The sequence below is a fragment of the Pectinophora gossypiella genome, chromosome 2, assembly GCF_024362695.1.
Source record: "Pectinophora gossypiella chromosome 2, ilPecGoss1.1, whole genome shotgun sequence".
NCBI classification, from domain to species: Eukaryota; Metazoa; Arthropoda; class Insecta; order Lepidoptera; family Gelechiidae; genus Pectinophora; species Pectinophora gossypiella.
The window spans coordinates 16,043,534-16,165,429 of record NC_065405.1 but is presented as its reverse complement, the minus strand read 5'-3'; the positions used below and the strand labels follow the sequence as shown (position 1 = coordinate 16,165,429).

The following is a 121,896-nucleotide window of genomic DNA, read 5'->3' as shown; positions in this document are numbered from 1 at the left end:
GCGGGGCGGGACGGTATGCGGTACGCATTTCCCCTCGAAAAACAGGCAGCCATTTAAAAAGTGAAGAAACAATTACTACGATCCTAAGACACCACATTCGCTTTTTGAACTCTCATACAACTGCTCTAGTAAATTCGCTAGTTTAAGTACTGTTGGCCTGGCCTTTCTTTAAAACTTCTGTAATTAATACACCTAGGCTTTCCTATTCCGACTCTACCAATGAGCTTCATGAAATTGATAGCAGATAAACTACAATTTTCACTTTTATACGGAATTCACTATTACAGAACAGATAAGGTTGATTTTGTGATACTACTTAAAATAAGTTTGATGACGTCATTAGAAAAATCCAGCGCATAATGTAGGATGGCGCCCGAATTTTTCAAATGAACTAAACGAAATTCGATCTGTGTCGTCATTAAGCCAATGTCGGCGCTATCTATCTAGAATATTGAGTACTAATATTTCTTGACGTGCCTGACAAGAGCTGCGGGTACAAGTCCCGTCCGAGTCAGATTTTTATTTATTTAATTTTCTCTTCGTGAGTTTCCCTATACAACGGCGACTGCGTAGTCGTTACATGAGTCATGTCAGGGGCCTTCGGCGGCTCAATAATAACCCTGACACCAGGGTTGTTGAACCTGGTATTCACCTTACAATCCACACGATAAGAAGAGACGGCGACTGCTATAAAAACAAAAATCCTAAATTATGACCTATTTAAAAAATCGGGTTATAATTGATCAGTTTTATAAACCGAGCCTAAAAACTCTCTTCTAACGACTCCTGGCTCTGCACACCTAAATAGAGATTATGGGCGTGAATCTATGTATATACCGGTTATATCACAGACAATAAACAGCGGTGAATCCCTCTAGAAGCGTTAATATTACCCGACGTTCGTTGATACTGCCAGTCAGCAAGCCCCACAACCTATTGTTATAAACTGCACCGGTTGGAATTTCAGATACTGCCTGTTTCGAATTTCTTTTTCTATTGTTCTAAATTTAAATATGAATTTTATAGATAGGGTCATATTTTTTAATCTTTATTTTAATGGCATCGTATATGCCAGTTACATTAGTTAATACATGGTGGTGTAAGCTAAGGGGTAACGCTGGTGAAGTCTAAATTTTAGCCTAGATAATATAATTTTCATTTTTCGTACTCAAAATCTGACGAATATCATACAGCCCCATACAATATTCGAATATTGAAAATAGAATACCTTCAAATAAGGGTAGAAACTGTTTCTCCCATCAGGTGTCGCTACTGTTTAGTGTTCTTAAATTTGGACAGTTCCCCATACAAATTGTCTAAACAAACATATTGTTTTGCTATCCTTTGCGCAGCGTTTAACTGCAAAATCATAGTGTTATATTTGTCCCCTAAAATCGGAAAGAAGAAAACTTAGAAAAACTGCTTTTTTCTAACTGATAGCATTCTTTATGACGAATTTTGGTAGTATGGAGAACTGTAAAAAATAGGAAATCAACAGTGCAGCCACCTATTATAAAATTCCAACTAAGTACATTAAAAAAAAAAAAACTGTGGTACAAACAAAATCTTGTTTACTTGTGTACATTCGATGCATGCCAAATATTTGACACCAATATGAAAATAACGCGTCAATATGTTTGCCAATTCTGCAACGCAAAGAATCTAATTTCAGCTGGAAAGTTGGAAATTTGAAATTTCAGCGAATTCCCGGTTCCAGGCGATATTTGTAAGGCGGAATTCCACCGATGCAAAGGTTCTCTTTGATCTCTTTGCAATTCACTTACTCGAGACCTCTTTACATTTCTTTATTTTATTTTTGTTATATATTTTTCTTAAGGTTCCTTAACAAGGTTTCGGCTTTTGAAAGTTATACGTTATGGTTTGCATAACATGAGAAAACGGAGACTCACGCCTGTATCCCCGAAGGGGTAAGCAGAGATGTTCTGTGAATAAATTATACATCCTTTTCTCGCCAACTATGTTTAAGTCCCATGTACAGTCATGAGCGATATCATGTACCCGCTTTAGAACCCTGTCGCACTATCATATTTGACTTTTAATGAGACTTACGGTTTAATGTGTCAAAAAAGTTAATGTGACATGGTTTCAAAGTGTATACATATTATCCCTGATATATCCCCGATTTAAACGCGGTAAGAACCCGTTATTATGTGTTTTAATTAAGAAGCTTAAAACTCGTATTTCGGTACATCCCACATTAAGGGTGCGGGCGGGCTACAGGTAGTGGTAGGTTTAATCTAGGGTGAGATTAACGGGTCCTCTCGGAGGTCACAGCGTGAATAGTGGCTGCGGTCGAGACCCTCAGCGATATTACTACTGTTCATCATCTACATCGTTTGCTCTTCATAAATTCAAGGGTTGTGTGCGCTAAGCTTTACCTTTTCAGTCGCAGCGGGTGACAGACGGACGGTGATAAAATAAGTACTTTTTTTTTGACGTGACTTATTGTAGCTATGCCGTTAATGGAGGTTCACTACTTGGCTGGACAAATGGGGAGCGCTGAGGGCTGTCACCCGGTGCAAAATTTAAGACAACAGGCCTGAGAATCTCGGCTCGGGGCGTCATCTAAGAGGGTTATATTTGAAAGAATTAATCGACTCAAGTAAGCCGCGAGCGATAAGCGCGGAATGCAGGAAATCGTCGTCCACGCCGGCGGGGTCGGTACTGGGGTCATAAATAAGTAAAAAAATAATATATAAGTCGTAACTTCTTATTCGAATCCCGGTGAAGACATTACAAAAATCATTTTGTGATCCCCAGTTTGGTTAGGAGTTAGGACATTACAGGCTCACCCGAATGTTCGTAAGTAAGATAATCCGTGCTTCGGAAGGCACGTTAAGCCATTCCCGGTTACAGTGGTTAGGTTACTACGCGACATCAAGCCACTCGCCGTAGCGGGAATCGCCGTTTGGAGAGTCGCTGTCAACGTAATAATTATATTTTACTACCCTGTGGCTCTGCACAGTCGTGAAGGAATTATGGGCTTGAAGTATGTCTGTGTAATTACTTATTACTTCAGCAACAGGCTTTGAAAATGCACGTTGAAATAATTTAAACCAAAACTTGCAGAAGTTCCGACAAAATGACCAACTTTATGAGTTGCAGATAATGTAAAGTAGAAATAGTAGCCGAGTTAAAGTTAACTTTAAAGCTAATGACTGAATGTAGCAACTGCTTTGGTGAGATAGGTGGCTCAGTAGTTACATAATATAAGCTGACGATTTCATCCCAATTGGGGTAGCCAGAGTACACACACTTCACAGAGCTTTCTTTAATGACCTCCGTAATCCAGTGGTTGAGCGTTGTGCTCACGATCCGGAGGTCCCGGGTTTTAATCCCGGTGGGCGCAAATCACAAAAATCACTTTGTGATCCCTAGTTTGGTGAGGACATTGCAGGCTGGTTACCTGATCGTTCAAAAGTAAGATGATTCCTGCTTCGGAAGGCACGATAAGCCGTTAGTCCCAGTTACTAATTACAGATGTAAGTTGGTAGTCGTTACATGAGGCCGCCTGTTGTGCTTTTCTGTATATGCTGTTATTATATCTGTATTTTGTGTCCATTGTGCTCAATACAGTATTTTATCTATCTATCTATGAGTCATGTTATGGGCAGTTGGCGGCTTAATAATATAACGTCGGTAATCCACCTTACAACCCACATGATAGAAGAAGCTGAAGAGCTTTCTTTTTGCTTTCTGATTTGAGCTTAGTAGTTAACTGTGAGAAACCACGTTTTATAAGTTCCGAAAATACTATTCTTTGAATTCAAAGTTCAGTTTCACATAATAGAGGCGTATAGTTTACATACCCACTCCTCGCCAGTTAAGTTAAGTTTATTTTTTTTACATTGATTTTGTTTACATTAAAAAAACGAAAACATTACAACATAAAAAATATACAGTATTATTTGCATATTGTAATTTAAACTAAATAGATCTAATCTTAAAAGCTTCTGCAAACATACATACATACATAAACTCACGCCTATTTCCCACCGAGGTAAGCAGAGACTATAGAATTCCATTTGCTTCGATCCTGACACACTTCTCTTGCTTCCTCCACATTCATCAATCGCTTCATACACGCGCGCCGGTTCAAAGTAGATCGTATTAAACCTTTTCTAAGGACATCTCAAAAGCAAAAGCCATATTATCAGCTTCTGCAAAAGTCATATTATTTTACGGCAAATTAGATAAGGTTCAGTACGATCTACTCTGAACCGGCGTGCGTGTATGAAGCAAGAGAAGTATGTCAGGATTGAAGCAAATGGAATTCTATAGCCTCTGCTTACCCCGGTGGGAAAAAGGCGTGAGTTTATGTATGTATGTATGTTTATTGCAAAGAAATGATATTTACTTAAAATTGTGTCGTGATATGGTTACTTCAGACGACACCCACTTGCTCGAACAAATGGGGACCGTTGAAGCCACACCATGTGAATGCGAACACAACTTACGATTGCCTTTATGAAATGAAAGTAAAATCATAATGTACTTTTGCCTTGCTTTCTGAAAACTCTTGGTTAAGAAAAATATAATCTTCGAAGTAGAAAGTTAATCGTCCGCGAAACCAAAGCCTTTTAATGTTCCTTTGCTTATGACGTTTATGACGACAGCAGAGCGCGGTGATGTAAATAAAAAAGTAAATACATACATACTTACATAAACTCACGCCCGTAATCCTTAATGGGGTGGGCAGAGCCACACTTAAACACACCACCACATACTTAAACACAGTGGTTGTACTCGTACTATACAGCTCTGCCTACCCGTTTGGGATACAGGCGTGATGCTATGTCATGTTGGTAAACCTACAATCTTAATTATAATTAATGTATCTACTTAATTCGTTTGTTACACAGTGAACCAATAAAATTCACTTGCTGGATATGTCTGAACAGGAAAGCTACGATTTATGCCTGGGTGTGTTTCATCCGGGCTTAGGACCAAGTTTATTGTACGACTGTGCACCCAAACTTATATCTTCTTAGAAAACTACTCTGAGCAAAACACGACGCAATCCTTCACCCCCTTACTAAATCTCAAGCGGCTAAAATATCCCTGTCCCTTTCGCTCGCTCTAATATTCTAATCCTAGCTTTATATCCGTCCCGTTTTAACCTTAATACATCACGCGCATAAGAGCGTGAGCCTTTGAAATGAGTGTTTATTGCTGGTCCTTCGAGTTGGAATGCCCTCAGGAGGTTTTGGAAAATGTGCTTTATTGCGTCGACGTTTGGGCAGTGTGTATACAGGTGCGCGGATAAAGGTTGATCTAGTCATTATTCTTGGGCAGGTGGGTTGTGAACTATAGGGATTTGGACAATTTGTTAGAGGGAAGTTTTGTGGACTTGTGGTCAGTCGGTGCGCGCGAACGTAAAGCGGTGAGATATGTCCGGTTGTTGACCTAATGGTGCGTTTGTATGGGAGCTTGTTTAATCTCAGATGGCACATATGTCATGAAGATTTGGCTGATTTTGTCCAAGAAGATTTGTTTGTCGCATTACCACTTCTTTTGTTTTCAGAATGGTACAGAAAATTTTACTTAGTCTATAAACTATTGGTAAGTTATTTAAGTCTCACAACACATCCAATCCTAAAGGAATACTTAGATTAAGTTTTTGTATTATATTACTTTTGTTTTTCAAGTTCAAGGTTACACTGTATTTGACCATGAAAGTCCTTAAATCACGATTTTTTGAGTAACGAATTGATTTATTAAAGAAATAATTATTAAATTGTATTCCTAAGTAAAAATAAATATTTTATGATGTATTAGTTATTCTTTTTACCGTCGAATTTAGGCAGAAATTGTGCCAATCGGAAAGCTACAGTGAATTGCTCTCTCGAGAGCAATAAAGGGTTTTCGTTTCTGTGTATTGCTGATGATACGTTTTAGTTTTTTTTAGTTTTGCGGCAATTATTACAGGTTAATTCGCATTGCCAACCCACATTCCCGAAAAAGGCGTTTCGGAGGTATGTGACCTAACCTGTATTGGACTGGTTCCCCTTCACGGATTGGAAGCTCTGGCAGGCAGTCGCTTCTGTAAAAAACCGGACCTGTCAAATGTTCAGGTTAGGTAAGCGGACCCTGTGAAAACGGGATAATGCTAGACGACGCTAGAGACATAATGTGGTAGTTAATTCTGATCTACGCAACTAAATAGAACTATGTAATCATTATATTCATATTTAACATAAAGTAAATTAAAAAATAAAAAGGACAAGTAAGGTTTGATTAGCGTAACTTTGAACTTTATAATTTATACATTGTTTTAAGTTTACGCGGTTATTATCATAATTAAAACACATAATAACGGGTTCTTACCGCGTTTAAATGGGGATATGAGACTCCCAATATTTCGACACTGTTGCAAGTGCCATGATCACGGGATGACTGATGAGATTGGAGTGGAGTAGGTAGATCCATAATTTTCTACGGACAGACATATCTGTCTACCCTCTTTCTTTGCCCCATTTAAACCCCCCCCATTTAAACGCGGTAAGAACCCGTTATTATGTGTTTTTATTCATAATTTATATTTTATTTATAGCAATAATTGCTTCAAGGTCAACTTCATTAATTTAAATTTTCTCTGCCTATCCAGTGTCGGAGCAAGGCCCGCACGAGAAGCGTCTGCTCAACGCCCTCCTCAACTCATACAACACACTGGAGAGGCCCGTGGCCAACGAGAGTGAACCACTCGAGGTCAAATTCGGATTGACCTTGCAACAGATCATCGACGTGGTAAGTGTGGACTCACCTTTATGGGTTTATTTTTCTATGGTGGCTCGGGGTTATGTATTTGAGACTGTTATGGAGTTTGTGTGTGGGAATAATTAAAGGAAAAGCAGTATTTCAAAAAAAAAATAGTAGCTTAAGGAGAGAAAACACTAAAAATCTGTATATTGAAAATAATGATTTAAAACCTTTATAAACTGATTTGATAGAGTCGAATTTCTTTATTACAAATGTTTCTAATTACTTGTTTAAGAACTGTATGTGACAAACTTTTGTGGATTGTGGGGTCCGGTCGACGACCGACTTCACTAACTGTTGGTGTTAGGGTATTAATGAGCCGACAAATCACTAAAGCTGTCTCAAATTATGTACTTAGTGCTTGGAACAATTCTGTAGAATTTTGAATCCAATATATTTGGTGCCGATTCTCGCGAGGGAAAACTTTTATTTTAGTGTGACACTAAAAATAATGCTTTCTTTCACTTTCGACGAGTGCAAGACAGAGATAAAGCTAGTTGACACTAAAGTAAAATTAAGTTGGTGTCAGGAATTTAAATTCTTTAAGTTCTGTGAAAAACACGATAAGTCTGTTGAATGATTGGAATGCGGACTTTATAGCCGGGTAATACGTCTTATTTTCTAATTAACTTTTCTTTTCTTTGACTAGAAAAAAAGCTTAAATGTGTAATTTAAATAAATTAATATTATTAACTTCTCACTAAAATTTAAAAATATTGTACCTACAAATACATAGCCCAGTGTCACATGCAAATATAAGTGTAATTGTTTAATATTTAAGTGTCATTTTCTAGAACGGTGAAGGCAAGACAGAAAAATTGTCTGTGTGTTATTTGAAACTTGAAATGGTGAAGAAAGTGTTATGCTAATAGGGTAGATGTTTGAATATTTATACGGGTATCTTTCGCTCTACGGTTGCTGGCAAATGTATAATGTAAACACAAAATTGAAATTCTGGGATTTATAATGTTTATATATTTATTTATGACGTTTCGGGAATTAAAATTTAGAATAAGAATTAAGAAAATAAATTTTATAATAAGTTAATAAACTAAGAAAAACAGTCAGAAGAACAAATATGTTTTGCTTAGTGATAAACTTTACTTTTTGAATTAGGTACTTTTTATCGTGTTTTAATCCCCCATTTCCAGTAGTCTTACCGAGTTGTCTTACCAGTTGAACTACTGGGAATAGGGGGTTTTAATTTGCCTTCGCACATTAAGATTCGAGTGAACTCTGTTTATCAAAATAAATGAACGGGTTGAGCATCAAACTCGGATCCTCGTGATTTGATCATAGAAGAAACAAGACAATAAAGTTTAAACAATGCTTTCAGAGTGAACGTTATAAATCCTTGTGCAAAATGAATTATTAATATGTTTAATTTATAAAGACCATATCTCACTACGACACCATGGTGGCACCAACAAAAAATGTATGCAGTTGACACCAGATGGCGTGTTGGTTACGCAACCAACAGGACACCAGGGGCTTTAGCCAAGATGCAAACGACTATGAAAATCGACAGTGACAGTATTGAAAATGTATGAAGAAGTTGTGACATGTCAATCCCATACATTTTTATTTCACTGGCACTTTCAATGAGGATAAAAACTAGAAGCTCAAATGTAGGTGGCAGCACTGTTGAGTGTTCCTAAATTTTGACAGTTCTCCATACTGTCCAGCTAAATTTCGTGATAAATTGCTATAAAATGTTCAGCGCCGTGGAATGCATCCCGTCTGAAGGATGACTTACGAAAAAGAAAAGCCATCAGTTGGATAAAGGCAGTTTTCTTCTTTCCGATCTTTAGCGAATAAATATAAAACTATGATTTTGCAGTTAAATGTTACGCGAAGGGTTATAGTGTAAAAATATAACCGAAAAAATATGTTTGTTTGCTCAAGTAGTATGGGGAACTGTCAAGAACACTCAACAGTAGCGCACCTGATGGGTTATAGGCAGTTTTTATCCTCATTGTCATAATTGTTTGCAACTTAGCTGTCCTTAGTGAGGTCGCGCCATTATAATGTCCTAGTGAGATAGGGTCCTAAAATAAATAAAAACAGTCATAGAGCGAAAGAAGTAGGAAAACATTTGAGAATAATAAAAGGCTCGATATTTACCAGAACACCCTTTAAGCGACATGTAAGCAGATAAATAGGCGCAGTTTTTGCTAGAAACGTAATTCAGAGTGTTAGTGGTACTGTACCGAATACTCAGGGAGATGATTCAGCTCATGACTCGGAGTTAATATCAAGTGGAAAGTGTTTTTTTTTTAATTATATAAATTCCATGATATTAACTCAGAATCATGAGCTGAATTATGCCCCACAGTATAAAATGTTAGTGATTTTTTTTAATTATTTTTAGTTCCATACTTTTGCGACGGAAATTTCCGCTTGTTACTAACTCAGAATAATGAGCTGAATCATCCCCCTCAGTATTCGGTACGGTGTCACTACGCCCTTTATACAACTGAGGGCTACTAAATAATAGGACTAGTAATTAAGAGCAGCAAAAAGCGGGTGGCCAGTAAAAACTATGGGTAGCCAGAGTAGACATTAAATATGCCACAAATAAATTAACTACGCCAGAAAGTTCGTTTAATCAACTGAAATTTTCATTAGAACTTACAAGTCATTATTCATTGAATATTTTAAGTTTGTTATCGTTTTGAATTGTACAATTTTGAAATTATAAATATGTTTGTTGAAGAGGTGGTGTAAGGGTGGTGGGGTGGTTTCAGAGAATTCATAATTCATAAAAATGAAATTCAATTTTATTTGCTCATTAGTCATGGTACAATGAAGATAGGATATTTTAAGGATAGTGTGAAAGCGTTTGTAGGATGTTTTGCAGAAAGGCCAGGGGCCTGTTTAATAAAACTTACAATTGTAAATTACAACGACAATTTGATGTTCATTACGTAGCTAATATGACACTGCAAAATATTCGTGATCACACACTCCGCAATGTACATCAAATTGTCATTGTAATATACTATTGTAAGTTTTATTAAACAGGCCCCTGGTCAAGAGTACTCTAAACAGGCGATCATACATGATGTCTTTGATGAGAGTGCAGGAAGCGAAAGTGAAGCACACACCTTAAAATTCAATATTCATTTGTTCAATTACAATCTGATTAAAGTCATATCTATACGCTCCGTCAAATATATTATAGCCTCCCTAAATATAAAAATAGCAATTCATCTAAGAAAGCAATATTGCAATTTGACATTTGCGCATATAAAAGCAAGTGCGCAATGCAAACAAATGTCAAATAGTAATATTGCTTTCTTAGATGAATTGCTTCGATGTGCCCATTTTAAAACCCCCCCCCCCCCCCCCGGAAAAAATTACCCTAATCCAAACATCATAGCCGAACACTGCATATTAAACACTAATGCAGTTAGTACACAGTTGATTTTTAAACAAGACTACTGGCGCGAATTGCCTCGCAACTGACGTGGCATTGCTGTCAGTTAATACAGTTAGTAAACCAATCACGAAGCGGATGTCGAGAATGCACAGAGTATGCACAGTTATGCGATACGTGCATTTGTGATGCACTGTGCATAGGTGGAACAGAACAGTGGATACATTATATCCAAGCGTCTTTCGAGACGTTCGTTGTATAAAAAATGACGATTGAGTATATGATATACAAGTAAACCTAAATACATTGTTGATAGCTGATAAGGAGGACATTGAGAGTTATTGAGGACAGAAGAGGCAAGATGATTGGATACTTAATAAGACACGACGAATTTATTAAAAACATCATAGAAGGGGAAGACCAAAAACAGCTTACATGGAACAGACTAAAGAGAAGGTGAACGTCGTGACTTATAAGGAAGTGAAGGAATTGGTCTTTGAGAGACAAGAATGGAGAGTGCTACACTGACAAGAGCGTGGCTCTTAAATTAGTGATGATGAGGAACTTCTGTGTACATCCATCTATTAACACTTTCAAGGACAGAACGTTTAATGACGTTACGATTCCAAGGTGTCATGTTACCTATTATGAACCATCAATGATCCATGATCTCTGTCCGTGAAAGGGTTAATGTACCCTTTTCAAAGGCAAATAAATAAAGAGTATTCCTATTTCAAAGTGTAACTATGTTACCTACTGAATAAGCATATTTTTGAATTTGTGGCGCTGGGCTTACACGAAAGTGGATTAATTCGTTTCCCTTTGCCGATCGGTTCGTGTTTTGTTCTTTGAGTGACGGGTTTGTTTTGGTATGGGTTTCGACTTTTTCTTGAGTATCTACTTATTGCATACTAGCCTCCCCCATAAAGTGGCAGAAAAAAATGTAGTGTAAAGCTAGCCCAAAGTATACCGTCTATATTTTTTCTGAGACTACTAATAATGTCCCATTTATGAGGTAAAACGTGTGGATAGCGTACGCCCATTATTTTTTAAAGTGGTCCTACTGATTTTATGTTTGCTATGTCTGGGTGTGTTGTGTACATTACACGTTCAGGAGTTATTTTCATATTGTCATCGACAATTTTGGATTGTTTTCGTGGACGGAATGGTGTTTGAAGATGTTTCAGACTTAATAAGAGACAAATATAGTTATTTTATTGCAATTTATGGGCTAACAATATATTTTTGTTGGGTAAATTATTTAACTGTTGTAGATATAAATAAATGTAAGCTACATTCAAGGAACAATAGAAAAGTAAAGAAAAATATTGCAGTTATGTTTAATGTTGTGAAGAATTCCTTGACATTATTTTATGAAAATGGCTACAGGTATTCTTAATTTTATCCACATTTATCTTTATCTTTTCTATTATCTTTATCTTTGTATTATCTTTATTTTTCCCTATCTCACTAGAACACCATATTTATTCAGGATTCAAATTGGTAGCGTAACTCTTAATATATACAATTGAATTTTGTTTGTGATGCAACCGTGGTGACGTCACCATGGCCATAGAATAAGGAATAATACTACGTATAGAACGGGAACCCTCCGCTCCCACTAGTGTCTGAGCTAGGTTTACCTCACCCCCCTCGAACATAGTTTAGTCTTGAATCGTATGGCGTCAGACGTCACACACGCGCGTGTACGATAATGCTAATGTGTGGTGTCTGTGTAAAACGAGGTTGTTTGTATGAACTGCCCGGGGTGTGCTATGGCGTTCTAGTGGGAAAGAGCCTATAGAATATTTTCTTTCACCAAAATATTAATTCCGTCCACGAAAATTCCAAAGCAAACAGTCGGAGCAAAACGAGATATCGAACACAAAATACGTCTTAACTAATATAACTACAACACACCCCATTTATTTTATAGACCGTCCACTCAAACCCTTATTATTAATTGCCATGGTAAAATATTCAGGCGTATAACAGAGTTTTCCCATTTGAGGTTCTCAATACAAAGGAATAATTGAGACCCAGAATTGATGACGAAGTTTCAACCACAACATACATACATACATAAATAGCCTATATACGTCCCACTGCTGGGCACAGGCCTCCTCTCAATCAACCGGAGAGGGTATGGAGCATACTCCACCACGCTGCTCCATTGCGGGTTGGTGGAGGTGTTTTACGGCTAATAGCCGGGACCAACGGCTTAACGTGCCCTCCGAAGCACGGAATCAACTTACTTTTTCGGACAATCAAGTGATTCAAGCATGAAAAGTCCTTACCAAACAAAGGACAGTCTCACAAAGTGATTTCGACAATGTCCCCATCGGGAACCACAAAACATATTTTATATTGTTGACTGAGTGTTTGTCAGGCCGGTGCTAAAACGTTACAAGGTAAATCTCTCTATTTTGAATTTCGAATTTTGATTTTTCACTTAAGTACATTCAGACGATTTTATAATTCATTTGTAATTTTGCTAAAATGTTCGCTACAAATAAGAACTTTACACACAATTCGATTCAATAAAAAAATGAAATGGTAGCGCGCAAATATACTTGCATTATCGTGGAGGTCCGCGTTTGATTCCTGATGAGAGCATTGTTGAAATTACTTTGTGAAACTGTCCTTTGTTTGGCTAGGGCATTGCAGAATGAATCTCTTGATTTCGTGCTTCGGAAGGCACGTTAAGCCGTTGGTCCATAGCTACTAGCCTAAAACGCCTCCATCAACCCGCACTGGAGCAGCGTGGTGGAGTATGCTCCATACCTCCTCCGGTTGATTGAGGGGACGCCTGTGCCCAGAAGTGAGACGAATATAGTCTATTCATGTATATGCTATGTATGTATCGTAAAAGAAAGCATGGACACCCTCATACATTCATATACACATACATACTTACATAAACTCACGCCTATTTCCCACCGGGGTACATTGACCGAATTGGAGATGTCCTTAGAAAAGGTTCAACACGATCTACTCGGAACCGGCGTGCGTGTATGAAATGATTGATTAATGTGGAGGAAGCAAGAGAAGTGTGTCAGGAAGCAAATGGATTCCGTAGTCTCTGCTTACCCCGGTGGGTATAGACACACTATTAGAAAATTCACCCACATACTTACAAACATAACTAGTCAATTCGGTTACTTTTTACTAAACGTCAAAACACGAAATTACTATGGAATTTGTATGAAAAAGCACACTGTGATGTCATAGAAAGATGTGATAAAATTTAGGACTTATTGGTGCTAATTCCTGTAAACACCATCTAATTTTCTTTTAAGTTATATCTATAATTTTCTTATCCGCCGAAAAGGAAGGGGACGGGTAATCGATAAGCATAAAATGTATGGAACACACGTCAATTTTAAGCAGAAATCTAAAACAACCGTCTAAAAATTTTACATCGGCCAATAACCCGGCAAATTTAAGTAGACAGCACGTCAAAAGGATTGCATACTAGCTAGATGCCTATTTTATTCGCCGGGGTTATTCATTCGTTTTAAAATTAACTTGTTAACAATCATCCGTCCCTTTTCTTTTCGGTGGATAAGAAAATGACAGGTATAACTTAAAATAAAATTAGGAGGTGCTTGCAGGAATCGGGGCCATTATTATGTTTTTCTCGATTAAAATTAATAAATGAGTTAAATATCTTTTTATTTAGTAATCAGTATTTCATCATTTATCTAAAACCTAGTACACGACCCAATTAGACGGGACACACATTTGTACAATATCTGCCAGTTGCACCTTTCAATTCGGTACACAATAAAAGACACGCCCGAAAAAGGCAGCATGTCGTTGTGAGCATTATGTGTGAAAGTACGATTCATAACAAAGTTTCCATTTCAAATATAAATAAATCGAAGTCATTAAGACTAAGAATTGTTTGCCGATGTTGGAGTTATAAACAAATACACACACATTCTAAATTATACAAGCATTTTGAACTTTGTAGCTTCGAAACTTCGTTCAACCCGATTACTCTAGCCAAAAAGGCAGCCAATCAGCTCGCGACACCAAACACTTCAGGACCCCGATACCGACCCCGCAGGCGTGGTCGACGATTTCCCTCAATCAGCGCTTATCGCTATCGACCCACTAGGGTCAATTAATTCGTTCAAATATTTTTCCTCTCAGACGACGCCTTGAGCCGATGTTCGCGCCCAACTGGGCACCCTCAGGCCTGTTGTCTTAAACGTTGTACCGGGTGAGAGTCTTCAGCGCTCCCCTTTTGTCCGGCCAAGTAGTTAATGCCATCTGCGGCAAATCAACAATAAGTCACGTCTAAAAAAAAGAAACTTCGTTCAGACCGTGTTAGAGAAAATTCTACCTATATAAGCAATGTTAATTTACACATTAGTTTTATATACATACATACATAACTTCACGCCTATTTCCCATTGAGGTAGGCAGAGACCATGGAATTCCCCTTACTACGTTCCTATAAAATGTACATTTTCTGTGCTAATTTGCTTCTGGATATATGTGGAAGCTTGTTTTTGGTCTTATGTTAACTAACTTTATATTCGTAACATACATAACATAAATAGCCTATATACGTCCCACTGCTGGGCACAGGCCTCCTCTCAATCAACCGGAGAGGGTATGGAGCATACTCCGCCACGGTGCTCCACTGCGGGTTGGTGGAGGTGTTTTTACGGCTAATAGCTGGGACCAACGGCTTAACGTGCCCTCCGAAGCACGGAATCAACTTACTTTTTCGGACAATCAGGTGATTCAAGCCTGAAAAGTCCTTACCAAACAAAGGACAAAGTGATTTCGACAATGTCCCCATCGGGAATCGAACCCGGACCTCCAGATAGTGAGCCTAACGCTCTTACCACTAGACCACGGAGGCTGTTAACTTTATATTCATCTTTAAATAAATCTGCTAGCTTCCCAGAGAAAATAACATAAAGAAAGTAATTAACATATGAGGGAAACCACTGCCCTATTTTTCCCAAAAAGAAGCATGGAGAATGCTACACCGACAAGAGCGTGACTCTTAAATTAGTGATGTGATGAATTAACACAATAATTTAAAAGCGATAGACGGACTGCATTTAAACAGCAAGCTAGTTGCAAAATTGCAGCTTATATACAGTTTTTTTATGCATCATTTAAAATGTATTTATTTATATTTAAAACATGTGCGAGATTGACGTAAATGAATTGACATGATTAACCATAAAATGACAATAAAATCTCAGAAAAAAGACAAACTTTTCTAAATAATAATAAATCGAACCGAATCGAATAATAGAATCGTAAAGGCGATACGGTTCTAGGAGCTAAGTGTATAAATTGAAACGTTAGGTCGTAGTAAGCGATCACTGGTACCAGTCGTACCCATGGCACGTTCTGAAACAGAAATACCTCCGCGTACGGGCGATTTGTGTGTTGCGTTCAGAAACTCGGTACATGCGCTCAAATTGTTGGGAAGAATTTTAACATGGCGTTGAATTTTTCTAAAGTTAGTGTTACAAAATTGAAAAATGTTGTTCCAACGCGCTGCTGTGAATTTATTTTTAAAGAGTTGAGTGAATAGACAAATGTGGATAGATTTACGAATTATCCCGCGATTCTGCGACTGTACGGTCACGAGTACTAATATGTACCTATACACTTTGAAACCATGTCACATTAACTTTTTTGCAAATGAAACCGTAAGTCTTATTAAATGTCAAATATGATAGTGCGACAAGGTTCTAAAGTGGGTACATGATATTGCTCATGACTGTACTATCAGCGTAAGGCAAATTGGCGTTTATGCTGTTAAAAATAACGATATCGTTCCATATAGTGAAAACTTCATTAGTGCTTTTTAAAAAAAAACACATTCTGAAGTCATTTCCTTCATAAAAATCTTGATTTCGTTAAATTAATTTCATTCAGCGTAAAAATTTGAACATTTTTTATATGGATTGACACTAGCGTGTCTATTAACAAAAGTCATAGGCGAATGTAATTAATATTTCATTAATTACGAGGTTTTCACTGAATGTTGAGGAAGCAAGAGAAATGTGTCAGGATCGAAGCAAATGGAGTTTCATAGTCTCTGCTTACCCCGATAGGAAATAGGCGTGAGTTTATGTATGTATGCAACGATATAGTCTCTTTGTAAATTACTTATCCAGAGAAGGTTATTGACTCCTTATATAGTTCCAATAGAACAAACAGGGCGTCTACAAAGGCCATATCAAAGCAATTCACCTAAAAAGAAATATTGCAATTTGACATTTGCGTATATAAAAAATAAGTGCGCAATGCCAACAAATGTCAAATAGCAATATTGCTTTTTAGATGAATTACGATGTGGCCTTTTTAACCCCCCCAGAAGTGTCATCTGATGTTCGTAGAAGAAAAAATAAACGATTTTGAAATTTTTGTACCATCGTACTTGTATCTTCTGCTTCGTATGTAACATGGTAATTGCGCTAGCATTTTCGGCACCGCAAAGTTTGAAGTTTAGTGTTTTTGCGAGGCTTCGAGCAAGCACGGCAGCGTGTTAGTAATCTTACTCTACAAACATTTATAGTACCCTCGAAATTTCACCCTAAATACAAAATTGTTGCACGTTTACTATTAAAATTAATTGAATTTATATCATACCAGAGTTCCTAAATATATAACTTTCAGAACGATCGTCGTCGGTCAATAAATATGTTAATAAAATGAAAAAAATAAATAAAAAAATTAAAAAGAAATAGCACATTAATCTTTTTGAACAAATTGAATTCGTTTTTCTTTAGCGTTTAGAATTCACCGTATTGATATATCTCCTTGTAAATTTTAAAACCTCTGTCGCTTATTTAAACCAATTGATTGCAAAACATTCAAAAAAATACCAGCAAGGATTTGGAGAATGCGTTCGAAAACCGAAAAACTTATTGTAGAAGGGGAATTGAAAAGTATCCTCGATAATTCGAAAGTCAAATATTTGTACATTGACTATTGAACCATTTGAATTAAGAACAAAAGTACAAAACCAAACAAGATAATTAATTTAAAAATATTCTTTTGCGAAACCTCACCGCAATGATTTGCCAAATGCGTTTGAAAACAGAAAAACTCGTGGCAATGTATAAGGGAAATTGAAACATCTTTCCCAGAGTTGTTTATCCCGCCTTTATTCCAAGATCCGATTACCTAACCTGAGGGTATTGGACTGGTCTGGTTTTTTACAGAAGCGACTGCCAATATGATCTTCCAATTCGAAATGAAAGCCATTCCAATTATAGGTTAGGTATGTAACGATTACTTATTAAACAATTTGCAGCCGAGAACAGCACCGAAGCAGCACTGCCTTAACTAACTATTCGGTCAAGCAGGTGATTCAGCCTGCAACGTCTTAACATAGTTTTGGGCAGTGTAATCTCATGAAATTATTTTGAGAATGTCCCCACCGGAAATCAAATCCGGATATCCACATCGTGAGCCGAATACTCCAACTACTAGACCACAGATGTTGTTAAGAGGGAAATTGAAACGTCTCTCTGGAATCCAGTTAGAGCTCTCAGACTGCAGAGTCGAGAGTGAAACGGGACAAAGTTGACGTGAAAAATGAGACAAAGATCTTCTGGTATGTGCAAGTTGTACGAGGGTTCCGTTGATAAAGTGATGCAAAGGATAGCTGAACTAGTTCATTTTTTAAAATTTATTCATTTATCTTAACACGTTGAACGCCATGACGGACACCATATGCCCGGCGATGGACTTACCCCTGGGGCCACGCCAAAAATGTGAGAATTGTCCAAAAACCGTAGAGACTTTTATGTGAATATTATCTGGAAATAACTAAAAAATAATAGCTGACGATGAGTGGGTGTATATACCTGCTACACCTCTGCCTTCGGGAATATAGATTCTATGTTACTATTATATATGTATGTTACAATTAATCAAAGATAAAATAACCCTTTTTGCAGTCGGATTTGTCTCTGTCGGATCTGTCTTTTTCAACGATTCAGCAAAATTTAAAAGCGATTTATCTTTCCAGAACATTCCCGCGAAACCCTAAACCCAGAGCAGTGGGAACAAAGCGCAGACTGCCTGTAGGCAACAACTTTAAGCTCTCGCCTGACATGTCTGCAAGGATGTTTTTTAAAACTTCTATCCGGGTGCTGTGTGGAGTAGTCTCGCAACTCGAGAATCTCACATTTCCCGCAAATCTCGAAAACTCGCAATTCTGCAGTGGTGCAGCGAATAGTCTGCTGTGAATCGGTTCTTTTGCTCAGTTCAGATCAAAGCGCATACGTTTGGATTGGTCCTTTCAAATGTAGTCTTTGAAACCGACGCCGAGAATAAAGCAATGAAGCATCAGAAATCTTTTGATATAATTCGTGTTAAACCTCGATTTGATCGTGTAAGTTTGAGATCTAAAAACTTCTTAAAGATAAGGTCTCAAAAATCCAATAGACTTGACCAAAGTGAAATATTTACAGACTTACTTCAACCTCAATTCTTTACTTATTGCTCTTGCCACGAGAAACCAAAGAAAAACCGGTTTCCATTAAAATTTTCCTGCAAAATAAAACAAAAACGTCGAAAGCGTTTAATCTTTCGCGGACTGACGCGTTCAATAACTCAGCTTCAAAACTCGGTTTTCTACGCGGATCGTAGCGCGTAGCATAGTCGTAGCGCTGGCGTAGCACTCCGTAGCAAGGAATATTTACCATTCATTGTGGTTAGACCGTTTTGCTTACGATATCGACGTCCGGGTACGATTCCTAATGGGATTTTTTTTATTCACTTTACACATTCTTATGATTGGTTAGGACATTGCAGGCTTAATCTAATGCTCCGAAAAGAAATATGATTCCGTACTTTGGAAAGCAAGTTATCTTAAGTTCCAGATACTATTTACTTAGACATTACGTACGCAGTAAATGACTTAACCTGTAATTGGTATGGTTTGGAAGGTAGGATTGGCAGTCGCTTTGTAAAAATGGGACTTGTGAATGTAATCAAATTAAGTAAGCGGTTCCAGTGAAAGCGGGATACACCCTAAGATGAAGGAGAGAAAACGTGACGGGGCATTCGCTTGCAAAATTAATCAAATGTTGACTATCAAATAATATTGAACTTCTCCTAATCTGTTAGTGCGAAAGCGCTTATTGAAGGATTCCCCCGATTACGGTCGAAGTTTGAGATTTTGTTGAAATTGGATAATCTATTGAATTTCATAACGAAGTTTGATGGCCATCAAAGATTTTCATATTAATCTGTATTTAATATTGTTGGCTTGTTTCCTTATTATTTTTATGAATATTATTTGTATTTGGCAGAAATTGGCTCGATCGGTATACATTCGACGGCGATACGACTCACCTATCACGTTGGTCAAAGAATTTCGCATGGTGGTATAATAATTAACACGCTCGTCTCGGCTTTACAAGAGCTGCAGGTTCAAGCCCCGCCCGAGTCGTTTTTTTTTTTTATCAAAATTTTCTCTTTGTGAGTTTCCTTAAGCTACATTTCATTTTACTCCCGAGCAGAGGCCTTTTAATTATCCACAGAAATCTCAGAAAATATAAGACTAAGTAAGAATCACGTTGCTACAAGCCATAATACTAAAAGCCTGCAGCCGGGTGCGAAGGGGTAATAACTCAAAATACCCCTTCCTTGGGGGAGGTGGGGGAAAACGTACCCGGGATTTTAGTATTTTACGAACTATTTGTCCCGCCCGGGTACCACTAACGATTGGCATCCGGAGGCGATCACGATCCCGGTGGGCACATATCACAAAAATAACTTTGTGATCCCTAGTTTGTTCGGACATTGCAGGCCGATCACCTGATTTTCCGAAAGTAAGGTGATCCGTGCTTCGGAAGGCACGTTAAGCCGTTGGTCCCAGCTACTTAATGATGTAAGTGAGTAATCGTTACATGAGCCATGTCAGGGGCTTTGGCGGCTCAATAATAACGTTGACACCAGGGTTGACGAGTCTGGTAATCCACCTCACAACCCACACGATAGAAGAATAAGATACCTGATTCGCCGAAAAGGAAAGGGACGAGTAATCGACAGGCATAAAATTTTGGGAACACACGCCAATTTTAGGCAGTAACATTAAAAACCGTCCCAAAATTGTATATTGGCCAATAACCTGACAGATTTAAGTTGACAGCACACGTCAAATGGGTCGCATATGAAGGTGACGCCTATTTAATTTGTCCCAGTAATTCATTCATTTTTAAATTAACAGTTTGTTAATCTTCTATTCCTTTGCTTTTCGGCGGATAAGAAAATGACTGGTATAATTTGAAATAAAATTAGGAGTTGTCTGCTGGAATCGGGGCTAGTATTGATCTAAATGAGTTGTCGATAGTATCGACAATCGATAGATGATTTTTTTGATGTCTTATTTGGTTTTTTTTTTTATTTTATTTTTCAAGGTCAATAATCGATACTGTATCCAAAGTTCGGCAACAGTATTGGGTATACATGTGGTTATTCTATTAGTAGCCTGGAAAGTCAATTACTTTATACATGTTTAGCTATCTTGTTGCTTGACTTTAATCGCGGATCGTGAAGAGGAGACATAAAATATTTGATAACCAAACTGACACTAACTGGGTTCAAACTGTGTTGGCTGCAACACCTGTAGTATTCCAACTGTGTACAAACATTTGCCGCGAAAATGTTTGTTCTACGTAGTTTTCCCAAATTAGGTGCTTTGCAATTCACACTTCGACTTGCCAAATAGAGGTAATAACTGTACTAACAAAGTGGTACTACTAGTTTTAAAAACAAAGTGGGACTGTGAAAATACTTTTAGAATAAAATTATATACAAGGCTGGTTATTTTTGTCAAAGAGTAAGTCTGGCAATTCAGAGAGGCAATGTTGCTAGCTTGATTGGCACCTTGCTTCGATATGACGCATTAGAGGAGGTGTTTTATTTATAAGTTACAAGCGACCCACCCCGGCTTCGCTCGGGTGCAATGCTAAAAAATGAAATTATTTACGACATCACTTTAAAAACCTCAAAAATAACAGTATTTCTCCACTATTTAATGGATGTTATTATAGATATAAATAAACCTTCCTCTTGAATTACTCTATTTAAAAAAAAACCGCATCAAAATCCGTTGCGTAGTTTTAAAGATTTAAGTGTACATAGGAATATAGACACAGAAAAAGCGACTTTGTTTTACACTATGTATACGTAGTGATGTGTTCGTTCTGTTTTTAATCAGTTGCATTATTACTATTTGTACTTTATATATTTAGAACATTTTATAATGGAAAACGGACACTGTCAGCGAGGTTGACGATTTTCCTCATTCAGTGCTTATCGCTAGGGTCGATTAATTCTTTCAAATATTATCGTCTTAGACGACGCCCTGGGCCGAGGTTCGCGCCCATCTGGGTATCCTAACGCGGGTGAGAGTCAGGTACAAAATAAATTACTTGATAATAGATAATCCGTATCGAAGGAGAGGCCAAGTAGTTCATTAACTACATATGCGACAAATACACAAAAAATATATGAACGGTTTATTCAACTTTCACCTATCGTGTGGGCTGTGAGGTGGATGACCAACCTCCAGCAACCCTCAGGGTTATTATTGAGCTGCCAAAGGCCCTGACATGTGTTATACAACGACTGCGTACTTACATCAGTAAGAAATAACCGGGACCAACGCCTTCCAAAGCACACATCGTCTTACTTTCTGACAATCGGGTGATCAGACTGGAATGTTCTAACCAAAATAGGGATCACAAAGTGATTTTTGCGCTTTTTCTCTACCGGTATTCGAACCCGAGACCTGTATGGTGAGCCCAACGCTCTACCACTGGACTACCGAGGCCGTTAAAGAAAGATCGGTGAAGTGTGGGTAATTAAGTACAATAACGTCAAAACTCGCTCGACGTAAAGGGAAAATAAGGCCACTCGCCGTAAAGAGAGTCGCCGTAGCGCGGGTCGCCGTTCGGAAAGTCGCTGTCAACGCTACAATTCACCAAAGCAGTTGCTATTGCTGGATTCAAACCCGTAGACCTGTAGATCGTGAACCCAACACTCAACCACTAGACCACGGTCGTTAGAAGTAACAAAGTGTAAAGAGCAATTAATATGATGAATCGCTGCTGTTAAAATAACTAGAAGCGAATCTCTGTTCTAACTTTCGAGCGAGCTAAGGGAAGAATCATTGCTTTCATATCATTTGTTTTGCAGTCGCCTCTTTGCGTTGCAGCTAAATTGAAATTTCAGAGTTCAGTAGTTTCTACAACAAGGCAGATATTAATTCAGGTCTAGGTTTTCGCGTTAAGTTAGCTTCACGTTGGAGCCGGAAAGTTTCTTCAGTCATAAGCTCACGAATATATCCCTATGGGGTACTAAGGTACATCCATCGCAAATTGAACTAAGTACCCACACTTCACCGAGCTTTTTGTTAGACCAACGTGTTAGGTTGTGAGCGGTATCGCCGTCTATAATGGTCGAGCCAACTGTGTTAGTGAAAACTGCACTTCTTCAAAAATTAAATGTACTTAATATAGGCCATTTGACAACTTAGTCAAATGAGATGTGATTTTCTTCAACAAAATCTCGATTTCTTTACATTAATTTTAATCCGGGTAAAAATTTAGACCACAAAATTTTAGAACAAAAATTTTTTACTGTAATTGGAACTAGCTTGTTTATTTCCGGGTTTTGTTCACAAAATTACATCCTTATGTGGTTTAGAAAAAAGCTTACGTGCTTTTCACTATGAGACGTCGATATGTGAAAGTTGTTATTCCTTTAAAACTGTCATAAAATCAACCTATAAGTATCCTGTTACTGAAATAGCTATAAAACGGACTATCAACGAAAACTCTGTTATACGCCAGAATATCTATTTGATTGCTGTGTTTAACGACAGATGGCGCTACATTGGATTATTACCTATTACCGCCGGAAGCGAGCGTAGTCAGGGAAATGGGGCCCTTTTAGTTTTTACCTTTACTCATTCAAAATTTCTATAAAGCAAAGGTCTTAATGTTGCTCAGCCACTTTTGTTAGTTTTTATTAGTACGTCTTTTACATATTTATTGCCATAATTTGTAAACAGAACGGTTTTGTTTCAAGTTATCTCTCAAGAATGATTAACAACAATAATTATGACCAGGTGCCATAGTTAAGCAAAAGATTACGAATAACGACAGTGTAATCGAATAAAATAAATAGAATTGACATGTCACTTTATATCAATTCATCACATCACTAATTTAAGGGTGGTATTAATAAACTAATCTCAGCTGATACTGCCCTCCAGACCATGCTCAAGTCCCTGTTTTTATATAAGAACACTACTTACTTACTTACTTTGACATGATCTTGAGGGCAGTCTCGAAGCTGAGATTAGTTTATTAATACCACCCTAAGAGCCACGCTCTTGTCGGTATAGCATTTTCCATGCTACTTTTTGGGGAAAAATAGGGTAGTATATATCAATCCAATACACTTTATTCGTCTTTACTGTTGTTTTTGTAAGCGTTTGTTTGTTTTTTAATTTTTCATTATATCCTTAATCTAAATACATGGTTTGAATGATGCCGTTAAACCACAAAGGTTTGTCTCGGCACCCATTCGTCGCATTAAAACAGACAAAATATTAATAATAATAATATAAAAATCTGTCTTTATTTAGTAATCAGAATTTCTTAATTTATCTTGAACCTAGTACGCGACCCGATTATATGATTATAATTAGGTAGGGGTTCAATATTTACTACCTAGGGTCCTTTGACCACCTAGCTTCATCTCTGGCCACCCCACTGTGAAATCATTGGAGTGAGATTAAAACGACTTTTGTGGTTTCAACTCTATTAATGACTACATTGTACGTATAATTTTAAAGGCAAATGGTGATAGGATGGTCTATTTTCGGTTATAGATGAAAGTACCTAATTAGATTTAAGCTAATAACCCTGTTGGCAAAATTAATAGTAAGTAACTACTATGTAGTGATTACGGTATTAAGCTGGTTAGTGTTTGTTACCATGATAATAATATTTCAATCTGTGAAAGCGTTCAGTGGCTTTTAGATAAGAATTCAGAGTACACTTCTATCGAGTGACAATCTCGTATGCGCCATTTTGAAAAATCATATTTCGATTTAGTTTTCTTTGAAAAAATGTTTCCCTCATTCAGCGCTTATCGCTATCGACACCCTAGGGTCGATTAATTCTTTCAAATATTCTTCCTCTCAGACGACGCCCTGAGCCGTGGTTCGCGCCCAACTGGGCACCCTCATGCCTGTTGTCTTAAATTTTGTACCGGGTGAGACCCCTCAGCGCTCCCCATTTGTCACGCCAAGTAGTTAATGGCATCTGCGGCATATATATGACAAAAAATAATAATTATAAAAACCTCGACTTTTCTCAATTTATTTACATCCGGGTAAAAATTGAGACCACAAAATTTGACCTGGATAGAAACTAGCTCATATATCACCACAAAATTTGTGATCTAAATTTGTACCCGGATTGAAATAAATTGAGAGAAAACAAGCTTTTATTTAAAAAAATAACATCGAAATTTGTATTTTCAAAATTGCGCTTACTTGGTTTACACTACAAAGCAACAATATGTAACTGTAAGCTTCCCAAATAAAAATAAAGAAATAAGTAAACTGTTAATTTTACAACAGGAATTTAAGTAGATGTTTTAGATGATCATGGTATAAGAAAAATATATAATTTATAAGGTGTTTCGGGTAAATAGAGCCAGTTAGACTAGCCTTCACATAATTATGTGATGTTCATTATATTTTTTCGTTCCTTTCTTGCGACGCCGTGCGTTCTATTAACAAAATAAGGATGAGAAAAATCAAATCCTGACCACGAACGTCTGGCTTAACTTGGTAAGTGGTAGGAGACGGGCCCGCGACTCGGTCCCGCCCGCGCCCGCGCCGCCTCGCCCACTGCGGTAACTTAACATCTTTCCTCACATTCTCCGGCTAATACTATCTTTGTCTTACACGCTAAGCACCTTAAAGTTGAATTGCACTCTCGAGTTAAGAGGTACTCTGGGTGGAGGACACGGCGGCGGGCGATCGAGCGCTCGCGAGTGTCGCATGGCCGTCGGTTCAATGTTGTCACTGCGCATATCGGTATTAGATCTGTGTGCGGCGCGCGCGGCGCTTCCGATCGCATGGCGGAGGCGCCCGCGCGCCGCAGCCCTCGTATTGTGTCATCCAGGTGTCGATCACGGTGTTTAGATCATATACTGACTGCGCCCTTTCTTTCTGTTTTTGTTGACATCGTCTAACCCAATAGGACGAGAAGAATCAACTACTTATAACCAATATATGGCTGTCATTGGTAAGTGTGATTAAAAGACCAACCTAAATTAACACTTAATAAAATTTCTAACGTTCCGTTCTTGTCTTACTTTCTTTCTGTTGTATTTCCGAGTTTTACTTCTTCATTTTTTTTGTCTCTGGTTGAGTTCTCTTCTACTCTATGTTAATTTTGAAAATTGCATAGCATTGTGGAATATGCGGCAGTTTTGAGATTTCCTCTGTTATGTATGGGACTGTTTAGTGTTTTCTGGATATTTTGATGGTTGGCTGTCTCCGGCCCGCTGTAGCTAGTGGTAGACCCTGGTCCGTGCCATGCAACCTTATATCTATTGTCATAAGTTAGTTGTGTAGATATACAATCCTTTTACTGATAAACTTTCGTATATAACCCTCGAGAGCTGAGCTAGACGATTTTACAAACTATTGCCTCGTTATAAACAAGTTAGCGTTCTACGAGGTATATTTGGTTACTATGAATAAACTCAGCAGTTTTGTAATAAGTGAGCGATGCACCTTAAAAGCTTTTGTACTTGGTAAGTACGTGCTCTTGATCGACAGGATTGTTAAGGGTAAGTAATATATGCATTTAACAAGAAATTGTCTTCGATTGTAACCAGGAGCTCTTCGTCAAACTGCCGCGTAAGCCGCAATGCATTTAACAATATGTACTTATGGTTGACAATAATCACATTAAAACTTTAAACAACACTAAACGCCAATATGGCTACACGGTAAAACATAAAAGAGGGATATTTTTAGGTAACAAAATGGCAATTGGATGTTACATATCGTTCCCTTATAAAATCATGTAAGCGCCTTTATCAAAAATCACATTCTGATGTCAATGACTTCAATGAAACCTCGACTTCATTGAATTATTTTCATTCCGGGCAAAACTCGAGAAACTTTCCAGACTACGTTCTTCAAAATCAAAATAGATGGCGCTGTACAATTTGTTCTTCATTTAACTTTCTAATTTCATGGATAACAGACATATCTTTCATCTTTGTTTTTGTCTTTGTTTTTCACCCATTATTATTCTGATCAAAATACAAAGAAGCAATAAAGGTAGCAACATAATTCTATACCTACATACTTATGTGATCCAAATTTCAATCAACAATTATTTTTATACTGGGTGTTAGTGAAAAAAAATCATGAATTTTGCGACGGAAATTTCTACTTGATATCAACTCAGAATCATGGCCTGAACCACCCCTCAAAGTTTTCGTTACGATGTCACTAACACCCTGTATATGCGTCTGCCATTACATTGTATTTTAGAATAATTATGTAAACCCGAGGTATGAGAAAATAGGTAATTATTACGTTTAAACCGAACAACGCCATCTATATTATTTTTGGTGAACGAAGCCTGGAAAGTACGTCATTGATACCAACTTGGATTGAAACTAGTGTGTCTGTCCTGGCCAAATCTTAGAATTGATCATTTCATGACGTGTTCGACCATTTCAAGCAATGGTCATATTTCATGTAATATCCAACTTAAATTGACCATTTCGTTGAAACGTCAATGTTTAATGATATTTCAATCAACGTTTGTGTTGTGTTGTAATAAAAATGCGAATAAACGATTAATTTCTTAGGTTCAAAATTATTTACCTAATCGATATGGAAAATCGTACAATTACATCGATTCATTGATTACAATATCAATCAAGTTTTAAATATAATCGACACCAGCGCCACTAACGGTGGAAAATTTTATTAATTTTACGATATGATTGCCAACGTTTGGCCATATCATGAAGTAATCATGTATTTAGTTGTTCATATCGTTAAACGTGTTGTGTTCATGAAATATGATCATTTCATGAAATGATCGAGCACATCATGAAATGATCGATTCTAAGATCTGGCCATGACATGTATATTGCGAGGTTTTGTTAACAAAAATCTCATTCGAATGTGGGTTTTCAAAAAGGTGCTTGCGTGGCGCAACTATAAGGCGCCGATATTGGTCGGTTAACGTTGTAAGTCGACTATATAAACGCACATATTGTTATTTGGACATGTGATTCACTGTACATTGGTTATGCACCACCCCGGGATCCGCTGTTTTTTTGTTTAGCTACAAATGAATAGTTTTTCATACTCTGCATGGCCATGGAATGATCGATGAAGCCGAGAATGTAACCATGGTATGCTAGTTAGATGCCTGACGGAAATTTCCTTAAGACGAAATTAACGATTCTTTTTAAAAACTTCTCCTAAACTCAACTTTCTAAAACTTCTGTAGTTTTTAGACGATTTTTATCGACGATTTACTTAATAGGCAATTGTTTTAATGATTTAAACATGTGCGAAAGAAGGTATGTTGAAACGAATTTAAAATTTACATAACCCTTTTATGTTGTATTTTGTTTCACTGCAGGACGCGATTTTAAATTAAGAATTTTTTCAGACCATATTTTTAAGTTTTGAACTTATTTTTAATCCTTATTAAAAAAAAAGATAAAATAAACGGGCTTAATGCACATACTTTTGATGTTGGCTGTAAATATGGCGTAATGTGTGATGTGATGGTCTCTTTTTAACGTGTCGTTTTTTTTGTACATTTTTACCTTTCCAGCACTAAAGGTATGTTTATTAAGCAATAAAAAAATAAAGTTTATTTTAGCATTTACCAATATGGCAGCTTAGATGTCCCCAAAATTTGTAGACCCCGAAATTCCCTGGTCTTGTTCGAAATCCAGAATTTACCAAAATTATACTTTGGACCTCTGCAACGAGTCTGGTATTAAGCTTTTTTTAATGACCTATTATTTTCTGATCAGTATACTACTCTATGTCAGTGGTGCTCAAATAGTACTAAGTGTACCCCTAGGGGGTACGTGAGGTTACTTGAAAGGGTAAGCGGCAGTCGCTCTGATGTTTTTACTCTTCCATTTCCTTAGACTTTTATCCTGTCTATAAAGGATACGGAAGTGTGAATCGATTTCTAAAGGGGTGCGCGGAAAAGCTGCTTGAGAACCACTGTTACCTATATGTGCATGTATCTACTACTCATCTTTGCACGTGTATGTTAGCTGCTTTTGTCTCTAGAACGTCTATTTGTATTTATTCCTTTATTTTTTACTGTATCTGTTACTCTGTATCTATCTCTGTATTTTCCGTAAATTGTGGTGTATAGTTTATTTTTAAGTTTTATTGCAGATTACACAACTTTAAGATAGTATAAAATGTACAATGATGTATTTTTATCACAACTCAATTTCTCGATACACTCTCACTTCACTATCACAATATTTTTTATTTGATTACTTCATTGTGCATTCACAAGTGCCATAGAATATCAACACAAAAACACATTTCAATAACATATTTAAAATTAATTCAAAATGTCGTGACTCTCTCATGAAAATTCAATAGTGACTCTTAAGTCATTGTTTGATAGAATAACATTGCAACTCGAAAAGCTTTTAACTCCGTATCTATGAAACAATAGAATTACTGAGAACCTTTCATAATATCCCAGTAAACTGGTTAAGTTTCAAAGCCTCATTAATATGGTTTCATGAGAGGACATGACGCGTGGGAGGGAGAGAGGGCTATATCATTTGATTGTCTTCTCTCTCTCTCGCAAACAAAAGCTACCACACTGGCTATCAAGTTGCGACGACAGCTCATATACATGGACCCTACAGTTTCATATTATCCAACGTATAATAGAGCTGAGAGAACCGTTTACGGTAACTAATTAGATCTTTATAGTGAGCCTAGTCAGTGAGTTGATTCGGTTATCGTGTTACGTATGAGTTTAGAATCTTTGTTACAATAAACGAAATTGCATAGCAAAAGAACAGTATGTAATTATTTATGAACATCACTTATTTTATAAAAAAAAATTCTTCGTGTTGATAAGGAATACTAAAATAATTCTTTGCAATCAGACCTTTTAAAATCTAAACCCAATTGTTTAACTATTGTGTCAAGAAATTAGGTAAAATAAACAAGGGGGTTAAAAAGGCCACATTGAAGCATCTAAAATGCAATATTGCTATTTGACATTTGTTCACATTACGTACTTAGTTTTATATGCGCAAATGTCAAATTGCAATATTGCCTTTTAGATGAATTTCTTTGATGTGGCCTTTTTAGACCCCCAAGTCTCAACAGTTCAACGTCATAAACGAACTAATGAGGTAAAAATAGACTCAGTAGAGACAGAACAAATGACTACTGAAGCTAGAGGATTTTTACCTAAAGAAATATTGTATCTAGTCACGCGTATGATATCAACTCACTACTTAGCCTCACAGATCTCAACTCTAACGTATAAATACATACTAGCAGATATTGCTACCAAGTTGTAGAGTAACTTTTGTAATATTAGTGGAAGGGTCCTAAGTTGTAGAGCTGTGTGTGGGCTTTGTTTCCCCTATCTAAATAGACTCGCTATCGTAGGCTAAAAGCATATTCTATATTGACAGTTTGGTAGTACCAACCTGATTAGATGAGAAACAATTTTGAACCTTACTCACGAAATGTATTGTGCAAATGGGTAAAATATTGCATCTCTTTATGGTCGATATCCACAGAGTAACTCAGGATAAGATAGATGACATCGACGAAATGATTTATGTTTGTGTGTTGGGAGTAAATAGAACAGTATTTTTTCTTCATAATATTTATCTGAGGACAAAGCAGGAGGTATGGTTTAATACTTAAATTGGTAAATATTTGAAGTCACGTGGATATTTGTATAAATTCAAATACTAATGTCATTTATTTGAGGCGTGGTATCCCAGTCGGTAGAACGCTTATCTCTCACTTTGAGGTCGCGGGTTCGAATCCAGCACAGGCCTAAACCAAAGATTGTCGAATTTGTTTTCGAATTCATGTTTGGATCATAAATGATTATCACGTGCTCAGCGGTGAAGGAATACATCGCGAGGAAACCCACATTCCCGAAAAATGCATTTTCGGAGGTATGTGACCTAAGCTGTATGGGTCTGGTTTTTCCTTCGCGGGTTGGAAGGTCAGACAGGCAGGCGCTTCTGTAAAGCGGCTGCAAAAATATATTTTTCAAGTATTTATAATGTTTTATTTTAAATTACATAATCTAATGAAAATTCGAGAAAAAGGGGTCATGCTCAGTTACAAAAATAAATTGTATAAAACAGATTAGAAATCTTGTTTCATGAAATGACGACTTTGAATAAAACAATGTGGTATTGTGACAAAGGAAATAAGGGCTCGAATTGGCCCAAATTGACTGAAATTGTCCCAATTTTCGCTCCCATTGCAAGCACAGTGCCTGAGCCAAAAGGTCGATGTTTCGGTTTTAATTAATTCTCATAAAATTAATTTTGGGCTTGTCTAAGCTAACTTTTGATGGACTTTTGAAAATATTTCAATTGGAAGGATTTGGGTTGAAACAAATTTTTAACTTTTGTTATTTGAAGTAAGTATTAAGTGTTTATCGTAGTAAGCCTAAGCCGGATTTGAATCCGTGACACTACTATGTACGTTATAGAAATGCTCAGCACAAAGTAAATGTCGACTTGTTGTATATTTTGTCAACATTTTGTCAAGTTTCAATATTGTTTCTCTGAGCCTCGTTTTGATAGCTTATAAAACCACAAGTATATTTTTACAAGCCCATATTCTCTTACAAGCGCACACAACTTTCGTACTTGCGTATTTGAGGGTAGGGCCGTTTTTTCTTCGGTTCAAAGTCACTGTTTCATCCCCCATAGCTGTCATTTCGTGGGCCATAATTTTGGCAGAATTAAAGATTTATCTGCCATTACCACTTATGTCTACTATAAATTCATGGCGAAATCTCTACTTTGTCTTTGGATGACTTTGGTAGAGAACGTAGAGGATATTTTTGATGTTTTCGGAGATTTTCTTAAAAAGTATTTGACTTTTAACAGAAGTAGCCAAATTTCCAAGTTACGATCTAAAAGTTTGCAAAAAAGGTCGTTAGAAATAAAATGTCGTTTTCATATGGGACAATTTCCAGAAGTAAGTAAATGCATTGTCATTTATATAATTTATAAAACAAATGTGACGATTACGTTTTATTACGGATTCTCAAATAAATAAAACATTAAGCCGTCCTACTATATACCATCGGAAACAACCTCTTTATTACTATCACAAAATAATGACAAATGAAACTGTTCTACCCTCATTTACTGTCACTCACAAACACCGCTATTAAAAATAAACAAACACTGTTACTGTCCCTTTCCCTCTACTAACACTTTCTTTATGTGTGACAGGAATGGAATGACTACAATCTGAGGTGGAATGACAGCGAGTACGGAGGTGTTAAGGACCTCCGCATCACGCCAAACAAGTTATGGAAACCTGATGTGCTCATGTATAATAGGTGAGAAATAGTCCAAGGAGGAAATGGGGGTAAACTGAAACTTGGGGTAAACGGAGAATTATTAGGGCAAATTGGGGTAAGACGGCTAACTTTTTGCGTTACATTGCAATCTGCGTAAGTTGATTTTTATGGCTTTATAATTGCGAGTTTTTGTGTAATAATGGGATTGAAGCGTAAGTCTAATGGATTGAATACTTTCGCGTATTTCCATTGCGTAATTGTTTGCTGATAATATGGGTAATGGGCACTTAAAAGGCTATTTATTACTTATCACATGCGATTCGATGCGACGCGACGCGATATATCGCTAGAGTAAGAATAAGTGTACTTAAGTGTATACTTGGTAAGGCATGGATGGTATATGTTTAAGTTGTTCAAAAAAGATTCTCTCTCACATTTTTATAGGTTCCAGAACACCTAAAAATAATACCTAATTATTAGGATTCTGTATGAATACACCCTCAGTTTCAAAGACCCTTTTTGTGGTGACAACGTTGCAGCAAATTAGTTCAGGTTTGTTGCGTTTTATTTTGCCCGAAAAAGCAATGAATCATTGAATATGTTACGCGAAGTTATTTGGCCGTAAAAGTTCCGATTGTTCGGGTTTTTCCACAAAAGATCGTTGGCACATAAAGGGAATAATTCCAACGGAAAAATATCCATAATTTTGATATATTGTAGAGAGCCGTCATAGAGGTAGCATTTTTGTTCTTGAACGTACAATGGGTTATTGTGAAACAGGTGAAGTACGATTTAATATATAAATTATGAAATTGTTTTTGTTTAGCCGTGGTAGCCCAGTTGGTAGAACGCTTGCCTCTCACTTTGAGGTTGCAGGTCCGAATCCAGCACAGGCGTCAACCAATGATAGCCGAACTTAATTTCGAATTCATGTTTGGATCATAAATTATTATCACATGCTCAGCGGTGAAGGAAAACATCGTGAGAAAACCCACATTCCCTAGCAATGCATTTTCGGGGGTACGTGATCTAATCTGTAATGGGTTGGTCTTCCCTTTGCGGGTTGGAAGGTTAGACAGGCAGTCGCTTCTGTAAAAGACCGGACCTATCAAATTTTCAGGTTAGGTGAGCGGACTCTGTGAGAAACGGAATAATGCTAGGGGGATGTTTTTTTATTCTTTGTTATGCGTAATTCCTAATCTATATCAGAGTCTGGACACTCCGTACAAAAATCTCGTTCTTTCTATATGCCTAACGTGTAAGTGCTAGCGAGACAGACAGTTCGCGCGTTCACTAACTCCTTCAGCTAACGGCTATTTAGACTAAAAGGCTTATTACACCTACCTGTCCGACAGGCTAGATGCGTCAAGGTCACGGTGGTTACCATGGTTACTCACCACCAACGTTTCCCGATATCGTGTAGTCTAATAGCAAATCGGCGGGTCGTAACCATAGTAATCACCGGTGACTTAAAGTAGTAAGCCCTTAAAGTAAGACCCAGCGGGGGGTGAGGTAAATCTAACTCGGCACCGATACGAATTGGTGCTGGGCGGAGATCGTCCGTTCTATACTGACTGTATGTCTATGATGGTATGTTTTTGTTTCTATCCAGTGCGATTTCCATCCACTCCTTTTAAAAACCATCTAAGTCATATAATCATAAACATCATCATCGTACTACCCTTATCCCACTCTAAGTGGGGTCACAACATATTTTCCTTCCATTCATTCATTTACTCATATAATCATAAACATACCGTGTATAATCGTAGATGCTGGACGGCGCTCGATACGAATTTATCGTTCTGTACGCGCTAAAATGGAAAGTTATTGTTTCATACGTAGTAGGTATAACTTATTCTTTATTGTATAGTTTCTACTGAAAATATCTTTGGGAGACAAACATTTTGTACAGAATGACTGATAGTGCGACAATTTTAGCTACAAAACGGTTTCAATTCAACAAATCACTAACTATTTGTCAGTCGAATTTATCGAGTGGATGAAATGGATAACGTTGCCTGTACTACTTTAGACAATTTAGATAATTCGAGAGATATTGTCGATTCATTCAACCGATTTATGTTTAGCGAAACCAAAACGGCTGATTTGGATGAAAAGCTGAGCTTATTCGTTAGTGGTTTTGGGACTATGACGACGTAATATTTAAAAACGTAATGTTTTTTTAATTAGAAGGATAGGCGTACTTAGTTGTAGAACACCTCCGTCACTGCTGTATAGTCATGAGTCACTTTACACTATACCATGTATCCACTTTAGAACCCATAGTCATAAAAGTTAATATGACATGGTACTACAGTGTATACATATTAATGTTTGTGACTGTACAAATCTCATTTTTACCGCTTTCCTTACTCCTTAGCGGCATACGAGCATTTAAAACTAAAGTTAGACCCAGAGGGGGTGCGGTCGGTGCCCTATAAGAAGTAGTGCGGGGCGGAGAATGACCGTTCTGTACGTATCATTATTCTTTGTTCTACGCTAGTGGGTAATTTGTTGAATTTGTAAAACGTATTTTTGGGGCTATTTGGTTTTTCAGTCTCTCTCTAAATCAAGCGCTTAGAGGTTATAGAAATGTTATTAATATTCCTGAATCCAATGCCTGTATATAATTTAGCGAACTTTAATAAAGGGATGTGATTGAAATGATCGGATCAGGGCTGGCTATGATTCAAAATGGCCGTGTCTCAAAGGTAGAGCCCACAGATGCATTCCAATCTCAAAGGGTCAAAGCAGATCAGACAGGATCAAGGGATATACTCCAATTGGATGATGTGCCCACACTCGACGGAATTGGGTCGTTGAGTGTGGATATAGGGTGTCAATCTGAAGGAAAAGGGATGTATTTTGCGCAAGGAAATTGCGCAAAATGCGTCCCTACGAATTGGTGCGGGGTGCAGATCGTCCGTTCTTTACGTAGTATTATTCTTTGTTTTAACTCTATACCTATGATGTTATGTTTTTGGTCCTATCCAGGGATCCCGATTCTTTATGATTTATCGCACCTACCCACTAGGGTCGATTAATTTTTCCAAATATTTTTCTTCTCAGACGACGCCCTGAGCCGAAGTTCGCGCCCAACTGGGCACCCTCAGTCTTAAACGTTTTACCGGGTGAGAGTCTTCAGCGCTCCCCATTTGTCCGGCCAAGTAGTTAATGCCATCTGCGGCAAATCTATAACAAGTCACGTCAAAAAAAAAGCCGATGGAACCGGTTATGGTGCAAAAGACGGAAATCAGAATCATTTATTCAACGTTATTATTATGGATAAACTAGTCGAAGGTCAATTTAACATTTTCGCCACGCCATTACGCAAGGTGTTATGGCTGAGAAGAAATGACAATAAACTGCAACAGCAACACATCTTTTAAATCAATGTTGGTATATGTTACAAGTTATTTAATAACTAGAGGAACACATTTGTAGCAGTAGTTTTGTGTATCATTAATTTTATAATAACCTTTTTTACATAAAGTAAGCTTCACTACGATTCTGATACGCCATTTTCTTTTCACCTATCACGTTGGTCTAACAGAGAGCTTAGCGAGGTGTGGGTAATAAGTTCAGCGGCGTAGCGTGGGTGTCGGCCGCAGAGAAGTATAATCGACGGCCTTGTTGCTAAATAGCAATTTCTTCTAGGCAACCTTAGGGTGTGTATAATAAAGGATATTATATGAAGTAGAGCCGACGGGAGATGACGGGATTTTCTAAAACGCAAGGCGTTTAGCAGATGTAGCGTTGTCAAACAAATTTTCGTTGAAAATTCAAGGTAAAGAGGTTGGTTGGCTGTTTGCCTGATACTTTATTCAATGCAGCCAAGCAAACCTAATGTGTGAGTTCAGGGACCTTTTATGAGAGTAAATTAGACCTTAATAGCAATGTTTGCTAAGTATTTTGTGGTTTGATTCGCGATTTTACGAGTAGCTCACAATCAAAATAGTTTATTTGATTTAAATAGTACATCAAAGATATTATGACCGTTATTCGGACTTCCTAGTAAGCCTCATATTAAGACCTGTGTCGGGTGAGCTGAGCTGACGAACTCAATTCCTTAAAAGTCCATTTATTGAGGACGATACATGACTGTTACGACCAATATATTGTATTTTATTATTATTTTTCTGTTCATTTTACGTTTCTGTTAATAATTGTGATTTTGTGTAAGTTTTTTTTCTTACTGTGTTTGTATTGTTACTGTGACGTCCTCTAATAATAAATACTTTCTTTCTTTCTTTCTTGCTTTCTTTAAAAGCACATATCTCCGCAAATACCTGACATCAAGAGTGGCAATCAAACAAATTGTCAAGCTTTCCACGTAGGTCCATGATGTAACAACTACCTATGTTTATCGTCTGGCTACCTGCCAAGGAAGAGTGCTCGATAAATATTATATACTGTAGTTCACAAGATATCGCGCGTAATAAACTTATAAGGTGGGACAGTGAAGCGGAAAATGAGATTAGAAGAGCGCAATGGTATTGCTTTCTGGTGGGGTTTCATGTGATTCTATTTTGTACAAACTTCCTTATAGTTATGTGTTATTCCGTGTATTGGTTTTTTAACTGTTACTGTGGTGTCCCTTTATAATAAACGTGTCTTTCTTTCTTTCTTTCCGTATATGAATTAATGTTGGAGAATTCATAAAACGTTTAGCGAAGGAACAGGTTTATAATCTCACATGAGTTTGAGTTTAATATTTTTGTCCTTGCTATAGTTTCGTGGTTGGCCACAACCTCATCTGGTAAACTAACCTATTCTTTCTAGCCTTGAATAGTATATACACTCCACCAGCCAGTTATGTTTAAGTCCCACGTAACAGGGGGCGAGCCTATTGCCATTAACCGGGCACAAATGAAACCACGTGCATATAGTCGTATTCAGTGGTTTATAGTCGATGTAAGTCGCGTCCTTCGAATAGGGCTAACACTTGTACTGTATGTACTTTTTAACCCCCGACGCAAAAACGACGGGGTGTTACAAGTTTGACGTGTCTGTGTGTGTGTAAATGTGTATGTGTCTGTCCATGGCATCGTAGCTCCCAAACGAATGTTCCGATTTTAATGCGGTTTTTCTGCTATGTTTGGTGGAAACCGATTCAGGTCTTCAAGATCATCAGGTCGTTTGTTAAGTGTAATAGGAATGTTACACGCTTAGTTTGATATTTTTTGCTTTTTAAGGGTTTAGCATTTTTAAAAATTGTTATAATAATTGAGTACTTTTTTGGTCGGGGGTATTTTAAATTTTAAATTTATTTTTTTCCTAACTCGTGTGCAGCGCCGCCGTAAGGCTGCATTGGCAGGGTCGCCATGCACTGTGGGACGCAGGAGTTGTGGAGTTAAATAAAAGACGTGTCACTTCGACGATCGTTTATTGTCTGTCTATCGATATGGTATATAACATGGATATGTATATTATATTATGTAATATAAGTGTGGAGGTTCAGGTTAAAGAAATCTTTATTCTCAAAAGAAATTTACATTTCACTTCATGAGAACTTATTAACTAACTTAATGTAAACAAAATATAAACGGTGAGCGTGCATGAGTTGTAATAGGCTACTTGACACTCAGTGAAACGATAACAACACCTTGAGTAATTTAAACAAACTTATTTCGTAAATAACGCAAAAGAAAAATGGTATTTTTGGCCACTTTGATACGAAGTAAGAAAACAAAAAGAAGAGGGCATTCACAAAAAACACAACAGTTCGCACGTAATATGGAGGTGCTTAGCAGTACGAATAGTGCGTAGCGTAGTAATTACCTACATATTTGCTATTTGTGTGAGGTTACTACAACGGATTCAGGCCTTTAAAACTCAAAGATTATTTTTTTCCACTTGTTCACTGATCGCATTAAAAAGAACTTGGCAGGTGGAACAAGATGATGTGATATATTGACTATTGCATAAAGAACCTTAAAGTGGTGGGAATAAGTGACAAAAGATACGATAGTCTCTATCTGTCTATCACTTCAGAATTATGTATTGCAAATAACATTTCTTTCACAAGTACTTCCATAGTCCCTTCAAAGACTGAGACTTGTAATGATTACAATATAGATTCTGAGTCCAATACAATAGGGTCCATTGTCTGGGAAGAAAAGATTTACGTCTTGGTATAGAGTAACTTGGTAATATGAAATGAAATGGGCTTGAATGGTATTGAATCTATATTGAATAGACTCATCATTTTATTTTAGCCTTTCAAATAATACAGGGTGTTAGTGACGTCGTAACGAAAACTTTGAGAGATGATTCAGGCCATGATTCTGTATTGATATCAAGTGGAATTTTCCGTCGCAAAAGTACGGAAAATTATTTAAAAATCACTAAAACTTTCATGACTTCCATTTGATATCGACTCAGAATCATGTTGAATCATCCCCGTTAGTGTTTATTACGGTGTCACTAACACCCATACGCACTTGTTTGACTACCTGTACGTACTGGTACGGGGTGTAAGTGACATCGTAACGAATACTGAGGCAGGTGATTCAACTCATTATTCTGAGTTAATATCAAGTGGTATTTTCGTTCGCAAAAGTATAGAATTGAAAATTAATTTAAAAAACACAAAAATACATGAATTTTGCTACGGCAAATTCCACTTGACATTAACTCAGAATCATGGCTTGAATTATCCCCCTCAGTATTCGTTACGATGTCACTAGTACCCTGTATATACCGACTGGTAAATTATTATGTGTGTCCATTTCAATTTTAACGTCTACAGACACTTACTGCAGTATATCAGACAAATTGCGTTTTTAATTTTTACTTAGCTGTGTAGGGTGGCCATAAAGAAGATTTAAGCATGAAGTTAATGCACACTTAGCTCTGGATCACAGCCAGAATGAAAGTTATCTTTGAGATATTTCACATTGTACGTAGTTTGTTCTCGTGACGCTATAAGAAAAGTTTCCATACTTTTCTTTACATAACATAAGCTTGCATAATTGGGGTATTCAGAGGTACATCCATCACAACTTTTTTGAACTAAGTATCCACTCCTCACCGAGCTTTCTGTTAGACCAACGTGATAGGTGATCCCGTATCGCCGTTTATAATGGTCGAGCCAAGTGTGTTAAACACTGCACTTATGATGAATTAATAACTCATTGGTGCAAGTCCAGTACCGGGCTGTTCAAATTTTTATTTATACATAGTAATTCCAGTTAAAAGTAAATTAGGCACTCATTAGTCAAAAATCTATAGAGTGTAATTTTAAATAAAGTATACTATACAATGAGCTATACATGGTGTTAGTGACACCTTAACGAAAAATTTAAAGATGATACAGACCGTGATTCTGAGTTGATATCATGTGGATTTTTTTATACAATTTTCATGAATTCCTCATAAAACTGCTCTTACTCTTAAGTTATTATTAAAATATATTTCTTTATATTTAAGTTGAAAAGGGAAACCTGCGGAAGGACGTAATATACAATCCCGACGACCCGATTATTCTAGCCATAGAGGCAGTCAATCAGCTCGCGACACCAAACACTTCAGGACTCCGATACCGACCCTGCCGGCGTGGTCGACGATTTCCCTCATTCAGCGCTTATCGCTATCGACCCACTAGGGTCAATTAATTCTTTCAAATATTTTTCCTCTCAGACGACACCCTGAGCCGAGGTTCGCGCCCAACTGGACACCCTCAGGTCTGTTGTCTTAAACGTTGTACCGGGTGAGAGCCTTCAGCGCTCCCCATTTGTCCGGCCAAGTAGTTAATGCCATCCGCGGCAAATCTACAATAAGTAAAAAAAAAACTTGCCTCCACCAATTAACTGAGCCTGAACATATACGCATATAGGCTGATTATGTGATGTAACCTTCAAGTTAAACGAGTTAAACTCAACAACGTCATCGTATGATTGAATCAATTTCTCCTTTTGATTGAATCGGTTTCTCCTCCTGACTGAATCACTCCTTATGAAGTTCAATCGCTGATTCCTTATGAAACTCAATATTACCTCATCAAATAGAACCGACTGATGCTAAATTCGAAACTATATCAACTAATGGCGGAAAATGAAAAACAAATATGAGTTTCTTTCGTGAAGTATCAGATTTATTTAGGAAGGTGTTAGGAGGAAAGGAGGTACTAAGAGGAAGAGGGTCTTTGTTGATTGATGACGTTAATTGAGTTCATATTGACAGTGTGGTGTGTATGTGATAGGTATACCTATACTTTGGGTTATTTTTAATAATTGTTAAATTGATTCAACAATTTTGCACCTATCTTCTTCATACAGGGTGTTAGGGACATTGTAACGACAACTTTGAGGGATGATTCAGTTGATATTAAGTGGAATTTTTCGACGCAAAAGTATGGAACTGCATTTAATAATAAAAAAAAACACAAAAAATCATAAATTTTCCGACAGGAAATTCCACTTGATATCCACTCAGAATCATGGTCTGAATCATCCCCCAAAGTGTTCGTTTATCAATAACACCCATATATACCCATATGGCTACATGTAAGTACTTACTTATACTATTTAAGTTTTATGTTAGATACGCAGTTATGTATAAGTGTCTTTGCACTAAGTATAGGTAGTTGATTTGTTTTAGAAGATCTTCTTTTCTTGTATAGATTGTGAAGTCAATGATCGATCTCATGAACCCATACCCGCTGATATGGCGCATGTAGCTACATACTTATTAAATTATTCGGTAGATGCGATATGATATACTCTTTTTCAATGTGAATGTGAATTTTAGGTATTCTATAACCTACAGGCGACAAATGACCGATGCTTCTGTGTAAGTGACGGTGTGTGTGTGTGTTTGGGGTTGTTAATTGAATTTACATTCGCAATGGATCGGCAGATAGGATTGCTGTAGTTCCGGCCGCTGGAATTGGGATGAACCGAGCATTTCCATTGGAATCCAATGGAATCCATTTAATTAGAAACCCCGGTATCTTATATCGTATTCGAGGAAATTAGGTTTTCAGAAATCGCTATTGATTTTTATATAGGAATTACGTATCTCACTACAACGGCCTCTGTGGTCCAGTGGTTGAGCGTTGGACTCACGATCCGGAGGCTCCGGGTTCGAACCCCGGTGGGGACATACCACAAAAATCACTTTGTGATCCCTAGTTTCGTAAGGACAGGATAAAGTCATTGAGAGTTACAGACATCGCATGATGAACTGAGTACCCACGTTTCACCGAGCTTTGTTAGACCGGCGGGAGGTGGTGAACCGTATCGCCGTCTGCAACGGTCGATGGCTAAGAAAAGGACTTAAGACCTTATTCCCCAACAAACGGATACACGTGTCGAGAATTCGGCGGGATGAATTACTTGGAATCGTGGCTTCGTACCCACACAGTCGTTGTCTTAAATATTAAATCATCTCGCTAAGTAAATAGGCCTTTTTTGACGTGAATTACTGTAGATTTGCCGCAACTTGCATTCACTACTTAACCGGGCAGAGAAAGGTGAGCCGGTAAGCGATCAGCCTCAACTTTATAATGGGTTTAAAAAGAATATTGTTTTGATGAAGTTATTGTCGCTAGGCTTAAGTGGAAATGGACAGGACACTTGGTAAGACGGGAAGACAACAGATGGACTAAGACTGTTACTGAAAGGTGGCAAAGGGATGGCATGCGATATCGAGGCAGACCACCAGCCCGGTGGTCGGATGACATTGTGAGGTACGCCGGAAGGCAATGGATGAGACTTGCACAGGGCCGGCAAGGATGGCGTGAAAGAGAGGAGGCCTATACCCGGCAGTGGGTGGACACAGGCTGAGTAGATAGAGATAGTAGATTGTCGACTAAGAGCCATATGGCAATAGGTCACCACGGTGGTGGTAACACGGTTTCGTCATCATAAAATAAAATATAAAGGGTACGGGTAGGGTTTTATAAGGGAAAAAGTAAGATGATTCCGAACTTCGGAAGCCACGCTAAGCCGTTGGTCCCGGGCTACTAGCCCAAACACCTCCACCAACCCGCAGTGGAGAGCGCGGTGGAGTATGCTCCATACCTCCTCCGGTTGATTGAGGGGAGGCCTGTGCCCAGCAGTGAGACGTATATAGGCTGTTTATGTTATGTAAAGGGTACCTCATCTGATTTCGCGACCAATTTGTTGCTGGCAACTCTGAATATGCTATACTACGCTGGTGGTGCAGTCATGGTGTTTTAGTGATACAGAGCCCTTTAGACCAACTTACATAACTCTGCCCCAACACCGCCCTAAACTACTGCTCTATTAAAATGACTGCTGGCGTTCAACCGACCAGACTGATGGTGGGAAGCTTGCCACCGAGCTGTCTGCTAATTTATGTGCTAATTCCTGCAGACGCCATCTAATTTTATTTTAAGTTATACCTGTCATTTTCTTATCCGCTAAAAAGAAAGGGACAAAATTTATGGAACACACGTCAATTTTAAGCAGAAATCCAAAACAACCGTCTAAAAATTTGACATCGGCCAGTTTTACGGATTGCATACCAGAGAGATGCCTATTTTATTTACTCGGGTTATTCATTCGTTTTGAAATTAACTTGTTGACAATCATCCGTCCCTTTCCTTTTCGGCGGATAAGAAAATGACGGGTTTAACTTAAAATAAAATTAGGAGATGTCTGCAGGAATCGGGGCCAATATAAATTATATTGTAAGCCCACGACCTAAAGCCCATATTATTTGAATGATATTTTTTTACACGGGTGATAGCAGAATCGTGTAAGTGGATCATGATGACTTTAGAGTTCGAGACATTGATCAAGATCAATATTTCGAAGGATTTAAATTGTGTACAAAATCTGGAATAAAATTGTTTAGATGTAAAACATTTTGCAAATATCTTAAAGGAATTTTTAATGTAAAACCAATTTGAATTTGTCTTCAAAATAGTCCTGACATGAATAGTTTATTATTCAACATCTCAACCATTCAAATCCAATTATAGAAGAGGGTACTACAGAATCTGAAGCTTCAAACTTACAAATTGAATTTTCAGCAAATAATATTTCTGTTACAACACCCCTTATTTCCAACCATTATTAATATTGGGCGGCCTTTGAAAATCGCTACCAATTTTCTAGCTGGATTTATGCAACATTTAGGTACAAATTCTCGACCACAGAATATAGTTAACAAAATACGATAACTACTACTAGCCTCCTAAAGTATTTTCTAAGTTTTTTTTTTTAAATTTTATATGCATAATTTCATAGTAGCACATAATATTCAATTTAAATATTTTTGGAGCTCTAATATATTTTAATAAACAAAAAGTATGTTTATTTTGTAATGTTTTATTTTGTACTGGTTACTGGTGGCTAAACTGGGAGGAACCAGTGCTTTTTGTTGTATCGTCTGCGTATCTATTTATCACTTGTTATTTATCGTTTATTTAAAAAATATAATTTATGTTTATTTAGTAAAATAATACTTACCGGTAGGTATAATTCTTACTACATAAAAAGTATACGTACATAACAATAAAAAAACGGATTGCGGAAAAAGCTTTTAATATATTTTTTTTAATTTACAAAACATAAAAAAGAAAACAAGAATCTTCCAACTAAATACTTTTTTACAGATTTACTACCAAACAAAAAGTAAAAATAATAAAACAAAAAAGTTGTAAATCCCATTTGTAAGATGGGTCGGCGATTATCCAACATGTGCAAATATTTGCCCGAATATTGGAGCGGATTCTGGCGCGGATCCAAAAAGAGAGTGGAACAACATTTGATTATGGAGCTTTTAAATCACTTACCGGCGTGGCAGCACGTTGTTTACTGTCTCCTAGGGTTTGGCGGGTTTAAGGTGGGTTATGTTACACTAAAGTGTAATATTAGACCAGTTAAAGTGTACTTTGCCATTTAGGTTTGGCTGTTGTAAGTCACAATACTTTATTGCACAGAAGTTGCGTACAACAGAGGTGTACGAATGATAAAAAGTATCGGCCTTGTTGTCAAAAATCGGACCTGTCAAATATTGAGGTTAATATTGAGGCCGCCTATTGTGCTTATGTTTTATTCGTATGTTTATGTCCTTTATATATGTTGTTGTGCAATAAAGTATTATTGATTGATTGATTGATTGATTGATTGATTGAGGTTAGGTAAACGGACCTTGTGAGAAACGGGTTAACGATTTTAAAATGCCGTAGGTACACCCTTTTACTGAACCAATTATCACTACATAGTATAAAACAAATTTGCTTTTTCTGTCCCTATATCCCTATGTACGCTTAAATCTTTAAAACTACGCAATAGATTTTGATGCGTTTTTTTTAATAGATAGAGTGATTCAAGAGGAAGGTTTATATGTATAATAACACCCGTTAAATAGTGGAGAAATACTGTTGTTATTGTTGAGGTTTTTAATGTGATGTCGTAAATAATTTCATTATTCCTCAGCATTGCACCCTAGCGAAGCCGGGGCGGGTCGCTATAGTAAACTATAACAGAAAATGCTTTAGATTACCTATTTTATATATTTAAAAAATGCATACTTACGGGTAAGGGTAATATAGGTTGGAAGATAATAGTCTCATGGTAGAAGTCACCCCAACCAACCGTTGTTTTTCCGTCGAACTTTTTCAATTTACGGAAAAAATGAGAAGTTTTCCTCAATTTAAAATAATTAACGGTAATGATAATATCTTTTAATTTAAAGAAGCTTTTGCCGTAAAGTCGTCTGCACAGGCTTGTCATTAGGGTCTCAATTTGTTCTACTGATTACAAATTATTATGTGGGATGAAAATGTTTTTGCAATAATATTGTAATTTTTACTTTTTGTAACTAAATTGTCTTCATTTACCTGATGTCTGGAAGCTATACATTCATACATTTGTGTTACTTATTGATATAGTTGAAGGGAAGAGAGGAAGGGGTAGACCTAGGATAACATTTATGAAACAAATAAAAGAGAAGATGCAGGTCGTGTCGTATCGGGAGGTGAAGGTTTTGGCGGGAACAAGAGAGGAATGGCGGTTACTTCACCGACAAGAGCGCAGCTCTTAAATAGAGAGAGAGATTGATATAGTGCTATGTGTCAAATATAAATCATAAAATAATTAACATTAATCCTGATCATAGTAAAGGGGCCTTAGCCAAGTTGCAAACGATTATGTCAATCGACTTCTTCTATCGTGTGGGCTGTGAGGTGGATTACCAACCTCAGCAACGCTGGCGTCAGGGTTATTATTGAGCCGCCAAAGGCCCCTGACATGGCTCATGTAACGATTACTCACTTACATCAGTAAGTAGTAACCGGGACCAACGGCTTAACATGCCTTCCGAAGCACGGATCATTTTACTTTCGGACAATCCGTAATAGCCTAACTAAACTAGGGATCACAAAGTGATTTTTGTGATTTATACCCACCGAGATAGGAACCCGGGACCTCCGGATCGTGAGCCCAACGCTCAACCACTGGACCACAGAGGCCGTTTAATAATAGTCAATCGACTGTAACAGTGTTAAAATTGTATGGTTTTGATTGACATGAAACTTCACGTTAATCCCACTATTGTCATGATCGTTTGCAACTTAGCCAAGGCCCCTGATATTATACTCTTTTATATACGTATAAGATTTTTATTAAATCTGAAACGATAAAAAACACTTTAAAAAAAGAACTCTTTCACTCAGTTCAACGTGACATGACGCAATTGATCGTAAACCCTATCCACGTTCAAAACATTTCGAAAAAAAAAAAAAGAAATTCAAAATTACTCATAGACTAAGGATGTACTTATAAGATAATATCAATACAAAGACGTTAGGTACCAAAAAAGAAATATAAGTATTCACATTCGTTTTTCAAAACATTTCGAAAAAAAAGAAATTCGAAATTACTCATAGACTAAGGATGTATAAGATAAACAATAGGAATTGGATTGACGTTACGAAAAAAGAAATATAAGTATATGTGTGTGTGTAGAGTAGGCTCTACTCGTAAAATAATTGTCATGTTGTCTGTCACTTTCTCCCTTGAGTAGATTTCATAATAGTGATGTCTCTTTTCCACGCCGAGTTCGTCTTTTCTACGTAACCGCGAAAAACTCCACGTCTATTTAATTACTTGTTGCATTTGTATATTATTGAGTGATAGATTGATACGCTTCGGTATAAAAGTTCCCGTTAGTTGGCGGCGCGCCAGGACACGACTGGTTACACGGTACAACGCCAAATATAAATGCTATACATGTCCCGGGAACTATTTTATCGGATACTACTAGTGTTGCCAGCTTTGATGGGACAAAAATCAGGATAAAAGGATCTTCTTCTATCGTGTGGGTTGTGAGGTGAATTACATTTTACAACCTCATCAACCCTGGTGTCAGGATTATTATTGTGCCGCCAAAGGCCCAAAAAAAAACCCGAAAGCATAACGGGATAAAAACCCGGGACGCTTTTAAATATGTAGTATTAAACAGAACGACTAGTTTAGTACAATTTTTGATTATATTTCAATAACATTCTTCAATAGTCTCAATGCGCGGTAAGAATTAGATCTGTACGGTCACGAGCATTAATATGTATACACTTTGGTACCAAGTCACATTAACTTTTTTGACAAATTGAACTGTAAGTCTCACTAAATGTCAAATATCTTAGTGCGACAGAGTTCTAAAGTGGGTACATTATATTGCTCATGACTGTACACCAGTTAGTGATGTCACGTTGACAATATAAATAAAAGAAAATATTTACAAAAAGGACTTAACTAGGTACATGGTAAATGGTGGCCGTTCGCTTAAACCGATTTTTTCCAGACAACCTAATAAGGCGTGGAAATAAGTAAAAGAATAAAAGATTGGGGGTGCAAATTACGTTCCACTTACCAGTAATACATGCACAAGAATAAATGAATATATAACATACATTAATATAAATTTACGTATAAACATAAATAATACACACATTACCTAATAATAAGCAACTCGAGAGCACAACACATTTCATTACAAAAACAGAAGCATCTAAACTTTTAAAAAGGTAAAGAAAATGTCCAAGATTTTACATTTAAGATAAAAAAATATTAATATATATATATATATAATATATTAGGTTTAGATCGCAATAAAAAATATATTTATTACTAAATTGGTACTTTGTTTTAAGCCCTATCACTTCTGCAAATTGGGAAGTCCCGAGTATATCGGGACAAGTAGCAACACTATCCTACTTACATCCTTTTTACCCCACTTTCCTTCTGGGGACGTTTATTTCTGAACGCTTAGTACTTTACTAAGTTTACTATCACTTCGGCATTTCTTTCTTTATTCTATATGCCGTTCTATTGTTATATGAGTTTCGGGTATATTTCCAAGTGCTTTATTAGAGTTGAAAACTGCGTTGATGTGTTTAGTGTGTTACTTTTCTTTTATTGCAAACGATTTTACTGTTATACGACTATTTTGCGAGTGTCATTTTACGTTATAAGAAGACTTGGGAGAATTTGTAATGCATATAATATAGTTTTATATAGACAGGCACAAGTCTTGTCAGTAATACATGTCGTAGTGATACAATAAAGAATAATACTACAAATATAACAGCAATACTCCGCCCCGAACTAATTTGTATCGCTATCTAAATTTACCTCACCCCCTTTGGGCTTTTCTAGAGTCTGAGTCTTTCTAGAGTTGAAAAAAAGAGAACCATATTGAAGACTATAGAGAACCGGAGAGGAAATATGATTGGCCACCTGATACGACACGATTCATTTATAACAAACATTATAGGAGGAAAAATTGAAGGGAAGAGAGAAAGGGGTAGACCTAGAAGAAGAATTTATGAAACAAATAAAAGAGAACGTGCAGGTCGTGTCGTATCAGGAGGTGAAGGTTTTGGCGGGAAGAACAGAGAAATGGCGATTACTCCACCGACAAGAGCGCAGCTCTTCAATAAAGAGAGAGAGAGAGAGAGAGAGAGAGAGAGAGAGAGAGAGTCTGAACGGCAGTAACCCGTAGAGGAGTATAAGGAGCGCGCGCGTATTATTTGTCTCGCTCGTATTTACGCGGTAACAATGAGGTTTTGTATGGAGTGTCTAGGTTATGGTAGTGAGCAGAGTGGTGTTCATGTGTTAGACTTCCGAGGATTACCTAAAAGGCAATGCGACCCTGCCAACAACGTCGGTGCGCGGTATCGTGTGAGAATCGTTTCACTCGTGATGATAGTATGAATAATTTAATATTGAAATATATTGCATATGTTACTGCAGTCAGCTTTCGAAATCCGATGAAGAAGTCACAACACAGCATAAATATTTTATAATTTCATCAGGAAAATATATGGCTATTAAAATACAAATAAATAATATTTACTTACTACTAGTTTATTTTGCCAACTGCACACACAAAAATAAAAAATCAACCAAAAAACCTTTTGACGAAGCCTGTGGTAGATTTAATGCTGTTTTATTTAGTTTGATTAAATATTGACCATAATATTTTTAATAATAAAGGTGATAGTACTATTTTAATCCATAATGAATTAGAAATTTAATATATGACTTGGTGTCTTTACTATAATGTTAATGACCAAAAAACAAACAAAGAAAGAACATGTTTCACATTAAAAAAAAATACGAACAAAGAAACACAAATCTTATGTGCAATTGTGCAGTCAGAAAAAAGGGTTTTTTGAGTTTGTACTCACGCCGGCAATCCTGATAATAATAATAAAAAGGTTTCAAGAATATTTAGATTAGGTACCCTGTATTTTTTGTTACTAAACTCCGTCTGGATTTATTTAAGCGTGGCTTCTAAAGAAATCCAGTTAATCTAGGAATTTGCCTTTTATTTTTAAAGTATTAGGTATTTACCAAGAATTCATTTACTCAGGGAAAAATAAAATAGAGCAACAAAGCACGAACATGTCGAACATGTTAGTATTTTGATTTTTTAATTTGATTTAACTTTAAAAAATACATGTGGTAAATAGCGAATCATGCGTAAATTCTTTTAAACGTAACATAACGTAAACACCCACTGTTGGGCACAGGCCTCCCCACAATCAACCGCAGGGGGTATGGAGCATACTCCACGCTGCTCCACTGCGGATTGATGGCGGGGTGATGGTGAAATTCTTTTAAAGTATAAGCCAAAATGTGTTCGCTTACGGTAACGAACGGAACGAATGAAAATAAATATATAGCATTAAGTAATGCTAACAAAGTATTAACTGTCGCAATTATTTTGCTTAATCTCAAATAGCAATGTTGCTTTTGCGTAATTCCATACCTTTATGCTATCTGGGGTAACAGCCTCCGTGGTCTAGTGGTTAGAGCGTTAGGCTCACGATCTGGAGGTCCGGGTTCGATTCCCGATGGGGACATTGTCGAAATCACTTTGTGAGACTGTCCTTTGTTTGGTAAGGACTTTTCAGGCTTGAATCACCTGATTGTCCGAAAAAGTAAGATGATTCCGTGCTTCGGAGGGCACGTTAAGCCGTTGGTCCCGGCTATTAGCCGTAAAAACACCTCCACCAACCCGCATTGGATCAGCGTGGTGGAGTATGCTCCGTACCCCCTCCGGTTGATTGAGGGGAGGCCTGTGCCAAGCAGTGGGACGTATATAGGCAGTTTATGTTGTTATGTATGCTATCTGGGGGCCTAAAAGACCATATTGAGGAAGTCCGTCTTAAAAAGCAACATTGCTATTTGATATTTGATGACATTGCGTACTTTTATGTCAAATATTGTTTATTAAATTAAATACTTTAACATGGCCTTTTTATACCATATTCTGCATCAATTGATGCACAATGCGTAAGTTCTCATTTCAAATAGGTGTACGATTGTAATTTGTTTATTTTTTGAAACGTCATTAATCAAGATTTTTACTGACACAAAGAGAAAATTAAATCGAAAAAGTTTTGACTCGGGAGAGACTTTAACCCATAGCTCTTGTCAAGCCGGGACGAGCGTGTTATCCATTACACCACCGGATCCTCATGTCCATGAGAAATTCCTCGATGCCTGTCCTGTCCGAGCCAAAAAAATTTCGGTTTAATTAAGGAAACTCACAAAGAGAACTCACAAAGAGTTTCCTTAATCACGGATGAGTGCTATAAAAACATTTTTTTTATTTTCTCCAGCGACTTAGCTTCGTTCACTATTAATATCTTGTATTTTGTATGATGAAAAATGTTTTCAGCTCAACTCCATCGCAGACGAAGCAGACAAAGCAGTTGCGGTTTTAACAACTCTATATTTTTTTTCAGTTAAGGCTTCATCACACCGGTAACTTTCTTTTAAGGCAGCGGCGTAAAGAATTACAATTCTTCAAAAAAAAAACTTCTTTTTTAAAAATGTTTTTCTAATTACAATGAAAGATTTTCTTTTTATAGAATAAAAAAAAAATAGTTCTCAAGACCTCGTTAGATGGCGCTTATCAACTGTTACTGGGCCATTGCCATAATAGAAAAAAAACCTTTTATTTAATTTAGGAAATAAATAAACGAGACAAAGACTTCTCTTTTTATTTTCATTCTCTCAGGACATTCTGATAAGATTCTGTTTTATTTCTTCATTGGGCCCGATTCCTGCAGACACCTCCTAATTAACCCGAGCGAATAAAATAGGCGAGATCGCTGGTATTGTAATCCGTTTGACGTGCTGTTTACTTAACTCTGTTGGGTCATTGGGTAATGTAAAATTTTGTAAAATTTTTAGACGTTTGTTTAAGATTTCTGCTTAAAATTGACGTGTATTCCATAAATTTATGCCTGTCGATTACCCGTCCCTTTCTTTTGCAACGGATAAGAAAATGACAAGTATAACTTAAAATAAAATTGGATGGCGCCTGCAGGAATTAGCACCATTATTTGTTTATTTTAAAACATAATCAATGTAACATGTACGTTTCGTATTATGATTTCAAAAAGAAAAATACAAATTATATAACGTCCCATTCCACGCAGTACCATACTAAGTTCAGCGCCATCTATCCAGCAGGTAAGACAAAAATAAAAAAAAATATATAAAGAAAATCCCTCATTAGAAATACATTTTTTTGCACAAGCGAACGGTTCACAATATAAGTACACGACTATATCTCCAATGGGCTAGCCCGAGATAAACTAAGTACCTACGCCTGTATCCCCAAAACGTTAGGCAGAGGTATATATATAGTCGTTGGTAATTGTCGTAAAGTACGAATTACCTGCGACAGCGAAGCGTCATTATTTAAATCATAGTTATAAATAATTTCAGACAGCCAGTGTAGTGATGCCTTTATGGTCCGGAGCAGACTGGGGGGAGGAAAAAAAGGGGGGAAAGGGTTATTACTATGAACCTGCTTTGTAACGGTTTATGTGCGAAAAGAAAAAATATACCGGCGAAGCGTAGAGAAAAGATATTTAGTACAGCTCTGTTTTTGCTTTCCGAATGCTATAATGTACTTGTAGACAAGTGGCACACATTTCCCTTTCTAAAATTGCTAACGTGCAGCGCATGTGAACTCGCTAACCAGTGCATAAATGATTATATTATCACACCCCGGAAACTCCATACAAAATCTCATTCTTACCGTGTATCACCTAACGAATTGGTGCGGGGCGAACAGTTACCGTTTTATATGCAGTATTATATTCTATAATATAATACAGGGTGTTAGTGACATCGTAACGAAAACTTTGAGAGATGATTCAGGCCATAATTCTGAGTTGATATCAAGTGGAGTATTCGTCGCAAAAGTATGGAACGCAAAATAATTTTAAAAAAGACTAATATTTTTGTGAATTTTCCGACAGAAAAATCCACTTGATATCAACTCAGAATCATGGTCTGAACCATCCCCATCAGTATTCTTTACGTTGTCACTAACACCATGTATATTCTATAATACTGCTTAGATGTCTAGTAACTACGTCGGATTTGACGTTAACGATTGTAGAAATAGAAACGTTTGACATTTGACTAGCTCCTCTGTAAAGCCAAGCGTAAACGACACAACAGTATTTAATTTTGTAGTTAAATAATATGCATTTTTTGAAGAGCATGTTTTGGTACTTATGTTAAAGTTACTTGGGATCGCTTTGCGTAAGGCGTAATTTTCTCGATATGTAGTTTAAATAATAAATTCGCCAAGAAATTATAAAATTCATGAATTTATTATTAATTTGAATTATAATTGGATTCTAAAATGCACAATTCCTAAAATAACTTGTAAGTTGGCGTAGCGTAATATATAATCTATATTTCTCATTCTATATTTAAAATATAGTCTAAGATTTCTTTTTAAATCTAATAATAATTTCTTTTTTAATTTAAATTTAAATATACCACTTTTCAGAAATAAGTGACAACACAGTAGGAGGTGTTGCTGTGTGACGATTGGTACTTGCATATAATATATCCTTTTTATATTTTATTTTAAAAAGTAACAATCGTCCTAGAGGCCTTTGAAGAGCTCCTACTCAGTGTTGCCACTTCTAAAATATGAAATAAACGTACATGGCACCCTTGTCGCTGATTTGAAACACCACAATCATTTTCTTGCTTGTCAGATATGTTTGAGATATATTTTTGTAAGAACAATCTAAAAGGTGTAAATATAATATTTTCAGAAAATTGATACGCACTGAAAGTCTCCATTAAAAAAGTACTAAAATATTTTGAAAAAGACGATTTCAATAAACATCAATTTTCGAAAATAACTATATTGTTTCGCACCAATCTGACTAAGCAAGATAATGATTTCTGTTTCTGTCAGTGATAAATTATTATAATAATAAAATAACTTTATCACTGGCGTCACAGCACTAAAAGTCCCAGATGAAACCGAAGCACTGTAATCTAAATAACTAATTACAATTTGAACACACTTCTTCTCTTCTCTGCTTTATCTTAATAGTTTCTTAATTATTAAATTATAATTATATTTTAAGAATAAAAACTAAATAAATTAAATTTAGAATTTTAGTAAATATAAAAATATTTTAATGGTCTGAATAAAACCTTAAAATTATTAAATATTTTATGTATTATACGAACAAATCCGGGGACAGCGTTTTGATACCTCAAATAAGTAAATATTTACCCAAAAAATATAACGTTCGATTCAAGCATAAAGTTCATTTTTCGTTGATTATCAGGAAAAAATATTGTAAACCAATTACTTAAAACTTCCTTCAGAAAGGAAGAGCTGAACAACGCGACCGATAAAATGGCTAATAAAAAAGTTTTTACCAGTATTTGATTGGATGTAATAAATTGTGTCTACGATTTAATGGCGGTAACTGGCCCTTTAATGTTAGATAATTTGAAAGCGTTTACAAAATTATTTCACAAAGAAAAATAATTCTGTTCAGTAACTTTATTGTAAGTAAAATCGTAAAAAAATAAAAATAATTTTATATAAATTGGCCAGTTTGCAATAAAAAAGCAATTCAAGAAAGATAAAATCTTTATAATTGGCAAATGCAAAATTTGTTCTGGCGAACGCGACTACTTTTTATACTAATTGGAAGAACAAGAGAAAAATTACGATTTTCTTATTGACACCTAGTGCTGACGAGGGTTTTGACGGGACATACCAGACCAATGTGGTGGTCAGAAACAACGGCAGTTGCCTGTACGTGCCTCCGGGCATTTTCAAGAGCACATGCAAGATAGACATTACGTGGTTCCCCTTCGATGACCAACACTGTGACATGAAGTTCGGTAGCTGGACGTACGATGGCAACCAGGTATAGCGATAGAACGTGTTTTTTTTCATGTAGCTGCTCTTACATTGAACTTGACGTCATTCATTGCTGCTAAGAAATTTAAAATACACTTTTTTCATTTAAAGCTGTCCAAAAGCTGTTTTTACTCGTTAGCGCTTTCCAAAAGTTTAGTTTTTGCTCACTCCAACTTTAACGGCATTTAGCTTGAAACGTCGATGTCATAAATCTAAAGCTCATTTTGTCACCACTGAAAAGCAGTCACTTCACGCTCAAATATTTAAGTTGGCGTCAATACGACAGCGCTTGAGATAAGATTAAAAGAAGAGTAGTAGAAATGGCTTTATAACAGCTTTGCAAAGCTCATTTTATCTGTAAAATCTTAAAATTATTTGTACATTTCACAAAATTTCATTTGCAGCAATATGTGACGCTAATTTCGAGCAATTCCTTAATGCTTTTTCGTAAATGTGACAGCAACTACTCTTAAAATAATTTAAGTTGATAGAATTATGAAAATCGCAGTCTTTTAGGTTAAGTGAAATTTTTGAGGTTAGGTTAGGTTCAGGTTAAAGATAAGGGAACCATGTGAGAAACCAGAAGGATTTAAAATCCCAAAAGTTTTGTATGTACTATTTTGCATGGGGCAAAATATCTTATGTACACAGAGCACTAAAATAAACTTACACTTTCCACTGCCATACGGATACACTTTTTATGAAGAATAAGTTTTATATGAAATTATTTTATTTTACCTACTTAATCGATAGATTGTGTATCGTGTTGCATGATTAGTTGAAGGATATGAATGATAATTACTATAAAAGAGTATGATGCCTGACTGATTGAGGTTGCATTGAATAAAGAATGTGATTTGGAATGAAATAATGTAAAAAGTTTCAATATTGTGTATTTTTGGTTTTATAATATTATTTTGAATGTATTTTATGTAGCGAGTTTGTAGCACGACTCCTTTTGTAAACTAATTGATGTTATGATGTACTTTGAAACGTGGATAAAGTAGAAATATTATGTTCGAAGATTAATTATTTAATACGTAAGTCTTACAATAAATTCTTGGTAGTCTAGAATAAAAATATTCTCTAGAAACACCATGTTTATCAGGATTATTTATTGAATTATTCTAGGAATAGAAAATAGATCCGATTAAATAGAAAATGTGAAGGTACCTCACAGCTATTTTCTTGTAAAGCTAGAGAAAATGTTTTTATTCTAAACTGTTTTTCCACTGCTTTTTCCTTTGTAAGAAAATATACAAAAAAAAACATATTTGGTATAAGATCCGTATGGCGGTGACTATTTCTCTTCCTCAGCATGTTGCATCTCTCTAGCGTGTTTTTGACGCACACAAATGACGCCATAATGCCCAAATTTACTTGAACCGTTTGAACAAAACGTTCGCAATTTGGACATTGTTTAACGTTATTTGTTGCCATCAGAAACACACCCTCTTAGTTTTACCTTTGGTTTTGCACTCCGTTTTAAGGTTCTCACATTTCCCTTGTATTATTTACTTCCAAGCGAATACCTTGCATGGTTTCATTGGCTAATTACAATGAACTGTGAGTGAATTAACCTAGCATGGTTTCCCTGAGAATTATGAGTACTTATTTAAATCCTATTAATTTTATTTTCTAGGAGAGGTGATGTTTTTTACATTGGTAAAAAATACTATGATTTTTAAAGCGTAACTTATTGTAGATTTGCCGCAAATGTCATTAACTACTTTACCGGAATTCTATTGGATATTTCACAAGTACAATTTTAGGAGTAAAGTGCATATTTGTTAAAATTAGGGGGGTTACAAAGGTCACATTGAAACAATCAATCTAAAAAGCAATATTGCAATTTGACATTTACGCATATAAAAGTAAGTACGCAATGCCAACAAATGTCAAATAGCAATATTGATTTCTTAGAAGAATTGCTTCGATGTAGCGGTTTTAACCCCCCAGGTTTTAAATTGGTATTAGTTTGATGGAGATGGATTATTGCTCATGATCTCCTTGATAATAAATAATTTAAAAAATGCTTCTTTTAAAATGAGTAAATAACATTAAATTTAAAATTCAAAAAAAGGAAAATTTTGAAGAGTTTGAATTTCCAGAGTCTTTGGCTTTATGAATTTAAGTAAACAAACAGTAATTTTGTACATCACCTCTCTTAGCTTAGCTCGTAGCTAGTGTCCCGTATGAGACTAACAGATTGCCCTGACAGTTGGACCTGGTGCTCAAAGATGAAGCGGGAGGAGATTTATCAGACTTCATCACCAATGGAGAGTGGTATTTGATAGGTAAGATATTTTGAGGAAACTTTCCTTAGTGATTTATCTTCTTCATTACATAAAATATCATGTCAAAACTTGTAGAAATTTGTTTCTGAAGTTAATTAAGGTTAATGATGATATTTATATATTTTTTTGTCAAATAACTTAAATTTCATCATAGCGTTCTACTTTTTTTTTAAGAGCCAATTCAATTGAATTTATCATTTTTAACTGAATCAGGGTAGAAAAGGAACATATTTTGTACTTTCACTCACCCAAAGCAGCTACAAGAAGGCCAATGCTGTACCGTCGGTGAAAAGTAATACAACTCGAGTTGTATCACTTTTGAGTTATTAGCACACACTTCATGTTCGAAAAATTCTCTTTCTTTCTGTCTAATTCTCGTAACTGTAGCTATTATAAATACGGAGATAATTTTTGTGTAAAGTGATATAAGTACTGTTTGTGAAGGATTCATGCTGTTATAACACGTGTAACATAATTCATCTTAACTTGCATCAAAGTGAAATGAAGATTTTCATTAAATATTTTGGTGTAAGTAAATGCAACTCAAGATATATTAAAATACACGCCATGCTTGAATTCTCACGGTCCGTGTTTAATGATATAATTTTAGTTGTAACATCAAACACCAAATTAATTTTTTCGTGAAAAGTAATATAAATTAATATATATCAAAATATTTCAGAAAATACGATCTTGGATATTAATAACATGTCGTGTATAATGATACATACAAGTTCGATTCTATGCGCCACCAGTGTGTATCTTAGGGTAACCTCCGCATAAACCTGTCTATGGGAAGCCATTTTGTCTAGAGCCACAGCAAACCATATCTGATCCGCATTGCGAATGGGTATAGGTTACGTTAGTACTTCAGACCAAACCGTGTTTTTTCTCTTTCTGTTATAACCGCCTTGTAGTACTTAATAATAGTACCTCAATAAGTTGTGAGTCCTGATCATGGCGTCGATATCACCATGGCAGGGTTAGTCAAGAGGTATTTGAGATTTGTCATAACTGTCATTAGTCTCCTTCCCTTAGCTCGAAGCATAGCTGTTTTACATAGTTTTCTTGATTACATGCAGGTTAAGCGGTGGCAGATTGAACGCTGCTTTCATTGCTAAGGAGGTTGTAGACGTGAAATAATAGCTCCAAATATTATCAAGCGCCAATTAATATGCAAGCCATTCAATACACGCTGGTTAGATCTTTGATGCAAGCGCCGGTAGTGGTATTTTTGAACCTACACAGCTGTAGATGATCGTACATACTTTTGGGCTTAAGGTCCCACTGGGATCCAGCTTGGCATCGGCAGCATCGGGATCTGCCACATCTTCTCAAGAGAAGATTACCAGTTTCTCAAACGCGTTGAATGGTGTAAATAATTGGTCGAGCTATCTCGTCTTTATAAAGGGAACAACTACTCTGAACTCTGTGCACCACCGTTAAATTGTTTTTTCTGTATTTTGATTATATAAGAGAGAATTACGCACAGGACCGTGAAAAATGGAAAGAGGAAGGGGAGGCCTTTGCCCAGCAGTGGGATCTTGTAGGATAAATTAGATTAGAATAAATAATTGGCAACACCACGGGCACAACCCCTTAATTAAACCAGGTCACAAAGTTTGTAGAAATCCCAGGAGGTATTTGAGCTTCTGAAAGGAGCTGGTTGGCTTACATAGTCAACAAAAGCACGCATAATGGACCACTTGCGTTTATGCGGAAAACTGAGCCCATTAAAGTAAAGTAACATTAGATATGGGACATTTGTCCATACATGTTGTGCCGACCCCAACTAGAGTGGGATAAAGGCAGGAGGATGATGATGATATAGTGGGAAGTTGCCCACTTCACAATAGTGGTCCATACGCGAGGATACGCGGAACGTGTGCTTACGTCTAAAGTTTTGTGGAAACGAACTCATTTAGCTTAACCATAACAGACCATGGTAAAGGTGATAAGACCTACCCTGAGGATAGCCCTGTGTAACCTATAGGTTTGAAGGTGAATCAATGATCTTCATTTTCTCTACCTATTCTTATCGTCAACATTGATTCGACACCGTTTATGGTTCTGTCAATGTTGCGGTTGCCATTAGACCGGGAATTTTGATAATTCGAAGTATTGAATTATCAAAACCTCTGTGGAAATGCGCCCTTCGATCGCCGGGCAAGCTTTGCTCATTTTCTTCGTGATACATGTATACTTTAGGGGATTTTGATTGTGGAATGAGTTGTAAAATAGTTTCAGCAGGAATGAAGTAACACTAACCAGTTTGTGTGATTTTGGTTTAAAAGTACGTAGGTACATCACTTTTATCTCCAGGCCGTGCTGCCAGGCTAGCCCGAAACATTCCTTATGACCAGTCTTAATATGATTCCTCTTACCTTTATTTGTTAGGGGTGGAAATATTATCATAATTGAATTTGTAAGATGAACCAACAATGGTTTTGATTAGGGGCGTAGTGTGGTGGACAAAATGTGTTTGTAGCGGGCAGCAGTGGTGGTTTTGACCGGTTATTTATGAGTTTTGAGAGTAAAATCATAACAAAATATTTTATTATCGCCACCTTACACTATATATACGTGTACCATCTTTATATGTATTTATTACTAGAAATTCGTAAAAACATGTATCATTTTACACAATAAAACCGAAAAAATAAATCAAGTTATACCACTTGACACAAATTCGTTATAGTTTATCGTTTGTGTCAAATGATATAAGTTACGTTTCTTTACTTTTTAAAGAAAATAAATAGAATTTTGCCTTTCTACAACTTCATAAAATAAACTTTCTTCCAAGACATTTTGTTTTATGTACAATAAGACTGTAAAATTATTAATTGAAAATATGATATATCAACGATGACTTTTGTATAGTTATGTGTGTAAAAAGGTATATGTAGACTTGTATCAATTTACACAGTATAAAAGTTGGTGTCAACTGATACATGTAATTTATTTTGATCCTCTACCATTTCTGTTTAGGTTCTAAATATAACTAAATATTAGAAAAGAAACCTTCTATCATCACCTATCGACACATCTAACTTCTGTTCCATTATTCCTTATAAGTCACGAGCTAGAATATTTTTAACTTTAAACTCGATTTTCTCAAAACTTCAATTTTGGACTTGTATTACTTTTCACCGACGGTACAGATGGTCTTTCGCATTCTTAAAACTAAGCCATGGTTGTACTGCAGGTACAAAACCACTAGCAAAAGTTTATGGGCTAGTCGTTTGGGGTGATGAAATCTTGTATCTTGTTTTCTAACAGCTATCCTCATCCACTTTGTCCTTATCAGGAATGCCAGGAAAGAAGAACACAATAACATACGCATGCTGCCCAGAGCCATACGTAGACGTCACATTTACCATCATGATCAGAAGACGGACGCTATACTACTTCTTCAACCTAATAGTGCCATGCGTGTTAATATCTTCCATGGCACTCCTTGGGTTCACATTGCCACCAGATTCGGGGGAGAAGCTTACACTCGGTCAGTAGCTTTTAAGAATGTTTGTTTTTGTAGAATAAAAGTTGTGAAGTCATAAAACTGACATAGAAAATAGAAAGAGGAAACTATTGGTTTAATGGTTCAGTAATATACAGAAATACTTATGTATGAATTGAGATAACAAGTCTTCACGTGTGAGTAGATTCTAATTTTGGTCTTTTCAGCACATTTTTTAGATTTTTTACGAACAAATAGAAATACTGTAGATACAAACATTGAAAATTTGAACAGTATTTCAATTTGTATTTTTGATTAGTAACGATGAGCAAATGCAAATACCTCAACAAGGGAAAATTTTAAAGCTTTCTAGTGATATTTTTCTAAGATTTCCCTCACATAGACTTGGCTGATGCCAACAGGTGTGACGATCTTGTTGTCGTTGACCGTGTTTCTGAACCTGGTCGCGGAAAAGATGCCCACCACGTCGGATGCAGTGCCTTTAGTAGGTAGGCACTGTAGGAGTCACGGGAATTAAGAAAACGTGCGCTGTTAGCTACCTTTCTTATGCGAGTACCGCAGGGTTTCATACTTGGATCTTTATCCTTTAATTTATATATATATATATATATATATATATTTATTAGTCTATTTTATATTTCACATGTAACGTATGGGTTATATTGACTTTTTTGTTACATTTAAATTTCTGACAGAATGTTTCGTATTTGAATAAACGATTTTTTAAATAGTTTTTTAAGCCTCTTAAGAGTGGTAGGAAGCAGCGTGTGTTAAATTTAGATTGTCTAGTCTGTGGTATGACTGTGTGTTTACGTGTTAGTCATCAATCCTTGATAGGCCGGTAAGTATGTGTGAGTAGATGCTACTGAATGTTCACAGCACCATCATTACCATCAACTGTAGGAATAAGAAATTTGAAATACTACGTTTTTAATAAAAATATATGGAGAGTTGTAAATTTATAAAATCTGTTTATCGAAAGGTGTATTTCAGTACTAGTTATTCCAAAAGAGTAGGTGTTAGGGGTGTTAACAATGTGTTTGATTGCAGGAGTCACTATTCTTCTCTCGCTGACGGTGTTTCTGAACCTGGTAGCCGAGACCCTGCCGCAGGTCTCCGACGCTATCCCCCTGTTAGGTACACTGCCCACACCTACCCCAAGCCTTTCATTCCATCCTGCTGTTCCCACTGTTATTTTTCATTTACTTTGTTCTCATTACCTGCCTTCGTTTATTTTACTTCTTTCACCCTTCTCAAACTTTGATTTCGGCTATCATTCTTACTTTTAGTTTAAACTTTAAAATAAATAAATTATTTTAAAACATTACAAGGAGTAAATTATGTACCTGTGCTAATATTTTAATTTAAATCATTGTTGGCTTAAATGTCGTTGTTGAGTGAACTTAGCTTTGAATTAATGTCAACAACAAATCGTAAGATTCTTATAGACGTTGGTGTTTCAATGCTTCCGCTTCAAATGTAAAATGTATTATCACTGTTTCGTTTGTTTAAGTAAATATCCAGTCAGCTGTGAATTTTAAATACTTTTTGGTGTCGCTATTTTTGTTCTTGTTTTAAAATTTTTTGGAAATTATTTTAAAACAAGAACATTTTATCTTGGAATCGATTTCGTACTTCTTTGCTTGAGCTTTGTCACTTGATTCTATTACCGCTATTATTTCTACATCTGCAACTTTTCACTGAGAATTTTCTTTTTAACTGAAATTATTTCACAAATGTTCAACACTAATTGTAAGTGGCATGGCATGTTGTAATATACAAGTATTGAAGGCAATGTGTAATGGACTGGAAGGTAAGTCAAAACACAATGATCAATGTTACACAGAATCATTTTTTCTTGATCTCACTGAATTTCGCGTAATCGATTCCACGGTGTTGTATCTATTTTTGGGTGTATTTTTTGTATTATTCATAAGCGATTTCTGAGCCGCAGCTACATTAGTCGTGGTTTTAGGTACTTGGAGGGTGTTGAGTTTAAAAACGATTTGAAACTGAACGATAAAACTAGTTGATAAATGAAGAACGATAAAATGTCTAATCTTAAATAGTATTTGCATGACTACTTCGTTTTGTTTTGTTTATGATTTCACTTGTGCCCCCTGACAGCACACTTACAAGAAAGCCGTCTGAGCTGGGTCCAGATTAGTATTAAAAACTGGTTTGCTGTAAATAGACCATTTTGTTTTGAACCTTGATTGATCTTTGCAGGTGTAACAATTCTACTGTCGCAAACCGTTTTTTCCCTATTGGTGGGACACGTCATAACTAAAACCTCGGAGGCGATCCCCCTAATAGGTGAGGAATGTCGCGTTTATATGTATTATTTATAAAACCAACATAAATACGAAATTAAAAAAAAAATGCTGTTGATCTAAAGGATAGATCTATATGATAAAAAATAAGGATGCGTTATGAGGAATATTCTTGTAAAAATATGACACTTGAAGTTGAAAGAATTTTAGATTAACTATTTTTAATCATTTATTTCATTTTTTTTAGATCATTTATTTATTATCATAAGGTATTTCCTAAATAAATTACTATTTTTAATTACTTATAGAATTTTATGTTGTACTCTTTTGTCATAAGTCGACATCTTGGTCTTTTACGTTATTTGTATAGTAGCATTTAATTCCATAATCATACACTTCATTTATATATGAAGATCATTTTACAACTCAATTTTCAGAAAATGTTATCCTAAAAAATGTAAAAATTACAAATAAGCACTTACATTATTTTTAGATGGATGAATTGAATCCAAAAAAACAGAATATTCCTCCGACCGTTCTTCTGTCACATTAACAAAGATCTAAATAGTTTGCAGTTTTGCTTGATTTTAAACAAAAACAGATTACAATCTTCTCTTTCTTGCCTTTTAGAAGGGCAGAGTCTATGAAAATCTTTGCTTTACAGCTCTTGTCAGCTCTTTGACACATGAGATAGAATATTGCACTTTACTGGCGTATGATAAGGATAGCTATCTAAAGGTACTTTCCCATTGGTATTTCTTCTTGTAATGTGTTTAAAATACTTAACAGTCCAGTCTCCGCTCATCAAACCTTTCTATTTATTTTGTTTCGTTCATTCTTCGATTGGTCTCATTACATGACTACGGACGTCAGAAGTAGCATGTTTTAGGTTGATTTTGGACTAGTCTTTAAAATTTAAACTAGTTTTAAAATAAGGGTTAAAAGCACAACTCTCCTGAATTGTAAATAAGCTTGAAGTATGTAGGTTTGGTTGCTTTGTTGTAGTTAAAGTTTAAATGCAGGATGCAAAGTTAAACAGCGGTTGAACAACAAAGAGGATGCGGGTGAGGGGCCACCCTCCAAGTATCTCGAGGATCTCACTTTATATGGTCTGTCTGTACCCTTTAATTACCAACTAAATACAGGTTTTTGCAAAACTGTTTGACGAATCGGGTTACGAGGATACTTCCTTTCGCTAGTTCATGTACGATTGTCTGTAAACCATTTTTAATTTGTTAAAAATCTTCTCAAATCAAGTCTTCCCAAAAAAGATTGTAATATAAAAAAAACTTCTCGATATTTTTGCACTGACCTGTACCGTGAAAGTTAAATCATTAAATAAAATAAACCTTTCCAGAAGATTTAATGTTTGTAATTTTATAAAAAAATAAATATATATTTTACGCTCACGAAAAGTTACAGTTTTAAATTATTCCAAGCTCTAAAAACAAATGATGCTTTTATTTAAATGAAGGTCTTCATGAAATAAAATTAATTCGGGAATGTCTGCCGCGTTTCATAATATAAAGTATGTTTTCGACAAATTACCGAGAAGGTAAATTAAATAAAAGACGCCTATTTATTTAGTGCTAATGTTTATTTTAAATTATGAAACGCAGATCATTAAAAATCACTAAATATATCATTAAGCTTGATGTCATTTTAAGTCAAAATTGCATGTAAAGTAAAGTTAAATGCATGAATGTCGCTTTTAATGTATTTTTAAATATTTATAACAATGACATTTTAGTCTCATGTAAGTAATATTTGTATACAGGGTACCATATAAATATTTAGCTACTTTTTAAATCTTAAAAAAAGGACTTTATTTCTTGAAAATAATGTCTTAAAAATTAATTGGTACTCTGTGTAATATTAAAGAACATTAAAAATAAATATCCAGCTTGCTTAATTTTCTCCTTTCTTCATAATATTTATTTACGGCCTTTCACCCTTAGATAATAAGATATTAAAGTACATAATTGTAAAATATTTAATGCACAAAATAACACGTTAAATAACAATTATTAAATTTATTTTTTATGACTGAATTCTTAACGAAAATTATATTTAAGAATTCGTTATTTGGTGAGATTATAATTTTTGTCACAAACAATAATATGATTAACTTAAAAGGCAAGTTTTAATTTTTGATAAATAATGATCAGAAAAAAAGTGTCATAATTCAGACACTAACCTTAATTAATATTACATTAAAAATAGATAAATATATTAAATTCTATTATTACATTAAATAAAAAAAATGATAGTCTAATATGTGTTTTGTGTTGTGGGTGGCAGGAACTTACTTCAATTGCATCATGTTCATGGTGGCATCGTCGGTGGTACTAACAGTGGTGGTACTCAACTATCACCATCGGACGGCGGATATTCACGAGATGCCGCAATGGGTACGTAATAAATCAAAATCATTTAGTAAGCCAGCGTTATTAAGGTCAGTCATTGACCTCACAATCTACACGCTACCCTGCTGTCAGTGTTATTTTTGAGCCGCCATATGCCCCTGATGTGGCTCATATAATGATTACGTATTTACAACAGTAATTAGTAACCGGGACCAACGGCTATGTGCCTTTTTAGACACGAACCATCTTATTTTCGGACAATCGGGTGATCGGCCTGTAATGTCCTAACGGAACTAGCGATCACAAAGAGATTTTTGTTATATGTCCCCATCGGAATTCCAACCCGGGACCTCCGGATAGTAAGTCTAACGACTCTATTACTGAGCTACAAAGGTCGTTCGATGTTTAATATTTACTCCTGGTCTTATCATCATTATCAGCCCATTAACGTCCCCACTGCTGGGGCACGGGCCTTCCCTATGGATGGATAGAGAGATCGGGCCTTAGACCATCACGCGGGCCCAGTGCGGACTCCTGGTCTAGCATATATTAGCATATATTATAGCATCTAGTAATATTATACTGTACTCTTCTGGGGTTTAAGTATAAATCTAACAAATAATAGAACATTTCATTTGAACGAAACGTTTCAATATCTTGTACTGTACAAGATATTGAAATGTTTCGTTCACTTCAGGGATAAGCCGTGGTTTTAGGGATTAAAGTCTGGCTAAGTAGTCTTGGACCTATACTTTCATCAGACGATTCAGACGGCGGCTTAAGCGATCGCTCTTTAGAGTTTAAACTGTCTTCATTGTTGTTCGTAATCTCTTTATTAAGTACATTACGCTAGTTTGTGCCGAATGTTGTCTGTGGTCAAAATGAATGGCAAATGGGATCATAATAAATTAAGTGCGTCCGAGAAACATTAGTTACTTATCTCATGTACCACATTTTTGTTTCATTTTTTAATCTGGCGAGGTTATCAGAAGAATTCGTTCGAAACGAACAAAATAAAAATCGATATTCCCTGTTCTGTAATAGTAGAAGTGTAATGGTAGACGAATTTTGATCAACAAAAATTCTCAAGACTGACAAAATATCGCTTCTACTACAGATAAAGTCAGTGTTCCTGCAATGGTTGCCGTGGATCCTGAGGATGTCGCGACCAGGGAAGAAGATCACGAGGAAGACTATAATGATGTCCAACAGGATGAGAGAGTTGGAGCTGAAGGAACGTTCCTCCAAGTCTCTACTGGCGAATGTTCTGGATATAGACGATGATTTCAGACATGCGCCGCCGCCGCCCAACAGTACAGCATCTACAGGGAACTTAGGGCCAGGGTGAGAAACATTTATTTTCTTTGGTTTGGTATCTCATGATAAGTTCCGAAAGTTTTTAGTTCTTGATCCAATGGCGCGAGATATAAGCATATAAACAACATTACTGTAGTTTCTTCTCGAAGCATTAACTGCTGAAGAAATGGAAAGCATTAAAAGATCTAATCAGGTAAAAAAATTAAGAAGCAGCAGCTCAGGAACCCAAATCTTGGGTCAAGCCGTTGTTTCAGAGGATTAATCAAACACCAGTAAATGGTATTTCTACGAATGCTTATCTTCAGGAATTATATGAATATGCTTGTATTTTGCGCCACACATGACTTGGGTACTAGGAATTTCTACTTGAAGGGTAACTCAAACATATAATCAGTGTTAGCGTCCTTTAAAAATTAAATGGTATTCTGATATGCCTTTAGTTTATCAAACGTATCGTAAAACAGTACCATGTCAATAACGTGTAAGACCTTTTCCAAGCCTGGCTCATTGTAGAAAAGGAAGTAGTATTCATTGTAATTGTGACTCCGTCAAGATTCCTTTATCACGATTGAGGTATATATAATCTTCATAATGTAGAGTAAAAGATACTGACAATATTTTTCCTGGTATTCCTTGCTGCTCGATATCATTAAAGGTTTCCATAAGTGCCTCCAGTAAAACATCTACTTTAGCAGCTACTAGTGCTACTTAACAGTAGGTACTTACCTGCACAACTGCATTGAGATATTCCTTAATACTTCCAGTAATATGACAATATCAGCTATGTTATTCTCTAAAAGCAACTTCAGTGCTCGGAATTCAAAGAAATCTAGTGGTCGATCCCTTTTAAGTGCATTATTGTACATTTGCCTCGGATGACACCGATGAGGATTTCTCATCCAGCGCACAATTTAAGACAAGTCTGAGGGTGCCCAGATGGGTGTCGCCCTCAGCGCTGCAGCCAGTGTTGCTTTAGAGATTAAAACAGCAGTCATATCCTCCTTTGACCCAGTGACCCTGCTTACATGGCGCAAGCATGCGTTGAATGCGCGTTAACCCCTCTAGATATGCACCACAAAATCAGCATACATCGCCCAGGTGCTCGATATTCCGCACGGACTTCCGGCGGTCGTTCGTGCGGCCGTCCACTATGGAGGACGTGGGCGGAGGCCTAGGAGGCCACCACCGGGAGCTCCACATGATCCTGCGGGAGCTCCAGTTCATCACTGCCAGGATGAAGAAGGCCGATGAGGAAGCCGAGCTAATCAGCGACTGGAAGTTCGCGGCGATGGTTGTTGACAGGTACGTTCAAATTTCGTTAATTTTGTGTAACGTTGTAATAGTTATGGTCGACTTGTAGTGAGGGCCATTATTCAGTCTCCAAAAGCTCATGTAACGAGTTAATTTGAGTAATTTGTTAATAAAATAGATGTTAGACATTTGTTACAAAATACTCCTAGACGACGTCAAACCCTACAACTATTAATCACATTAGTCGTGTTAGTTTTTGCGCTAGAAGAAAATCCTTGCATCTGACAATTTATTTTGGTGACGATATTAAAACGTGACAGGTAATAGTTATGTTTTGCCCTCAGGTTTTGCCTGTTCGTGTTCACTCTCTTCACAATCATCGCGACCGTGGCGGTGCTTTTATCAGCTCCTCACATCATCGTGCAGTGAGCCTCTCCTCACTCGCACACACGAGAGAACTAATCTTAGGAATCGACCGATTTATTATATATAGATGTAAAATACTTACCTAAAATACGTGGTTGAAACGCACACGTCTCATAACTAAGTCGAAAGACGGTAAATATAAATACACTAACATACTCGTAGCTCATTAAGTCCAACATATTATAAAAAATGTGATGTTGACTAAGATGTTATACAGATAAAGTGTTGATGAGTATAATTTGTTAAAAAATATAATTATATTTCTAATTAGTACGGTTAAAGAGGTTATTAATAAAGTTTTTGAGTTAAAGGAAGTTGGACAGACACGGAGCTGGGCTCGGAAGTATAAGTTCGTGACTTAGGAATTCAGTAAGCATTTGTGTAATTACAAAAAGATTGTTTTCCGTGTTAGAGATAATTGTTTAAGTATTTTAATTTAACGGTTGGCTATTTGCATACGGGTTGTGCTTTAGTCTTTTACGACGGTTTTTATTACTCATAGTGGCAATCGGCCCACGAAGGTAAAGACTACAGTTCGTTGACCCCGCCAAGGTCAACGTTTTCCTTCAGCCCTTATCGCTATCGACCCACTTCGGGTCGCTTTTCTCCTGAGGCGAGATTCAGACCCATCAGAGCTTTAGGCATGTCTTTTTTACTTTGAATTGTTAATCCGTTCTGTTGCTTCTCCATACCAAGAATTTGAACTACAAACTATTAAAATAGTCTTACTCATAGAAGACTAAAGTACAATCCCGTTTAGCAAAATTGTTTTACGAAACCTTCGCGGTATTGAATGATACTTAAACAATAAAATCCGAGATAGAGGGTATCCTTTGTAGAAGAAAATGAGGGATCATATACGATGACATTACCTTAGGGTATTAAGTAACGTGTATATAAAATAAAGGATCAAATATTGGTAGAGACGAGCCATAGACACGGCTTAACATACAGCTTGGTCGCGAAAGTAAGTCACATTGAGAATAGATAGCATTTATACAGATTGTTGTACTGCTTGAAATTTCTTAAGAAGATGTGTGAGGTTATAATAAAATTACCCTAGAAGTCGTGCCATGCAAGACGTCACAGAATAGAGATAATAAGGTCGATTTTTCTTAGCTGATCGTCTCACAACGGCAAAACGCGTCGGCGTATTCCCTCCTTTAGCACTTGTGGCTATCGGCCTACTGAGAGCTGCTTCTCTTTGACATTAACAAGAAGTTGAAATTTAGAACCTATATTTGTAATTTTTAATACTTTGATGTGTCGTTCTTTCGCGACTTCGCCGTAATTTTCTAGATAAAATTATTCAAATTTTATATTACTTCCAAATTATATTTGAACGATTTGTTTAAAAAGTTTGTTTAAGTTTGTATTCAGGAATTGTTTACACTATTACGGAATTGAAGTAAAACAGCAATTAATAAATGTATCAAAATAAAGATAGACGGATAGGGTTTAGATGGATAACGTTGAAATTTGACTTGGAAACTGACGAAAGCGAAAGATATTTTATTATTGTTTGTTATGAAACGATAACATCTAAAATATTCCCTAATATATTAATATTCTTATATATCAAATCTCCGCACGAAATTATTGTACTTTCGTATCTTATAATATTTAATCATTTATGGAAAAAACATTAAGTGCTTATATATTTTCTTCTAAACTAAATATAAAACTTTGAATTGAAAAGAATGAATTTCAAAAGCAGGTTGATATATGAGTTTTTTTACATTTAACTATAGGGCATTTTATAGAATGTTCCAGATGGTTTTTATATTTTCCGCTTTCGTCCTAAGAATCTGCAACAATATAACCTTAAGCACGACACGAAGTAATACTCAAATACTAAATACCTTTAGCGCTAGATAGCCTTTTTTGTTTCTAGACACATAGCCGGTGAAATATACGATATTACTAAATATATCACTACCCATCACTATAAATTACGTAATTTTATTGTATATATTATACAAAATATCGCGATGTGTATTTGTATATAAAGTTAGAAAAAGCGGAAAAAAGACTAACGTTAACTCTTCACTTTAGAACCATTATAACAGCTGCTTTTTGGGTCGGAGAACGCGACTTGAATTTTATATTGACCCAAAAAGGTCACTGGGTTGAAAAACGAAGTATCTTCCAATTGTAAATTGACCTTGAAATAGTAGAGAGAAACATGTTTCCGAGTTTCAAGGTCAGTTATGTTTACATTGGGTGTAAAAAACAACTTCCGCACCAAAGCTAGGATGTGAACCAACCATTGATATTTTGACCCTTCTTTATATAAAAGAGCAATTGTTTCAAATAGTAATTGCTGACATAAGTCACACTGTTGGAAATCCCCAGTGACATTTTCTATAGCTCGTGTAGTCCTAGTCCCTAGCACGTACTGTAGCAACTATATCGTAACATAGGCGTATTATTTAACGAAATACATTTAAATCACGTCTTAATCTATGTCCGTTCCTCAATTTCGCTCTTATAGATGTCGTGATAGCCTAGTAAATGTCGTGTCCCTAATCAAATTAGGTTATATAAAGGATTATCTTAAGGAAGCTCACTTATTATAGTGAATTTGGGTTGAATTATACGACCACAGGAGCAAGTATTAGTTGCAATTGGTTGCCCAAATTTCTTTTTCAACTCTGTTAAGTCAATTAAGAACTGTAATTTTGCTTTGATATACTTATCCTCCTTATAGATAACTTTAACATCGCAAAAACGTAAGTAATATGAACAGAATCGAATACTATTTACCTACTTTTTAAAATTATAAACTATTTGTTAATAGAAAATGTTACTTGTGGTCATATATTTAACCCTAAAATATAATTAATACGTCTCGGTGTGTTCTTTCTAATCAATTTTTGGATGTGTACGTTTTTTTTTAATTTATCATCGAAGTATTCGCGTGCGGTTCGTGTGTTGTAAATTTTTGAGTGTATCGTTTTCTAAGAACCTACAGAATGAGATTTTTTCATGTTAAGAATATTTTAGGAATAAAAAGTTAAGAGAGAGCGCGTGAGGATTTTTAGAAAATGGTATACACTGCTATTAAGAATTTTACTCACAATAATTATATTGACGCTAGGTTATAAATATATTAAAGTATATATGCATGTATATAGTTCTGTTATAACGACATTTTCTTCCTGTAACAGTTATGTTAGTATTACCGTATGGTGCTCAAATAATATCATGAGAAAGTTATACTTTATTTCATGAAATTTCAGTTACATTTAAAATGAATTTTCTTTATACTTATACTGTTATGTTTGATAATACCGATGTATTCTATACAATTGATATTGCACAATGGCCCCGATTCCTGCAGACATCTCTTAATTTTATTTTAAGTTATACCCGTCATTTTCTTATCCATCGAATTTTCAAATGAATGAGTGAATGACCTGGGCGAATAAAATAGGCATCTCGCTGATATGCACCCTGTATGATGTATGTTTTCAACTAAATCCTTTCGGGTTATTGGCCAACATACATTTTTGGGAGGGTTGTTTAAATTTCTGCATAAAATTAACGTCGATTACCGGTCCCCTTCCTTTTCGGCAGATAAGAATAATATGACAGGTATAACTTAAAATAAATTTAGATGTGTGTGTACTCAGTGTACTGGAATCAGCACCAACATGTTCTTTAAATTACATTGGTTACTTTGTGTAATACCCATTCGAAAGTGATGTTAAGCGCAAATGAAAAATGTAAAATTAATTGAATATATTTAATTAGATTTGTTAGTGCCAAAACATAGGGTTTATAAATATTGACTTAAGTTGGGTTATAGGGGTATAAATAAATGATAAAGTTGAGAATTTTATTGTAAAAATAAAAACGAATTAGGGTCTTTGTTAACATAATTTAACGTTAATGTTGATGGACGTTGGGCCTCGCCGCGTGACTTCAGCCAATTTTAAAAACTTATTTTGTTAAAAAAATAATTGTGAGGTTGTGAGACGATTTTAAGTCCGTCGCGGTGGTTCAACGTCGGTATAAATATACAATATAAAACCGTGTAGAAACAATCTACATTTTAAAATAAACACGTAATATAACGCCTGCATGGGACCGGGTCTCACTAAAACGTACAAATGAACTGACTAACACTTCTTCATCTACATCTGCAACACTTTTATATTTATTTACGTATTTTAAATGCAGCTATTCTTCTGTATTCTTGATACAAATATGACGCTAACTTTTGTAACGACACTGTTTTATCTAAGGAGGGAATATGATGGTCTGTTAAACATGGACGCATTATGTGATCAAAATTACAAAAAAATATACTTAAAAATGTATTTTTATCATTTTCTTTTTAAAGAGATAATAAAATATTTGAGAAAAAAATGCCCAATTCCAAGGTCAATTATATTTTCAAGGTTTTCTGCCAATGAATTTAATAGAATTTCAAAAACGCAAATCTAAGCATTTTCTCTTGTTACACCAGCTAAACTACTGCCAATACAATTATTCGCTATGTTCTACATAAAATGTGTAAGAATTGTGTATTTGCATTTGAATAATTTCATATGCCAGAGTCCTTAAAATATAATTATTTTCTATTATTCATATAGTAATATTTTATAATCCATTTTAATGCAATTTATGCTTATAAAACCATCATGTTTAAACTCCTTTTTTCCGAATTTCACTGTACGACATTAAGGAACCACTTTTACACACTAACTCTATATGTCTAGGATACTAAACAAAATGCTGTGTTTGTATGATATACTTTATTTTTTCTTAATTATTTATTTTCATAAAAATGACAAGAAATAATATAAACTTAAAAAATATTTAAGTATATTTTTGTTTATTTATCTACATATATTTCCTATATATATGATTAATATAATTATGTATACAACTATTTGTTACTATAATATTAAATAAGTCAATAAGATTATGGCTATTTGACCTTAAATTTTTACCAATTAGTATCTATCGCCTTATAGGAAAAACCACGTTAGCGCCTATTTGAATAATCAGATTCTGGTGTGATTTTTGTTATCAAAATCTCGCAATAGACAAGCAAGTTTTAATCCAGGTAAAAATTTGTAGTCTTAATTTTTACTTGAATTGAAATTAATTGAAAAAACAGCGGTTTTGTTGATGAAAATCACATCAGTACGTGATTATTCAAAAAGGTGCTTACGTGGTTTTCACTATAAGGCGACACTATGTAAATTTAGGGACTGTATATATTTTATGTCATGCAAACACACCGACAATCAGCATACTGCACAACAGAAACTGAATGCTTTAAATGTGAAACAGGTATTTTGGACTTCATGTATATTTCTGAACACTTTCGCTGTAGTATAAGAATTTTAACTTCTTCAAAACTACAATATATTTTAATTTACACTTACGATTTGTTAGCTAAACACTATTTTTGTTTGCTAAAACATTCAACTTGGTCTTCTGAAGGTCGCTATGTTGTTTCAATGTCATTCAAATTTGACCTTGAAATTAAAATTCACTTTGACCTTGGTATTTTCAAGGTTAATTCTAGCACTTTCTTGTCTGTCGCAGGTCATTAATCGCTTTATAGGGAATGTTCTAGAAACTATGACATTACACTGGTGTGTATTCGCTTACTTGCCAATTCACTTCACACCATCTTTCATGTGAATTTCTTCAATTTTTCTTAACATTTAATGTATTTGTTTTAATGTCTCATTCTGATAGTGGTGAGAGTATCGTCTGTAGGGAAGTGAGAGTATAAAATGTACACTGCCTTTAATTTAAGATGACTTTTAGTGAAAATGTAGAAATATCGATTGACACTTAAATCATAAATGCAGCTCATTTCATGTCCTTAGTTAAATTAGAAAGAAGTATTATTTTCATTTTTTAAATCATCAACCACGACAAATGATTTCTTTTATTAGGACATGGAAATCACAAACAATAAAACTGTTATCCGTTGTTGCTAGTACCATCCACATGACACAACATGTTTTATACGTAATTGTTGAGCCATTGTCTTATAATTTTATTGTTAGTAGTTTTTACGTCCTATTTTTTGTTGAAAATAAAGAAGTTATTGATACATTGGGTTCGTTTCTAGGGGGCCGTATTTAATTGTATTTTAGTATGAAAGTAAAAGTAGTGCCATCGTTCATTTGCACTTGGTGCAAGAGAGAGATAGCGCTAGTTTTAAAGCTTTCAAACTAAACTTTAAATTAATTTCAGTTTGCCAGAACCAACAACATTATCATCCCTAGGTTCCTTCTTGTATTAGATTGCCATAAGATATTGTGGAATTTTATATAAAACTTTCGTATATATTATAAGCTATTGATTCTCATTGATCATTTACACCAAAATCGACCAACACAACACGCTTAGTTTATTTTAAGGGAATCATTATTATAATATTTAGCTTGCTTATAATTCTTTAGCTTTCATATAAAGATTCCATTGTTGTGTTTCTGAAGCTTAACCATACGAATTAAGGACTCAAGGTGAAAAAATATTTTTGGAATTGAATAAAAAAAAGTAATTATTCGACGAATTCAAACTGTTCAAATTAAAATGTCAAAAATGTTTATAGCTTTTTATTGCTTGATTTACTATTAGATATATTGAATCTCTTGAAATCACGCTTGTGCATAATTAAATGAACTTATTTTTTTTTCGTAAGTTGTCTATGACTCTTTGTTTAATAAAAAAAAAGTTACAAAATAAGTCACCTTGAAAAAATTTTAAGTTCAATGAGGTGTGGGTACTTACTTCATCTCGCGATGGATGTACTTTTGACTACCCCATTGGTATATAATTCGTAAGTTTATGTTATGTCATGTTGAAAATAATCACCTTGCGCCCTTAGTTTCTAGACAAAATATGTTTAATTAAAATTAATGAGGAAATAAAACGACTGCAGTAAGTTGATAAAATTACTACCAAGTGTAATGTAAGTTTATAATCAAGCCCCTATGGAGGCTTATATAATAGAGAACATAATAAATACAAAGGTAAATTTGTAAAATTAAACAGAACGGGTAAAACGTTTATTCGTTAAAATTGACTAACGTAAGTAGCATTCGATTTGTATAAAACTAAAATAAATTAAAGCAATCTGATTTATACTAACTTTTTGTTTTATTTCATGTCTAGTTCTTAAGTACATACCTTAAAGCTACCGGGGCAGAGGGAGGCAGCGGAGCGGAGAAACGGAGAAATATTAATCAATACAGGGAGTTGCTAACTAGTTTGTGCAAACCTATTGGTTAATCCTATTGAGTAAATTTTCTTTCGTTTCCGAGTGTCCAAGTATTAAATCCAAGGTGAATCTACAATAACATACCTACGTATGGCCAGTCCAGGTTTAGGCTGCCTGTCCAGGAGCGGAGAAACGGAGAAATATTAACCAATACACGGAGTTACCAACTAGTTTGTGCAATCCTATTGGATAGATTTCGTTACGTTTCTGAGTGTCCGAGTATTAAATCCCAGGCAAATCTATAATAGGATACGTATGGCACGTTAAGTTTTAGGCCGCCGGTCTCTGATGCGGAGCGCGGCAGTGGAGCGGAGAAACGGAGAAACATTAACCAATACAGGGAGTTGCGAAATAGTTTGTGTATTAAGTATTAAATCCAAAGCAAATCTACAATAGGATACGTACGTCAAGTTTTCGAAAGTTGGAGTGAAAAAACGGAGAAATACCAAACAATATAGGGAGTTGTGAACTAGTTTGTGCAAACCTATTGGTTAATATTCTCGCTCCGGTCCGGCGGACACGCAGCCTTATGTAAGGGTCCATCTACACTCAGTGACGCGCCGCATGCCCCCATGCGCGCTCTGCTCGAGCGAAGATACAGTAACAGTTTGCAACTCGTGAGCAGTCATATTTGTAATATGTCCGTCAGGATTCGAACCTGGGACCCCCAGATCAAGAAACCAACGCTCTTACCACTAGACCACGGAGGCCTTTAGTATGTACTTAAATATTTTTTCAACTTCGGCTTACTACCGAAAAGTTTTTACACCTAATAAAAACTTTGAAATGAGAGTTTTTTGCTGGCTTGTTAGGTACTTACTACCTTATTAAATGTTCTGATATAATTACCTACTTACATAAAAGAATTAGTAAATTACCCTTCAAGTAATCAAAATAGCTTACTATTTAAAAATATATTATTTTATTTAAAGTACTTACCTAGTCGCCCGGACTAACGGCGTCGCGTCTTTCTTTCTTATTTTCTAACAATTGGGTGATTAGCTTGTAATATCCTAACCAAACTAGGTATCACAAAGTGATTTTTGTGATAAGTACCTACCAGGATTCGAACTCACCAGCTGCGGATCGTGAACTCAATGCGCAACCACTGCTCTACGGTGCCGTTAGCTGGTTTGATGAAATACGGTAAGTATTAAAACTTACGGACGATTTAGATTTTAACTGCCTACTTACCTATATTACTTACTTATATTATATTTATATGCTTCAAAAAGACCCCCACTGCTCTTTCCATTCAAACATAGAATAAAGAATAATACTACGTATAGAGTGGTAAATCTCCCCCCTGCACCAACAGGGCGCCGACCTCACCCCTTCTGGGGCTTACTTTACTACGCCGCGCAGCTAAGGAAGGACTATCTGTCTCGCTCGTACATACGCCAAAGAAGAAGGAATAATACTACGTATAGAACGGTAACTCTTTGCTCCCCACCAGCGGCTGAGCTAAGTTTACCTCACGGGGGGAGGGGATGAGTCAGTCATACTTTAGTCTTCATACGTATGGGCGTCAATCGTCACACATACTTATGCGCGTGTACGATAACGTCAATGTGTAGTGTCTTTGTAAAACTGTTTTGTATGACGTGTCCGGGTTGTGTCTGAAGTCATTCAACCATCATTGAACTAAACACAAAAAGGAAAAATGTGATGGCTCTATTTCGGATTAGTGTAATACAAAAACAATGATAAATTCACACTATCACATCGATCAGGACATATTACAGGGTGTTAGTGAGATCGTAAGGAATACTAAGGGGGATGATTCAGACCATGATTCTCAGTTAATATCAAGTGGATTTGCAAAAATTTTGTTACTTTTTCTAATTATTTACGATGTCACTTACACCCTGTACAAGTACGTACACGTAGTCATACAAGTACGTATACGTTATGTTAGTGACACCGTAACGAATACTGAGGGGGGTGATTCGGGCCATGATTCTGAGTTGATATCAAGTGGAATTTCCAATCGGAAATTTCAGGAAGATTTTAGTGTCTTTTTTAAATTATTTTCATTTCCATACATGATATCAACTCAGAATCATGGTCTGAATCATCTTTTTCCGTATTCGTTACAATGTCACTAACACTGTATGTACAGCTGAGCAGAATCTTGCATCCCATCTCTATAATATTGACAAGCTATGGCGTCTTTACGTTATCACGTCGCGCGACAGGTGCGCAGTTATTGCTGTGACAGGTGGGGTCTGGGGGTAAAGTGGCAGGGGCAAAGGGGGGTAGGGCCCACCTATCGATCCCAAGGGACCCTAGCACTGACACGCCGTTTTTCTAAAACTCCCGGCTCAATATTTTCGAAACTGTTTAAGATGGGCATCGATATGCGAGATAGATTTTTCTCCGTCGATTTGCGAAAAGACTGGTTTTAAAGGTGAAAACGTCTTATTAAGGCGAACTGGAATTTATTTATTGAGGGTGACCCGGCTGTTTGGTTTGAGGAATGAGGGGTGATTTGATTTGAAAGAGTTATTGGGCAGTCATTTCTTATATTAGGTTGAGTGAAAGTGTTTGTGAAAAGTGTAAGTAATGTACATGTCATGGGCCCGTGAGTGTACAACAGACTGTCTGACCATATCATACAAGCAAAGAAATTGTACTATATTTAAACTTAAACTTAAAAAATGGCTTATTGAGCAGGCATTCTATAGTTTTGACGACCTGTAATTGATAATAGATTTTAATGTAATTGAATTCCGTAATAATATTTAATTTAATTGAATTTTGTAATATCTGTGACGTGTTATTATTATTATCAACTATGACTAACTATGACTATATAAAAGTCACTTACACTACACTACTTATACTTTATTGACTATGACTATGACTATAGAATACAATGTAAGTATAAAATTCAATTATAATTAATTGTTGAATCCATGATAACCCTGTTCGGAGAATGTGATTTACATCGTATTGTTAAGTACTAACTACTGAATTGAGTTTGAATTCATGTTTGAATATTGATAGATAATTTCCACGATTTTTGTCCGGTTACCGGAAATAGGCCCGCCCACTATATGGGACTTAAAACAAAGTCGACGAGGAGTGGGTGTAGGTATAATGCTTTATACCTCTGACCATATACCTACATTATTATACTACATTATATAGTAACTACCAACATAAGCGGTAAAATATGTTGTATAATCAAGAATGGCTATGGAGGAGCAGATCCTGTTGTCAATGGTGTTTTTACACTTACTAGCAGACTCCAAGCCTGATAACTTTTAATTAAGGTTATTGTAAACAAAAAAAACTTTATTTTATTTTATGAATTTTGTAATTTTGATATCACTAGAAGAGTAAAGCGGACCTAATTATCTTTTAGATAGTTCAACAAATTCACGTCCGTAACCCTGATGGACTGGGCAGTAATTAGAAGACAATTTGCAGCCACTTTTGATACCAATTACTAAGATGGATATAATGTATTATGAAATGAAACCTTAAGCGCCGTCCTTCCTAAAGTTTTCCTTACGAGATTCTTTCAAAACCTGTTTACAAGTTATATAAACGTTGAACAACGTAGTAGCTTAACAAAAAACGGTAAACCTAAAAAAATCTCAACAAAAAAGGACGAAAAAATAATTTCATACCATGAAAAAAGTATGAAAGGCCACATGAAGAATGAATGAATGACTAGTAAGAGTCGGGAAGGACTTAATATACGATCCCGACGATCCGATTACTCTAGCCATAGAGGCAGCCACTCAGCTCGCGACACCAAACACTTCAGGACCCCGATACCGACCCCGCTGGCGTAGTCGACGATTTCCCTCATTCAGCGCTTATCGCTATCGATCCACTAGGGTCGATTAATTCTTTCAAATATTTTTCCTCTCAGACGACGCCCTGAGCCGAGGTTCGCGCCCAACTGGGCACCCTCAGGCCTGTTGTCTTAAACGTTGTACCGGGTGAGAGCCTTCAGCGCTCCCCATTTGTCCAGCCAAGTAGTTAATGCAATCTGCAGCAAATCTACAACAAGTCACGTCAAAAAAAAATTAAGGGTCACATTTGGGATGTCCTTAGAAAAGGTTCAGCACGATCTACTCTGAAATGGCGTGCGTGTATGAATGAAACGTTTGATGAATGTGGAGGAAGCAAGAGAAGTGTGTCAGGATCGAAGCAATTGTAATTCCAGTATGAAACAATGATCTTCATCAATTCAATCAATCAATGATCAATGATCTTTTGCTTACCTATAGGAAAAGGTAAGAGAATAGAAAGGTTGTTGTACCTACTAAAGATGGATATGTTTCTGAAAATTTATAAAAGGGGTGATTACCTGAAGAGCACAGCTAGATGTTATAGACCGGTCTCCGGTGTCTTTGCGTAGTCCGGTGGTAAGGACGCGTGAGTCGTGATTAATAAGGGTTACGTAATGGAATGTCCTTAGAAAAGGTTCCAGCTCAATACAGGTTAGGTGACATCGGAAATGCATTTCTCGGGAATGTGGGTTTCCTCACGATGTTTTCATTCGCCGCAAGTAACAAGGAGTTCTTAACAGAAATTATAGCAAGCAAGGAAACACAAAATAGCAAAGTTGAAATTAAGTGTGATGAAGAAAGTGAAAAGAGAGAAGAAGAAGAAAAAAAAAAGAAAAAGAAGTGAAGAATGATGAGATGATGATGATGATGTGGTGATGTGATGTGTGTGTGTGTGTGTGTGTGTGTGTGTGTGTGTGTGTGTGTGTGTGTGTGTGTGTGTGTGTGTGTGAAGTGTGAAGAGAGTGAGTGTGTAAGTGAAGTGTGTAAGTGTGTGAGTGAGTGACTCTTTTATGAAGTGAAGTCGCTGAGTGCGCCGATTGTCATATTTGTTTGTAACTTGGCTAAACCCAAACCCCTGGTTGCTAAGAGGGTATAAGGGGATGCTAAAGGTGTTACTATAGTAGTTTATTAGTGATCGGGATAGTTAGTGCTATTTGCGAGATTTGTCCAAACATGTAAATGCCTTCCAAATCTTAAATCACAAAACACAATCTTCGAATTTTTATTCAATACTATTTTTTATTTCGTTGTAAACGATTATAAGGTAGATATATTTATTGCCAGAATAGAACAGGTTTTAGTAATGTATATTTTTTAATCCTGGCAACCTCAAAACCGCGAACCGCGGCAATAATTCAGGGAGGTCATGCGGAAATAGTCATTTTTCACATCGGAGTTGCCAACGTAGAAGAAATGTTTTCGCTAGAATTATTTTTATTAACATTATAAGTGACTTTATTATGTCATAGAATAAGGAATAATACTACGTATAGAATGGTGATTCTCCGCTCCCCACCAGCGGCTAAGCTAGGTTTACCTCACCCTCCCCCCTCTCCTCGGTCGCACATCGTATTCAATCGTATGAAGTCAGACGTCACACACACACATAATATGCGCGTGTACGATAACGTCAATGTGTTATAGTGTTTTGTATGAAGTGTCCGGGGTGTGACTATGTGCTTAAGTATTAGTGATTACTATAGAAGCGTTTGTATAGAGAATTGTTGAGGTGATGTTGATGAGACCCCCAACTCAAGCATTACCCTTGCTTCCTGGGGTTGCCTCATAACTTTATGCTGTTGAAAACAAGAAATAAACACTTTTTTTCGCTCGTGTACAAAGCAACACTATTACTTAGTTCTGAATTCAAATTCTGATATGGTAGTCTAATAACTGATGAACATGATGACATGATGATGATGATGATATTAGTATCCTTTTGAATTAGGAACTGCGATGGCTGCCGTGCCCAAGTAGCAATCAAGAATTGTGATTAAGTCATATATGTCTAAACTTTAGCTAAAGTGAGATTTATCCAAATCAAATAGGACTTATTAGGACTTCATAAATTCATTTCCTTCTTTAATACTATATAGTTTTCAACAAATCCTACTTTAGATAATTTAGAATACACAAAACCAAGTTAAGTATTCACAAAACTATTTAGTCTTATCTCAGCCTACTGTTAAGTCTACAAGTATTCTTTTACTTTACTTAGATTATTTAAAGGCTCACTTAACACTAAATTGATTTAGTGAAGTATCAGTTTAGTCTTGTAAAGTAAAAATTGATTGCCTAGATATACTTAAGGCAATTTTTATTATTTGTTGCTCCTATACAAGACTGTTTTATTCGTTTTTGACTACAATAAGTAAAACATAAGAAAAGTCTATTCAATGGACGATAAAATCGAAATAGAAGCAAGCAGAAAGATGGATGAAGTCCAAATAATAAAAGGATCTGGTAATAATATTACCACGGATAATATAATAGAATAATATAATATAATAGAATAATATTCTGCCTTCGAAAACCACCAGGTTTTCGAAGGCAGAATATTAAATACAGAAAATTAACCTGTGATAATGCACATCCCACTGTTTTTGTTAGCGATGCGATATCTTCTTCATTGCCATCATTTTTTTTATATCGATTGGTATAACACAATCATTTAATTTTGGCAAAAAAATCGTAAGTTCCTGTTTTTCAAATCCGATCCAGCGTGTGGCGGCCCAGGTACCTACGTCTCGCACAAATCTTCTCAAAAATGACTAAGCTAGTCTAACCTAGTCTAAGGGCACCGCAACACTACACCATGAAAAATCGAGTTTTATATTAAAACCTGCTAAGTTCAAATATAGAATTAGGTACCTATTAGTCTAATAATAAATAAATCCAATCAAAAACATAAACGTGAAATGAGAGCCAAGTTCAATACTATGATAAATGCTTTGGTTGTTGACTTCAACGACAAAAGAAGTGAGATCTAAATGGGTGCCAAGTTCAATGGTCAGTCCTGAAATTTATTTATAAGTAACAGTATAACATATCATATCTTCTTATAACATAAGATAATATATTGTAGCCTAAGGTCTGTCTTATTGTAGGTAAGTACATATCTTCGTAACGCGTGGGTCCTTTTAAAAGGACAAATTCAAAACTAAAAGTCGACTTTATAGGTATAAAACATTTGAATACCTATTAAACTGGTTTAAGATTCACGTTAAGTTAAAAAATAATAATATGCCAGTAAAATGGATGAGAGTTGTGTTGAATCGTGGGCGAAAAGCTGACAACCTATCACCGCTAAACACATGTTCGAACTTGCTTACCTACCCTTAAAGTACTTGTCGAATGTGGCATCAAGTGGTTTTATGATCACTTAGTGCTCTGCCTACCCCGATAGGGCATATAGGCGTGATTGTATGTTATATTAAGTTAATCTACATACCTACCACAAAAAGACCGGCTGTCATGAGTTTTGATTACTTACTGATTCTTACATCTATAGTTAGGTACAGGCTCTAATTAGGTATTTATGTTAAGCGTTCATGATAGAATCTAATTATTAAAAAGTTGCCAGTTTTTTTTTTTTCCTTTATATTCATCTAATTACCTATCTGCATACCAAATTTTAACTCTCTAGGTCTGAAACTGGGTTAGAGTTTTGATAAAAATGAGTCAGTCAGTCAGTCAATGATAAAAATGAGGATTTTGGACATTAATATCTAAATAACCGTTTGAGATAAGCTTATGAAATTTAGAACACTTATACAGGGTGTTAGTGACATCGTAACGAAAACTTTGAGGGATGAGTCAGACCATGATTCTGAGTCGATATCAAGTGGATTTTTCCGTCGCAAAAATCATGTATTTTTTTTAGTTTTTTAAAATTATTTTCAATTCTATACTTTTGCGACGGAAAATTCCACTTGATATTAACTCAGAATAATCAGGTGAATCATCCCTCTCAGTATTCGTTACGATGTCACTTACACCCTGTACAAGTACATACGGTAGTCATACAAGTAGGTATGGGTGTTAGTGACACCGTAACGAATATTGAGGGGGATGATTCAGACCATGATTCTGAGTTGATATCAAGTGGAATTTCCTGTCAAAAAATTCATAATATTTTTTGTGTTTTTTTTAATTATTTTCCTATCCATACTTTTGCGACGGAAAATTCCACTTGATATCAACTCAGAATCATGGTCTGAATCATCCCTCAAAGTTTTCGTTACGATGTCACTAACACCCTATGTATCTCACAAGTCTCAATATATGAGCCAAAGGGCATTGAACATTTCACTATGGAGGCTGGCATAGCCTGGTGGCGCCACCTAGCGGATTTTTTAAAACTGCGGCGCACGATGAAACCTGTGCATATCGATAGGGGGCACTTTTCTGCACAAAAAAGCTTTAATGAACCTATGCTCTAAAGCGTCACGTTTTCAAGATATTTAGCTTGAAAGTTCCGAAAAGTGTTGTATGAACAAATCGATTTTACTTTTATATGCAATTGGAATATAGTGACTAAGTGATTATGCATGGAATATTAGTGTTTAATATACCACATATTTACATTATTGAAAAATAAATAAATAGAAAATAGATAAAATAAATATCTGTAACTTACTTTTATGTGTAACTTAAAAGAAATCCAGAAACGAGTCGTGAGATGTACAGCTCATGACTTATTCTCGTGGTAATCGCTCAAAGTTATTTGCTATGACTGTCTAACAATTTCACACTTTTTGAGTTTTTATGTTTATTGAATGAAAGGCAGCTTAAATGTCTAATCACAGTGAAAGCAGGCGGGGTGTGAAAATTCGCTTTTAGGACTACTTTACAGCAACATACCTAGTTTATACAAATTCGTACCTATTAGGATAATGAATATCAGTCTTCTAGAATAATCAATCTTCTTCTTCATATAATAACATGATCTAAAAAGGCAGCAGGGGGTTGAATGGGGATTTCTTGGTGCCGAGCCCATCGCATATAACAAACTATGCACATGACATGAGCACAGCACCCGAGTATCCGTTTTCCAACTATACAGCTGCAATAGTGACCGACAAGTTTATTTCTGTTTTCCAAACTATTATTTAGCAAGATATATACAAAATAAATTCTGTTGCTCTGGTGCCTCGAGTGTCTTTTAGCTCTTGTCAGCCAAGGATCACAAACTACTATGTTGTATTGATTTAAATTATAGTCCGTTTAATTTTAGGTGTTCGCCATAGTAGCTTCTTGCCTGCGTCACTTGATACGGTCCCAGAGACATTATCAACAGATCCTCATATGATAAGATGGGAAACTGTTGAAAGCCTTCACATGAGTTTATAGGTTGGAAAGAAGCTCTGCGTTGATTTAAATTGTTTTGTATTACTAACTCGCACAGATAGTTTGGAGCGTCGTGCTCAAGGTATATATCGTTGATTATTTCAATTACGAGTGGGTGATCTGTCACCCGTTTTCCGAAGGCATTTATTAGGGCGCAAGCAATCCTCACTTCCTCTTTTAAATGTGGCATATTCGGTATTGCGTAGTTAGCTGGAAACGATAATAATACTGTTCCATCAATAATGAAGTAAGTACGTCACATTTAGACTGCGTTTCCACCAGTGACATGCTAGATGCTACGTTGCATACCCTAAAATCGGGTGCATTGTGCCGATCAGAATCAGACCCAATTATCTGATTGGTGGATATTAAACCTAGCAACGTAGCACATGTCACATGAAAAAACAGCCTTACCGTTGTGCTTGCATTAATATGAACTGATCACTCTCTACTGTTACAAAAAAATGCAAATATCATTTATTATACATAATTAAGTGGTAATAGTTGGCTATAAAATCTATTGAAAGCGTAAGTCTGGTACACAAGTGATACGCTTGGCGTAAGAGCTATCTCTGGCTAATTATAATAGAGATAAGTTCACGACTTTCTGTTAAAAATGTTTTGCTTTGATTACACTTCGTCTAAGACGCTACATAATGAAAGAGCTTCGATAAAGTAGGATATATTATTTCCATACACGAATTTTTTTCATATGACATTTCGATTATGAAAATCACGATTGAGAAACGAGCCGAATTATACATTGTCATTTTATGTATTATACTGACCAGGGACTATAATATAGATACCAGATACACTGCATACTGAGATTTTTAATTTTTCAATGTTCAAATAAGATTACTTAGCTCTCGATCGTCAAATAAGTGGCGAGCATAATTCAGGATGTTGGGGTGCCTAGAAATATAATCTTCAGTTGTCAAGTACGACTGTATAGGACGCCGAGGTCTTCGGCGCGGGCCACGAACAGTGCTTACACCACAAAAAAAACATTGCCTGGCACCAACGTGGCTGGACATCTTGCCAAGATAACAACAACAAATTCAACAATAACACTAACAAAGTCAACAAAAATACTGACAAACTCAACAGGAATATTAACAAACTCAACAGGAATATTAACAAACTCAACAGGAATATTAACAAACTCAACAGTGGTAACAAATACAACAGAATGAACAGAGAAAAGCGCGTGCGCACGTTGAAGATCAAAGTGGCAAACTGACTGAAAGTTCACCCGGCTGCCAATCGTCCTATTGTATTTATTTTATGATGTTGTCTCACTCACACTTATTGTATGGCTATTCGCTATCCTTGTTGATTCCGTCGAAACAATAGAAATTCGTGCAACTTTAAACAAAGGACCTCCATTTTCGCAGTTCCTGGAATTAAACGTGAAAGCAAAATGGCAGTTAATAAGTACACCATTTTGTTTCTGTTACACAGATTTCTTAAACTTCGAGAATTCTGCTTTTTAACGAGTAATGATGCCGCACTAAGCGCACTGCGTTTATAAAAGTGTAGAACTTTATTTTGTATTTCATTAGATCCCGTCGTTGTGTCAAGTAAAATCAAGTTAAGGAGTAAATGAAGCCTATATCGTACATAACACAAACTGATAAACTCAGTTTGCAATTAATAACGTTAGATAAAGTATGCACAGTTAAGTACCTATGTACTTTTTTGGCGGCGAGGGTATGCTGCCGCCAAAGGATGTTTTCGGGGTACCGAACTGAGCATAGTACCCCGCTAGCCACAAGTTGGTAGTGTGACTAGGGATCGACGATCCAACAGTGTTGTGTTGGAAGTTGTGTATATGCGTCTTGCCGTGTAAACTTCGATACCGCGTTTCACGACCGCTTGAAGACTGCATTATTGAATGTGGCGCCATCTGTTGCATGTGATCGGAACTAGGTGGCCAACTAGTTGGGTCCGCTACACTTTCTATATAATGTAGCAAAGGCAAAAACCATTAATGTTGTTGCAAGTATTTATTAGTATTTAGTATTTATTAATTTCATTTTTTCAATAAGATAAATATGTTATATTAAATAATGTTTCATGTATAATCAATCACTTTGTCACTATATTACGATTGTATATAGATAAAGAGTAAAATCGATTTATCCATACGACACTTTTCGTAACTTTCAAGCTAGATATCTTCAAAACGTGACACTTTAGAGCATAGGTCCATTAAAGCTTTTTTGTTCAGACAAGTGTCCCCTATCGATTTGCACAGGTTTCATCGTGCGCCGCAGTTTTAAAAAATCCGCTAGGTGGCGCCACTGAGATATGCCAGAAAGGTTCATAGCCCTTTGATACGTTTATGTGAAATAGTTTTTGATTTATGAGGGGGTGAAAAGTGGCTCCAAATGGTTCGTGTAATAATACACACGGTGCGGCTCGCCAGTTCTATTTTTTGAACTTGGCTTGACACGCTACCGCGTGTCTAGATACTTTTCTTTCTTCTTTCATTCTTTCTTTTAATAATTTAAAAAATGTACCTATTTTTAACTAAGCTTTATTCACAATCATAAACAAAACATATCTATTTTAAGTTTTGTGTATGGTTAAATGCATTTAAAGTGGGCATTAGATTTGATTCCTTTATTTTTTAGCTTGATAAAGACATCGGGAATTTGGCCGCCTTTTTTAACAATAATGTTTTAGGTGGGATTAGAAACTACCGCGCACACAAACGACGTTAATCAAATTGCAAGGGTTCTTCGTATATACAATATTCAACGGATACTCGTTAATTTTTACAATAATCACATTGTTTCCGTTGGCAATTAGAAGCGCGGTGATCGTACCTACTTTGCGTCAGCGAACCATGTAGGTACCTATGAGAATGTATGCACGGAGACTCATTAGCAAATTGAGTTTATGTTTGTTAGTTCCAATTGTGATAAATATTAAATAATTAAGTAAATCACATTCCTATCCAAGTAAGAACTCAGCATAACAATATTTTTTTATCTTCCACGAGTCGAAAAACTTACCTCTCAAACAAACATACTTTCCATAGGTTTTAAGCTTGTTCGATTTTAATTGTTACTTGTTACATAGATGATTCTGGCACAGAATAAACAAACATGATTTTACGACATTACTTTACTAAATCAAAATAGAGGATCACTTTAGATATAAGAGTTTTAAGTAGGAATTCACTAAATACTTTTTGCCTTAAGTTGGTATACTCCTAGACAATTGAAGTAAAATTTATCTTAACTAGTACTTGATGAAGTGCAACTTGACTTTACTTTTCTAAACTGATTCTTACGAAATCAATTGTTTCTAAAGTCTTACTTCATTTAGAAAAATATTACTTAACGCCATTTTGCATTTACAGGAAGAAAACATGTAATATTTTTTTGACAATATTATCGTCAAAAACTGAAGTAAATTAATATATATTTCTGTTGTAGTAACAATTACTGCGTTCAGCTGTCACATATTAATTGAAAATGAATTTCTCTATACTACATGTTACCATTTTTTTTATTTGCTGAATAATCAATCCAAATTTTATTATTATTTTTCTGATATATTAAAGGCCCTTCTGTTTTTTAACACTTTCTATCGATTTTACACGAGAAACAATCATGCGTTTATAATTTCCTGTATGTGAAACGGTAGAATAATCTTTTGTTAAAACAACTTAACAAATATTTTAGACGCCATTTTCTTACAGTCTTCATTTCTTGTGTTAATATAAATGTTCGCCATTATATTCTAAAATAAAGACGCGTGAAGTAAAAATCGTTTTAGTATGACCTGAAGTTTTACTTCGTTAAGTTACAATTGACTCAGTGCAATTCAATCCTATAGTCTTAACTAAGTATTGTAGATATCTTCAAGTATACATTCTTGGTATTAAGTGATACTACAAGAATTCTAAGTTTAGAATATGCAAGAACATTGTCTAAAGTAGGGTTTAAGTCTGACTTAGCGTTGTCTTAAGTCTGTCTTGTATAAGAGTTAAAGTATGTGCCCACTTTTACTAAACTGTATCTTCAAGATATCTTGAGGGATATCTTTGAGACCTATAAGACTTATCCAAGACAAGGGTTTGATTTAGTCTACTTGCCTTCAAGATATCTACAATTCTCTTTTAAGACAATCGGTTGCTACTTGGGTGGGGCATTTTAAGAAAATAGAAGCGCTGTAAGTAGAGCTGTACTTTATCTGCAGAAACAGTGACGGCCCTAGCAAAATATTTAGGTGGTGAGAGACCTTTTAGCGGCGAGGCTGTGCTGCCGCCAAAGGATGTTTTCGGGGTACCGAACTGAGCATAGTACCTCGCTAGCCACAAGTTGCTAGTGTGACTAGGGATCGACGATCCAACGGTGTTATGTTGGAAGTTGTACATATGCGTCTTGCTGTGTAAACTTCGATATCGCGTTTCACGACTGCTTGGAGACTGCATTATTGAATGTGGCGCCATCTCTTGCATGTGGTCGGAACTAAGTGGCCAACCAGTTGAGTCTGCCACAACCTCAAAGTGACCCTTAAAATACAAAATTTTTCGATTAGTTTACGGCCACCGAAAACCTATTTAAATCTTAAAAATGCTGCTTATGGCCACCCGGTATGAGTTTTATGTGGCCGCAATCTAACCCGGTAAAGTTACTTTGCGGCCAGGGTGAACCAGTCTTGATTGATTTTGACCTTCCTCCCCCCCGCCCTATTTCGGCGCCCGGTGCAGTGGCACACCTCGCACCTAGGCCCGCCACTGCGCAGAAACTCACTCATATGGCAACCCCGTCCCTAGCAAGCCGGACCAACGGATGGGCCATACATACTGTATTAGAAGGGAATATATTGCCAGTAATACGTCCTGCAGGTCTATTTGAGACGGTGGAATTGATAGGTGTCGTCTTTTTAACCGAAACGGATTGCGGGAGGAAATGTGGGTGACATAGTAATGTATGCAGGTCGCCACGGTTTATGTTCACACGTGTTTGTGACTTGGAACATAGAGTACCTAATATACTACGTAAAACAGACCCTCGCCATAGAATAAGGAATAATACTACATATAGAACGGCAACTCTCCGCTTCCCATAGACCAATAAACGATACAAATGCTATCTACATAGATGGACGTCAAACGGCTTTTGGTCGAAGGCCTCGATATAATTCGCGCCGCGCGCGGCGCGGTTACCGTGCAGAGCCTACGGGTATGCTCAAAACTAACAGCTATTTCAAGGTTAGCCTACCTGATTTCATCTTACCCTACGTCGCCATTTCGTAAAAAAAAAAATTACCCACTTCCAATGTTTTTAATTTACTTTGCAAGGAAATTTTGTCCTTTTAGTAAAAGATTTAAGTACAGTTTTAATGATTTTTGTATATGTGACAAATAGTAGTAATTAAATACATTACTCAGTAATTCACAAAATAAAACTTACGTCATCAATGGGCTAGCAATGGCGGCTTATCATGGGATTGAGCATACCTGGTCTTTGGGAACTTACGAGCTAGCGGCTAACGTACCCGAAGCGATAGGTATCTTTTTTATTTATTTATTCAAATTAATCAGCATTTCATAAAAAATACAGTGTTTCAATAACACACAGCCATCTACAGGCAGCTGAACACGTTAAAGTTTTTCTTTACTCAAACTCCAGCATCGAGTAAATAAAAATCTATATCAGATAAAAGCTACTTCTCATAACCAAGGCGACGCGACAGAAACAAAGAAAAAGTATATAAATACTGCAGCTTTATCGCACAGTAGACGGTGGATTACTAAAAGTTGGAGAACTACTTCGTTCTAGTTCAGAGAATCTAAACTCAACCCGCTCGAAGACTCCTGTCTAACCTTTATATAAATTACCATTGGAAAAGTGGTCACTCATCGGGAATATTCGCTTGTAACGTAACAAATCTTCTTTATTTTTTGACGCAGATGGCATTAACTACTTGGCCGGACAAATGAGGTGCGCTGAGGGCTCCCACTCGGAAACAAATCTACTGGTAATGATATCTCTAAAAACGAATTTCAGGCATACCTCGGACATTTTATATAATCTAGTCTAAACTAGCCTACTAGATCCCACTGCTGGGCAAAGACCTCCCCTTCCTTTTTCCTTTTTTCGCGGTCCTGTGCTTACTCCGGCCAGTCCATCTGACAAGCAGGTTGTCACGCCATCTCTTTCGAGGTCTACCACGACGACTGTACCCGTTATGACGCACGCAATGCGTGACGATCCGTGCCCACCGCTCAGGGTGCATGCGACAAACATGTCCGGCACAATCCCTTTGAGTCTGGCGGCTGTTCGTCCCACATCAGCGATTCCCGCGGGACATTTTATACAAAAGTTTTATTCTAATCGGGTGCCGTTTAATGCGTAAGTGCGAGCGAGATAGACGGTTCGAGTGCGCACTACGTTAGGCCGTATACAGAAAGAAAGCTGGAAACTTATAAGCACTTACCAGCTCTTGACAGCGCTGGTGACCCGCGCAGAAAAATATGTATATGAACGCGCGCCGATAAACACTGAACGGTGCCGACAAGTTCCGACAAGCTTCAACACGCGATGGTCAGCGCTGGGCGCTGCCATTTAAAAGTGATAAAAAACCTCAACCTCAACCTGCTTCCTTTGTGTAGAACGGACCAGCGCTGTCAAGCGCCGGTAAGCGCTTATAAGTTTCCAGCTTTCTTACTGTATACGGCCTTACTCCTTAGCGGCTTCCTAGAGGCGGTGAGCGCGCTTACTTGTAATCCATTGTCTACGGTTTCCCAAGATACAGGCTCCGCCCAGTTTGGGAACCTTTGTTCATTTACAAAACTTATTACGTACCTTACCTCACTCATGTACCTTCTTTCTTTTTTGCATTATTTCTGATAATAAACACATTTTTTATTTGATTTGAAATAAAGAAACGTTTATTATAAAGGGACACCACAGTAACAGATAAAAAAACATAACACGGAATAACACATAATACACACACATTTGACATTTGAAAACACAATAGGCTACTTTCCAACTAATAAAAACGGTTAAATTTTACTAAACGTCGAAATACGAAATTAATATGGAATTTGTATGAAAAAGCACTCTGTGACGTAATAGAAAAACGTGATAATTTATCGGACTTAGGTATTATGTTTTTCTGGGTTGTAATTCTTAAAAAATTAAAATAGAAAGGAAAATGCTTTTCTTCAGTTTAAGATCTGTTTTCATTTAGTAATCAGAATTCCATAATTTATCTTTGAACCAGTAGGTAGGATACTACTAGCTAGCTTTACAAAGACAGTTTTTAGACTTTAGAGTCTCGCTGCTGGAGCCTGCCCCTTGAGATCAAACGAAGACTAAATGGTCATCCAATTTGCCTAACCACATCCGTTGACGACCGCTCGTTGGCTTTGTACAGATAACGTCTCTTTTAAGTTTTTAGTAGGATATCTATTTTAAAAATTCTCTTATTATTATTTTCAACGCGTAAAAAATGCATTGCTTCTATGCTAGATATCTACGCTTGTAATCCCTAATGGGCTGGACAGAGCCACAAGTAGTCACTGTTGATATAAACTCCTATTATTCTTATTATTTCCTTTCGCAAAGGCCGGTCATAGGATGGGTGACCACAAAAAAAAAGTTTTCATCTCGAGCTCCTCCGTGCTTCGGAAGGCACGTTAAGCCGTTGGTCCCGGCTGCATTAGCAGTCGTTAATAACCACCAATCCGCACTGGGCCCGTGTGGTGGTTTAGGGCCCAATCTCCCTATCCATCCATAGGGAAGGCCCGTGCCCCAGCAGTGGGGACGTTAATGGGCTGGTGATGATGAAGATTATTATTATTATTAAATTCTTTATTCAAGTTACTATGGCGGATATAATGAACCTTAAGGCTGTGTCCCCAGTAAGCAAACTGTCAGCAGCCGACTCAGTGAGCCGCAAATTTGCAGCGAACTGAAATTTGAGTTAGCTGCAGACTCAAATCAATTTTCGTGCGTCGCAAGCAAACTGTTAAGAGTTAGCCGCTTATTTAGCCTTATTTAGCGTATCAAAGGACATCTTGGATTTTCAGTGATGTGTGTGTGCGTTGAGATTAGTTAGGTGCGATGCAAAAAAACACGTCCTAACACGATGATAGCTTATTTCTAACTATCCGAATAATCATTTTGCGGCAAACGTGAGTCACTACGCCCGACGAACAACCAATCGCCGACTGGAACCAGTTTTGGTGGGAGAGAGAACGCTGCAACTGCGTACAGTGAGCGCAAAACGAGCAAACTGTGAACACTCCATTTGAAATATATGGAAGGGCGTACTAAACCGATACGCCGCTAACTCAGTCGGCGGCTCACAGTTTGCCTACTGGGGACGCAGCCTAAGGGTAAAGATCAGCCTATCGCCCATAACAATTAGGTCGTGTTCAGTTCATTTATAAAAAATATTATAGAAGGAAAATTGAAGGGAAGAGAGGAAGGGGTAGACCTAGGAGAACATTTATAAAACAAATAAAAAAGAAGGTGCAGGTCGTGTCGTATCGGGAGGTGAAGGTTTTGGCGGGAAGAAGAGAGGAATGGCGATTATTCCACCGACAACAGCGCAGTGTGCTTTTTCATACAAATTCCATAGTAATTTAGTGTTTTGACGTTTTGTAAAAAGTAACTGATTTGACTAGTTGGATACTACCCTATTGGGCCGTGTACTAGGTTAAAGATAAGTTATGATTACTAAATAAAGACAGATCTAACGCTATCGGACAACATTTTACTTTTTTTTATTTAACTTATTTATGAATTTAATCAAGAAAAACGTAATAAAATGTTTAACATAATAAATTTTATGACATCACAGTGTGCTTTTTCATACAAATTCTATAGTAATTTCGTGTCGTTTCGTTCGTTTCGTTTCGTGACGTTTAGTAAAAAGTAACTGATTTGACTAGTTGGAAACTATTCTATTGACCGTTATGTTAGAGAGGACCATTGATGTACAATTACCCTAAATTGAACATGAACGCTCAAAAACAGGGACGAATAGTTAGAGCACAAAATATAATGGTGTGCTCTGACTCTACGTAGGCGACCGAGTCGGCTTGTATAACCCGACCGAGATACGAAAAACCACGAGTTAATAGACTTTATATGATGACGACGCACCTTTATTTGTATAGGTAGTACTTTTAACTATTTTTATGGTAGGATGCACTAACCCATTACTACTATATTATATTTGTTAAAAAAAATTGTGATACGAACTCGGGGCCTCCGGATCGTGAGCCCAACGCTCAACCACTGGAACACGGAGGCCGTTAGCTAAGAAGTCCAGCTGAAAAGTTGAATAAAATAATATGAAAATCTTACGAGTATGTTTAACTGACATTGTTACGGAATATTACATAATCACATTTTAGGAGCATTACCAAAATTACGATCATAAAGTTCGTTCAAGTCATAAAAAGTATAATGTCAACCAACTTTTCAGCATTTCCATTTTAAATGTTATATGTTTTTATGTTGTTGGAATATACGTGAAGGCGAGTATAAACAAATTCGAGTTATATGCTTCGCACGCCGTACTTGTTATGTATAACGTATACGTATATATGTGCGTAGTAAAAAAAGAAAGAAGAAATATAATCATTTATTTTACAAATAAGTATGTAGGTACGGTCACGAGCATTAATATGTATACACTTTGGTACCATGTCACATTAACTTTTTGACAAATTGAACTGTAAGTCTCACTAAATGTCAAATATGTTAGTGCGACAGAGTCCTAAAGTAGGTACATTATATTGCTCATGACTGTACACAGAGAAGTGAAAAAAAAACAATAAATTTATACGGGTCACATGCTTCGCTATTTCAAGTTTGTAATCTACATTTTATATACATTTTTTCTTCCTAGATCATCATCCCCTTAGCATTATTCCGTTTTTCACAGGGTCCGGTCACCTAACCTGGCAATTTGACATTTATTTTTTATTGAAGCGACTGCCTGTCTGACTTTCCAACCCGCGAAGGAAAAAACAGCCCAATACAGGTTATGTCACATACCTCCGAAAATGCAATTCCACATTGGGTTTCCTTACGATGCATGATTTTTTTCACCGTTGACCATGTGATAATCGTTTATGATCTGAACATCAATTCGAAAACAAATTCGACAAACATTGGTATAGGCCTGGGCTGGATTCCAACCTGCGACCTCAAAGTTAGAGGCAAGCGTTCTACGAACTCTGCTACCACGGGTCTTAGTTTAGAAGGAAGATGTTCTGATAATAATCTTCCGTCTAAACTAAGTTTACCTACAAGCCTCTACTGACTTGTGCAATAGAATGTATTTACATACAATCATTTGTATTCCATTTACCTAATGAAGGATTCCCTAACTTATTTAGTGAAAGCTGCTATTTTTAGCATCGCCCTCTGAAGGGTATTCGGGTATTGACTGAATAAACACGCGCCTAATAGGCTTACTTTCGTAGTCACACGGTTTTACACTTACAGACATTTTTATTATTAATATTAACAATAATAAAACCCGAAGGTGTTAGTGACATCGTAACAAATATTGAGGGGGATGATTCAGACCATGATTCTGAGTTAATATCAAGTGGAATTTTCCATCGCAAATTTAATAAACTGTTTTGTGTTTTTTTTTAATTATTTTCAATACTATACAAAAGTATAGTAAGTATAGTACTCCATGAATCACAAACTTCCACTTGATGAATCATCCCCCTCAATATTTGTTACGATGTCATTAACACACTATCTACTTGTACAGGGGTGTAAGTGACATCGTAACAAATATTGAGGGGGATGATTCAGGGCATGATTCTGAGTTGATATCAACTGGATTTTCCTGTCGGAAAATTCATGAAAATTTTAGTGTTATTTTAAATTAAATTCATGATAGATAGATAGAAATTGTTTATTATAAATGGACGCCACACACAAAGACAAGACAATAACATCACTTAAAATTTTCATTTCCACTTGATATCAACTCAGAATTATGGCCTGAATCATCCCCCTCAATATTTGTTACGATGTCATCATCATCAACCATCACTTAAAGTTTTCGTTACAATGTCACTAACACCCTGTATATGATATATGTATATTGTCGATCTGATAGATAGTACATACATTATTTTGAGTTTGAGTTAATACACTTCTATCCCTTCGGGGATAAAGGCGTGATGTTGTAACAAACTTATATTTGTCCAAAAGTAAGAAACTTTTATGGCCAACGTGCCAACAGATATCTTTTGCCAAAAGTGTTTATACAAAAGATATTTTTAAGAGAGGAAAATAACATACTTACATACACACATAAACTTACGCCTGTTTCCCTCAGGCGTGATCATGGAAGGAAAAATTGAAGTAAAGAGGGAAAGGGTAGAGCGTAGGTGCAGGTCGTGCATAGCAGGTGAAGGATTTAGCGGAGAGAAGAGAGAAACGGCGATTACTCCACCGACAAGAGCGCAGATGTTAATAATGGGAGTCGCGTTAGGCCTCTTCGAAAGTTATAGAAAATTATTGCACGGACATTTTACTTTGTAAGATTTATTTTCGGACGTGACCTGACAGATTCAAACCAACGCTGTGACTAAACAATTGCATTAATCCTATGCTTTCAATTGTTTTGATATTCGAAATTCCAACAAATTTGAATTTTGAACAGTTCTAAATTCGAAATTGGCGCCAAATATGCATCCGACAGAATTTACAAGGCATGCGTCGTAGTTAATGTCATCTGCGGCAAATCTACTTATCTAATAAGCCACGTCTAAAAAAAGCTGTTTCGTTAATAAAATCACATACGAATGTGATTGTTAAAAAAATTTGCTTACGAGGTTTACACTTTGTAGCGACCATATTTAGACTGGTGATAATTTCATGAGATTTTGTGTCTTCAAGTTAGTTAGGTACCGTGAGTTTGTGGGCGTTGGCTCAAGTTATCTGATGTTTCTTGGTTTGCTGAGATAACTTACATGGTTATGTTGTCGAGCTTGTTTATATTGCAGGAAAGTTGTTGAAGTAAATGTCGGGGGTGAGAGGAGTATCTATTGGAATGTACACTGTGTTATGTATACTGTGTTACGTATACTGTGTTATGTATACTGTGTTACGTATACTGTGTTACGTATACTGTGTTATGTATTCTCTGTTAGCCTCTGTAGAATTATGATGCTGGTGTAAGTAGTAGAGTTGGATGAAGAAGGCCAATGCGTACATACCGGGTTCAGTTCCAGGATGTCTTAAACGAAGACAAAGGTACTTTTAACCGGCGAGCACGCATGAAGACTATAATGAAAGTGTCCGGGGTGTGACCATATGCTGACAGGTCATGAGCTCATCGCTTTAAGCTTTAAGCTTTTTTTGTTTTTCTTTCTAAGTTATTTTTAATTCCATACTTTACTGAGAGAGGAAGGGGAAGACTAAGAAGAACTTACATGGAAAAAATCAAAGAGAAGGCGACCGTCGTGTCTTTTAAGGAAGTCAAAGAATCTTATACCTCGTAGAAGTACATACGTACAGAGTAGCCGTACCGGTACGTAACGTAGATACAAACAATTCCTACCTTTTCAGCTTTGCACCTCCAAAATTTTAATCTCGCGCCACGAAACCTATTTTAATTGCGCCCTGGGAGTTTAGCCAAATTAGGGGATTAAAAATGAAAGGGGAATCTGGCGTGATGGCAATAAGTCTACCGTGACAAAAGCAGGCCGTTACGTTTAATATTTAGCGCGCGCTAGTTCGCTCGAGTCGACCCGACGCGCCGCGATGTGGCTCGTAAGGCGCGGAAATGGCGGGTTAAAATAATTACCATGATAAGATTTTTGGGTAAAAACATAGATATTAAGTAATATAATGACGACGATTCCTTTAATGCTCACTTTTTAACTTTCGTCAAATAAGGGGATAGAAATAAGACGACAAAATTACCCTCCTTACGAAAGGGTAAAACTTTTGTGTACTACGGGATAGTAACACAGTATAATACTCTGATTAATTATAGTTATATCACGTTACTTACGACAGACAGACTCCTCGGCACAGCAACCGCGTCGCTCGAGGAGTGAATTACATTGAGGGCTTCGACCACGGAATAGATGGAAGGTGGTTCATACCTCTTTTTCTCTTTCTGTCTTTCAAGAAAGAGGTAAGAACTACTTTCATCTATTCCGTGGCTTCTACTAATAGACGGAGCGAATGCTATGTTCTCAGGGTTTACATGTTGATGCTTAGCTAGTCGTAAGATCCTATGTATGTAACACATCTAAAAGCAATGAATATATGAAATGAAATGGTATATAGGAACGCTTATGATGAGAGTAAGTCTGTCAGGTGAAAATGTATACCATCCTGTTATACCACTTTTTTTTTCACGTGACTTACCTATTATCAGCACAGCAGCGTGGTGGAGAATACTCCATACCACCTCCGGTTGATTGAGGGGAGGCCTGTTCCCTGTAATGGGACGTATATAGACTGTTTATGATTTTTTTATGACTTATTGTAGGTTTGCCTCAAATGGAATTAACTACTTGGCCAGTCAAAACCCTACCACTGCAAAGTTGTCTAACCTACCAGAAAACGATAATATTTTTCCTCGCTCGAATCTGAATTAATTGTTACCCTAAGGATTGCTTAACTGGAAATATTCGTTAGCTCGCAACTGGAAGTAGCCTGAATAATTTTGGGTTAAGCCAACTAACCCATTTCAACGCTTAATTTACGCAAATTTAAGCAAAAGTGAGAACCGCGGTGACTGACAGCGACGGAATATATTATTAAAGCTAGTTGTAGGGAGCTATATACAATTATTAAGTATATATTATTATTATTGTGACGGAACCAACCCCAATAACCAACATAATATTCGGAGTAAGAATCGGATGGCTAAGGGTGGCTGGTACGATGTGTGAAGGTAGTGCTTCTGGTTACCCTGATAGGGAAAGAGGGTGTGAACATATTATGTTTGTTTTATTAAGTGTGTTACTTTTTTATACGCATTCCGAAGAACTTTACGCCATGGGAATCACATACTGTAGGGTAGGCACGTGAAAAGGTTTTTATAAACATTTCATAAGAAATACTAAAGCCACAAACAAAACGTTCAATAAATTAAAATATTAGACGATAACATATACAAATGTTTGCTGTTAATTTAAGCGGGTTTTGTGTAATATGATATGAGAACAGAGAAGTAACTTTTGTCTATGTGACTAGCACAACGGGCATTCTAATCAAATACAACGGACTCAATTGTTGGCAACAAAGTGTAGGAATGTTTGCACTTAACATATACAAAGTTTTATGGGTTATGGGAAAAAAATCAACTTGAGAACGTGTGGGAAGAATGTTAGAGAGAACACAAGGATCGAGGAGTTGCCCATCGGTCGTCGCGGGAGCAGGTCGTGGTCGATGTGAGGGTTGAAAGTGGACTTGCCATTCGGACGTCGCGGGAGCAGGTCGTGGTCGTTGTGAGGGTTGACGAGGACTTGCGATTCGGACCTCGCGGGAGCAGGTCGTGGTCGTTGTGAGGGTTGACGAGGAGTTGCCCATCGTACGTCGCGGGAGCGGGTCGTGACCGTTGTGAGGATTGAGAGAGAGCTTGCCCATCGTACGTCGCGGGGGCAGGCCGTGGTCGTTGTGAGGGTTGACGAGGACTTGCCCATCGTACGTCGCGGGAGCAGGTCGTAACCGTCGGGAGTGTTGTGAGTGTAGTGAGTGGAAAGACTGTAGGGGTTGACGCTGGAGTTGAGAAAGACGAGCCGGGTAGCTAGAGGGTGGCGTCGTATGGTGTTGCTGAGAGGAACAAAGCGATCTGAAACATCGGTTTCAGGTCTCAAGTAAGAATAGGTGTAAGATTAGGATTGGTTAGGATCATTAGGAATGTGACAAGTATAGGTAGGATAAGTCAGTAGATCAACTCTAAAATTTATATTGTTTTTTTTTGTGATTGAGGTATAATTTTGATATCACTGCAAGGTTAAACGTCTAAGTACTTAATTAATATCTACTTATATTATTTACCCACTAAATTTCTCTTCAACAACCGTTCCAAATTGACATATAGGTACAAATGAATCTGGATATTATTTTATTAAGTATATAAATTACGTTTATATTATGACTATGTTGAAGATAATAATTTTATATGATTTCCTTCTCAACCTTCTATTGAAAGTTCCTTAACTTGACAAACCTATCTTGTTTAAATATCCTGAACGGGAGCACTCTGCATAATGACAAGTGAATATTTTTGTGTACATTATTAATAGAATATGTTATTCTATATACATTTAATCATTTGAATATTCTATTGTTACTCTGTCATACGGTCATACCTGCGTTATTTATTAATATTCTCGATATTATCCAGGCCGTTGTCCTAGCGCTCGATCGTACTTCATCATACTACTATTTATATAAATAAATTATCGATGAGATGCAGTCCTTTGCGACGGACTAACGAAAGCCTGTCTATGTTACTATCATCGAATATTATCTGTTATATTACTTGTTTTAATGCTCTTACTCATTTATAATAATATCAATACTGGACAACACAAGTTAACGTGTCCTTGGGTGTAGACCGACATTTTTGATGAAATGCTGATATTGTTTACCAAATCTAAGTATATTATATTGCATGTTTTGCATATGAGGCTGACCATACATCAAATCTAATACTAATTGAATAAAGTAAGCTATGAAGCTGATTGGTGCTGAGTGCTGCTCATCCCAAATCCTTACACTTTATTTTATACTTCAGAGATATTTCATCTCTACAACAAGGCCGAATGGCTCACCATTACAAAATATATCCTTTTCGGAGAGGGGCCTAAATCAGGGTAGGGCCTCATTCGCCGAAGAGCGTGGTCGGGGCTCGAAAAGGCACCCTATACCATTACATTGTTGGTATGGGATTCTAATCCTTTTCCTGTGTTCCTAGATCTTTCACAATAATAAAACCTAATTCCTAAACAAATAAATCCTTATTTAACTTAATCTACCTATATTTATAATTATTTATTTTTATATTAGATACTATTATAGCACTCTCTATTTAATCTCAATTGACAAAACTTCAATATTTCAATCTATATCGTATTCAAGTTTATTACTTATGTCTCTCATTGTACCAAATACAAATACCATTCTAGTACTCCTCTAAATTCTCATATTAATCTAATTTAATTTAGTCTCTTTATCGACTTGCAACAAAACTATAATATATAAAATTATTTTATATATATTAATATTTAAGTATTTATTCAACTTTATTTCATTTACTGTATATTGTTTTATATTGTATTCTATTTATTTATGACATGTATAATATGTATGGCATTCTTAACGTCTCCTTTCGTACGTTCATCCTGATCTCAACATACCTTCATTCAAAGAATCTGAGTTATTAAAAAAACACAACGTAGAGTCCTAACCATAATATACTAGACGATCACATTATTATTAATTGGCCAATTAAAATCTACTTTGATTATTTTACGAATTCGTTTTACAGCTGCATGTTATATTTTAAGGATTTCTTGATTTGATATATTTTTATCTGTTCGTGTCTGTGTACCTTTATTTCAGGTGGATTATATTATGTTTTATCATAGTCGTTTGAATATGTCTGTTTATATGATTTCTGTGCTGTGTGAATTTTCTTTACAGGTATATTTATACGTACTTATCGGTCAAAGTAGATGATTGTAGGGATATATAGATTTAGGCAGGTGTTTAAACGAGTTGCGAAGGGGGGCTTTACAATTTGGTGCCGTGACCAGGATAGTTGTAAGAGGGGGGAGCGTTACATTTGGTGCCGTGACCAGGATAGTTGCGAAGGGGGGGAGTGTTACATTTGGTGCCGTGACCAGGATATGAGGTCTCAAATGTTGAGTGATGGTTGAATGTCTTGGGGGCGTGGAGTTATAGTATTATCAATTTTATTATAAATGTTATTATGTATGTATGTTTTCTATATAGATTTATATATTCTTTATCTTTACGTTTTATTTAGGTCTTATAAAAAAAAAACAAAATACTTAAAAAAAAAAAAACCCAATAAAATTAATTAATTAATAATTCTATATTACTCTATTATTATTACTCTATTATTATTTTATTATTAATTCTTTATCAAAATATTTACGAAAATAATTTAAACGTCATAAAAAAACACAACATTGAATTCTTAACTATTATTATTTTATTACTTTATGAAAAAGATTAAAGGTGTGGTTAGATTCTATTTTAGTATTATAGTATAGGTATTTTGAATATATTGCAAATAATTAGTAGCTTCCAACGCTTTTGGGGTAATTTCTTATCTTAGATATTGGTTAGTTAAGTTAAATTTTATTTTAGGTATATTTACATTGAAATATGTACCTAATATAGCAGTGATATTCATTTGACATTAAAAATTACTTTTGTTTCAAAATGGGTGGTTACATGTGTGAATTCCCCTTTCGTACGCTTTTTCTAGTTAAATATTAGGTACATGGTAGTATTGATCTTTATTGCTAACACCTAGCAAAGTATGAAATACTCTTTGGTAACAATACGGATAGGTAACTGGCTACATTGTCAGGAAGGTAATTATTCAGAATTATTTAGTAATATATTAAATTTTGATTTAATTGAGAATTTAACAAGCATTTAGAATATAAGGATTAATTTTAACAGTTATATAGAATTATAATAATAGTATGTAGTCTAGCAGTGGACAGACGTAATATAATGCTCATTAGTTATTTTATTGTCATAAACATTAAAATATAAACCCAGCAGTGAGACATTATACTAGTTGATTAAGTATGGTTGTATGCTATGTGGACCTTAGTATGAATCATGTAATGGTTCATCACCAGCAGTTTATCCTTTACCCACACTAATGTTAGAGTACGATGAAATATGTACAGATTATGTGATGCAGTAGTTATTAATGAAACTGTTGATATATATGTATATATTATCAGTTGAGCAGTGGAACAAATATTGGTTGTGTCAGCCCTACAACCCAACAGGGGATAAAAACAGTAGAAGGAGAAGAGGATTGTGTGTATGTATGTCTGAGTAAATGATGTGTATGATGCGTATTTTAATTAACTTCTTGAGAACGAAATTTCTAGGCACAATGGTTAGAATGGTTGGTTTGTTTGTAGTCTTATAACTGTAAAATATCCTTCGGTGACTTTAATATTTCCTGGTAGAGATTGTACTTCTGATTAGTCCAGTTGGGAACATAGGCGTAAGTTATGTGTGTATGTCTCTCGTGTGTGTATATCACCCAACGATGAAGCGTGATGCCCAGAAGTCAAACAAATTGGTTTATTCAATGGAGAGTAGTGATCTTGTATGATTATTACACTAGTTATTAATAATTTTGTTATATGCCCAGCAATGAACACAATGATTATTTAGTTAATCGGAATAGGATAAGGATAGCAACGAAAGTGCAAAGTTGTCTGGTAAGGTAACTCTGGTCATCTTAGTGGATTGCAAACCAGATATGTATGTATGTTATGAAGTTAGGTTTAGAAGAACAGAAATTCGGTTTATTACTTTAGGGGCTGCATTAAAGGTGAGAGCTCGCGAGTTAGAAGTAGTCCCAGTAGTATCAGGTTTAATTGATTTCTTTCAGATCGATATTACGTAGTGTTAGGGCAATCAATGTAGTAGTAGACATGGTGGCTAAACATCGCATGGAGGATTATTATTATTATTTATATAATGGTTAATATCCTGGAGCTATGAAGTCATGAACTTATAGAAAGCATGTATTAATGTTATTATAAATCTGTGTTTTCTGTTTATTTGTTATATTTATTTGAGCTACATTAATTTTGAAAAGTGTGTTTGCCATATAAGTATCGGATAACTAGCCTTGATGAGTTTTTCATTTAATGATTTTATTTCATAGAGTACAGTATAGTGTTGTATTATAATTATGTTTTGCAGTGGATGATGGATATTATTAACAGGGGTAAATAAATAGCTAGTTTTCAGAGCGTATCTTGTGTATACTTAAGTGTTTGTGACTTGCCAACAGTAGGATTTTGGAATTTGCTTTCAGTTGTTACATAGCATGAACAAGACATGAAAAGGAAAACGAGGACGATTCATTCTTTTAGGACATAATACTTATTGGAAGTGCTTGAAGTTTAAACCGTCTTGTTAGAACTTGGGGGCGTGTATGTGTGTGTATATGTTGCTGTGGAATGATAGTGATGTATCAAATGAGGTGGGCGAACATTTGTTTTCTATCTAACATTAGGTACAATGAAACAGAAATGGCAAAATGTTTATATTTGGACATGTTCTTACTAGGACATAATTTTTATAGGGTCTTGTGATAGTGGAAATACTTGAAGTTAATGAAAGGAATGATTAAACGTGATTCTATTTAATCATGTTCTCTTTAAAATATAATTGAGTCGAATGTTAGTGAGAAGTTCAACGCAAAGGAAACGGAGAGTGTTGATCACGGTCTTATTGGGACACATTCTTATTAGGCATAGATGCTAATAGCGGGAATAGTAGGATTTAAAAAAAAAAAAAACCAGGGAAACATGTAGATTTTGTTTCACCTTAGGTTTCATAATTTCATAGACCTACAAACCTATATGGAGGTGATGATGATTTTCTAGTGTTTATATCATTGTGAAGCTGCTTATTTCTTGATTTGAATCTAGTGTTTTCCTATTTAGGAATTTCAAGTCAGAAGAGAGATTCTGTAAGTTGGTAGGGCCCGATAGGAGTGCCAAAAGTGCATAGGAAAACTTGCGAACGTAAAGGACCATGTGCAGCTTGTGATTGTTTACCTTTGTTTGTGTTTTGTTACTATTTATGTTATTATATTATGTAGTTTATGTATGTTTATCTATTCAACTTTGACTGACACTTTACTGACGCGTAGGGAATGACTGCTTGCGACATATTCTGACTGGACTTTATTATCTAATTTGTTGTATGTTTGGGCTGTGTGTCAATGTTTACAATGAAAATTGTACATATTGCCGCATAGACTAAAAAAAAAATGTTCTTCGTGTAGTTCTGTGTGTTGAAATCTACATTTCGAGGTAATATAATTATTGCCTGGAGATGGGAGATCAGTATGCAGAATGAGGTATCCTGGTTTTAGAGGTAACCTCATGGATTTAGATTTTTACTTTATATTTTTGTCAACCTAGACTGATGGTCCAGGTTGGATTGTAATCTTGCTGTGTTTTATTGTAGTTAGAATTCCCCGAGGATTCTACTCGAAAACCAATCTGACGTTACACAGGGTGAATCTTTATGGTTTACGGCCTGCTACCTCACTGTGTCAATGTAGAATAATTGTTGGAACAGTTGTTGTTACCACTGTAACATGGTTCTGAATTGTTCTATAGTGGTGCTTTGGGAGATACAGCTATCTACAGGAGTGGTGCGGTGAGATATTATTATCCATGACCTTCTTTCTGATATTGGGACAGGAGGACCATCCGCCAATATGAGATGAAGCTAGATAATCAGTATCGAGCCAGCGCTGCGACTTGGATAGTCAGGTTGGATTGCCTCCTCCTGATGAGCGGTTGTGCGTGGCGATGCTTTCGAGTATGAAGACTCTAGCCGATGCCTTATAATCAGTATTGTATGGTATGGGTCAACTTTGTCCTCTTGTGTCATGATGTAATTTTATTATGACCCTCTCTGGACCTATCAGCTTATTGTGGCTTATTAAGCCATGTAAATAATACACTAAATTACTAATTTGAATTGAATTATAAAAGTCTGGATACCATGAGATGAAGGTAATGGTATTATTGGTAATGGCTTTTGAATAAACTTATATACTTTGAATCTGTGTTGTTATTTCACCTATGTGACTTAACATGACTTTTTATATACTTACCTGTATAGTCCGGGCTTGCCTGGCTTGATTACACTGATATACATAAACCAAATCCACACAATTTAATTGTGTTATTTTATTAATCATCTACCTGATTATACCTTAATGTCACTGCTGCCAGATAGTGACATACCTAACTTATAAACTATACCTTGTCCGGGGGTTTACCTGGCCTGATTTCACTATGCAACTTGTGTGCTTACTGGCATACAATATTATTGCTACTTATAATACATTTATGCATAACAATTACATCCAGTTTGACCGCATATATTCTTGTGATTCATGGTTGGTATCATATTCATGACCATCCATCTCACACTCACACTCATACTTATTCTTATGGCTGGTGTTATTGCAATGCCGCTGAAGCCATGGTAGGGACGTTAGGGACATTTTTGCTTAGTATACACGGGGTCAATCCAGTTCGGTAGTCTCTGCTTCTGTTGATCCTCTTGCACTAAGGTGTATTGAGGGGAGGACAGTGATGAGTAGCTGCGTATTGGCTTCCGGTTGCTAAGTCGCTCACTTACTTACCTTCTTACCTTTTAGCGCCATGGCTATGGTGTCAGCTATGCATCACAATGAGTTGTGTTGTTAGATTGGATGTAAATCTGTTTAACTTAAATAATTTTATTACATATGTGAAATTGGTGTTGGGAAGCTCTTACCTTCACCTACCAATTTATTTTAACTAACGTTTCTGATATGCCACATTTTATGTGCTTATCATTCCATATACCTATTTGTTGTTGATGAGGGGAGCCGAATGAGAGATGGGACCTCATTGGTTTTGGGCAATAGACGGGATTCATTATCACCTTTAAATTTATAATTACAATTACCTATGTTATTCTTAAGCTTTAAGTTGCTGCTTTAATTAATTTAAGAGACTAAACCATCATAATTCAGTTAATTATATCATACATTAGGTTTCTAACTTATTTCTTACTTTCTTAAGTCCTTACTTGTTTAATTATAAGCTGTAATCAGTGTCATTAAGTTTAGGTTTGTTTGGCGTTGACTTGACTACTTTTAAACTATATAAATATTTATAACCAAACTTACATTCCATTGCTTAGGTACCTACTTGTCTTTTTCATTACTATAGTGACATAATTATAACCTATTTGTATTGTTATTAAGTATATATGTAGTATATTATTCTTTATTTACATGCCCTTAATAACATGCATTAGTTGAATTTGTTCTTATTAGGACATGCTGTATCCTTAGAACATTGAGAGTTTTTGGAGTTTCACTCAGTTTGATAGAACTTGGGGGCGTAATACAATACATGTAGATAATGTATGTGTGGATGTACATGAAGGATAGTTATAGTTGACTTAGCTAGGACGCGTCATGATATTAAGGATTTGTGGAAAGGTTATTGTGGTGTTCCTTTATTCTTATAAATTATCACTCTGGTAAACTTCGTAATAATTTAGGGGGCGATTGTGACGGAACCAACCCCAATAACCAACATAATATTCGGAGTAAGAATCGGATGGCTAAGGGTGGCTGGTACGATGTGTGAAGGTAGTGCTTCTGGTTACCCTGATAGGGAAAGAGGGTGTGAACATATTATGTTTGTTTTATTAAGTGTGTTACTTTTTTATACGCATTCCGAAGAACTTTACGCCATGGGAATCACATACTGTAGGGTAGGCACGTGAAAAGGTTTTTATAAACATTTCATAAGAAATACTAAAGCCACAAACAAAACGTTCAATAAATTAAAATATTAGACGATAACATATACAAATGTTTGCTGTTAATTTAAGCGGGTTTTGTGTAATATGATATGAGAACAGAGAAGTAACTTTTGTCTATGTGACTAGCACAACGGGCATTCTAATCAAATACAACGGACTCAATTGTTGGCAACAAAGTGTAGGAATGTTTGCACTTAACATATACAAAGTTTTATGGGTTATGGGAAAAAAATCAACTTGAGAACGTGTGGGAAGAATGTTAGAGAGAACACAAGGATCGAGGAGTTGCCCATCGGTCGTCGCGGGAGCAGGTCGTGGTCGATGTGAGGGTTGAAAGTGGACTTGCCATTCGGACGTCGCGGGAGCAGGTCGTGGTCGTTGTGAGGGTTGACGAGGACTTGCGATTCGGACCTCGCGGGAGCAGGTCGTGGTCGTTGTGAGGGTTGACGAGGAGTTGCCCATCGTACGTCGCGGGAGCGGGTCGTGACCGTTGTGAGGATTGAGAGAGAGCTTGCCCATCGTACGTCGCGGGGGCAGGCCGTGGTCGTTGTGAGGGTTGACGAGGACTTGCCCATCGTACGTCGCGGGAGCAGGTCGTAACCGTCGGGAGTGTTGTGAGTGTAGTGAGTGGAAAGACTGTAGGGGTTGACGCTGGAGTTGAGAAAGACGAGCCGGGTAGCTAGAGGGTGGCGTCGTATGGTGTTGCTGAGAGGAACAAAGCGATCTGAAACATCGGTTTCAGGTCTCAAGTAAGAATAGGTGTAAGATTAGGATTGGTTAGGATCATTAGGAATGTGACAAGTATAGGTAGGATAAGTCAGTAGATCAACTCTAAAATTTATATTGTTTTTTTTTTGTGATTGAGGTATAATTTTGATATCACTGCAAGGTTAAACGTCTAAGTACTTAATTAATATCTACTTATATTATTTACCCACTAAATTTCTCTTCAACAACCGTTCCAAATTGACATATAGGTACAAATGAATCTGGATATTATTTTATTAAGTATATAAATTACGTTTATATTATGACTATGTTGAAGATAATAATTTTATATGATTTCCTTCTCAACCTTCTATTGAAAGTTCCTTAACTTGACAAACCTATCTTGTTTAAATATCCTGAACGGGAGCACTCTGCATAATGACAAGTGAATATTTTTGTGTACATTATTAATAGAATATGTTATTCTATATACATTTAATCATTTGAATATTCTATTGTTACTCTGTCATACGGTCATACCTGCGTTATTTATTAATATTCTCGATATTATCCAGGCCGTTGTCCTAGCGCTCGATCGTACTTCATCATACTACTATTTATATAAATAAATTATCGATGAGATGCAGTCCTTTGCGACGGACTAACGAAAGCCTGTCTATGTTACTATCATCGAATATTATCTGTTATATTACTTGTTTTAATGCTCTTACTCATTTATAATAATATCAATACTGGACAACACAAGTTAACGTGTCCTTGGGTGTAGACCGACATTTTTGATGAAATGCTGATATTGTTTACCAAATCTAAGTATATTATATTGCATGTTTTGCATATGAGGCTGACCATACATCAAATCTAATACTAATTGAATAAAGTAAGCTATGAAGCTGATTGGTGCTGAGTGCTGCTCATCCCAAATCCTTACACTTTATTTTATACTTCAGAGATATTTCATCTCTACAACAAGGCCGAATGGCTCACCATTACAAAATATATCCTTTTCGGAGAGGGGCCTAAATCAGGGTAGGGCCTCATTCGCCGAAGAGCGTGGTCGGGGCTCGAAAAGGCACCCTATACCATTACATTGTTGGTATGGGATTCTAATCCTTTTCCTGTGTTCCTAGATCTTTCACAATAATAAAACCTAATTCCTAAACAAATAAATCCTTATTTAACTTAATCTACCTATATTTATAATTATTTATTTTTATATTAGATACTATTATAGCACTCTCTATTTAATCTCAATTGACAAAACTTCAATATTTCAATCTATATCGTATTCAAGTTTATTACTTATGTCTCTCATTGTACCAAATACAAATACCATTCTAGTACTCCTCTAAATTCTCATATTAATCTAATTTAATTTAGTCTCTTTATCGACTTGCAACAAAACTATAATATATAAAATTATTTTATATATATTAATATTTAAGTATTTATTCAACTTTATTTCATTTACTGTATATTGTTTTATATTGTATTCTATTTATTTATGACATGTATAATATGTATGGCATTCTTAACGTCTCCTTTCGTACGTTCATCCTGATCTCAACATACCTTCATTCAAAGAATCTGAGTTATTAAAAAACACAACGTAGAGTCCTAACCATAATATACTAGACGATCACATTATTATTAATTGGCCAATTAAAATCTACTTTGATTATTTTACGAATTCGTTTTACAGCTGCATGTTATATTTTAAGGATTTCTTGATTTGATATATTTTTATCTGTTCGTGTCTGTGTACCTTTATTTCAGGTGGATTATATTATGTTTTATCATAGTCGTTTGAATATGTCTGTTTATATGATTTCTGTGCTGTGTGAATTTTCTTTACAGGTATATTTATACGTACTTATCGGTCAAAGTAGATGATTGTAGGGATATATAGATTTAGGCAGGTGTTTAAACGAGTTGCGAAGGGGGGCTTTACAATTTGGTGCCGTGACCAGGATAGTTGTAAGAGGGGGGAGCGTTACATTTGGTGCCGTGACCAGGATAGTTGCGAAGGGGGGGAGTGTTACATTATAATGCACTAACCTGTTACTATTATATTCGTACAAAATTTTCCTGTACCCAAAGGTTGCCTGGAAGAATTGCTGCACGAGCAATAAGGCCGCTTGTTGTGCCTTCCTGTATCTGTTGTCCTTATCTCTGTATCTTGCGTCCAGTGTGTTCAATGAAGTTTTTTTATCTATCATACCTTCTGACCTTCCAACCCGCGAAGGGAAAACCAGCCTAATACAAGTTAGGTCACTTACCTCCCCAAAATTCTCGGGAATGTAAGTTTCCTTACTATGTTTTCCTTCATCGCTGAGCACGTGATAATCATTTGTGATCCAAACATGAATTCGGAAACGAATTCGACAATCATTGGTCCTCATGTGTCCGGCCAAGGAGTTAATGTCATAACAAGACACGTCAACATAAATGTGTTTTTAATCAAGAACAGTGTCTCATATCTGCACAAAGCTCAAGATTTAAAGTCCCAAATGAAAACATTGGCTTGTCTGCAGGAAAATTGTATTAAAATGTCGCCCCTATTATATTATAAACAACAAGAAAAGATTATCCCAGGGGCACAACTTGCTCTCTCCAAGTTTGTTTGAAGGAAAACTGCAGAATTCTGTTGTTGTTAAAAGTTAACCAATATCTTAACTTGGTAGGTACCAATTTTGTTCTACAGGGTGTTAGTGACATAGTACTGAATACTGAGGGGGATGATTGATCAAGTGGAATTTTCCGTCGTAAGAATCACGATATTTTTAGCTTCATTATTAATTATTTTCATTATTAATTATGTAAGAACTACACTTTGGCGATGAAAAATTCCACTTTAATTAACTCAAAATAATGAACCGAATCGTTTCTCTCACCATTCGATGTCACTTGCACCCCATACAAGTACGTACAGGTAGCCAAATAAGTACGTATGGGTGTTAGTGACACCGTAACGAATACTGTAAGGGATGATTCAGACCATGATTCTGAGTTAATATCAAGTGTTGGGGAGATGATGAATCCAGTGTCCAGTGGTTGAGCGTTAGGCTCACGATCCGGAGGTTTTGGGTTCGAATCCCGGTGGGGACATATCACAAAAATCACTTTGTGGTCCCTAGTTTGGTTAGGACATTACAGACTGATCTGGTATTGTACTCTTTCTATTTCTTTTTTGTTTTGTATTTTGTATTTTCCTGTTTGTGCAATAAAGTATTTGTTATGTCATATGTTGATTGGCAATCGACGGGTTAGAAAATTACTGACAGAATAATACTAAGAAACTTAAGAAGTACGCATGCAAACAAATGTTAAATAGCAATATTGCTTTTTTTTATATGAATTGCTTTGATGTGGCATTAACCCCTCTGGTAACCATCGTGTCGTGGCCAGATCGTAGAACTGACCATATCATAATGTGTTCGACCATTTTTGGCCATATCATGAAGTAATCATGTATTTAGTTGCTCATGTCGTTAAACGTTATGTGTATATTGATCTGGCCAAACTACATCATGATGTGGCCAACGACTGATATTCTATTTCATGAAATACGACCTTTTCATGAAATGATCGAGCACGTTATGAAATGATTAATTTTAAGATCTGGCCACGACATATAGACAACGAAGCCCTGTTGCATCCGACGACCTCAATGGTCTAGTGGTTGAGCGTTGTTCTCACGATCCGGAGGTTCTGGGTTCCATTCCCGGTGGGGACATATCACAAAAATTACTTTGTAGTCCCCAGTTTAGTTAGGACATTACAGGCTGACCACCAGATTGTCCGAAAGCAAGACGATCCGTGTTTCGGAACGCACGTTAAGCCATTGTTCCCGGTTATTAGTTACTGATGTAAGTAAGTAGTCGTTACATGAGCCATGTCAGGGGCCTTTGGCGGCTCAATAGTAACCCTAACACCAGGGTTGATGAGGTTGGTACTCCACCTCACAACCCACACGATAGAAGAATAAGAATAATGCATCACGAAGTTCGCTTTTACATTGCTTAATCTAACAACTATTAACAAGCAGAGAGAAAAATAAACAGAATTACGGTAATCCCGGCCGTTGGTTTAATCCGGCTCTTTTATTTAATTATGTCAGAGGAAAATATGCCTTGTGCTGTATAATTATGTGGCTTTGCCCGTCGGCAATTGCGCCGTGATGACAATTATGCTGTTTCATATGAGCTCTGAAAAAGAAATTATTAAAGGGGAGTGAACAGGCTACAAATAATTTCGCAACAATCAGTAATTACTCATGTAGGTATTAAAGTCTAATTTAATCTATAAATATTTTCTACTGGTCGCTGGAAGAAATTACTGATGAATAATTAGGCTTTATTGTTCTGATAAACACGGGTTCTAAACCGTAGAAGGAAAAAACTGTACCCTAAGTGGTTAAGTGGTAACACTTGTTACTTATTAGTATTTGTAAAAAGATAACCAATTAGTTTGAACAAATCAAATCAAATCAATTAATTTGCGAGAACACATAAAATACAAAAAGGTTGTAAAATTATTCAAATAACAATGTTGTGATGTGTTCGGCCAGCATGCAGGCGTACAAATATACATAAAAAAAAAATAACTTCAAATTCCATGGGGTTTAAAAAAAAAAGGTTTATCGAAAATCGAAATTGGATAAAACAATGATGTACCAAGCGGTTTCCAAAATCTTACTCAAAAACCCGAATTCCACCTAAACCCCGCGTATTTCGAGAAAGTCGCCGTAGAACAAAAATTTCAACTCACTAAGGCGCTTCGAGTGAAATATGTCTGGAATCTGTTGATTGAGGGGGACGTTTTGACTCATCGTACTTTGTTAATTTGTTGTACTATCGGAAAAAGTATAGTGGTTTTCCGATTACAAATTTATTTGCAGTTGGTTAACTAAACGTGACCTATGTCGATGTGTGGAGACCATATTTACTTAGAGTTTTTAGCAAAGTCAAAGCCTAGGAACCCTCGCTTTGGTTTTTTTACATGTATTTCCAAAGAACTGAAAAGCTAGAAAATATTTCTCAGTATGCATTGCCCACCTTTTCATTTAGAAAATCAGACTTACAGTTTACAGCACATTTTTGCATATAAAGACACAGCCTAGTTATTATCAGTGGTATGAAAAAAATATGTATGATTTTTACACACAAACACACAACGCATACTTAATGTTTACTTGGTACCTAGCTTTCATTATTTTGTTTTTATTATAATTCTTACATCGTTCTTTTGCGCACATTTACATTGCCACACGTGAGCGTTGGGGTCAGGATGCGGAAGTCCCTAACTCGATTCTCACTCGACATCTCACAATAATCACTTTGTGATCCCTAATTTAGTTAGGATATCTCATGCTGATCACCCGATTGTCCAAAAGTAATACGATCCATGCTTCAGTCCCATGTCAAGGGCTTTAGCGGCTCAATAGTAGCCCTGACCCAGGGTTGATAAGGTACAGTCACCGACCTCATAACCCACGCGAGAGAAGAAGGCAGAATATCAAGGTCTATTTTTGATTAAACCATAGTATTATAATGGGACGGGAAGACATAAAATACCTCGATAGTTTTGGAATTAAAGGGTTTTGCATGTGGGTAACTGCAGGGCGTGGTTCGCAAGCAAAGAGGTTAGCCAACAAGGAGCAAAAAATGACAAAATGAACTGAAGCTGAAGCGCGGCGAGCGCCATCTAGCGGCTAAACTCGGTTTCCCCCACAAAATAAGTTTCTGTTATTTTTACCCGACTTCGTCGTTGACATTTATTTTGTTCGCATTGCGCACTTACTTTTATATGCGCAAATGTCAAATTGCAATATTTCTTTTTAAATGAATTGGATACTTGACAATTGTAACAAAAAAATGAAATACATATGTCGGTTGTAGTAGTTTATCATTTAATTAAACTATCCAATAGTTATTTACTAAAGCCATTTTTTAAATATTTTATTTTTACAAAATAAGAATGTGTTTTTTTTTATCTGTGCATTACAAGAGCCGAAACACGGGCGGCCATAACTGAGTTTCGTGTGACGTCACAAATCACAAAGTAAACAAAAGCTATCTGTCAGGTTTCAAGTCACTTGAAATGACAGTATTTGCCAGTTCATTTGTTTATTGAAACGTGACGTCACTGGGCAAAATGTCACGTTACAAACCGTTTGTGCATCTCTGGTTAACACCACAATTCACCGAAAAGAATGAGGAGTCTTCGCCATCTACGGATACACAAGACATGAATTTTGTAATACACAGATAAAAAATCGCATTCTTATTTTGTAAAAATAAAATATTTAAAAATGATCTTAATAAAAAAATGTATAGGATAATTATCATTAAGTAAATGATAAACCTCCCTCTCCATACATAGGGAAGGCCCGTGCCCCAGCAGTGGGGACGTTAATGGGCTGATGATGATGAAATGATAAACTACCATTTCCGAAATATTTCATATTTATTGTTACAACTGTCAAGTAGCCAATAGCTTCGATGTGGCCTTTTTAATCCCCCAGCTTTTGCCCAAGTACTGGTCATTCATGTTAGGAAGGACCCATATACAGGCTGTTCATTACAATATCGTGTTATTAACTAGTTCTCGCCCTTTGTGCGGGTTCATGTTAATAAGCTACGTCCCAAATCTTAATGGGCACCATATATTTAACAGGATCTCGCAAATAGGGCTCTTAATACAATATATGAAAGGATTTGTTAATACCTTAATACTATAGCAGCATGTAAATTTATTAGTTACCCAAAAAGATATTGTATTTAACGCTCGCTGAAACATAACGCTGAAATATAACACCAGTAAGCATTACTAGCGTGGTATACCCAATATACACAGACAGGGCAGCAGTAACTGTCAGTATTATTCAGAGGCGGAGGACAGGAGTCCTAGTATGGCTTTGTAATAGACTACTCTGGGCGCCATCCCACTTGCGTCAGACAGAGTACTGCGGGGCGGAAGGCAAGAGGGAAACCACTGCCCTATTTTTTCCTAAATAAGTTGCATGGAAAACGCTGCACCGACAAGAGCGTGGCTTTTAAATTGATGATGATGATACCTAATATACATAATTAAAACACATAATAACGGGTTCTTACCTCGTTCTTAAATGGGGATATGAGACTCCCACATTCTCTCTCATTTAAACGCGGTAAGAACCCGTTATTATGTGCTTTAATTATGATAATAACCGCGTAAATTTAAAACAACCTAATATACATAATATATAATGCTTACAGGTGAAGCCAGACCGTCAAGATATCGAAATACAATTAATAAACCCGTCACATAAAAGCTGGCAAAGGTAGTTCTACCCACTCCATTGGGGATTACGACCGTGAGTTTAAATACATACGTAAACGTATGTGGTAAAGAGAAAATGAAATCGATAAAATTTTGACTCGGATGGACTTGAACCCACCGCTCTTGTCAAGCCAAGACGAGGGTGTTAAACATCACCGAATCCTTATTCTGGCCGTGCAAATTTTTCGATCGATGACAATTATGTATATCTATACAAAATTGTAAAACATGCTAAGGTTTTGCAAACGATTCTCAATACCCAATTAAACATCCTATGAATAATTACAGATTTCAGTTTTACAGATTTCAGAAATTTCAGTTATGGACCTAAGGAAATATTTATGAAACACAAAACAACATACAGTTATGGACCTACTGCATATTCGTAGTCTACATCGATTTCGCGATTATCCGCATTTACTCTAAAATATTGAACATTTAGCTAATTGCTGCCGGCCAAAGAATATTTCAGGCAAAGTGAATTATATTTGGCAGCCAGTTCGATATGGTTTGAACTGGTAGCAGTCAGCTGATGGGTTACTGCAGTATATTATGTAAGATGCAATTTTACAAAAAGTATTCAAAGAGATAGTCATATCATAGCTGACTTATACTCGCCCATTATGTGGCCACGATGTTGGCGTATAACCCGATAGAATTGAATTGACAGAACACCTGTCCTGTACGTGGTGCAACGCATATCGCTGGCTATTCAACGCGAAAACGCAACCAGCATTAACCTCGTAACGCCGAAGCATAATTACGATTTCGAAGTAATAAACGACGGTGGTACCTTGAAAAGGACCAAATTTTTGTAGTCGTAAAGGCCGAGCACTTCAAGTACAAATTTTAAAGTGTTAGAGTTATCCGATCGGGTTCAAATTAAGTGGAGACTTATGTAAGGATGAATAGAAGACATTTTTGAAAAAATTACGTTTTTTTTTAGTTCTTCCAGAAGGACTCCCGGTTTAAGTCACTACTTTTAGTAAAATCTAAAAAATATTATTATTATAAAGGGTTATGTATTTTTTCATTAACATACATACCTATTTGTACGTCATAAATATGTGTATATACTTACATATTTAAATATAAAATAAGTAACGAGTTTTAGTTTTTATGATGTAGTTTGTGATTAGTCCCTCTGGAAGTACATTAGGTTTTTATTATTAGGAAACAAATTAATTCATGGTGTCAGTTTAGATCATCATTAGAAGGAAAAAGGAAATAAAATGAAGACGGTAGTTTTTTTTAATAATAAGATCACGTAAGCAAGTCAATCTATATCGGTATGATTCAATCACATATAACAATTTAAAAAAGTATTTGAAAAATATCCGGACATGACACCTAAAGTCCCTTGCAAAGGACTAAAAAAGTTTGCTTTCATATTGCTAACTATATCGATACGAAATTGATAAAATAACTATGTCATGTTGTTGATTATTATATTATCTGCGATTTCTGAAAATAATGTGTATGAAAAACTACGAAATTCGATTATTAACTTGATTTTTTTTACCTCGTCGCCGTGTGCGCACCATCTTTACCAATAAAATGACAAATTACGACAAGTGATACATATTTCTTTTTTATTAAAGCCACCTATTCACGAAATTGAATGAACTAGTTCATAGACAAAATTTTTTTTTCTCAATCGGCGCAAAGGTTTGAATTAAATTGACAGGCAAAGTTTTGGTACTTTTAAAAGTACCTTCGTTGATTATTAGAACAAACTATTTCAAAACCTTCGGCCTTTATGACTACAATTATTTGGTCCTTCTCAGAGGACCCCAGGGCTTACGAGGTAAGGGTACATTTGCGCCAGGTACGATTGGAGGCGGGCTTTTTAAGTAAGGTTTAGTTTAACTGTAATTGTGTATAATTTGTTTTATTTTTAGTTTTGTTTAATTATTTTAGTTTTCTTTAATTTTATTTTTGTTTCATTTGTTTACTCTATTTCTGTACTGTAAGTAAATGTTTTGCTTATGGTGTAAATATATTTTTTATTTTATTTTTAAGCAATAGTAGGTATTTCATTTTAAGATGGGAAGCACAACTGTTTTACTTAAAAAACACTGTTGGCATGCCGTACAAGAACCACTTACCATATAAACTCGAGACAAATTGTCACAGAGACGGCGAGTAAACTGTGAACCAACATATGAAGCACTAGAGGAGTTAGTACGAAAACATTACTGTGCAACCTGCTTCGTCGTGTACATACTATATTATGTACACTGTGCAATCATTTGAGCTACACAGAGAGGGAAGGGTAACGAGTGTGGTTTGCTATGGCTGTGTCTTGTCAAAATGGCATATTTTGTACGCTAAATGAGGAACCTTCTAGGCTACATTCCTTAAAACAAATAGATGGCGTTGTTAAGATTTTCCTTCATTTAAACTTCTAATTTCATGCATAACTTCTAATCTTTGACCGGGCGAATTATTTGATAAAAAAAAAATGAATGAATTATTGGAATTTTCGGATTGGATTTTTTTTAATTTCCCAGTAGTTCAACTGTTACTACTCGGTCAGAGTACTGGAAATGGGGCTAAAATTGACTTCTATTGTAAATTAAATGCCTGTCAATTATCCGTCCCTTTTCTTTTCGACGGAAAAGAAAATGACAGGTATAACTTGAAATAAAATTAGATAGTGTCTCCAAGAATCACCATTATCATCATTCATCCATTATTATCATTATTTTGTCTTCTTTTTGTATAAGGCGGTTAAAGTTAATAACTAAGGTATTTTCAAACGGACACAGTAACTACAATCTGACTAGCGTCAGTTTGCAACTTTACTTCTTAACTTGTTACAGAGCTAAAGAAAATCTTAAGTTAAATAGTTCTAGTAATTGCTGAGGCAGCTTCTATAATGTGGGGCATAATTTTATCCTTTCATAAGCAATGAGGTTTCAAATGTAATTACAAAATGCTAGTTCGAAAAAGTTTTGATCGGGGTTACTAATTTGGTATTAATTGAATGCTGTTCATTCAGATAAGTTGGTGTATGGGACATACCTAATAGTCTACCATTTATGGTCAGTCACATCTCTAGCGCGAGCAAGCCAACGCGTCTCAATGTTTGGATCTTGTAATTAAATTAATATCCTAAGTAATACAGTTCATTCAATTGTTTGTGTGGGGTTTTATTGAAATTACCAGCGCTCCCTACAGTTGGTAACTACTAATGATTTTGTCATTTGATTACTAATTAAATTAATATGTGCGTGACTTAATGTAAGTATGTAGATATTTCAACTTCGCTGGTTAAACTATTCTGTTAGGAATCCAACTAGGATTTTCGCCCTAAAAAGCTGTGTTTCCCAAGCCTTAAGTTAAAAGTTTTTTCTTTAGTGTATTCAAATAAATCACTAATTTAAGAGCCACGCTCTTGTCGGTGTAGCATTCTCCATGCTACTTCTTTAGGGAAAAATAGGGCAGTGGTTTCACTCTTGACTTCCGCTCGGCAGTACTCTGTCTGACGCGAGTGGGATGGCTCCAGAGCAGTCTATTTCAAACCCGTACTAGGATTCCTGTCCTCCGCCTCTGAATAGTACTGACAGTTACTGCTGCTCTCTGTCAGGGGAATATCTGTTTCTCTGTGTTTAGTTTATTACGGCACCGGTTACTATTATACCATTTGCAAAAAAGTAAACGCACCATGATGTCGACGTTTTTTGACATGACTTATAATAGATTTGCCGCAGATGGCATTAACTATCTTGGCCGGAACGCATCACCATCGCGCGCTTTTTTTGCAGGGGCACTGGAGGGTCATTTAGGAAACTTTAAAATCAAAGGGCGTTATTTAAATAAGCAATATTGCAATATGACATTTGCGCATATATAAAAGTAAGTGCGCAATGCAAACAAATGTCAAATAGCCTTATACATAGAGCGGATGACGGGCAATAGGATTACGAAAGCGGTATATAAAGCGAAGGTTGATGGTAGGACTGGCAGAGGAAGATCTAGAAGGACGTATATTGACCAAATTGGAGATGACCTGATAAAGGTACGATCTACTCTAAACCGGCGTGCGTGTATGAAACGATTGATGAATGTGGAGGAAGCAGGAGAAGTGTGTCAGGATCAAAGATAGAATTCTATAGCCTCTGCTTACCCCGGCGGGTAATAGGCATGAGTTTATGTATGTAATATTGCTTTTTTAGATGAATTACATTAATATTTGTACGCCGAACAAATCACAACATTGTTATTTAAATTATTTTACTACCTTTTTGTATTCTTTGTGTGTTAGCAATTTCTACAATAAAACGTAAATGTTAGTAACATACCCAGTTTTAATCAGTAAATGTTAAGTACCACAAATATCACTCTTATTACGGAAACCAAATATATATAATAAGAAATATTAATACAATCGAATACAGCAACTAGTCTTTCAGTTTTCGCTTCTCTCGACAAGAATCGTCTTCACTTGTTTTTTTTCTTCGTAGTCCCAGACGGAACACCCGCCAAAACGTTTTTCTCTTAAAAAGTGACGTGACATTCCTTTTTTGAAATTTCCAACATATTGTGTTCTCGCAAATAAATCGATTTGATTTGTATGTATTTTCAACCCCCAAGTTCTTAGTAGAGTTGTCCACCACGTGGCATGGAATAAATTATTATCGCCGTAAAAGCAATGGTGTTGCCAGTATGACTCGTATATTTTATAGAGAGCTCTCAGCAGTTACAGTACTCAGAGCGTAGATTATTTTGCTGCAGCAACACATGCCATTTATTTTATTGTGGCGATAATGATACAATGACATTCGTTTGCTTTTAACGTTACATTGGCAACAATAGTTTTCACTGTATGAAACGTTGACATAACCCGCCTTATCAATAAAAAAATAAACAAGCTGTTCAATAAAATTTTTGAAGTATGGCTTCTATCATCTTTGACAATTCTGCCAGTGTCGAGGTTGGAGAATACACGTGGATCCGGAGAGAATCAAATGATGGGTGTTGTTGTAGAATCAAAGTCTAAAAAAGAAAAATAAAAGAAAATTTGTTAGTTGTCGTTATTATAAACATACTTACATATTTAAATACTAACAGCATAGGACGTACACTTAACAAGCTGTGAACGTGTGTATAAGCATTTGTCAGCCAAGCAAAATTCAATCGAATTATTTGATAATTGAGTAGTTTTACATTCCTTTTTTCATTGTTTTAAGTTTACGCGGTAGTTATCACAATTAAAAAACATAATAACGGGTTCTTACCGCGTTGTATCGCGATCATGGCACTTGCAACAGTGTCGAAATATCGGGAGTCTCATATTCCTACTTTAAACGCGGTAAGAACCCGTTATTATGTGTTTTAATTTCCTTTTTTCTATTTAAGTAATTTATTTATGTTTTTATTTAAAGAAAAATGTTATAGTAAGTTTTTCTATGACGTCACAGTGTGCCTTTTCATACAAATTCCATAGTAATTTCGTTTTTTGATGTTTAGTAAAAAGTAACTGATTTGACTAGTTGGAAACTAGTCTATTCATGTTGCGATGGATGTACCTCTACCCCTTTGGAGCACTCGTAAGGTTATGTAATGTTATGCACTAAGAAGGTTCGCGCAAGCGTCTGAGAAAACCGGAATATGGCGAACTGGTGTATGATGATGAAGAACTCATTGGTGCAAGTCCGGTACCGGGTTACGAATCCACGCTCCCCGTTTGAAAAGCAAGCCGGTGAATCACATGACCTCAGTGAATTTTTATTTTCTTTGCGTCGAATTTACAGCCGCGCAATAAATCCCTTATTTGTTGGAATATCTTCACATTTGCATATTTCCCTCGTTAATTCTAAAAAGCCGCAGTTTCAGCGCTGTTTGTTTTTTAACCGATTTAAAAAAAGGAGGTTGTGTAGAATTCCAGTTTGAATTAAACAATATAAATAATTATTAAGATAATTATTAAAAATAATCATTAATAATATTGATTATATACCTATTTACCTATGTTTTATTTGTTTTCAAAATTCATGTTTGACATTTAATTATATTTACCGTTATTTGTCTACCAAACACAGCTATTCGTGAGATATTTCTTACAATATTAACATTTATTCTAACAATGAAAAGCAGGGAGGGCAGAATATTTCTATATTAGGCATACCGATCTTTCTGGCGTAGTAAAATGAAAACAATGGGTAAACATCCGTGCAATTTCGTAAAATCCGAATTCAAAGACCCAAGTTATTTCAAATTTCACGACAAACCTTTGTCATCTCATACTTAGTCTGGAATTCAATTCATTAAAATAAAATTTTAATACATTTTTAGAGATATTTTTCCCTCTAATGATCTTTCGCTCTTTTGTTGCCTCCACACTGACCATATCAGAGGGATTGTGTCCGTTCCAAAATGACAGATAATAACTTACCTAATACTATCAGAGATCATGTAACACTAATGTACTATAGACGTTCAACCAAAATCGCTTAACTAGAGATTTAAAAAGGCCACTTCACAACAATTCATCTCGAAAAGCAATATTGCTATTTGACAGTTACATATTTGCATTGTGCACTTACAACATGCGCAAATGTCAAATAGCAATATTGCTTTTGTAGATGTATTGCTTCGATGTGGCCTTTTTAACCCTGTTCATTAAAATCTTAGAACTAACACTTCAAACTTCATCTACTCGTGTAGGCCTCAGCTGAACATTTTTTACGTCTTCGACTTGTGGACTCACTGTTACTCACTGGATTCGGGCTGACATACGTACAGTCATGAGCAATATAATGTACCCACTTTAGGACTCTGTCGCACTAACATATTTGACATTTAGTGAGACTTACAGTTCAATTTGTCTAAAAAGTTAATGTGACATGGTACCAAAGTGTATACATATTAATGCTCGTGACCGTACTGCCAACATAATAATACGAAAATGATGACGTCATGCCTCCACTCAACCTCACTGGAGTAAACTGATTGTAAGGTTGACTCGACGTCTAAGAATGCCGATTTTAAGTGAACAGACTCGAGGAAGGTTCCAGTTAATATTTCATTTCATATTTCGTAATCATTTATCTATACTTATAATAAATCTGTAGAGAGGTCAATTCTGTACATTAAATATTTTTTCAAAATAACTATCAGGGGGTGATAAGTGATCGATACTGATGCCAAAAATGCAATCAGTAAAATTTTTGTCTGTCTGTCTGTCTGTCTGTCTGTCTGTATGTTCCTTATAGAAACAAAAACTACTGGACGGATTTTAATGAAACTTGGTACAATTATTCTTCACACTCCTGGACAGGTTATAGTATACATTTCATCACGCTACAATCAATAGGAGCAGAGTAGTGAAGGGAAATCCTTTTGTATGAAAAATCTAAACCACTCAAGTTAGACGTTTGAAATTTGGCATGCAGGTACCTTAGATACCGTAGAGGTGCAATAAGAAAGGAATTCCCGAAATTCCTACGGGAACGGGAATTAGCGGGAAAATCCTTTTGTATGAAAAATCTAAACCACTCAAGTTAGACGTTTGAAATTTGGCATGCAGGTACCTTAGATAACGTAGAGGTGCACTAAGAAAGGAATTCCCGAAATTCCCACGGGAACGGGAATTAGCGGAAAAATCCTTTTGTATGAAAAATCTAAACCATTCAAGTTAGATATTTGAAATTTGTCATGCAAGTACCTTAGATACCGTAGAGGTGTACTAAGAAAGGAATTCCCGAAATTCCCACGGGAACGCGAATTAGCGGGAAAATCCTTTTGTATGAAAAATCTAAACCACTCAAGTTAGACGTTTGAAATTTGGCATGCAGGTACCATAGGTACCGTAGAGGTGCACTAAGAAAGGAATTCCCAAAACTCTCACGGGAACGGGAATTAGCGGGAAAATCCTTTTGTATGAAAAATCTAAAC

General features: G+C 36.1%; 1 protein-coding gene across 1 annotated transcript; it reads left to right on the top strand.

The window, feature by feature from the left end:
* Window positions 1-4,910: 4,910 nt before the first annotated feature.
* LOC126375726 (neuronal acetylcholine receptor subunit alpha-7) lies at window positions 4,911-67,027 on the top strand. Its single transcript, XM_050022827.1, has 13 exons — window positions 4,911-4,944; window positions 6,629-6,768; window positions 25,447-25,491; window positions 31,727-31,836; window positions 53,320-53,500; window positions 55,715-55,790; window positions 59,098-59,292; window positions 60,319-60,405; window positions 63,843-63,952; window positions 65,025-65,251; window positions 65,665-65,679; window positions 66,290-66,526; window positions 66,820-67,027. The coding sequence occupies exons 1-13, from the start codon at window positions 4,911-4,913 to the stop codon at window positions 66,902-66,904; spliced, it is 1,542 nt and encodes a 513-aa protein (XP_049878784.1). The 3' UTR covers window positions 66,905-67,027.
* Window positions 67,028-121,896: the final 54,869 nt, after the last annotated feature.

Coding starts and splice junctions, on each gene's coding strand:
- LOC126375726 (XM_050022827.1), top strand. CDS start 4,911: ATGTCTGAACAGGAAAGCTACGATTTATGCCTGG. Junction 6,769..25,446: donor TGCAACAGATCATCGACGTG/GTAAGTGTGGAC, acceptor CTAACCCAATAG/GACGAGAAGAATCAACTACT. Junction 60,406..63,842: donor CGACGCTATCCCCCTGTTAG/GTACACTGCCCA, acceptor TGTGGGTGGCAG/GAACTTACTTCAATTGCATC.